We start from the raw sequence: 144,179 nt of genomic DNA, 5'->3' as shown, positions 1-144,179 counted from the left end.
AAAGAGTCCCCAGAGTAAAAATCCAGTACATTTCCCTGCGATTCAATTTGATTTCTCGATTGCCCCCTCTGGATGATTTAGGGACATGTTCAACGCCACTGAAAGTGAAATTATTAATGCCCCCCTGTGGACATGTAGAGAAATGTCGAGATACAGGGTATCTGTCATCTACTTTTTTTTATATAGATCTATGGTGTTCAGTGATTCTGATTTTTTAAGGGTCTGATGGTTCTCCCTATATATTTTCAACCACAACAACATTTAAGCATAAACCACTAAGGCAATGAAGGGGTTAGCCCCTCCTGCTACCCACCAAGGGCACCCCCACTACCCACAATAAACACTGATACCTACCTCCTCTACCCCCACATGATTGATACCAGAGGCTGCGGGTGTCCTCAGGTGGTCTCTGTGGGTGTCTGGGGGCCCTCGTTGGTCCCCACAGGTGTCCGTGGGTCCTCAGGTGGTCCCCACAGGTGTCCAGGGGTCCAGCTGGTCCCCATACTTGTTTGGGGGCTCTCGGGTGGTTCCCTCGGGTGTCTGGGGGCCCACAGGTGGTCCCCGCGGTTGTTGGGGGGTCCTCAGGTGGTCCCCGCGGGTGTCTGGGGGTCCTCATGTGGTCCCTGCTGGGTCCGAGGGCCCTCAGGTGGTCCCCACGGGTGTCTGGGAGACCTTCATTCAGAAATAATCCTGATAAGGCTGTTTAATACATAAATTGGCATAGTTCATAAGGCTCCTTGTGTGTCCTAGACTAACTGAACAGGAGGGGGGGCGGGTGTATATAGCGGGAGGAGAATCTGGAGATGCCAGTGAACCCATCGTGAGGCATATACCCTGGCAAACACCTGAATCACTGCACCGCAAACCCTGGGGTCCCACACAATGTCCTGGTGCCTGTCGGCAGGAACGTACTCACAGTAGAGATGCTCGATGCCTGTACTGTATGTCAGCCGTAGATCGGATCAAAAACAGCGTGCTCCAGCTGGGATATCCGGAAGTAAGGTAATAGCAAGAAAGGGGTGCACTGCTGATCGGTAGATAATAACTTACCCAAGCGCAATTATTCAAAAATAGACAATTTAATGTGCAGTAGAATTACACATAACAACAAACTCTGACGCGTTCGTTCTAGTGTGGAACTTTGTCAAAGAGTGTATCTCGGGAAGCAGGGGGTTCCCGGACCTGAAATCAACGCGGTTCTGCTCCGGAGACCCCCTGCTCATCTACACTAGTATTACATTTTATATTAAAAAAATGTGATCGCTGGCGAGATATGCGCAGGGAGAGGCGGCTGTCTCTGTGCAGCTCTCTCTGCAGCTGAAAGAAATCGCTGGGTAAGCCCTTTTCAGAGAGGAGATCTTCACGTCGCCGGCTACTCGCCCGTTTTGGGAATTTTGTAATCACAGGTAATCAAGGCTTTCTGAATACTGTGATAGCAACGCTCAAAAAACAGGTGAATTAAATGGCACGAAAATTTTTTCTAAGAACGCTTATAGCATGGGCCCCAAAGTGTGCAATCGGAGAGGGCCGAGAAGGCATATTCTTTAATTGAATAATGCCCCCGATTGGGGTCTATCTTGTTCATGTTGATTGTATAGGTAGTTGTCATGCCTACAAGGAGTTTCACTTCTGGAGAAAGAAACAGTGTGATTGTTGCGATTATTGCTATCTGATGCGTCTGAGAAGCTAGATATTTTGGGATATTTATTTAGTATAGCGCTATGTGTTGTAGACCAGGTGTGGGCTGGGAGGCGCTGGATTTTTTTGGGGGGGTGCAAGCCGGTTGCTGAGGCCCCGCACTCTTCCCGAAGGCATTTAAATTAAATGCTGGGGCACTGTGCAAGGCCTCTGCAACTTCATTTACTGTGATTCAGTCGGCTTTGTTGACGCATCGCCATGGCAATGCAGCTTCTAATGACGCCAACGCGTGACGTAACGTCACATGACCCGGCAGCGTCATTTGACGCTTCATACCAGGTAAGGGGGGCACGAGCAGGGGGGGAGAGCCGACAGGAGGGCGCAAGGCAAGAAGTTTGCGCACCCCTGGGGTACACCTTTTGTATCAATGTATCAATCAACACAGATCTAGCCACTAATCTGGATGTAGATACCCCAGAATGTCCCCTGCTTTCCCTTATACTTTTATTAGGACATCCTGTTTATCACCTGTCTCCCTTGTGTGTCCCTGCCACTTGCTAAATATATATAGCTATCTGTCACTTCCTTTCCCAGCTGCTCTGTGAATGCCTCCTCCCCTCCTTATTGATTGAGACTCTATGAAAGTAGGGGGAGCGGCAGACAGCTAATAATGAACCTGCAGCAGAAAAGAGCTCAGTGGCTGCGCTGCATGTGGGAGGAAGGTTGTTGAGCAGGGAAACTGCAATGGCAATCCAGCTGACGACGACAAGGACTGCTAAGTCTCCCAGGAGGTTGCGAGATGTCGCAACTTTTCAGACGTATCTGGGAGATTTGGACAGCTCCTCCGAACACAAGACTGCCCTTTTCAGAGTGTCTTTTTTAAATTTATGTAATGAGGGAATATAGGCATACAAGTAAAAAAACTGCTCAGCCGAACTTGTATAAAGCTGATTACTCCCGGTACATGCTGTTTTATTCTCCTTGAACCCCCGACAGATTCTCTCCCCGGGGACCTCGAAGCCACTCAGACTGCAGCGTCCTGGCCATGTGCAGGCCAGACTGCAGCGTCCTGGCCATGTGCAGGTCAGACTGCAGCGTCCTGGCCATGTGCAGGTCAGACTGCAGCGTCCTGGCCATGTGCAGGTCAGACTTCAGTCGGAGTGGCAGCAAGATTTTGTGGAGGTTTCAGTGTTCCTGACTAAATGGAAAACACCAAGCTTAGCGGGACCATCAGCATCTATACACAAGTTCTGGTACTGTGTTTTATACTTATATGCCTATATTCGTTCATTAGATGGATCTGCCCCTTTGAGTTCCCCTGCTGTTTTACAGTAAAAAGTAGATTTAATCGGATCATGGTCAAAAAATAAACGGATATATATCATTCGGTGACAGTCGGGTCAGTGCAATAAGTCAAATGAAAATGTAAGTAATTAAAGGTAAAAAATTGTTATTAGCACATGTATACACACATACACAGACCCACTCACCATACGCATGAGCCAGACACATCCACCATGCACACACAACATACATGCACCATACACACAAAACATACATGTACCATATATATCCACACATTTCACATTTATCATCAACACAACATATTTGCATTATACAGTATGTATAAATTATATAATCATACACACACATACATGCAGCATATAGATATACAACCCATGCGTGCACCATATAAATACACACTATACATATACCATATACAGTACAGAAACAACAAATATGCATCATACACACAACATATATTCATTATATAAATACTGTACACATATTTGAACCATGTACAAATACATCATACATGAAACACGCACGCACACACACATGTAGCAGGGGTTATTGCACCCACTGGCGCGTGACAGCAGATCCAATAGCGCGGTAGCCACGCCTCTTTTTGACACATTGCTAATGCCATTGCAGTGCCGTGCGCTGTTGTGTTGTGTGCCACGCGTCAGCGGGAGCGATAACGGCTGCTATATCTTATTGTACACGCACCCTAAATGCACACCATATACTGTATGCATACAGTACATAAACAGAAATATACACTTGTCAGCACTGTAGAAATGAGCCGGAAAACAGGGGAGAAGCAGATATGTAGGGTACTGCAGCACCACCTGCTGGTCAAAAGCTGCAATGTTGAAGCATCCCTGCTTCCTTATCACCACTACTGTACTGCCATTATTTCTTTTAAATCTGTTCTGCCTGCGGGGCAATTCATCCCCTGGTCCCAGGACAGCCCAACACTAAATTCTGCTAGTGCACAACCCCCAAAATAAGGAGTAAGTGATCGATACATGCACTCCCCCAAGAAAAGATTGATGTTCAAATTTGTTGTAAACGTTATTATAAATAGTTTTTGAGATATTGACAGAGATAATTTATCTAATGATATCTAATCAATTCTAATCTTTCCGCATAAAACCCAGTGGGATTGCCACGGATTGAGTTGGTATACTGTATCAGCAGTGCACATATTACATGTGAATAGAGTTATTTATATTTAGAAATAGGGAAAATTGAGCTATAGCATGTAAAATACAAACTGAACTAACTATTGATACTTTGTGGCCTTTATTTAAGCCTTAGATTTTAAAGCAGCAAAATGCAAATCTTATGTGTGTTTTTTCATTCAACTCTTAAAGCTGCTGTTAAAAAAAAAAAAATCCCCATTCAGTATGTGAATCAATACAATCTGCACAAGTGATTAGCTAAACTGCAGATCGATCTGTTCTCCTGTAATCAATCGCTTGCTCTGGGTTATTTAATTCAGTTCTTGCACAGCATTTTGGGCAATGTAGTTCCTAGAATATGATTGACTGGGCAGTTACTAGATACAATTAGTGCACTGCTATAGAGAGGGCAGGGCCCAAGAGCCGGAACTTATCAGAAGGGGAAGGGGGCTGTCACTTTGGAAATGCTTCCTACATTAGAAACATTAAAAATATATTTAAAACATTTTTTTTTAAATGCTACAATTATTTTCTCATAGTACAGAACTGATATATTTAAAAATAAAATAAAAAAAACACATGTAGGATATTGCTTGAACTGCAGCTTTAATGTCATTTTTAATCAGTTTTAATATACTGAGCATCCTTTTGATTCCTATAGCAGGTTTTAACCCACCTCCCCAGCAGTGTAAGATCCTTGCCACACTTTCCTATTTGTGATAATTTGTTGCCAATGTTCCCAGCCGTTTAAGCTGCAAACTGTAACAATAGTCAATGTTACCCTTCGTAATATCATGATACATTATAGCGGCGGTAATACGTCACTTCCGGTCCGGCTTCCATGGCTTGCCAGAGAAGCCGGACCGGAAGTGACTTATTACCGCCAAAGGCGCAACGGAGCAGAGTCTGCATACAACGGCAGACACGCTACCGATCGATCGCAGAGGTTTTCCCCATGAGTGACGGGTGTCCAACAGAGGCAGTGTGGTGAGTGGCAGTATCGAGCGGCTTCTCTTAATACACATGATAGTGTTACGTGCCTGTTTTTATTCGCATTATTGTAAGTGCGTGTTTTACATTTTCTACATAAAACCTTTTTGAAGTATATCCTTACCTGGTTCAAGAGAACAGTTTTGCCACCGTTTTTGGAGTTGCTTTAATACATCTTACACATTGTGAGTAGGCTGCACATAAGAGCCAAGAAAATAGCTGACTGACTCATCGTTACATTATCACCTGCACAGATTGTTTGTGCTGTTGTTTCCTTCCTTTCATGCTCCCCCTGGATTGTGAGAATATATTCCTATGTTTTGGGACCAGTGAAGACAGGCCCTGCCAGAGGGTTTGAGCAGGGAGTTACAACTTTATTTTGTATTATTATTTGCACAATTATTGGCACTTTGTATTTTATATGTCACATATATTTTTTACTTTTAAAATAGTGATCACACTTTGTGTTTAGTGCCTTATTTAATCACCTTTACCTTGTCAGAATACAAATAAGCACATCATAAATAAGGCCGAGGGCATGGTCAGCGCTGATCCGCGCTGAGCCGCGCTCACGCTTACCAGTGAGCCCCTGCAGCCGCAATGAGAGAGTCTTTAGCAGGGGCTGGCGCATGCTTCGGCAGCCATGCGGAGGCGTAGTTCTTAAAAAAAAAATTAGTTTGCGCACTGAGGGGAGCGATGGGCTGGTCACGTGAGCGGTTCGCCCAATGAGAGTGAACCAACTCAATGACGTCACTGGCCCACCCCCAGACACGCCTCCGGATGGCGCGCAGACTAAGGCCAGGGAAAGCGCGCCTCCGCACGGCTGAAGTCCCTATGGACTAGATGTAAATCAGGACAGAGAAAAAGATACACATGGGACTGAGAGAAGACAGCGGTGAGGAGACTGGAGGAGGCAAGCAGGTTCATTGGGAGAAAAGAGGAGCAATTCATGTGCTTTTTAAAAATTATTATTTTAACATAAGTTTGAAGTAGGGGGTGTTTGGAGCTGAACCTCATTCATACCAGCTCCAGGGACCCCCTGCATCCTGTGATACAGACCTCCAAAGGGGGCGCCGCTATGTTGGCAAAGTTAAAAGCTCCCTCGTCACGCGGGCCAATAGAAAGCCTAACCTGATGATGTCACGGCTTCCTGTTGGCCCACAGGGCGTGGGAGCTTTGAAACTCTGTGCTGTGTAATAGTGAAGGAAGGGCGCTAGCTCTACTAGTGTTCACTAATAATATACAGTGAAAAAATTCAAATCAAGTGATATATAAACATAATTCAGTGAAAACGTGATAAATAACGTGGATAAATGAATTAAAACCCCCTGCTCAAACCCAGCTGGTAGGGACTGGTTCCACTGGTCCCCCAATTCGTAGAAATCCGTTTGCAATCCAGGGGGAGCATATAAGGGAGATAAAACAAAATGCAATCTAAGTGTAGACAGTTTAATAATCTATGGGTAAATTCAGTGATGTGTCTTGGCTCGTATGTGTAGCCTACTCACAAGATGCAGATCAAATACGGGCAATAAAGCACAGTGGTCTTTGCGGGAAGGGCATCTATTCCAATGTGTAGGGGAGACCTCCAATCTCAGCAAGACAGCGGTGTATATAGGGGTGAAAAGATATCCATAGTGCAGACCAATCATAAAAAACTTAACTTTTATGGGGTTTTTAAAAATGGACACTTACAATAAAAACATTGAAACAATGCATATATCACAATGCTGTGATAGAAGAGAGTGCTGTTGACTTCTGGCTCACCCACCACCTCCGGTCTGTGAACACCGCGTGGTACGCTGCTGCGCTGGACTCTCCACCTCCTGTGTTCCCTCTGGCTCCGGTCCTTACGTGACGTATCGGAGTCAACCGGAGGGGACGGGACAGCACGCCTCAGAGGGAGCTCCAGAGACACAACAGAGCGGCGTCCAACTCAAGCACCGGAGGCAGAGGGAACACAGGAGGTGGAGAATCCAGCGTAGCAGCGTCCCACGCGGTGTTCACAGACCGGAGGTGGTGGGTGAGCCAGAAGTCAACAGCACTCTCTTCTATCACAGCATTGTGATATATGCATTGAGAGTTGCATCTCGTTTTCAAGTATGTCTTGGGCACAGAGTTATGATGACAATACATGGTTGAACAGATGTTATACATTCAATTTACAGACATTTGATGGGTTGTTAGAGATATGATTATGGGCATATGTAACATTTACAGACAAGGTTAAAATTGTGTTAGGAGAGGTAGTATAGGCTTGCAATGTGTTAGAAGAGGCCCTGCCTCGAGGAGCTTACAATCTATAAGGCAGGGTAAGTTGAAACATTGGGTACAGGGGATGAGATGGCTGGTGAGTTTCAGATTGCAATGGAGCCGCTGTAATATTACCGAACAGCAGCAAACATTTGATACCCTTTGGCTGCCGCCAAAGGCTGTTTGCCTTTGGGGCGATGCAGATGTAGGCTGAAGAGGCTCAGAATGAATGCAGCTATTGTTTCAGAGTCCTTTGTCCTCCTACCTCATTAACATTACAGCGGGTGTAGTTGACGAAACACATAGCAGAAAGCAAAGGCAGATGTTAACCCTTAGCACACTTGTTCTGTGCAGAGGGGAGCAGCTCTTGGGGAACCCTTTCAGGTGTCCGCCTTTGCGGTGACGCAGATGTAGACTGAAGAGGCTCAGAATGATCACTACCTTAGAGGTCACACCATTACGACTTGGCAGAAGTGCCGTGGCACTCGGTTTACCAGCTACTTGTGGCACTAAAAGGGTTAAAGTGCAGTAGGAGAGGGCATCACACCTTGCAATGGTCTTCAGATGAGATTTTTTAAATTCTATGAAAGGAGCAATTCAAGACAGCGATTTCCATGGCAATTTTTTTAAATGCTAACATAGCATGGAAGCACCAGAGCCGAACCCCATTCATTTCAGCACCGGGGACCCCCCGCTTCCAGATATACTTACCGCCGTAGGGTGAGCCGGTATCATCTGCAAGTTTAAAGGTCACGTCAGCCAATAGATCATTTAGATCAGTAGATCTAATAGATCAACAGATCATGGGGTTGCACCAGATAACGTCACTGCTTCCTTTGGCCCGCAGGACGCGGCAGCTTGGAAATGAGGCCATTACGTGATCCCTGCTAGACGAGCGTTGCAGCTACCGGAGCTGAAATGAATGGGGTTCATCTCCAGAGGCCCCTTCCTTCAATCCTTTGTTTAAAAAATAAATCACATGCTTGGATTGCCTCTTTAAAAGGTGCAAAACCTTCTTAAACGATTTTTAGAAACCCACAGAAATTCAAAGTCCTCTCGGGTAATATGTAGCAGTCTGTTTTCATTTCTGCAGACCACTTACCGGAACACCTTCCTACTGTCTCCGTGCGTTCTCCTTACTTACCACTTAGATTGTAAGCTCTTCGGGGCAGGGACTCCTTTTTCCTAAGGTTACTTTTATGTTATTGCACTTATTCCTATTATGTTGCGTGTATTACTGCTGCAAAGCGCTATGTACAGAGACAGCGCTATATAAATAAAGAATTTCTCGTTCAAACTCATATAATGTGAAATGAATGAAAACCTTTATTTCCTATGAAATCTGTAGCGATGCATCATAAAAAGAGAGATTGGAGTCGGTTTCAAATCTTGCCATGTAAGAGGATGAAGTACTTAATAACAATGCCTCCCCTATTCATTGGTCTCCAGCATGGCGGCTGAGACGGTCATTTGTACTTCCGTAAATAATGGGACATTGGAGTTTAATATATTCTGAATTGTGGGGGGCTTTCAAGTTGTAGCATGGCTCTGGTAGGGTAAGTGTCACATTTTCAAGATTCAACTTTAAATGCCTGCATGTGTTAACAGGGATTCATTAAGCAGTATGATAATACAGTTGAGCAGGTCATTATAATTGAGGATGGTAACACACACACACAGATTAGACTTTACCCATGTAATAAGGTAATCGGATGTATGGAGGCTCAACAATGGCCTGTTACTGAGGAAGGCAATGATTATGGAGATATAATGCACACATTTTTTTTTAACAACATTAATGATCTACTTTTAATCTATGAAAGATAGCACTGCTCTTGGTTCTGATTAGTCCCATGTGAGACTGCATAGAAAAATATTAAATCAGACCAGGACTCAAAAATATCAATATAAATTTGCTAACTCAATGGGTGATTCCAAATAATGAATTTAATCAGAAAAGTTACTTTCCAAAAAACTATTTGAGCCATAACTTTCCCAATTAGTTAAATAGCAAGTTTAAAAAAGTTCATTAGAGGTACATAGTCACCACACGGCAGGTATGTGTATTGTACCTTGCAGTGAAGGTACCGGACCAGCACCAGATACAATATTAACACAGGGTGAGTACAAGTTGTGTTTTGCACCATAAAACCTGTTGACCGTTATATGCAACTGACAAAATATGCAATGAAGCCATGTTCTTATTCCAAGGGAAACGTTAAGCCCTATAATGTAATGGAAACATAAAGCTTCCCTAGGCATAGAAATGGGCGTTTTTTTTTTCTACTTATGTGAATCCACAGCGGATTGACCAGTTAATTTCAGCCGAGGATTTCCACGGATCCGTCTCCAAAAGGCAAATCCACCATTTTTCTTCTATTACTGAAAATCCGAGTCCAACTCTGACAATCGGAATCCAATCCGCTGTTGGATTTATGTTTAATCCGATGTCAAATCTTTTAAAATCCAAAAAATCCGAGCTCCATGGGGCGGATTTTAAAAAGTCAGCGCCGGCACAAGGTGTGGATCCGATTTTGTCTGAAAAGCCCAGGAAGATCCGGGAAGGGGATTTGGACCAGCCGTCCCTCTCTACCTAGGAAGGAGATGACGGCTTTACTGTTTATTGAATAGGGGACTAAGTACTCCAGTACTGTAGCCAGTAGTGGGAGCGGATTGAAATCAATGCAGAGAACACAGTGCATTTCCCTTCAAAACAAAAGGGTTAAAGCTGAAGTGTATTATTTTGTTAGGAGTAGACAGCAATGGGAGTTTGAGATGGAATTTGCATCTCCATCAGTTCAGTGATTCTTCAAGCATATCAGCCCCCTCAGCGTGCGTTATAAATAATTCATAACCCCGTGTTTTAAAACTTTATTATAAAATTGGAAGCAGGAACAGGCTCACAGCTGCATATTTATTAACATTCTCAGACGTTAAGACAAGTTTATTTTGTGTCCAGGACAATGGAGACAAAAATGTTAGGGTGGAAATTTGATGTGGCGCTGTAAGTGATCGAAGTGTCATTAAAGAGTAGCGGCAATATGTTTGGAAGCAGAAGTGTTTCTTTTTAAATCTTTTTTTTTTTTGACTGATACTGTATTAATCTGTGGGGTACAGATAAATACAGTGACAGCCAATGCATGTTTTGGCAAATGCTTATTTTCTATTGATTGTTAGTTTTTTGATTTATGTTTATTGTTTGGATAAAATTGTTTTGAATTTGGATGGCTTGTTTTTAGTACATTTTAGAATTGGTTAGAGTTTAAAAAAAAAATGTTGTTGGCTACTGGTTTAAATTAATTCTTTGCTTTGTTGGCTACTGATTTAAATTAATTAATTTGTTGGCTACTGGATTTAATTATTTTATTGATTTGTTGGCTAGTGGTTTTATTTCTTTAATTGGTTGAATAGCTGTTTTATTTAATTTAAATCTTTTGTTTTGAAATAACATAATTCTGATTGTTTTACTGTTTTGGTTATAGATAATTTTTATTCATGTGTACTATTAAGCTTTTTAATTATTTTATTGTTGGTGTGTTTAGGTGCTTGTGTATTTCTTTGATTAGTGTGTATTTTTGGCCTTATTTCTTTTTATTAGCTTAACCATTGAGTTCTATAGTGGCGTATCATGCCCATATGATATGGGTATGATATACCACTATACCAATCAATGGGTAGAGGGTGGGTATAGTGGGTTGAGGTGGGTGGTTAGGCTCCCGTGTGGTTAGCGGGAGAGGGTCGGTTAACCCCTTAATTACTATAGCGGTTATTAACCGTTAAGGTGATTAAGGGGTTAGGGGCCATTAGATTGTATTTTTTCTTTTATTCTTGATGGCATCGGAGGACATGGAAAGAAAACTTATAACAGCGCTCTAAAGGAGAATATAAGTGATGATTGATAATTCAGTGATCAACATAAATTATGTAACTTATTAATATAACCGTGGAAGTGAATAATATAATAAAGTGCAACACAAGTGCAAAAAAATGATAAATGCTGCTCAAAAACCCTTCTCTTGCTGGAACGTGTGTAAGTTGAAGAGGAGCGCAACTGAATCAATGGTGAATATGGAAACACAATATAGTGCAACAACGTATCTTTCAAGTGTTATCCATCTGAAGGCTTCTTTCGAATCAGGACTCACATTTTCTCTGATAAAATCAAGTATGTCCCCCACACTTAGGTGGATAGCTGTAGTGGGGTGTGATGTAGGTCCGACCTCCCTCTATTGTGTGTTGTCTTGGGGTCAGGTCGCTCGCTAACTCAGGTTAGTGGATGCACAACCATATATGTATGGGAAAACGAGAAGCCAAACATAGTGTGTACTGATAATAATCAAAATTAATTTAATCTATAAAAACATAAGGATGTATGCTTACATCAATAAAAATACATCATGGGCACATAAGATAAGCGAACTCTGCTTCCAGACTCTCACCCCGTCCTCAGCACAGATCTCTCGTCGCGTCACTTCCGGTGTTGCGGCGCGCTCCAACTCTCCAAATCACGGAGGATCTCAGGTGCAGGTGAGTGACGTCAGCAGGGCGCTCGTGACTCTACGCGTTTCGCTGTCGTCGCTCCGTGATTTGGAGAGTTGGAGCGCGTAGCGAAACCGGAAGTGACTTTCTACATCAAATGAGCACTTTTCAGTCTGCTTTCAAAATAAGTTTCAGGGCAAACTCCTCAGCAATACGGAGCATGAAAAAATGTTACAAATAGTGAAAATATATATATATATTCACAATTTTTACTATTTTTTCATGTTTTCTTTCTCCTTATTACTGAGGAGTTCGCGCTGGAAATTATTCAAACAAAAATCTTCATGTGAACCTTGGAGATATTCTGTATTCCCAGCAGCAACCCACCTACTGTATATAGGGAAAGCATAGGGTTATCTTAGTTATGTACAGGGTGTCCATAAATGATTCACCCCATTATAAGCCTTAATACATTAATTATTGTAGGAGCTATCTTAAAACGGTTTGCGGTAATTAAAAACACAACTCAAGACATTTCTTGAGTTGTGTTATTAATTGCCGAAAACCGTTTTAAGATAGCTCCTAAAATAACGAATTTATTAAGGCTTATAACGGTGAATAATTTATGGACAGTAGGTTTCCCTGGATAGGGGAGGACTGGAGCTCAAACAAATATATGGGATTCACTATGAAGAAAACAACCCACTGATATAAATCTGGAATCTTTTCTACAATCCAATATGGTAATTAGCAGGAAAAAGGAAAAAACCCTTATGCAAGCCATGACAATACAAGTCCTTATGATGTACTTATAGAGGATTTAGCATTGAACTGTGGTCATCTAACCATATATATATTCAAACGCATAAACATCACACCTCTAGTAAAGTAAATGAGTCCAGCACTTTGATAAAGCCATTTGTTGGCGAAACATGTCAGTGTAACTCTCTTCTATATTTGGCACATTAAATCGTTTTTTTATCATCTCCCTTGTCACTTTGTGAATTTGTGGTGCAGCGTTTTTTCTGGGCTTTTTGCCTTGTCTACTTTACTGAATAATTTATGGACACCTTGTATATTGAGTTCCACAATTAATTAGTTGATTTTATATAGTGAGAGTCATATCTCTAGTGTTATTTTCTTATTCTATTTTTCTGTCACATTATACGCTTGGTTAACAATTGCTACTTAGTCACTTATAGGTTACGTGCTTGCTCTTTATTGCGTTTTTTCTTGCTTTCAAAATAAAGCTAATGTAATATTCAGCGAAAGTATCAAAAGTCAAAATACAGTATACTGTAGATGTTTTTTATGCGCCCTCAAAATCAAGATAAGATAAAGGGCAACTGTATATCTGAAAGAGAGAATAAGAATGGAAAATGAATGTTTTCATTTCATTGTGTTTTCTTGAGTTTGGATTAGCAAATCAAAGTCCTTTTGACAGTTTGCATTGAACAGAGATTCACACAAAAAAAATGCTCTCTATTGTTTCAGCCATCCGTGAAGTCCTCTGGCGCAGAGCGTTTAATTCGCACATCTCTGGACCTGGAATTAGATCTGCAGGCTTCGAGGACGTGGCATAATCAGCTAACCCAAGAGATTGCTGTACTAAAAGAGCTGAAAGAACAGCTAGAGCAAGCGAAACGTCAAGGTGAAAATGAGCTGCCTCAGCGGGTGAAGGATGATGACAGGTTTAAGCTTTTGCTCAGACAAGTGGAGAAACAGGTAAGTAATAGAAGCTCTTTTGATATCCTTTCCTTTGAGATTTTGACAATAACATGCTTACAGCTGCAATTTGTACTGCTCAAAGTGTGTTCCTTTTTATTCACTTATCTATACCGGGGCTCCTGCAAAGTATGTCTCCATCGATCTTACCGCTGGGAGACCCATGTTTCAGCATATATTTGAATCCATTACTTCTGAGAAAGACAGAACATTTTGATATATAACAGCTCCTTTATTTATTGATTCACTGTGCCAGTGCTTTCCAGTTTATGTTCCATGGAGCCATAGGGGGGTGTACACACAGCTCAGATCAGGGATATCAGAGCTCGATCAGCATTAACTGCCATTCATGTCAGTAAATGTTAACTGAGCCCTGATATTCCTTTAAGGCGCTTTGTGAAGCCTCCTCCATCCTTTTCCCACCGACCCCCATGTTTTACTAGAGTACCAGGGGATGACGGAGACATTTGGTCAGAGTTTACATAATTACATAGTAGATGAGGTTGAATAAGGGTCCCCAGGTTTTAAAAAGGCTTAAAACCACTGCACTATACATATAGGAATAACATTGTGCCTGTGAATTATTTATCACACATTTAAATTCAACTACTGTCTGGGGTATTCCTTTTTTCATAAGATTATTTACAAAATGATGAGGGTCCCCTTTGTTTCGTACATTTCTGCGCTTGTTGACAGAAGACCATTTTTTTTTTAAACACAAAAACCCCAGAGGAACAGGTGGCTGTCTTACTAATAACTTATTAATCACAACAAAAGGTGATGGTGGGAACTGAAATTCCAGGCAAATAAAACCCATTTATAGATTTTCTGGTATCCGATGCAACTCTTTGCCAATAATTTGTGGGTATACAATTTAAGATTGTAAATCTATGAACCAAAAAGTTTATATCTTCATAGATATGGCGGCTCACAGCCCTCACAAGAGTCCTTTTCCGATGTACTGCCTTCAAAACAGTATAAGCATAACCAAATTGACAATCATGCATTCTGCAACCCAACAGGTACAGAAAATTGAGCAGAAATATGAGATGCAAGCGGATAAGATGATGAGAGCAGCAGCGAAGGATGTACACAGGTTACGGGGACAAAGCTGCAAGGAACCTTTGGAGGTGCAGTCATTCAGGTGAGACTATTTTGGCCCATTTAGAACATTTGTGGATAAGGTCACATGAGCATCATGTTGGTTGTAAGTTCTATTGTGATCAGCACCCCGATTAACCATTTGATCTCTATTTCATTATGAACTGGAGTGTTCATTCCATATCCCCTCTTCCTCCAGCAAGTCCATACAAGAATTCTAAACAAACAGTGGAGCACTCAAAGTTTTAGAAGTAACAGGTTAGTACAACTGGATTAAGATACACAGCAGGTGCTTACAAAGTAGGTACATTAACCCCGTTCTGTGCACCTGTCTTCTAACTTTTCAAGGTGAAATCTACATATGAATAAAACCTTGTAATTTAAGTTCCTGTATCAGATATCTAAGTGTATTTTTACTTAGTATATGCCTGGAGTTAATAGGTGTTTTTTTGGTATGCCTGCAATTCTCGGCTATTCGTATGTTGTGATGTACAGTATGTCTGGTCATAAGATTGATTCACGCAAGAATGGACTCAAGGTAAGTGCAGCCACTACTTCTGAGGCTGTATTCTAAAAATAATAAAGTAAAATCACTACAAAGCAGCGAGTTTAAAAGAACCCAATGCTCAACTCTATAATAACCCCTATTTTTTTTCTTTTTCTTAAATAATGAGAAAGAGGGCAGGTTCTGCTACCTCAACGTAAGCAATAATCATGAGCATTGGCACTCAAAGGTTCATCCCCCATATGCTCATTTTCAAGGGGTCATTTGCGATCTAGTGCTGATCGTGAAAAAAACTGTAGGGGGTGGGGAGACTAGCATAAACAATAAGTGATCGCATGAGTGCTTGAGTGGTCACAAGATCTCTAGTGCCAGAGGGACAGTGGTCACGGACCCTTTGGCACTGACGGGGTTAATAGATCAGAAGAACATGAGATTCATTTGTCAGGTTACTGGCCGCACCTGAGCCCTGTACATCCTTTATCTGGCCTATTGCAACTGGTATTGAGACATGAAAAGAACATGAATAAATCTAACTACTTTACCTTTAGGGTGGGACAAATAAGATTGACAATCGCTTCTCATCCAGAGTCCGCTTTATAAATACAGAAAAATGTTAGGACTTCAAGAACTCATTTAAAAATACATATTTTCCCATAGCTGTCAGCAAGTACGCATCTGGAGGAAGAAAGACTTCCGGGTTAGACCGCTAGAGCGCGCTGCTCCACGGCCGTTCTGCTATGCCTCTGTAACAACTGTTAATTCCTCTGCCGGATTATCCTCTGTTTAACGCCGTGGGCCTGCCACCACCGCCATCTCCCCCCGCCTGTCTCTATTACTACCCCACCGGTAGGCATGGAGGAGGGAGAGAGATGATGATGGGGAGAGCTGTGGTGTGGAGTAGAGGGCGAGATGATGAGGATGAGGTGGAGAGATAATGAGGAGGGGGAGAGCTGAGGAGGAGGGGGAGAAATGATGAGGAGGAGGTTGAGAGATGATGATGAGAGAGAGGATGGTGGGAGGGAGAGAAAAAAATTGCAGTCAGTATTAATATTATTTGGGCCCTGAAAGCTTTTTTTGACCAGGGGCCACACGTATGTCTAGCTACGCCACTGGCTGTCAGTCACAAATATTTAACTTCTTGTCTTTAGTTTGAATTTGGTCATTTGCTATATCTGTGACTCCCTTGGTTCCCGCAGTACCGGCACCGGGCAAAGATATTTACCTGCCGGACACAAAATGGCCACAGGGTCAGGGCTTGCTTCAGTAGACATTGTAGATTTCTGCTGGTGACACAGAGAGCTGCAATGTTTGTAGTTACAGGTGCGCCGACGAGTATTCTAAAACTTGCCTTAAACTTGCCTTGGAAAATCTGGTCTATCACCAACAATGTGACACTCGTAGTGCCGACGAGTATTCTAAAACAAATCTGGGGCAATCACCAACCATACCCAGGTACATGCTGGGTACATGCTGCAACATTCAGTGACATTTATGCAGAGACTAATGGCCCATCAGATTAACACAGTATGGGTCACTGGCAGTCCCATTCAGTTTGAATGGGACTGCCAGGGACCCCCGCTGTTAGTACGATGGGCCATTAGTCTGTCTGCAGAAATGTCACTGAAATGTTGCAGCATGTACCCAGAATGTACCTGGGTATGGTTGGTGATTGCCCCAGATTTGTTTCAGAATACTCGTCGGCACTACAGTATTTGAAAGAATATTCCTTTTTACTGGTTGCATGGGTGTCCATGAGGTCGGGGGACCACCGATGAACTCCAGGTTCAGGTAGGGTTAAAAAAAAAAATTTGGGGAAGTATTGCTGCTTGAAGCTTTCAGTGTCACAAATAAAATAAATCAAAAATGGCTGCCTTGGTACTCTTTTGAAGCACATACAGTAACATTCTCTCTTTAAGGGGCTTTCCCTCCTAGGACCAATCAATCTAGGTGATTTTTTACCAAAATATGATTCTTATTGGTACTGTATTTTGAATTCATTTTTTTTAAGTTAATTTGTAAACATAGTGAGCTGAGACTTGGGAGGGGTTTCATTTTGTGGCTTTTGAAGTGATGAACGCTGGTTGGTGACCTGGTGGCAGCTCAGTTCTGACTGATTTGGGGAAAGTCACTGTATTTTCCTGTGCCTCAGACTTCCCATTGTAACTAGTACGCTTCTTGGACTTCAAGCATCAGTATTGTTCTTTTATATAAACTAGTGGTGCTATGTAAATGTATTATTCAAATACAAAGTAGTGAATGCGTCATGTGCCTTGACCTTGTAAAAAAATGCATATTCACAAGATCTCCTGTAATGCAACTTTTTGATGAACTCGTTTTTATTCATGTCTCTGACATGTTAACAACAAAGGATAGGCTTTATTGAAGTACCACTGACTATTCTATTTAATTAATTCCCCGATCAACTGTTCTGTATTTGAACATTTTCCGATTCCTGCCTTGAACTTCACTGAAGCTTAAAACATCAGAGTATCTTTTAAAAGGAAGGAGTATTTTATAGGTCAGTACCTTCAAAGCTTTATGAGTTCTTTTTTTACTGTTGGAGTCAGTGAGGCATAGCACGTACACAGTATAAAGCTGCATTTCATTTTTATTGGGATATTTCCCCCCCATCATAATGATGTTTATCTCTATAAACATTTACCCTTCAAAAGCAACCTTCTCCTTTTCACTCAGAGAAAATATATCATAATGTAGCACCTACATGTAGATAATCATCCTTGGTGCAAAGTTAATTTTATGAAGCCTTTATTGGCCATTAACCCACAGTAATATCCAGTTTGTGGGTTCTTCTTCCTAGAGACAAGTCTCATTTGGCACAATGCAATTGTATGATTTATTCTTTGCTACAGGTTACATCAAGTTGAAGAACTTGTTATCAGTGGTTCTTACGTTTCAAAGAGCCAGGAAGGCTTATGCCACTTCAGGTCCTTTGGAGCTAAGTAATGGGGGGAAAATGACAAAAAAGTTGCAGAATTTGATCTGACATTATAGGATGTGTACTGGCATAACTCCTGACATAACCTGATGTGTGGGTGGGATACAGTAAAATAGATGAAACCAATCTCCGATAAGAGGTTTCGGAGCTCGATCATGTATTACTGTATTACTGTTATTGACTTGAATGGCAGTTACTGTGGGATCGAGCTCCAATACCCTTTATCAGAGCTTAGTGACTCTCTCCCAAAGTACCTTAATGCACGGATATTAAAAGGCACAGGATGAGGTAGGTGCCCTAGTTTAGAGCAGGTAATGGTGTATTATTAGAGGTGACCATTGGTGTTCAACTGCTGGAAATGTTGACATGATGCAATATTGTTCATTGTAAATCATCACTCTCTAAAGACAAAAAAAAATACATATCTACAGTATACATATACAAATTATTGCTTTGACTTATAAAAGCCATGAATCCTTCCACTAAATTCTAGGAATCGTAGCTAATAAACTGGGGAATAGGTGACTCGATTATTGGAAGATCTGTTTTTCATAAATCATGCATTTAATATTGTCAAAATATTGGAAATGTAGAATTAACCAGGTGTGTAAATGTGGAGCTATATGGCCACCTGACTACAGGGAACGTGTGGTTCGTACACGTGCATGAGAGACGGTTACAGGGGAAATGACTTGAGGTGCAGTGTAAGTAGTCATGCCTTTACCCAATGGGCAAAATCCAGGATCTTCTAGACTACACTTCTCAGTGGAGGGAGAGACGGTACAAGAAAAATTGCCAGGTTCTTTCAGCACAGATTTTGGAAACAGATTTCTCAAAGATGCTCATCTACAGTCATGTGGTATCTTGAAGGTAACATTTCCATAAGGAATTAAGCAATTCAAAAGCAATTCTCATAAGGGCTCCTAAAATGCTGCAGGTTTGTCATTATACATTCTAAGGGTGCAGAGGCTTAATTCATAAATGTTTTAAACTATAAGAAAGGGCAGAGATGCAGATGGCAGATAACATTAAACTCGAGTATCAGTACGAAATACATTTTTAGTATATACAGTACTAGAGCAAAACGTGTGATGGATGTACTGTTTGCCTATGGTGCTAGAACATTGGCATCGTAAGGAATTAAAATGCAATTGTGTTTTTTCGGAATTAACCATCAATTCTCACTCATTTCTGTCCTTGTTAATTGATTGTTTAAAGCTACCTCCTTGCAACCCAAAACTATCAGCCCTGAACAAGGCACAAACTTAATAAAGCAACACTGCATTTCCATGTTCACTTTATGAGGGTTATTCATAATAGTGCACTATTGCCGATCTGGCACTATTGCACGCATACTCCAATTGAATTGTCTGGGTGTTTCCATGCTTTCAGTAGTGTCTGATCAGCACTATCACGCTTTCATGAATAACCCCCTATGTGTATAACTTGGTTAAATAATTAGGTTTATGGATGTCATGGGCGAGGTTAAAATGAGTAACGGTTCCCCCAAAATATTCCTTCTTGGAATGTGTAAAATACTAGCACTACTAGTGTCTTATGTGCTTCTTAACTAAAGGAATAGTGGATCCGAAAAGTCACCTCTATCAATGGTGGCAGGGGAAGAGATAAGGGTGTGGACTACAAAAGACAGCTAGGGTCAAGACCTACAGTACCTTGGAGAGTTCCAGAGAAAAGGCATGCCTTATCTCAAACAGGATTAGACACATTGGAACAGGATTCAGTCGGGACAGAGAGAGTGAGACTGAAGTGGTTGTGGTGCCTGTGGAGGTCAAATATACTAAGGGGTATTCTGCAATTCTAGAGCAAAACAAATTGCCCCAGATGTATTAAAGGAAACATCCTACTGATTTAAGTGGGATTTTTCTATTGATAGCTGTGGTGAAGTTTCTTTGACCCACAATTGCATCACTTTTGCCTCCTTCAATCACGGCCTGCCTTGGATATATCCAGGATCATGAACCCAAGCCAGATTCAAACATCTACACAGCAAAACTTCATTTGACTCAGCAATGCTGTTTTCCCAACAGAAATATTGAAGCCAAGTAGATTCATTGAGTATTTTTCCTATCATAAAAGTTGTGGTTCATTTGCACGCGTTAGTATTTTACTTCTCTTTTTATTTCCCTACTTTTTCAACACCGACGACAATTACAGAACATTAAGCCATACAAGACAGTCGGGCAGCATTTCTGATCTTCCATGTGCATAAATGAAAATTGCACCGACTGCTGAGGTGTTAAAATATATATTTTTTCTTTTTTTGCAGGGAGAAGATGGCATTTTTCACCCGACCAAGAATAAACATCCCTACTCTCACTGCAGATGATGTTTAATAATCACCATAAAGTATTTTATGTTTTTCTGTTCTGAGCACCACTGCAAAAGAAAATGCAGTCTGGTGTAGTTGAAGTTCAATTTTGTGGTGTTATGAAGGTACAGAGTTTATTGTCAGTTGCTGTTATCTGTTTAACTACTTCAGTGTTGCAAAGATCTGCAGAGCAATGCGGTTCAAGTCCTTCCAACACTGGTAGAGTTAATGTAGGAACTGTGTATTTTTTTTTCGTTTCATCCTATCATTACTACAAAACCAGCATTAACTTTTCGAGTTTGTATAGCTTGTATATTTAGGATCGTATTATGGGGGAATAACATTTTAAGAAGATCAGACACTGTTCTGTGGGGAAATTCTGACTTTTGTACAGATGTACACTAGGGAGGTTTTACGGCAATAAAAATTAAATTAAAGAAACCTCAGTTCTAAAGATTATAAGACTAAATGAATAGATCATGTGTTATACAGGAATCACTATTTGCTTTCCCATAGAGGGGTCTTTGTATCAATGTAGAGAAAGATGTATTTTGACACACTGCTCCGTTTTTTGGAGTCGCGTTATATGTAAGGCCAGTTTCTTACATCCGGTGCAGAATGTTAAACTTACGCCATTTCAGATATGGTGGATTTATTTGGCAAGGAAAAAGAATTGTCGCAGAATGTGATAGATCTTATGTGCACCATGTAACTCCTCCCCAACTTCTACTGACACTCCAAGTCACAAACTAGGGCAGGCGGGGCAGAATTACAGCAAAATACTTTGATACACAGGTGCAGGGTCAAAATTTCCCAGTTTTTGTGGCAAAATTGCTTTGATACATAGACCCCCTAAGTATTTTGTACCAAATGTTCAGAAATATGCATTCTAGATCATAAAGTGCTGTATACAAGAGTTTTTATGAGATGCATAGCTTTCAGATGTATTTTTAGATGCCCTTAGTACAGTGTGGTACTGATGGAAAGATAAACGTTGAAAAATCAAATGTCACTTTGTACCTTAAATTGGACTAAACAGATACACTAACATAATACACTTTAAAAGGTGCACAGTCAAGGTCAAAATCAACTTTTATAATAAAATCCTTCTTTACGTCCTGTCTGTCTTGTCATTTCCAAATAATTAAATTGTAGAAATTAAACTGAAAAAGATAAATTATTGGAAAAATGACATGTGTGGGGGCCTATTCATTGAAGTGTTAATGTGCAAAAACAGACAATATGTATGAAAACCCATCTTGCCTGGCAGACACACAAATAGGGAGATTCTGACAAGGGTAGCTACACACAGGACGATACTGGCAAAGGCAGACACATACACACACACACACACACACAGGAAGGCAATGGCAAGGGCAGACAAACACAGGAAGGGAATGGCACGGGCAGACACACACACACACACACACACACACACTAAAGAACTGTCAGAGGCACACACAGGGTAGGGGAACTTGTGGGGGTAAACATAAACAGGAGGGCAACTGGCAGAAACATACACAGTAATGGAACTGGCAGAGGCAGACGCACCTGAGAAGGCACTGACGGGGACAGACACACACAGTAGGGTAACTGGTAGGGACACACACACTGGAGAGCACTGGCAGGGGCAGATACACTTAGGTGGGCAGGGTCTGACACACACAAGGGCTTTGACACACATAGGAGGATGGGCAGGCTGGCCTGCGAGACAAATATTAACATTTCGGCAGTTAGCAGAGAGCAGAGGACTACGGTCACTGTTCAGCTCATTGCAGATTCCGGCCATCGTGTGGCGCTGAAGAGATCACATAACCCTTCCAGAGTCACCAGGTCCAGATCCTCTTTGCAGTGTACAGGTAAGTGTCATCATGTAGATGTGTGTATATATATATATATATATATATATGTATATATATATATATATATATATATATATATATATATATATATATATATATATATATATATATATATATATATTGTGACAGAGTCACTGACTCTGTAGGCTGGAACAGTGAATGGAGAGATGATGCAGCCAGTTCAGAGTGTTAATCTCCTCAGACAGAGAAAGCACAGCTGAAGACTGATTAAACAGGGGCTGAACTATCAGTGAAACAAGTGCTTTAAAAAGCAGGAAGTTGCTCACACAAGGTGAGCTTGTTTTTCCCCGTGAGGGTGGAGAGACTTCTCCCGGCTAGGAAGCCATAGCTGCTGCTGCTCTGGTCCCCCAGTCCTGCGAGGAGCTTTGCTGCTGGGACCAGCTGGGACCCCAACCCAGGGTAAAGATAAAGATACAGATTGCTGCGAGGCTGGACACAGCTTGCTCACCGAAACCGTGTTCCTGTTTGCTGTTGGAGCTGTATTACAGATAAGACTTTATTATTATGCTTATTGGTTATCCTTTGTGTAGCATATGTGTTGGGCATGACCAGATTAGCTGGCTGCCCTGTTAGTAAGGGCTCAAGAAGTGAGTTAGTTTCCCTAACGGGAACAGGCTTTATTTTCTAGAAAGTAGTTTTTTAAAGGGACAGTGCACCCGTACTTTATTTTGATTGTGGCTAATAAACCACTATAGTTGAATGTTTCCCATCGTGTCTAGCGTCTTACTGACCCCGCCGCGAGGCCGTCTTGCCACAGGTGGTGTCAGAAGTGGGATGCTACGCCTCTGGGGGTCAGTAGATGAAGATGTGTTGAGACACTGAACTCAAGCAAAAAAAAAAATGGGGTTTTAAAATGGCCGCCGTCAAGTGTAAGTTTTGCAATGTACATAACCATACAAAACAGTGTCCCTTCAGGCCATATGATGAATCTGATAACAACGCATATGTGGCCCGAGAAGAGAGACGTACCCGCAGATGAAAGCTGCAAAATTGTCCAGTGTGTGTGTGCCCTGTACCACTGATGTCTCTGGAACTAATAAAACAAAGAGAAAGAAGAAAAAGAAAAATATTTTTCAAGTCACAGAGGAAGTGACCGAACCACTTGAGCCTGCGATATCAGGACAACAGGCGTCAGCAAGCCACCGAGATGTGCTGCAGACCGAGGTGATGGGCAGAATATTCACAGGAACGGTGGCAAAGGAAAAGGAGGAGCAAAGGGAAGCTGAATCCTTGATCAAGGGAAAAGAGGCCTTAATTTCTGCACTCCAAACTGCCCAGCGTGATTATGATGTCTTACAGGAGCAATTGAATAGGGAGCGAGAAGCGAATGCCGAGGTACAGAGGTGTATACTCCCAGCTATACAAGAGTATGCGGCTTTAAAGAAAACAGAGCGTCTCTTACGGAGTGAGTTGGAGGAGCTGACGACAAGTTTGGATAAGGCCAACACCGCAATTGCTAACATGGAATCAGAGAGAACAAGTCCTGACTGGAGACTATGCTATAAGATGTCCCAGAGAGATGTGCAAAACTTCATCAAAGACTTAGAAGTTTCTCACCAAGAGGTTTTCGCGCTCAAAACAGAGCTGGAGTTCTCACGCCAGGAGGGCCACTGTCTAACTACAGAGCTGAGTACTTTGAAGAAAGCCAATGAGACGGTCCTAAGGGATATAGAGACTGTGAAAATGGAGAATATACACCTGAACGAAGAGGTTTTAAACCTGACTGGTCAGGTCAGTGATGGGACTGAGAAGCTTCACCAAGCACAGAAAGTGAAGACGCAATTGGCGCAAGAAAAATTAGAAGTACAGGCTGCACTGCAGAATGCAGAAAAAATACTGGAAAAAGAATGCCTCGCCCTGGAGCAGCTGAAGGTCACGTTGAGCACCACAAGAGCATCGCTGGAGGCGGAGCTTAGAAGCCAGGTGACTCTGTGTGAGAGGGAACATGAGAAGGTCCAAAGACTGAAGCAAGAGCTGGAGAAGCAGAGAGGCAACGCCATCCCAATGAGTCAGTATACAAAGGAGAAAGAGGCCTGGAAAACAGAAGCAGCAGCGATCCTAGCAACAATAACTGCAGAGCTCCAAAAGATGAAGGAGGCACTGATGCAAACCCAGAGTAAGCACCGGGAAGAGGTGAAGGCCCTGAGAGGGGACAGGCAGCATCAGATTGAAGAGTTGCAGATGCAGATGGCTGAGCGCGAGATGCAGCGCGCCAAGAGGGAGGAGGTGTCCGTCCGTCAGGTGGCCTGCCTGTCATTGCACCATGAAACCGAGATGGCTGATATCCACAGACGGCTGGACTACACGACCAATGAGGGGGCCCAGCTACAGCTGGAGCTGGACAAGGTCCGTGAGGAGCACCAGCAGCTGCAGGTCCAGAATAAAGAAACAGAGACAGATTTAAGCCTTGCTTTGAGTCTGCTAGGAGATGTAGAATCGCGACTCAAATCTAAAGAAGATGAACTAGCAGCCGCACTGAGTGAAAGAAGAAAGGCAGAAGGACTGCTTCAAGACCTGAGGAAGGACCTGGAGTCTGAGTGTGCTGGCCGCAAGATGGCAGAAAAACAAAAGTGTGACCTAGTCAAGGAGCTTGAGGCTCTGAAGACTGAGCGGGACGCTACGTTGGACTCTACTGCTGCCCAGCAGGAGATTTCTCAGATTAAGCTGGAGGAAAAGCTTACAACCCCAAGACAGACGTTTGGGTCACTGAAGCAGTCCAAGGAAAAGGTGGCGGTAGAGATAAAGCAAGGGAGACGCACCAGGAAGCATGACCGTGATACCGTTGCAGTATTACAGTCTACTTTCCACAAGGCACAGAAGGTGAAGACCAAGTGGCGATGCAGTAGCACAGTAAGAATCCAATCATACTACAGTGCCCAGGGGCCCCAAAGTGGATTCCTTGCCATGAGGGCAGCCACTGTGAAGAGACAGTCGCGAATGAGATGGAAGTGTGCCCGTGATCCTAAGAGGCGAAAGACCGCACAGATTGTTCAGCGACTCTCTCAACAGAGTAAGTTAAAGAGTCAAGACAGAAAGGCCCAAGCCTATGAGTCTGCTGACGGTAAAAGAGAGGTGCCATGGGGTGCACTTCGGGTTAATAAGAATCCCGACCCAGTTGAAGTACTAAAGATAAATATTTTGGAACCCAACACTGAAGGTACGCTGATGGAGGAAGGTCCAAAAACCATCACCACTAAAACAGAGTTACAGTCTTCACAAGAGAAGGCCAAACAGTAACTGGCGAGTGTACGCAATGAGCTGACCGAGGTCAAGGCTCTTCTACAGGGTAAAGGAGACTCTGGACACAAGGAGATAGTGAGGTACCAGTACTCAGGCCCAGATGGCCTGGTAATTAACCCAAAAAGAAAATGCCTAAATTGGAAGGCAAGAAAAAAAAAGGGGGGGAGGGAAGGGCCGACGTCAGACATTTTCGACACAGATGCTGGTGCACGGGAATAGTGCATGGGCCGCTCCACAGGACAATGTTTCGCTGGGGAGAGGGATATGTGACAAAGTCACTGACTCAGTAGGCTGGAACAGTGAATGGAGAGATGATGCAGCCAGTTCAGAGTGTTAATCTCCTCAGACAGAGAAAGCACAGCTGAAGACTGATTAAACAGGGGCTGAACTATCAGTGAAACAAGTGCTTTAAAAAGCAGGAAGTTGCTCACACAAGGTGAGCTTGTTTTTCCACGTGAGGGTGGAGAGACTTCTCCTGGCTAGGAAGCCGTAGCTGCTGCTGCTCTGGTTCCCCAGTCCTGCGAGGAGCTTTGCTGCTGGGACCCCAACCCAGGGTAAAGATAAAGATACAGATTGCTGCGAGGCTGGACACAGCTTGCTCCCCGAAACCGTGTTCCTGTTTGCTGTTGGAGCTGCATTACAGATAAGACTTTATGATTATGCTTATTGGTTATCCTTTGTGTAGCATATGTTTTGGGCATGACCAGATTAGCTGGCTGCCCTGTTAGTAAGGGCTCAAGAAGTGAGTAGTTTCCCTAACAGGAACAGGCTTTATTTTCTAGAAAGTAGTTTTTTAAAGGGACAGTGCACCCGTACTTTATTTTGGTTGTGGCTAATAAACCACTGTAGTTGAACGTTTCCCATCGTGTCTAGCGTCTTACTGACCCCGCCGCGAGGCCGTCTTGCCACTATATATATATATATATATATATATATATATATATATATGATGCATGAATGATGTTTGTACATATGTATGGTGTGTATTTATGTAGCATGTTTAGCAGGGGTGGGCAAAATACAGCCCATGGGCCACATCCGGATCAGCAAACAATTCTAGCCATCCTTCCATTCCCTCTCTCCCCCCCAGGACCCCCTCTCCTCCTGGGGTGCTACATGTGGTGCAGGTCCATACACAGGGGGAGGGAGTAGGAGAGAGAGAGAAGGGGGGCAGAATAAGAGTGAAAGGGGAAGAGAGAGAAAGTGGGGAGTGAGATAAAGGAGGGGGGAGATAAAGGAGAGTGGGGAAAAGTGAGTGAGAGAAAGGGAGGCGGTGAATGAGCCATGGAGAGAGTGAAGGGAGTAAAAGAGAGAAAGGGAGCATGTAGGCGAGATGCAGGCGATGAAGATGAAATCAAGGGCATTTTTTTTTTAATTGTCATGTTTAAGATGTGGAAAAAAGAGAGAGTTCCTGCACTTTTTTAATTAATGTCAAATAGATCTACTTGTCACGGGAGACTCCTGTGGTGGGTAGGATCTCGGTGGTCAGAACAGGAAGAGCGTAGTAGGGGTCACAATCAGAGGTCCGAGGCAGGTGGCAGATAGCATAGTCGGGTAACAAGCAGGGGTCCGAGGCAGGCGGCAGATAGCGTAGTCAGGTAACAAGCAGAGGTCGGCAACGAGGAGACTGGAACAGGACAGGGGAGCAGGAACAGGTCTGGGAGCAGGGACTGAGAATGGGGAGCAGGGACTGAGAACGGGGAGCAGGTACTGAGACCAGGGAACAAACAGGGACAAGCCAGATTACCAGCAAGGGCCTTTACTATGAACAGAATCAAATACAGGACTGGTACAGGAACAGATCAGGATCAGAGACAGAAGCATGTGCATAGGAGTCTGACTCAAAACAAAGGCAAGTGAACAAACAGGAAGCAGAACTATAAGACAGAGAGAGGAGCAACAAGAAGACAGACAGAGGAACCCAGAGCAAACAGAAAGCAGCAGCACACCCAGTGGACAAGGAAAGAACTATGGCTAGGCAGGAGGTCAAGGAGACCCTCACACTACTTTATTTCCTGCATGTACAGGTACAAAACTTGATCTACATTAAGTGCGTGGCCGCCTAGTTGAACAAAGCTCTTGAAGTGGACCACCAGCCAAAATAATTGCCCACCCCAGATGTATGGTGTGTACAGATGTAGCAGGATTTATTAGTCTCACTGGTGTGTTGCAGCAGGACTACCGCATTATCATACTCGCTGCAACGTGCCAGTGGGTTCTCAAAAGTGTTACATTTGTATGTATATGGTGCATATTTGTTGTGTGTATAAATACTGTACAGTGACGAGAAAAAGTTTGTGAACCACAATGATAATAACGGAAATTCCATAGTTTTTCCATGATAACCTTCTTGAATCAAAACCAGTCTTTACTTAAATATCCAATAGGGTTAATATTAAACAATTCCATGTCTTTTGAAACAAAATGATGTATGAATTAGACAAACAATGAGTAATTAAAAGTCGGGGTATGTGCAAAAGTAAGTGAAACTTTGATTGTATCAGCTAAATTAAATGGGATAATTAAAATCAAGTGTTTTAATAATGAGGTAGATCTTCAGGTGTGAGTTTGGGAGGCCCCATCCTATATAAAGATCAGAAAATGTGTGAGTTTGGTCTTAACCATACAGGTTTGTAGAAACACATCATGCCACGATCAAAAGAAATCTCTAAGGACCTCAGACAAACAATTATTGATGCTCATCAGTCTTGAAAGGGTTATAAAAACATTTTTAATAATGTGTTGCTCCACCAATCCACTGTCAGACAGTCTACAAATGGAGAAAGTTCAAGACCACAGTCAGTCTACCCAGGAGTGGTCATCCTACCAAAATCTCTACAAGAACAAACCGGAAAATCATCTAGGAAGTCACAAAGAACCCCCAGAGTAACATCCAAGGATCTGCTGGCCACTCTCACCTTGGCTAATGTGAGTGTTCATGACTCAAGTATCAGAAAAAGACTGAACAAGAATGGGTTTCAAAGAAGGATAGCCAGGAGGAAACCACTGCTCTCTAAAAAGAACATTGCTGCCCGTCTGAATTTTACCAAAGAGCACATAAATGATCCACCAGATTTCAGGAACAATGTTCTCTGGACAGATAAGTGAAAGGTAGAACTTTTTCGCCTCAATAAGAAACGTTATGTTTGGTGAAAAACAAACACTGCATCAGAACAGAAGAACCTCATCCCAACCGTCAAGCATAGTAGTGGGTGTTGGATGACCTCTGGCCCTGGATGGCATGCCATTATTGATACAACCATGAATTCTGCATTGTATCACTCGCTCAGTGAGTCTGCTCTAGGGAACATCTGGTTCAGGTCAAAATGTTAAAAAATGGGGAGAGAAGTTAAGACAAACTGTAACTAACAGTTTTTAGTAATTTCATGCAGCCCAGTGTTGTCACTTTCATTTGTAGCTATTGTGTGCCAAAATGGACAAAAAATGCAAAAATCTAAGGCACCCCCCCTGGTCCCTGGAGGTCGGCGGAGCACCGATCAGCTCTGTAGGACCCCCAGGTTCAGGAAAATAATTTGGGGAATGGATTGCTACTTTAATTAGATATGTGAAATAGAATAAGGGAATGAACCCAATGGACCTGATGCTGCTAAAGTCTGGTATAACTAGAGATGGGAGTAAACCAACAGTCCACTAGAGAGTATGTGTGGCAGATCACCGTAAGCATCAATTATAAAATAAGAAGCAGTATAAGAACTCACCCTGGGCGGGGGGCCCGTTGTGCAGACTCTGGCCAGGTGCGAAGGATGAAGCATCCAGGGACACTCCACTCGCAGACCTCTTTGCGCCACAGCTGCTGCCCTTACCCGCCTGGTGTCACTGGTATCTCCGTGTGGTTAACCGTGAGTATGCCACGTTGCGCTCTAGGTGACCCGCTGGGGTGCCGTCGGTGACGTCGTATCTGTCCCTGCGCGTGCAGTCCGGGTATCCTCCCTCCGTTGTAGCGGCTTCACAGGATATTTGTGGGATCCCGCTGAGTAGTCGCGCTCACGCTGTATCCTGCTGATGGAGGAGTGCTGGTGCTGGTGCGTCTCTGCGAACACTGCAAACACTGCGCTCCGGCGTGTCCACGTGGGTGGGAAGGGAGTGATGACGTCAGACCTCCAGACGGGCGAATCTCGCGGTGATATGCCTGCGTGCACCAGCCTTGTAGTAGACGAAGTGAAAGTGGTGAAGAGGCGGTCACAGCAAAAAGTCAGGTTCAGGAACAGTTGAGGTTAAAAGCAGCTTTATTAGTACATGCTGTACATCTCAGAAGGGGGCACTCTGACGCGTTTCGTCCCTCTCCGGGACTTTTTCAAAGAGTATACTACCCTTAACACACAGACCCCTTAAATAGGAGGAGACCCACTCTGATTGGTTGATCAAAAGGTGACAGAAAATTTCTATGAGCTCAATCAGGTTAATATTGAACCAGTGTTTGGGTTTAACCCATTAACTGGGTCTGTGTGGAATACATGGTTAAAACATACATATTTACAACAGACAAACAAAAATATATATATATAAAATCAATGGTGTACAATGGGATGTAGAGCAATGACTGATATGTATTAAAATGATTATTTTCACAACTATGGTGGTGTGGAGTATTGTTTATTTACGTTCTAGTTTAACTTAGATAAATTAATAATGTTGGTCAATATTTCTAAAAAGAATTGCCATACGTGAATAGAAACAATTTGTTACCTGAATATATTTGGATATGGATTAGTACAAAATGTATTACAAACAATATATACTTTTTTATGCACATCAATATATTTTGGAGATACACTAGGTACCAAAATTTGGTTGTCAGGGTATAATGATAGTTTAACTCACAACACGCTGGGTTGCAGTTATGTGGACACACACTCCCGATCACCCTCCACCTCACACGGCTATAGGAAGTGTTTTAACTCCCAGTCAATGTTAATGCCGTGTGGGTGAAGGGTGTCGAGGGTGTATATCCAGAACATCTCTCGCTGGTTTAGTGTGTTCTCTCTGTTGCCACCTCTGGGGTGGCAGTGTATATGCTCGATAGCAGAAAAGGTGAAGTTCTTAATGCCTCCCTTGAGGCATTGCGTAAAGTGTCTGGATACGGGATGAAGAAGATCACCTTTCCTGATCAAGCGGGCATGTTCTGCCATTCTAGTTTTTAATGGCCTGATTGTGCGACCTATGATTAAGCTATGTAGGTCGCACAATCAGGCCATTAAAAACTAGAATGGCAGAAGGAAAGGTGATCTTCTTCATCCCGTATCCAGACACTTTACGCAATGCCTCAAGGGAGGCATTAAGAACTTCACCTTTTCTGCTATCGAGCATATACACTGCCACCCCAGAGGTGGCAACAGAGAGAACACACTAAACCAGCGAGAGATGTTCTGGATATACACCCTCGACACCCTTCACCCACACGGCATTAACATTGACTGGGAGTTAAAACACTTCCTATAGCCGTGTGAGGTGGAGGGTGATCGGGAGTGTGTGTCCACATAACTGCAACCCAGCGTGTTGTGAGTTAAACTATCATTATACCCTGACAACCAAATTTTGGTACCTAGTGTATCTCCAAAATATATTGATGTGCATAAAAAAGTATATATTGTTTGTAATACATTTTGTACTAATCCATATCCAAATATATTCAGGTAACAAATTGTTTCTATTCACGTATGGCAATTCTATTTAGAAATATTGACCAACATTATTAATTTATCTAAGTTAAACTAGAACGTAAATAAACAATACTCCACACCACCATAGTTGTGAAAATAATCATTTTAATACATATCAGTCATTGCTCTACATCCCATTGTACACCATTGATTTTATATATATATATTTTTGTTTGTCTGTTGTAAATATGTATGTTTTAACCATGTATTCCACACAGACCCAGTTAATGGGTTAAACCCAAACACTGGTTCAATATTAACCTGATTGAGCTCATAGAAATTTTCTGTCACCTTTTGATCAACCAATCAGAGTGGGTCTCCTCCTATTTAAGGGGTCTGTGTGTTAAGGGTAGTATACTCTTTGAAAAAGTCCCGGAGAGGGACGAAACGCGTCAGAGTGCCCCCTTCTGAGATGTACAGCATGTACTAATAAAGCTGCTTTTAACCTCAACTGTTCCTGAACCTGACTTTTTGCTGTGACCGCCTCTTCACCACTTTTACTTTAATTAGATACACTACATTCTGGACAAATTACTTTTTAAGCATCTAAAAACATAAATGCCCTCTGCTGGCATTAAAGGGTAAAAACAAGCCAAGTTAGTTTTGTTTTGTCCTAGTTCAAGCTTCCCCATTAAATGTGTTCAAAAATAAAAATATTGTCAGTGTTCCAGTCCCTATGTTCTCAAAGATCACAGAAATTCAAAGCACGCTGTATTTTTAAATCTTTTATTTTTTTTACGGTATTCTGAAAAAAAACTTTCAAGTAGCATTTGAAGCAGAAATCTTCCAGTCTCGTGACTGCACTGCAACTTGGTCCCATATCGTGATTGGATATTATCGATGTTGTAGAGGTAAAACCCATTAAGTGCATTTTTGGCAAAAACACACTAAATGCACTTCCTGACTTGGAATTTCTTGATATTTCTATTGAAAAAGTCCTTAAAGACACCTAATCTTCAGAACTTGTCATATCAAAATACCTTCCTATTTAAATACAGAACCTACAACCTCTGCTATTCAGGACAGCAGCTCTAGCATTGAACTATCTCAGAAGCTGGATAGCGTCATTGTCACAGCATACAGTACCTTAGAGCAGGGGTGCACAAACTGGGGAGCACGCCCCACAGGGGGGGCGGGAGATTGTAAATGTCCCGCGCTCTTCTCCCAGGCATTTAAATTATATGCCGGGGGATCACGTGAGGCCTCTGCAACAATAAAAATTTCCGGGATTCAGACACTGTGACGCGTCTCCATGGCAACGTGGCGTCAAATGATGCCGTCGGTTCATGTGACGTGACATCGCAGGCATCAAATGATGCTGCGGGCCACGTGACCTGACATCACGTGATCCCAGAATGTCATTTGATGCAGCTGCCAGGTACGTGGGTGGTGCGAGCTACGGAGCAAGCAGACACTCCCCTGCCTTAGAGCTCTACTGCTCACACCTGTAAGAAGTCTGCTTTTAAAGGAAGCAAGGAAAGTGTCCACTCTAACCTAACATTAATTAATAACAGAGCTTAGTGCATCTGGCCCTTAGTGTTATCCACCTGATCATCTCAGAATAAGAGTGGGGGGCTGTTCTACCTTAGAATTAGGTATTATATCAAAGAAACATATTTTTTTGTAATAATAACTATTTTATATAGCGCTTTTCTCCCAATGGGACTCAAAGTGCCTCACAATGACCGTATAGTGCCCGGTACACAGCACAGAGGATAGTTACAGGCAGTCCCTACCCAGATGTTTTTGGTGCCTGAGGCACAGGGAGATAAAATGACTTGCCCAAGGTCACATGGAGCTGACACCCAGAATTGAAACGGGTTCAGATGATTCAAACTCAGTGTCATTGTTTACAGAGCTAGTGTCTTTACTCACTGAGCCACTCCTTCTACACTGTTACACAGGCTGCAAATGAACTACAAATTAACTCTTACTTTCCCGTCCTAATAACACATTTTCCTTAAAATTGTCCACGTTTATTATTTGATAGGGTATCAATGATGTAAAGTGGCCCTACTAAATCTGCTTTTTTTTTTTTGTTTCAATTTTTTTTATTATGCATTGATACAATACACATTGTTACAAAAAATATCTTGGCCTAATACAGGTTTTTTCTTTTTGGTGTTGTTAACAGGAACAGTCTCAACGCTCTCCCGACCCTTCTCATTGGGTCGACAGGGTTAGCGTGAGGGTGGAAACAGAAAGAGAGAGGGGGGAAATGAGGGGGGGGAGGGGGGTTTCGTCCTCCTCAGTTTCCAATGATGGGTTTCTCTCGTGCCTCATCTATTACTCCCTAGGGGTAGGTAGGTTTTAATCTGCTGTTTGGGTCAGCCATGGTTCCCATATTTTGTAGAAGGATACCGTTGTCCTTTTCATAAAGGATGATAGCTTCTCCATTTCCATTACCTCTTGTATTATTTTCTTTACTGTTTGCTTAGGGGGGGGGGGGAGACACCTTCTTCCATGAGGTGGCCACCGCACATCTGGCCGCCGTGAGAATGAAGGAGATTAATTTTCCTATTGGTCGGTCAAGTTTCTCTATTGGCCTGGCCAATAAGTAGGTCAGCGGGTCAATGGGTATTGTGAGGCCTGTGACCTCTTTTATTATATTTTGTATGGTTTCCCAATATTTCTGAATTTCCGGACATGACCACCAGATATGGGCCATGTCTCCCTTTTGACCGCTAAATCTGCTTTATAACTGAGTTGCAATCAATACATGTACAGTATATTCCATACATTTGCAAAAGCTGATAAGCATACCTAAAATTGGGAAGAAATAATTCAAACAGTGAAGGGGTTGTTTTATTAGTTCTCATGGTATTGAAACTCCAATAAATGTTGCTAAGTGGGATTTCCTTTGTAACCTTTATAATGACGTGGTCGCGATCACGATAAAAAAAAAATGACCTCCCTAAAGAATATAAGATCATTGACCATGTACATTATGTCCACCTTAAAGTTATTGGGACTGAGCAAATCAAATCCCTAATATAAGATGTAAAGCCACTTATAAATCTGAAGAGTGCAATAGCATATATTGTTTATCTGCAGCATTTAAGGACATATAAGTACTTTGCAATATTTAGCCTTCCTTTTATGTAAAATGTTGTTATAGCTTTTGTTGTGTATAAGTAATTACACTGGCCACATAAAACTATTTTCTTGCAGAATGTGCTACCTTTCATTGAACCATAACAAAAAAAATATACTTTCAGGTCCACATGGATTTCTTCTTCAAATGACTTTGTCAAGGTCTTTTATCCTTTGGGCTTGATCTCCGTCACGATAGAATCAAATTCTAATCCGGTGTGTGTTGACAAATACAATTGTGTAAATAATTGCTTTGTTAGACTCTACAATTGGATTTAGTACCTGTGCTGGTGTTGGGTAAAATTGAATTCTTTGTTTCTTGTGATACTTTTTATTGAAGTAACATTACAAGTACACTTTGATGCTGCAGCAGCAGTATATAACCTGTCTTGACCAGTCTTGTCTGACAGCGATACATGGACTATTAGGTAACACAGGAGGTAAACAAATAGACTGACATAAATTGCTCTTAATGCTTTTTCTGCAGAAGCAGCGAACAACCAATTTCAAAACCAAGGTGTCACTGGCCTCTCTGGCAGCAAAGTAATTCATGTTTGTTACATTAAAAGAACAAATCTTTGTTGGCTGAGAAACTCATACACTTTTAACAGGCATAATAATCATTTATTATTATTATTATCTGACTGCTATTCCCTGACATAGAGAAGTGGTTTTCAAAGCTTATTGAACAGAGGCCAATGTTTTTATTCAATGGCACCTACAATTGGTCATGAACTGGGTTCTCTCATTTCCAATACCTGTATGTCATTTTATGCTAAATCGTCTATGCAAAACTGTTAAATGGAGATAGAAAAGGGTATTTACTAACCGCCAGCAGAAATGGGAAATTTCTAGCCCTGAGACGCCCGGAGGAAATGGCAGCATTCGCAAGAGCACTGGGACTCACACCCCCGCTCTCCTGGGCGGATGGAGAACGCCCGGGGCGAGACGCGGGAGAAGGCGATGGGGCCATTTGATCCTCCCGCAGAATCACCGCCCTGTCACAGCCTAGAGGAAAGTAATCTCCCCAAGGCTCAGAACTGCCCTAGCGAACTCACCAATCCCGGTTGGCCGTTGCCACTTACCCGTTCCAGCGCAGGGAGGCTAACGCGCTCCGGCCATGTCGTCAGAAGAGGAGTCCTCACCGATCCTGCCGCCAGCCGTCCACTCCGTTGAGTGCACCCAAATGGCACAACTTGAAACCCTGTCTCTCCCGAGACTCACCCGCAGCCTGAAATGAGGCCCTCCGCGGAGGACCAGAAGTGAAGCCGAAGAGGAGTCGCCGCTTTGGGCCATTGCTTGGGGGGTATGTCTGTGGGGGGGGTTTGCGAGGCGAGCCGCGGCTTGTCATGGCCCTACCCTTGCTGAGGAGCCCTTGGAACGAGAGGAAGAGACATCCACTGCAAGAAGACGCATCCGATCCTGCTAACGGTCTGTAGAAGGGGGGCTGGGAGGTTTGCATGGGAAACCCTGACTGCACCTAATACCCCCCAGCACAGAGCAGAGAACGAATGCCTGCGATCCCCCGGTAAGATCCTATACATGAGGACTTCCACCACTACGTAGGCCCTAACGGGACAGTCAGGCATATCCGGGTCCCCCCTCCCCTTAAATCCCGCCCTCCCCGCAGGCCCCCCCTCTAGGAGTCCGTCCCTCCCCCACACCACGACCTGTCCCCCTCTCCCCCCCCCCCTCAGCACCTGTAAACCGCTACCTCCATACCCATCCCTTCCTCCCCCCCCTTGAAGTGGGCTCGCCTCACCCTAGCCCCGCCAAGACCCGAGCTAAGAGAGGTCCAGAACATTACACAGCCAATAGACCACAAGAGCCCAGACCCAGTATAAACTCCCCAGACCATGCGACCGCACACCAGCGTTACAATACCACAGCGGCTGTGCTCGGCCCGGTTTCTTCACGGTTGGAAGCTTACCAAACAATAATAAACACAAAGAAACAACAGAGACCCCCCTTTAGGGTTGCTGGTATCTAACCTGAACAGCAATATGCAGATACACAGATATCCTCATTCAAGAACCGCGAAGCTAGGATCGCTCCTTCCTCCGCCCCCTATGCACCTCCTGTCTAGACTATAAATAATGTTCTTGCCAGCATTACTGTTACTGAATAGTCTCAGCACAGGCTTGCTCATGGCGGCCAACCTATTCCGCAACAAGGGCATTGTTAGAGTTGATAAGGTTTAGCTACGCACAGAACCATCTCTGTCCAAGTTACAAATAATGTTATTACTGTTGCTATGGTTTCTGAGAGTCGCATCACAGGCTCTAACAGCTGCCCCATTTTGCAATAAGGTCACGGGTAGAGCTAATTGTGTTCATTTACGCACTGAACTGTTATTACCCAAGCTGTAAATAATGTTGTCATGGTCATCATGGTTTTTGAAAGTCACACCGCAGGCTCCTTTACAGCAACCGACCCACTTCACAACAAGGTCACGAATAGAGCTAAATGTGTTAATTTACATACAGAATCGTGATTGTTCAAGCTGTATTTAATGTTATTATCGTTGTTCTGGTTTTTGAAAGTTAGTTCACGGGCTTCCCTAACGCAGCCGACCCACTCTGCGATGAGACCATTGTCAGAGCTAAATGTGTTCATTTATGCACAGAATTGGTGATATAAATTAATACCCGCACGTCGAAACTTCTATACCATAGAGGCCCTTCTTTCTCCCCCCCCTCCCCCCCCAGCCGCTCCACCCCTCCCGCCCCAGCCCCTTCCCCCCCTTCCCCCTCCCTACCATTCTCTCCTTACCCCCTCCCCCCCCCCCCCCTCCATTCCCATTCCCTCCCAACCACAAATATTTGGGAAATGTTAATATTATATGTACACTAGGGTCCACACCTGCTTGGACTTGCCGGGCCTCACTCCCAGATTCACCCCCCAAGGGCCTTTAGCCCGAATGCCGGTGTGTAATCCCGGCTATATTCTTTTGGGGTCGCCCACGGACCCCTTCTCTCTTTTTCTCTGCCTGCTGGTGCTGTCCCAGCAGATCTTTCCCCCTACCTTCCGCCCTACCCCCCCCAACTCGCTGGCTCAGACCCAGACAATAGGTCTACCTCTCCCACCCTAGAAGAAAACTTTGACCTTACTCATACGGCAACTAGTCAAGACTCCCCGGTTGGGAAAGGGGGATATAACCAGATATAATAAGAATGGCTAAACAAGCCCCAATCAAACTTATCCCCCTTAACGTCAAGGGACTACAAAATCATAGGAAGAGGAAACTGGCTCTTCAGGAGATGAAAAGATCTCAGGGAGATATCATTTTTCTTCAGGAGACGCATTTCACAGACCACGAGCTACCCAAAATATTTAATAATACATTCCCAATGGGTTACTACTTATCCTTCAGTAGCAAAAAGCGAGGAGTTGCCATCTTAATTCGCCAAGGAACTCCATTCAATTTTGTCAAAAAAGTTTCAGATCCATGGGGTAGATTTCTAGTGGTATATGGCTCATTAGCGGGCACGGCAATCGCCCTGATCAACCTGTACGCACCAAACGAGAATCAACCAGAGTTTCTGAAAAAGGTCCTAGACATGGTCGACCCTGCCTACCTATCATCACTGATAGTGGGGGGGGAGACCTAAACATGGGCCTGAACCCTACAGGTCACTCCTCACAAACCGACCACATACGGTACTCCCTCTGAAGATGGGAATGGCATTTAGATCCATTATCAAGGAGTTCTCCTAGGTGGACGTTTGGAAATCCCAACATCAGGGCCAAAGGGCTATACCTTCTATTCCGCACCTCACCAGACCTATTCTCGCATTGACTACTTTTTTACAACCAAAAATGTACTAGAGGCATCTTTAAAATCGGAAGTAGGCCCGATTACATGGTCGGACCACGCCCCTATTTCATTAACTCTCTCTGTTCCATTCGTGAAGTCAAGCACATTTAATTGGAAACTAAACGACTCATTATTGAATCACCCGGAAATAGAGAAAGAAATCAAATCAGCCCTGTCAGAGTACTTTAAGATCAACTCAGGTTCAGTCACATCTCCAGCGGTACTGTGGGAGGCCCATAAGGCAATAATTAGAAGTACTCTTATCTCTATAGCATCCCATAGAAAAAAAGTAAAAGTGAAATTACTTAAAGACTTGACAGAGAAAATAGTCAAATTAGAACAACAACACAAATCTAACCCTTCGGGGAAAATCTACAAAACTTTGACTGCCGCTAGAAACGAGATGAAAAAGATCCAGCTAGAGGATGTCGAAAAAGCCCTCAGATGGACTAACCAGAGATACTATGACAAGGGCAATAAAGCTGACAGACTTTTAGCCAGCAAATTAAGAGGGGTACAAAAAAGATCCCAAATAATTGCGATTAAGAATAGGTCTGGCGAAATAATATATAATGATAAACAAATTCCGGAGGAATTCACCAAATTTTATACCAACTATACAACCTCAGAACCCAAGAGGAAAATAGAAGAGCATCAAGGTCCACAGCAATCTCGGACTATCTAGATAACTGTAATCTTCCATCCTTAACAGAGGAGAATGAGACACTTAACGGAAAAATAACAAAAGAGGAATTGACGGACGCTGTAAAAGCACTAAAACTATCCAAAGCCCCCGGCCCTGATGGGTTCACAAATGCCTACTATAAGAGATTCCTCCCGTCCCTTTCTGCCCACTTACTAAACTTGTTTAATGCCTTTATGGAGGGTGACCCCATACCAGCTTCCATGTCCTTAGCCAATCTGGCAATCATCCATAAAGATGGCAGAGACCCAATGCAATGCGGGAGTTACCGACCTATATCGCTGCTAAATAATGACCTCAAACTCTATAGCAAAATATTGGCTAATAGACTAAATCCCGTCTTGCCCAGACTCATCCACAACGACCAGGTGGGGTTTGTCTCGGGCCGGCAGGCCTTGGATAATACCTGCAAAATCATAAACATAGTAGATCATATTAATCTCACAAACACCAAGGCGGTCCTTCTGAGTTTGGATGCAGAGAAGGCGTTTGACAGAATCAATTGGCTGTTCCTTGACAAAACCATGCAGAAATTCGGCTTCAAGGACTCATTCCTGGTGGGGGTCCGAGCACTCTAACAAAACCCTTCACCAGCAATCAAACTCCCAGGAGGTATAGAACAGAGGTTTTCAATTAAAAATGGTACAAGGCAGGGATGCCCCCTGTCCCCGCTCCTCTTCGCTCTGACGATCGAGCCGCTGGCGGCACAATACGCGAGAGCGTAAACATTCAGGGCGTACCAATTGGTGAAACAAATTACATAATTTCTCTATTTGCCGATGATATAATCCTATCCTTAACCCACCCCCGGACATCCCTTCCCAACCTACATAAAGAATTGGTGGAGTTCGGCAAAATTTCGGACTACAAAATTAATAATGACAATTCTTTAGCCCTACACCTAAATGTATCAGAGCCAGAAGTTAACCTACTGAAATTAAACTTTAACTGTAGATGGAGTTCCTCATACATTAAATACCTGGGAGTGAATGTATCAGGAAACTATCACTCATTATGTAAGTATAACTACCCAGCTTTGTTCAGGAAAATTAACAAAGATCTGGATAAATGGGAAGGGTACCAGATCTCATGGATCGGGAGGATGATCTCTGTAAAAATGAACATACTCCCTAGACTGTTATACTTCTTCCAGACACTCCCGATCCATGTTCCTGGCTCTGAACTTAAAAACATTCAAAACAAAATGTTTAATTTTATTTGGAAGGGCAAAAGACCCAGGGTCGCCAGGTCAGTCCTTTTGTCGTCAAGAGGAAGAGGGGGCCTGGGTGTCCCAGATATTTCAAAATACTATTTAGCAGCCCAACTGAGGCAAGCCGTAGTGTGGAACGCAGACCCGGGCCTCTACTGCTGGCTAGATATCGAATCCCACTACGTAAAAACACCTTCTCTGCAGGCCTGTCTTTGGAGTATGGACAGAGGAGATAGATCTCTCCACAGATTTGAACTTGGTGCGGTGAGACACACCTGGGAAGTTTGGTTGAAATGCAAAACTAAGTTTAAACTATCATCCCCAGGTTCACTGCTTACCCCGATCCACAATAACCCCAGATTTCCCTCAGGGTGCGAACCCAAACAATTTGATCATTTCAGGCTGAAGGGGATCAGTGTGATCGCCGACCTGTTGAGCGGTGGAAGGCTGCTGAACTTTCAAGAACTACGCACAAAGCACGAGGCCCCAGAACTGGACCCATTTAAATATCTCCAAATTCTGCACTTTTTCCAAAAAAAATCCCCAAATTTTGAGTTTCCTCCTCTCACAAACTTCGAGATGCTGTGCCAGATGGGTACCCATTAAAAAGCCTTGATCTCTAAAATATACGCTGGCATGGAGATAGCAGCCGGCCCCTCCACGCACGACTATATGTCCAAGTGGGCGGCGGAATTGAATATAAATATAGACAGAGAGGACTGGAGGATATATGGGACTCCGCTTCAGGAACTTCCATTTGTACCACAACAAAAGAAAATATTTACAAAATCATGTTCCACTGGTATCTTACCCCAGTTAGATTGAAGCAAATCTACCCCCTGGCCTCAGATCTATGCTGGAGAGGCTGTGGGCAGAGAGGTGAATGGCCCACATTTGGTGGTAATGCCCAAAAATTCAGATCTTTTGGCTTACAATCCAAACTCTAATCCAAGAGGTAACCGGCCTCACAATACCACCTCACCCACTGACCTACCTACTTGCAGGCCAATAGAGGAAATTGACCGCCCAGTAGGGAAATTAATCTCTTTTATCCTTACTGCGGCTAGGTGTGCTGTGGCGTTCTCCTGGAAAAAAAATTCACCCCCCTCCAAACAGGCGGTTAAGAGAAGAGTAGACGAAGTGATGCTAATGGAGAGGTTGACAGCTTTCCTTAAACGTAAGACTGAGAACCACTATAAGGTCTGGGAACCCTGGACAATCCATCGACTCCCAAAAGGTCCATATACAGTATCTGCGAATAATAAGACCAATGTACAGATAAATCACGGGTCAGCCGCAGTTGGGGAGGGAAATCCCCTCCCCCCCCCCCCCCCCCCTAGTCCCTTTTCTTTTTCAGACCTCTCTCTCCCTAGGTCACTATGTGACCCAGAGGTCACGCCTTTCTTGGCGGTACTCCCCCCTATCCTTAAAGATGGGGGGAAAAAGGAAAACCACTGTGTATTAGGATGATGTGATGTATTATATGCCTGTAATCTTGCTTATTTCCTAATAAAAATGTTTTTAAAAAAAAGAAAAGGGTATTTACAATTAACATAGAATTCAATGAAAATTCAAGAGGTTGTTTCTCTCATCTGATGATAACAGCAATTCAGTGGTATCAAAATAGATATACCTCACGAGGTATGATCCTAAGCAGGACACATTAACTCAATCTGGATATAAATGAAAGGTGGGTGGGGGAGGGAGGGAAGTGTCATTGAATACAATTGTGATGCTTCATGTAATATTACTTTGATTATTTATGAGCTGTATATAACGTAGAGGGGATATGTATAAAAAAGGTGCAATTTGCCCCAAAGCACAAACCACATCCAGATGTAGTAAAACATACTATCTTCCGTGCCACGATCACTGTGGTCGCAGCACCGAAGGATTTATTCTGCATGTGGGTTCCATTCAGAAGCATGGTCCCCCCTGCAGCGTGATCACGGCATACACTGTCTCCCAATGCCGCTCACTTTTCTTTGTTTGTCCGCGGCACTGGGGACAGTAAGTCTTACTAGTTCATCTTTCATGTCTTGCCTTCACATACTTTCTGGGCAAGCAACCTGTCTCTCTGAACAAGCTCCTCACCCCTACCACATGCAGCACTTACTGTCCCGGCACAGCTTATTCTAACTAAAGACGCGAGCTGGCCAGGACCGCAGCGGGCTAGCAGCGGGTCTATTCTCCGGTTTGAAACCGGAGTTTCCCGCGCTTCAATAGATAAGCGCTATGGCGCTTACTATTGAAAGCGCCCGAGGCGCAGGAAAAACCGGCTGAAACCCGGCCAGGTTTCGGCCGGAGACAGCCGCGCGGCGCACGCGTTTTTTTTTAAAACGCGGTGCTGGCCGTGTAAGAATAAACTTTGTCGCCACTGTATCATCTGAGATCTGACTCCAAAAGACTGATCATGGTCCCAAGGTTCAGCAAAGTATCTGGCTGCTCCTCTTTCTCTTACCGTGCACCCCAAAACTGGAACAACCTACCAGAGACTCTCACAGCCGCCAACCAGTCTAAGTTCTTTCAAAACTAAAGCTGTCCCTCATTTTAATCTGGTCTGTAATTGTTACATACGCCTAACATATATATTATCCTTAACTGTGCATGCAATGTCTTGTATATAATGTATAACATTGCTCACTTAATGTAACCATGTATTTGTCATCATAACTTAATGCCCAGGACATATGTGAAAACAAGAGGTAACTCTCAATGTATTACTTGCTGATAAAAAACATTATAAATACTACTTCTGTATTTGCATCTTTGTACATTTACACCAGTGGAATACGTAAGAATTTTGCTAATCTTGTTTCTTACATCTGGCACAGATCTTTTAGGAGCAGAGATTAACAACACCTAAACCTGGCAGATTTATTTGACACAAACAGAAGAAAACTGCACCAGTTGTAGGCACAACTTTTGATACTGTACATATGCTTATAAAAATTACTCTGACTCTCCTCCCCTAACTCCTCATATAACCACTTCCAAAACCTCTCATAGAGCCATTTTGAGCAAACACTACATTTGGCGTGTCACGCAGTGTTAAAATTAACCAATTGGTACCAGTTTTAGAACAATGGTCCAGTCTGTGACACAATGCATATCCTGCATAGTATCTATATATGTGGTTGAACTCCAGAAGCCTCTTCAGTAGGATAAAAAATATATACAGCACTTAAAAATATTGTGCTCAATCTTTTCTACCACCAGTTTATCTTCTATCATTAAATAAATTCTTGTAGCCGTGTCTGTCCAGTTGAAAGTGTGCAAAAATGAGTACTTTAGTCATTATTACCTTTTTTATTTGTACTAACAGAGTATATTGTAAAGACAAACTTTGAAGAGCAATGCTCTCTTCCTCAGGTCAGGCAGCACTCATGTGAAAATTATTTGTATGATGTAAAAAAACAAAAAGGTGAGAATTTCTTATCAAGTTGGGCATTTAGCTATGGTGGTGAGTCACCAAATTATTATTCTATTAGTCAATTGTCGTTTGATAGCTTAGTATGTATAGAAATCTTTGTAAGTGTTGATATATATATATATATACCACGACTATTAAGGTTATGGTGGGTAAAAAAAGTGACTAAAACCCTCCACAGTAAAGCATAAAGCAACTGTAAATATTCCTGTATATTCATTTGCATGTCTTTGACAGGTCTGCAACCCTGTCTTTCACCATTATCACCCAGCAAATAGCACTTCCACTGCAGCAAGGGATTCTGGGAAATGACATGCAAATGAGCACACAGTGCCACCTTTTATCTCATGCTCACATTACATGAGCAACCCTTAGTCAATGCATGCTGCTTTAAACACAGCTTTTAAGCAAGGACTTGGGAGATGCAAAGTCAGTTAACCCACTCACAGACATGTTTCAACCTTGATGGGTATCATCAGTGTGAGGTTGCATGTCATTTCCCAGAATCCCTTGCTGCAGTGGAAGTGCTGTTTGCTGGGTGATAATGGTGAAAGACAGGGTTGCAGACCTGTCTAAGACATGCAAATGAATATACAGGAATATTTACAGTTGCTTTATGCTTTACTGTGGAGGGTTTTAGTCACTTTTTTTACCCACCATAACCTTAATAGTCGTGGTGATTACCTACTCTTATCTCATTTGAGCAAATGTCAGCGAGCCAACCTCACACTGATGATACCCATCAAGGTTGAAATATGTCTGTGAGTGGGTTAACTGACTTTGCATCTCCCAAGTCCTTGCTTAAAAGCTGTGTTTAAAGCAGCATGCATTGACTAAGGGTTGCTCATGTAATGTGAGCATGAGATAAAAGGTGGCACTGTGTGCTCATTTGCATGTCATTTCCCAGAATTCCTTGCTGCAGTGGAAGTGCTGTTTGCTGGGTGATAATGGTGAAAGACAGGGTTGCAGACCTGTCTAAGACATGCAAATGAATATACAGGAATATTTACAGTTGCTATATATATATATATATATAATAATAAAACAGGGGCAGCTGGCACTCCCATCAAAGTGAAATTGTATGGTGCCTGTCCTATATAAATAAACAGAGAAAGCAGTCATCCCTAGCAAGGGAAGACAAAGGACAGCACTCAAGGATAAATGGCAACAAAAAAACCTGTATTCAGATGGTACAGCACAAACAAGACCAACGTTTCGGTCCTTGTAGGACCTTCCTCAGGGTCGTGCTAGAGAACACTGGCCAGTGGATACCTTATATACCTAAACCCACACTAAGTGAGAGCAATCTGGATAGCTAATTAGTCCCATGGTCAATCTCATAGTGTCAGGAGTCGCATTACAGCTGTCATAAGATCAGCTGTGTGGAAGGAAGCATCAAACAGTGTACATGCTCTTGCTGCTGGTGGCCACTTGGAGTGCCGTTGGGTCGCGTCCTGTGTTGCCTTGGCAACGCGCTGCGTGAATCACGGCACCAAAGTGCTTTGGAGGATACTTCACAGCGTCAATTGGAGCGTATGCACAGCTCGGCCAGTCAGAGCAAAGAGCAGGAAGGCGTCCCACGTTGCCAGGCGACGCAATATTCTCCTTGCAAAACACAGCTGTCAGCAAAACTAGGCAACGATCCAACAGCAGAAAGGGAACGTCTTTAGCAATATTGCAGTGCTCATATAGACAGCAATGGGATGAATATCAATGGGTAATCTTAAAAATAGAGAAGTGGGGAACAAACGTGATTGAGGGGAAAAGGAAATAAAAGCAACAATTTAATGTAATCACAGGCTAATGAGTTAAAAATAGCATGTAAACGAAAGGGTCAACAAGCAGATGAACTGACTAAAGGTACCATATGTAACCATCAGAATGATGGTACATGTTAATAGTGTTAAATACTAATGATGTAAACACACCGCTGGACAGTAGGGGGGGGGGAGTGGGAGGGAAGACAAACAAAACCATAACAGAGAAGAGGCAGGGGATACATAAAGGAAAAGACTGCTGGGGTCAGACATCAGGGAGAGGTAAACACAATGAATACATATTGCGATGTATGAAATAAAGATCATAGAAAACAACCAAGTTTGAAGTCTTCATTAAGCCCTCTCGAGGCCATTGTGTTCAACTCAAAGATGAGTCTTGTTTCCAGCTGGAGCAAAAGCTTGCCCCTGTCGCCCCCGCGTGGTGGCGCATGGGCTTGGAGAATGGGCATGCATCGCATTGTGGCAAGACTATGTTTACATTTTTTGAAATGTCTTGCCACAGGCTGTAGTTTATGATCATCATTCTCATTTAGCTCAACCGGTGCTTTCCGGATTGATGATCTGTGTAGGCATATTCTCTCCTTTAACATCTGTGTGGTTTTGCCCACGTAGTACAACCCACATGGGCAACGGATGAAATAAACCACAAAGCGGCCCTCGCAGTTGAGGAAGTCCTTGATTTTGATGGCTTTGCCACTGTGGGGATGCGCATATTTTTTGCCCAAAATCATATGTTGGCAATTCGTGCACCCATGGCATTTGTAGACTCCCGGAGTCCTTGTAAGCCAGTTGGTCGTATTTGTATATATGGTCACCGGGTCAGATTGTAAAAGAGAATCACCAATATTCCGCCACGTCTGTAGCAAAACAGTGGTGGATGGTTAAAGTATGGCCCAATTGTTTTTTTTTTTTTTTAATTTGGCCATACTTTAACAAACCACCACTGTGGTATACTGTGTATATAAGGTATCCACTAGCACTAAGTGTTCTCTAGCACTACCCTGAGGAAGGTCCTACAAGGACCGAAACGTTGGTCTTGTTTGTGCTGTACCATCTGAATACAGGTTTTTTTGTTGACATTTATCCTTGAGTGCTGTCCTTTGTCTTCCTTTGCTAGGGATGATATCTCTCTCTCTCATATATATATATACACACACATCACTGTCCTCTAGGGGCTGGAACAGTGCAGTAAGTGTGCTTTCCAGTCCACTGAGAGTTAATTCCTCAAAGAGAAGCCAGCAGAGGCTGCTAACTAATGGAGTTAATCAGACTCCTTGAGTGAACAAGGAAGTGATATAAAATACAGACTGAAAGCTGCTATGCTGAGAGACTGTTTCCCCCAGAGAAGAGGGAAGATATAAGTGCTCCCCAGCTGCAGAAGCTGGTACAAGAGGACCTACAGAGGAGTTTCTATGGGCTCAACGTGGGGCTCAGTTCCCCTAGGAAGAAAGGAGGAGAGACCATGCTGAAGCAGGGACGTCTGCTCCAAAAGGACAAAGATAAGCAAAATCCTTATTATTGTATGCAGACACTGTAACACTGTGGCATATGCCAGGGCATGTTTATGGCTTGGGAACCAGCTTAGCTGGCCATGCAGTTAATGAGGGTGAAAGCTATGGTGTAGTCAGCTTTCCCTAAAGGAAATAGGTATTATTTTTATGTGTTTTGATTTAAAGGGACTGTGGGCCTGTTAGCATTTGATTTAATCCCTGTAAATAAACCCCATGTAAGACAAGTACGACGTTTCCTGCCTTTATCTGTGACTAAAATATGCTACAATGTGGTGTGGGCATCACAAAAAAAATATATATATATATTTAGTGATACAGCATAACGTCTGTTACACTGTATCACTATGGGCCCCTTCATGGGCCCTGGCCGACTCAATATATTTAGGGGATCTACACCCCATTACTGTCTCTGAACTGTCACTTCTAGACAGACTCGGATTTGAGGCATGTGTGGATCTGCCTGTAGAGCTGAGCCGATGGCACCCAGGGACCTCCTCATAGGGGCATCTGTGGCGCGCCTGCTTCCTTTTCTGTGAACCATTGGATTCAACTTGGCCATATCTCAGGACCCTATCTTGAAGGGGCACTGTCCCTATATAGAACATAATAAATGGGGACTAGTCTATCCTAAACACTCAGGAACATACTTCTTAACTATATACATGGAGGCGCCTCTCCTGTTATCCTCCAGAAACCTAACATCTGTAATCTTTTCTTCCTATATACTCCCTGTGATGTCAACACAAACAACACAGGGCGGGGCTTAGCATCTGCTGACTCACCCCCAATCCTGTGTAATTGGAAAGTATCACTCTGTATGTGGGTCTGTAACATTAACCCCTACAAGGCCATAGTAATCCCATAGGGCAGTTATACTTACTTCTGTAATGCTGTAACTTGGCTTGAAGCCTCCTCGCCACCATGCCCACCACCAGGGAAAGGAAGGAGTCTTTCTCATGTGGCACCAGGTGCGTAGCTATAGCCCGGGCAAAGCCCGGGGTCCCGCTCTCTCTCGCGCCCCCCCCCCCCCCCCATGTAGAGAAAGGTGGGGGGAGATGGTATGCAGCAGTAGCGTGCCCCCAGCATTAAAGAATTAGCCTGTAGAAGAATAACTTGAGGCAGAGGAGAGCAGGGGAGGGGCGCCATCTAGCAGTCTGACCCGGAACTTCCAGTGTCTGTGCTAGAGCGCACTCCTCATTTTGTGCTCTCCTGCTCTGCTTTGCCTCAAGTGATTCTTCTACTGGCTAATTCTTTAATCCTGGGGCCCGCCACTACCGCATACCATCTCCCCACGCCTATCTCCACCCAGGTAGGCATGGAGGAAGGGGGGGGGGGGGAAATCGAAGGATGATGATCTGGGAGATCTGAGGATGATGATGATCTTAGGGGGGAGATCCGAGGATGATGATCTGGGGGGGAGATCCGAGGATGATCTGGGGGTGGGGGGATCTGAGGATGATGATCTGGGGGGGGGGGAGATCTAAGGATGATGATGATCTGGGGGGGGAGATCTGAGGATGATGATCGGGGAGAGATCTGAGGATGATGATGAATGGGGGGTATGGGAGACAAGGTAAGGGACTTACAGAGGTCTCACGCACTCCCCCCGCATTTAATTTAAATCTCATGGGGAAGAGCGTGGAGGCTTCCCCCCCCCCCCAGAAAATGTCACGCCCCCCAGTTTGCGCACACGATATAGCGTGTAATATAAAGTTGCAAAAAGTGACTTCATATATTCGGTCATAAAAGATTAGAAATGTATATTGATATTAGTGTTTAGATATAAATATAATCTGTATCTTGTTGTATAAAAATGCACATGATGTTTCCATTTTTATACAAAAAAAATGCAGGCTTAGTGATGCAAGACTGACGTTCAATTCTTATTAGTAAGGCTGCACTTATAGTGCTGGCGACGGCGCCCAAAACCAAAACAATTTACTCCGTCGCAAGCGCTTATAGTAAGCGCGACGGGCGACTGGGCGACCAAAAATTTGTAAGCCGGGTAAATTTGATTTTTCAGAGACTGTCACCAGATGTGACTGTCTCTGAACCAATCAATGACCCTGTCGCTAGCAACATCGCTGAAAGTGAAATTATAACTTTCGCGGGTGGCGACATGGTGACGTCATCAGTCGCCGTCGCCAGCACTATAAGTGCGGCCTTATGCAGTGTGTGATCTGAAGAAATCTACTTTAAAAAAAGAGATGTGCACATTGACATTTATTTCCTTTATAAAATACTTTGTATTATACAGTAAGTAAATGATCTGTACCAAAGCTTAAAGCAGCATTGCAGGGTTAAAAAGGAATTGTTTTATCTCTGCTGAATAAAAGAATGGTTTCTTATTTGAAGATATTTACACTTCCAAACTCCCACGCCTCTTCTAAAAGAAAACCAAATGGAAGTAGCACGTTTTTGCAGATAATCGACATCTTTCAAATGTTACTGTAAAGTATTGCTCTTCCCAAATGCCCTATAACCAATGATTATAACCAACAGCAATGTCCTTCTTGTCTGTAAGGGCTTTTAAAAAGGTGATTGGAGGCTGTTAAAGACACTAGCAGTAGGGTCATGTTATTATTAAGGCTTCTCAGTGGCGGATTTCCCATCATTTTCAGTTTTTTTCCTTATACAGAGGCCCCACTCTCTTCCCCGCCGACTGATTGCCGGGGGAGAGCGTGGGGCTTTTGTAAAGGTCTCTTACTTTCTCCTTCAAACCGCCATCCTCATTCTGCAGCATCGCGGCATCATTACAGTGCATTGCCATGACAACGTGACGTCACGAGGTTGTTGTCATGGTAACGTGCTGTCATGTGACGTTGCTGCATCATTTGATGCCGTGACGCTGCACGGGTGCGGCGGAAGTGACCCGGAAGGAAAAAAGGTAAGTGCTTATGGGCGTCAACATTTTCAATCCGCTACTGAGACTACCCAATAAGGTTTTCAGTGTCCTTGTTCACTATGCAAAAGCTGCTTTAGAATGTGTTTTGTCCTATTCAGTTGAGCCTTATAGTGTAGTATTGCATTCTCTCTGGATGACAGCAAATTAAAATACCACTTGTGAGCACATTGGTATGTCTCAGACAGGTCTGCAACTCTTCCTTTCCCCATTACCTATTAGCATGCAGCTTCCACTGCAGCCAGGGATTATGGGTAATGACATGCAAATGAGCACTCAGTGTCACTCTTTACTTCTTATCCATTTTAACATGGACCCCTATATATATACCCACAAACTTTGGTTTGTGTCTGGTTATACCCACTGCCAGCTTCACACTGATGAGATCCAAAAGTTCTAAACAGCTGTCTGAATAGGTTCACTGGCTGCGCACTACTTTAACCCGGGCTGTGCTGAAAAAGCTGTGTAATACGGTAGGCATAAGCTTATAGGGAAAGAAAAAAGAGAATGTGCGCAAAACGTCCATAGAGAAGTACAGCTTTAATACAAATATATGAAAAACACATATGGTTTTGCACTCACATGGCGTCCATAAATAAAAGCCTTCATACTTTTAAGGGGAAGTGTGACGCCCACTCAGAGGTCAGAGGGTCCTGTCGGGTCCTGTAGCATCTGAATCCTTAGGGTTGGCACCCGCTGCGCCCGGCGGCGCGGGCAGCCGCGTGAGCGTTCCCCACCAGCAGGGGAATCCTTCTGAGCCGGTCCCAGTCCCCCCTCGCTGCACGGCTCACTACGCACTGTGACGCGTCAGCCACCAGGGGATGCAAGAAAATTGTGATCGTGAGTGGTGACGCGTCACGTGGTGCGCTGATGAGCCTATCAGCGGCGGGAGCTGTCAGACAGCTTCCTACACAAGGTAGGGGGTGGTGTGTGTGTGTCTGTCTTACCTTCCAGCAGCAGCTCCCTCCTGCAGCCCGAGACCGTGGAGGGAGGGGGGGAGTAGCGGGTCCCTCCGCTCAAACCATGCCCCCCCCCCTGCCTACAGACCGCATATCGTGGTCTGTGTCTGTCAGCGCGCCGCCTGTCTGCAGTGCAGGCGCGCTGACTGAGGGAGCGGGGCCTTAGCCTTATGTCTGTCTGCTGCTGTGTACTCAGTCAGTGCAGTTGGTGCAGGTGCTACTGTAACGTCACAAGCTGTGTTATCTACCTCCACAGCGTTTTTCACACAACCGAAGGGACTAGGACTTCTCCTCAGGAGTTGGGCTACCAGCCAAACCTCAAAATAAACCGCCAACCCTACGTGTTTCGTGATATCAATCACTTCATCAGGGATGGCTGAATTAATGGTGTTTTCTTCATTTTATAGTGGAGATGATTAATAGTTGGTTTTGCACGCCACTCCCCCCAAACCTTCCCTGCATTTCCCCCATCAAAGCAAATAGGAAAACCAGAGCCTGTGAAGAGGGACAATATAAAGCATACACCACTAACTGGATTACTGAGCTATATGGTGCTTGTATGTGGATGAGCAGGTGATTAGTTGCTAGGCAAGTACCAGCACCATATAGCAGATGACAATGACATGGACCAGTCCCTAAGGAGGTACAGATATAATCAGAACCAGTGCTAACCTTGCCGTGTCACAATGTATAGTAGTAAAATTACAAACAACAATGTTGAGGTATACAAAGAGTCTATATATAAAGTCCACTGTCCACAGGGCAATAGGTAGAATGTCTATTGGTTGATATAGATGTGAAAAAATGTGAAAAATTCAAGTCTACAATGCTGACTGTAAGCTGCCCCAAAACCACGGATCACCAATCCTGGATGTAGAACAGAACAAACAAAAAGAGAAACAGGAGCGCTAATAGTAAACAGCAGATGTAATGGTGGACAAGAATAAACAAACAGCAATAAGTTTGTTATACACTAAAGAGACAACACAGTATGTAACAATAAGGTAATACTAAATAAAGATGCATAAAAGAACCAAAAAACTTTTGCCTGTGTGGGTGTTGAGAGAAGATGGCCCGATGTGGCTGTAAACCTGGGCTGTCCACTGTAGCACAAGGTAGGTCCCCCCCCCCCGAATCAATGGTGCTGCACGTATCTTCTCAACACCCACACAGTCAAAAGTTTTTTGATTATTTTATTCATCTTTAGTTATTTAGTATAACCTCATAACCTGTTACATACTGTGTTGTCTCTTTAGTGTATAACAAACTTATCGCTGTTTGTTTATTCATTTCCCCCATAACCTACTGCTAATCTCCCCATCATCCCCCACATACAGAGTTCATATATACAGTACTGTAGATACAGAAAAGATGGAAGCAGGCACTCCAGGACTTAGAAAAATGAAGTTTATTGCAAAACTATCAATGTTTCTGGCTCTCTACAGGAGCCTTTCTCAAGATGTCTTGCGTAAAGGCTCTTGTAGAGTCGAAACGTTGATCGTTTTGCCTGCTTCCATCTTCTCTGTATTCCAGTCCCCAGCGGTTAGCACACAGGCAGGATACTACTTTCAGTGGAGTGCCACTATATTTCTATATAGATTGCACAAGACCCTGGAGTCTTCTTCTATGTGAAATTTTATTGATGTAGTTCAAATCAATATTTCGGTCCTCACTCTAGACCTTTTTTCAATATAATAGATGACAACACAACATAAGCACTATTTAACTGCTCAGTGAATAAAACGTGAAAGAAGGAAGGCGTCCCCAACTGTATACCGTGTGAGACCTAAATGAAAAGAAGTATGAAGACAAAATAAAGTGTATAATGAGAACATTCTATACTGACATCAATGTAACAGGTCAGGCATGCAGCAAGAGTAAATGTTAATAAACGTGGCAACAATTATCCCGTATACTTATTGCAACCAGTACTAGTGGAATAGCTGACATGTAGCAAAGTAGCATCAGCATGTAAACAGTCACATTTCTGCTTAAGACGTTCAGGATCAGAATTAATTTGTGTATGACAATCGTAAGTAAATTCCCAGTCAAAGACTGAGTCCATACAGACTTCAGCCGTGCGGAGGCGCGCGGAGGCTGAGGGAAAGCGGGTGCGAGGGAAAGAGGGAAAGGGAAACGTCACGGAGCTGGTTCGCCCTCATTGGGCGAACCGCTCACGTGACCGACCCTGCGCTCCCGTGAGCGCTCAAACTAAAAAAAAATTGCCGGCTACGCTTCCACACGCCTGCGGAAGGGTGCGCGAGCCCCTGCTAAAGTCGCTCTCATTGCGGCTTTTTTCCCATCACTGACAATCTACATGGTGGATTAATAAATTGTGGTCGGATCTCTGCAGACTAATTCGTGTGTGGATTTTTAACAATCCGGCAATGGATTCTGGAGTCTGCGGATTGGATTTACAAATCCAGCCGGATTGTATCCAATGGCAGTTGTGGATGAATCCGTACACATTGAAACTGGAACAATTAGTCAACGGATTTTACAGCGCGAAACGGATTTTGAATAAGGCTGGGAAATGGATTTTGAATAGAAAAAAACAGAAACGTATTTTAACAGTTCCGCACATCCCTAATTATGGAGTCATAGTCCTGTTATGCTTCGCTGTGGGTGTACAGGTCAGACTATGTGCAAGTATCTCTAATCTGCCGCAAACTTGGCATGATACTCATTCCATTTTCATAGCAACTACCCAGGTATATATAGAGGAGCAATCAATTCAGGCACTTGATGTGTAGGTCCAGCAGAAGCCCCTTCAGGGATTGCCCAGGCTCTCAGACCCTCTAAGATTTTGTGGCTATAAAATAGGTACCAGTTTCCCCACTCATGCTGGACAGAGGTACTTCCAAGCAATCCCTATGGACATCCCATAACCTATACATTGTACCAAACACACAAAAAAAAAAACTGTGTATTTACAGCTGGTTTTACAGGAGCCAAAACATGTAGTGTACCTGTTCAACATAGTTAGAGGGTATGAGTTCCTATTCCTGAGATTCCACTAAAAGTGTGTCGTTACAGTGGAATTTATACGCTTGTATCAACTACTTGATCTCATGACGTTATATTCATATGGGTCTGACCTGTACCCACCCGTAAGTGGAGCATAACAGGACTTTGATTCTGCAACCTTATGGGGATGGATCTTTAGGCTGGAAGCTTGTGACAAGGAGTGTTGGGAGTATTTTTTTGGTGGGGGTGCAGTATGTAGGAAACCAGTAACATACGTACATTAAAAATGTATAAACCCTTGCAGCCCCTCCTCCCCCAGACCACATGTATGTGACTGACTGTCATATACAGAGATTAATTCTGATACCTTAGCAGATATGTGACTGTTTACTTGCTGATGCTGATTTACAACAGGTTAGCCATACCCTGAAGGGAGAGAGATTGAGCAAACACATCAGACATACAGTAGGGTGAGAGGGGTACAGGGTGGAAGAGGAGATACATGGAGAGTGAATCGTTGTCTATCCCATCTTCCCCCTATTTATCAATCTTCACCCTGCACAACCTCTCCCCTCTCTCATGCTATCCTATGTCTCCCCTCTCTTATGCAATCCTATCTCTCTCCCCTCTCATGCTATCCTCTCTCCCTCTCTCATGGGCTATCCTCACTCTCATGCTATCCACGCTCTCATATGCTATCCTATCTCTCTCATGCAATCCACTCTCACTCATGCTATCCTCTCTCACTCATGCTATCCTCTCTCACTCATGCTATCCTCTCTCACTCATGCTATCCTCTCTCACTCATGATATCCTCTCTCACTCATGATATCCTCTCTCACTCATGATATCCTCCCTCTCTCATGCTACCCCCTCTCATGCTATCCTCTCACTCATGCTATCCTCTCTCACTCATGCTATCCTCTCTCACTCATGATATCCTCCCTTTCTCATGCTACCCTCTCTCTCATGCTATCCCCTCTCATGCTATCCTCCCTCCGCTCCTTCCTCTCACATGCTATCCTCTCTCGTGCTATTCTATCTCCGCTCCTTCCTCTCTCTCATGCTATCCTATCTTTCTCATGCTATCCCATCCCATCTCTCTCTCATGCTATCCCATCTCTCTCTCATGCTATCCCATCTCTCTCTCATGCTATCTATCTCTCTCTTTCTCATCTGTATCATGCTATCCTCTCTCGCATGCTATGCTATTCTCTCTCATGCTATGCCCCCTCTCTCTCTCTCTCATGCTATCCCATCTCTATCATGCTATCCTCTCTCGCATGCTATCCTCTCTCGCATGCTATCCTCTCTCTCATGCTAGCCTCTCTCGTGCTATCCTATCTCCGCTCCTTCCTCTCTCTCTCTCGCTATCCTCTCTCCCTCTCCTCCTATACTATCTCCGCTGCTTCCTCTCACATGTTTGTATCTCGTGCCCTCGCTCGGTATCCGGTTCCTATACATGACGTGGTTTCCTGTTCCGGGTCCCCGGTGTGTGTGAGCGGAGGATAGAGGAGGTGTAGGTGTATCGGTATCAGTATGAGGAGAGGCTGAGGCAGCGCGGGGAGACCTCCCATACTCTGTACAGAAGGGACCTATATATAAATATATATATACACAGCACACACCAGCTCCTGTGCTGACAGCCACATGGGCTGTGTCCCTCACCCCAACTACAAGAATAAACTGAGAGCAATCACACAACACATATGCATACAAAATAAAAAAATATTTGTTAGCAATAAATACAAATATAACATACATATCTACATGTAAATATACATTGTAGTAAAATATAATCTTATGGTGCCTGATTATGTATTGTATATGGTAATTTATAGAATATCTGGTAAGAAATATATCTAATTATACAACGAGAATATACACACACACACACACACACACACACACACACGTACGTATTTAGCATACATTATTTAGGTGTGTCTCACCCCAACCTACAGGTATAAACGAAAAGCGTGTTGTCCTCTAACCCCACAACCCGCAGCCACACACCTTCAAATGCTTTAAGTGGTTTCTCCCCCTGTTACTCTGGTCTGACAGATGATATTACCCCACTGGTTCTGCTCGACACCGCTCGTCTCTGAGCTTCACAGTTTACTGCGTTCCATTGGGCTTGCCGCTCTCACTGGTAGCGCCTCCGCCAGCTGTCCCAGTCTGCTCTTACTGGTGGCGCCTTCATCAGTTGTCCTGGACCAAACAGGACCTTATAAAGAAGTAGGTCCCGTTTGGTGGACCGAAACGTTGTTCCCCATGTAACCCCTTATTCACTGAATACACCTGTGTTACCAAACTTCTCTTGAGTGCTCTCTTATTGCCTGACTTCGGAACGGTATCGTATACATATATCATCATCAACAAGTAGAAATATAAAATGCATATCAACTCATAAATATACATTGTAGTAAAATTGTATCTTATATTGCCTGATTAAGTTTTGTGGCAATTCAGTAAATATCTACATAGATATATAAATATGTATTTAAAATCATACAACTGTTATGAATTTGGAGATGTATGTATATTAATTTAATACCTGTATTTAGACGTTTCTATATATACATAGATTAAATATGTATGTATTAAATATGCATTTAATAATTACTCTGAATACTGCATTCAATTATTTACAAATTTGGAGGATCGTGTGTGTGTGTATGTATGTATAATATTATTATTTATTATTATTATATATATTATATTATTTATTATTATATATTGCATATATTTTATATATATATATATTATATATACAATATATAATAATAATAATAAATATATATATATATATAATAATAAATATATATATATGATAAGAAAAATCAGTGCTCATCTAAATTAAATTAGCGTATGTCAAAAAAGTGTTGGACTAATATAAACAGTGTTAAAGCAGCAGTCCAAGTTGTTGCCGATCGATCCGTTCTCCTGTGATCGATCAGTGAAGATTTGGCTGAGGGGTTCATTAAATCCCTGTCAGTGCAGCAGATGAGGACCAAAGATTCACATTTCTGTGGGGAAGATCATGTGACCAGGCAGTCACTAGATACAATTGGGGCACTGCTAGAGAGAGGGCAGGGCTCAGAAATGGTGTGCCAGAGCCTGTTTCAGAAGAGGAAGGGGATATGACTTTGTAAATCGTTGCTATAGAAACAAAAATGCTTGTTACATTCTAATACATTAAAATGTCACTTAGAGTTGCTTAAAAAAATGCTAGAAGTATTTTCTCATAGTACAGAACTGATTTTATTAAAAAAAAAAAAAAAAAAACACATGTAGGATATTGCTTGGCCTGCAGCTTTAATATAACGTGTGACTATGTGTAAATAAATTAATTCACACAAGGGTGTGGTGTATGTATACCAATTTGGGTGTGAAAACTATAATACTAAATATAACACACATGCAAATAACAATAATCAGGTTGAGTCAAAGCTATTAACAAGTCCAAATAGTCCATACTGTAGGTGTAAATTAAACCGACTTGTAGGGTATATGAACCAATGGAGATGTAGCAGCTTGAGGTGGATACAATAGGTTTCATAGGAATCTAGAATGCAAAAAGGAAGAGAAGAAGTGCTTCTACTCTTAGACCTCAGACATGGTGCCGCAGACTGTGCGGACACGTTCACACACTGAGCAAACAGACTTACTTAAGGCAGTGTTTGCGTCCATGCGGCATGCGCGCGGAAGCGGGAGGGGGCGCGCGTTGCGCAAGAAATCAGTTGGAAGTGATTTCTTTGCGCGACAGGCCTGTCAAGTGATCGGTTTGCCCAATGAGGGCGAAGCAGCTCTGTGATGTCACTGGCACACCCCGAGACCCGCCCAGGGACAGCGCGCGTACCATGGCCAGGGAAAGGACCCGCTTTCCCTCAGCCTCCATATGGGAGAAGGCACCATGTCCGCAGCCTTACTCTTTCTCTTTGCACACACGCACACAAATCCATGCACAAGCACTTTTCTCTACTTTTTAAGACCTGTGAGTGCCCTGTTTATAATATATATATATATATATATATATATATATATATATATATATATATAAATAAAAGACTGCGCCTATGGGTGTATGGCAATATATCTAAATGTCCCCTATGTTATGGGGGTTCTGGATAGTATTTGCAAAAGATAACAAATTGCTCAATGAATGATAATCAGTAACAGAGATTTACAAGCAAATTAATACTCCTACTGAACTGATAAAGTATGTCAATAAATCATTAGCAATAACAAAGTCTAGAACATAGTCTTATAGTAAGAATATAGATTATACTGCTGCTAAACTAATAAAGTATGTAAACAATACATAAAAGATATAATTAAAAAAAACAAATCCAAAAACCGGAAAAAATTGTCTGGTAGCACTGTGACCACAATTGGTTAATCTTACCAAATCTTTATGACACTGGCAGCCTTCTTCATGGATACAACAACCTCCCTTCACGAGACCTGAATAGAAAAAAAAGAGAAGAAAAAGCGCCCGATCCTAGTGTAATATACCAGTGAGTAAAATGTAATGGTCTTGAACAATAACAATTTAAAACTCATAAACATCCGAGATTTTAAAGCGTTGTATGAGACAACTCATGCCCCAACATGTGACCCAAGAAACTGCTCCATCCGTCGGGGGATGGCCTCCTTGAGAATCATCTCAGTGGGTGTTACTCTTTAGGGTGTCCTCCGGCAACAAGCAGTTGTTCAACAGCGTTCCAAGTGGAAAAGTTCCTGATACTATAGGGCAGAGTATAACCTGCTTCTCTGGTGTTGTGATTAAAAATCTTTACACACCGCTTCTCACAGCAGCACGTGACCCTACGCGTTTCCTCAAACCAGGCTGATTTCATCAGTTATCTCATACAACCCTTTAAAATCTCGGATGTATGTGAGTTTTAAATTATTATTGTTCAAGACAATAAAATTTTACTCGCTGGTATTGCACTAGGATCGGGTCTCTCTCTTTCTTTCTCTCTTTCTCTCTCTCTCTTTCTTTCTCTTTCCAACCTTTTTTGGTTAAAGAACCCTATAATTATATTGTGACATTTTGCAGTACCCCGACCCTCTCTAATAGCAAGTCTGAGATCAGATGCATTGTAAAGAACCCCAACCCACTCTAATAGCATGTCTGAGGTCAGATACATTGTAAATTCTTCTGTATTTGGTACAATTTTCATATGACCTTAACATTGCCGGGAACTTTAGGGATGATTTATGGATGCAAAAATCTTTCCGGCAAATGGTAAAGGTGGATCGAAATCCTTTCCTCGGATGGATGACGTCACCTTATCCACAGTATGGGATCGGTCCTCTGCATAAACTTAGAAAAAAATAAAAAATAAAAATATAATTTACTGAAGTAAAAAAGGGGTTAAAACTCATACATTCAACTCACAAACAGAAGTGAGTACCTTGCCTTCGGGCGTATAAATGTCGACTAGAGCCTCCGTTGGGTGCAGTTGAGGTGTCGGCGTTCTCCTGGCGCTTCACTCGCAACCTCTCACAGCTCTCCAGTCGTCACTCCCAACAGTCTCCCTCTGATGTTACAAGGGCTCCTCGGCACTTCCTGAATACTGGTCCCTCCGATCGCCCTGGGCGATGGGGCATCTTTATACGTCTCTCTCTTTTTTCTAAGTATATGCAGAGGACACATCCCATACTGTGGATAAGGTGACGTCATCCATCCCAGGAAAGGATTTCGATCCACCTTTACTATTTCCCGGAGAGATTTGCGCGCCAAAAAGCTTCCATTTTGAATAGTCTCTTACAGACTTTTTGGAAAGTGTGAACCTTTGGAGCTGCATATAATCGAAGGTCTGGAAAGTATTATTTACTCATGACTTTTGTGAGACTTGTGAAGGTGTAAAGCTATTTGCACTTAACATCATCTACTGTCAACAGTTCAGGGATGCCTGTGGAACCCTTATTGAAAAACACTGGTGTAAATGATTATTCTTCACAACTACCCTCTAATTTAACTCATACATTGCGCCATGAAACTATTTTGGGGGAGGGGTATTTTTTTCTTTTTCTGTAATTTCAGTTGTATTTATCAGCTCTTAACATACAGTGTTCCATTTAATTGTCTTTCTTTTGTATAATTTCTGATGGCGTGCCTTATTTTTAAAGTCCCCAGTTGCATTGGTTACCATTAAATCAAGAATGGAGGTCAGAGGAGGTGGAGAAAAATGTAATTCGATTCAAATGGATCAGGCTAAAATTGTATCCCCTCCTGGGTATAGAGTTTCACAGCATGTTGAGTGAGGTCCCTCGTTATTGGGGCAAGTAAAGAATTAAGGGGCTTTTTATAGGATTTAAAAACAATAACTCTATTTTGCCTGTAAATTGATTAGCAGAGACATTTTGTATATGGGTCATTTAGTATAGATGTTAAACCATATATTACTGTCACTTTGCACTATTTGCTCTCTTCCCTTAAATATAAGGCCTTAAAGGCATTTTCATGGTATTTCTATGTATATACAGTCATTTAAAAATGTTACTCATCTTTATAATCATGTTCCTATTTTATTTTAATGTTATCTTTATTTTATATTTATTTTTTATTAATTTTAGATTTATTGTTTTTAGTTCTATTATTAATGTGTTCGTTTTTTATTTTGTATGTGCTTTTATTTATTTTAGTTTTAATTCTTTTTATTTTATTTTGATCTATTTTATTGTTTTTATTATTTTTAATTGTGTTTTTTATTTTATTTTTATTTAATTTGTTTTATTTATTTTAGTTGTATTTCTTTGTGATGTTAATATAACTTATTGACTTCCTTGCAGCGTCTCCAAGAAGAAAGAAATAAGTCCACAAAAAGCATGATCAACATCAATGTCCAACTTCAAGAGGTCTTTGGGAAGGCCATCAGATCAGCATATCCTGACCTGGAAAATGTCCCCCTGACAATCACACTAAACCAGAAGCCGACATTTGGGGACTACCACTGCAGCAGTGCCATGGCCATGACACAGGTTAACTGATTGATTGCTATGTCTACAATGCAAACATCTACACTGTGAGCATGTTACATTTTAAGATATGAGTAGGTTATGAGAGAACAGCGATAACACGCAGAAGAATACAATATCCATATATACAGTAGGACAAATGTCTTCTTTTTAAGCAGACAAAACAAAGAAAGAAAATACTAAGGTATTAACTATAAAGAAATGCGCTAAGTAGTACATCACCAAATAATATTAATTAATAATAAATAACTTTATTAGTAAATAGGTTACATAAAACATATATCGCTGTACAAGAAAAACCGTGAATAAAATACACAGCCTAGAGCGTAAACTTAAACTGATGAATCTTACAGTAACTGGTTGAAAAAATACCAGTGTAAGACCAAATGATTGTGCACTAAGGTGGATAAGTGTTCACAATCACATAATAAATGTGGCCTAATTATTATAATAGCAATATTGTTGTTGGTAAATGGTCACAAGACTCCCCTAAAATCTATCCTAAATGCTGCTGCCAGAATCACTCTACGCTTTCCTAGATCTGTCTCAGCATCTCCCCTCATGAAATCCCTCTCCTGGCTTCCGATCAAATCCCGCATCTCACACTCCATTCTTATCCTCACTTTTAAAGCTTTACACTCTTCTGCCCCTCCTTACATCTCAGCCCTAATTTCTCGTTATGCACCCTCCCGACTCTTGCGTTCTTCTCAAGGATGTCTTCTTTCTACCCCCTTTGTAGCTAAAGCCCTCTCCCGCCTTAAACCTTTTTCACTGACTGCCCCACACCTCTGGAATGCCCTTCCCCTCAGTACCCGACTAGCACCCTCTCTATCCACCTTTAAGACCCACCTTAAGACACACTTGCTTAAAGAAGCATATGAATAGCACTGTGGATATTCTGAACACATGATACATAAAGCTTGGCCCCCTGCAGACGCACTTACCAGAACTCCCTCCTACTGTCTCTGTACGTTCTCCCTACCTACCAATTAGACTGTAAGCTCCTCGGGGCAGGGACTCCTCTTCCTTAATGTTACTTTTATGTCTAAAGCACTTATTCCCATGATCTGTCATTTATATTATCTGTTATTTATTTGATTACCAAATGTATTACTACTGTGAAGCGCTATGTACATTAATGGCGCTATATAAATAAAGACATACAATACAATACAAATGCAACTAAGTAAAGTTGGAAATGGGGAGATAGAGCATAAGGATTAGTGTTAATTTGCAAACAGGCAAGAGCAAAGACAGCCTAGGTATAACCCACACAACACTTAACTATTAATCAGCTGGATGTTGTAGACCAATAAACCTAAATATAGATCACACATAATATATTGCCAATGAGACTATATAGCGTTTTGCCTATGATTAGCAAATTGCCAATACACAGATGGTAGTGTAACGCTCGCGCTACCCCCAAACAAGACAAGACCCCGGCACAGTGGTGGGACGTTATAACACCACACACCCGCAGCAGCGGAGACGTACCTGGAAGGTGGATAGTTTAGCGTAGCCGGGTCTGGGTTGGAGAGTATAGGAGATGCGGTATTCTTGCCTAGTTCCGGGATTGGAGAAGACAGGATAGTAGGGGTCCGTAAAACGTGGTCTGGGATTGGAGAGAGCAGCGTAGTCCGAGTCCGTATGCCGTGTTCAAGGGTAGGAGAGATCGCCGTAGTCGAGGGTATGCCAAAATCCAGAAGGGTCCACAAACAAGCCGAGTCAGTACACAAGAGGTTAACTGCAAAGGAGACAGGACTGCACAAACGTGAGCTTCACGAGGCTGCACAGGATTATGCTGAGCAAAGCATAGGAGGAAGCAGGAAGTATTTAAAGGCAGGACAGGCCAATGGGGACAGGGGGCGGAGCCGAGGCACAGCCCCAGCGGAGCTGTGATAGGCTGCAGGCAACAAGGCAGGGAAGAGAGACTTGCCACGCAGCTAGGGATCGTTGCATGTAATCGCGTGTGCGTGCCGCGCGGGAGAGACACGCGACGCGTGTGGGAGGCAGGACCAGGTTCCAGGCGGTAGCTAGAAGAGCTGCAGGTGCGCACATGGGCAGGAACAGTGGCCGCGGCGGCAGCAGCAGCAGGTAAGGAGGGAACACACTGCAAAGGACATGTTCCCCGATTCCTTACAGGTAGTTACTGGTCAGTCACTAGTAAGTGTAAAATCACAGAATACATGCCCAAACGAATAGAATAGACCGCAAGGTTGGTAATGTGTCTAGTCGATCAGGCTGTAAAATCAATGACAGTGTAGGTGAAAGTTGAATTTTAACAATATAAATCCCTAAATTAGCGGTTGGTAGAGAACGCTTAGTAGTATAAAAACAGACCCATAATGGCGTCTTGATGTCATCATTGACGTGCCCTATGCACGTTTCGCTCAAGCTTTGGAGCTTCGTCGGGAAATTAGCGAAATGCTCAAAATACTGATCTTTTATAGGGCGCCATTACTAATGTGATCAATACACCTCTCTGATTGGTTCATCCAATGCGTACTGATTAATCTCCTTGTACCTGCCAGTCTCCAATTCCTGCGCATGTGTAGAGTCTTAGAAATCCTCTGTCTTAAGCCGATTATCCATGCATGCACAACAGACTCAGTTGATTTATCTAAAATGTTCAGTGCACATGCGTCATAGGTGGAAACAGGTTGATACGGTAGAAGTAAGCTGCGCATGTGTGAAGTGTTCCACACAGTACTAATTCACTGTGAATGCGTAGAGGTACCTGCTCTTAGTTCAATAATCCAATAGTCTGCGCATGCGCAACGGACTCAGTTAATATACTCAGAATGTTGAGTGCGCGCGCGTCAGGAAATAGAGCAAAAATGGCAATGAAATGGTACAGCGGCGATCAACTGCACATGGGTAAAGTGTTATATTTCCTTATAGTGCGGAATCACTACACATGCATGAAGTTGCTCATGATCTGACAGCGTTAGAGTTACGGAGTGAGTGTTTAAACCTGCACTGTACACTAAGCATGCGTGGGCAAATAGTAGATTTTAGAGTAGAGTCTCTCCACTGCGCATGTCATAACTGAACAAAACACTGTCAGTGATCAAATACTACGCATATTGGGGGTTTGAAATACAGTACAGCATTGGTGTCACATACTAAGTGAGGTCACACAGTGGCAAGAAATGGTTCACTATATGTATATTAAAAGATGAATCACATAATTCAAATGCCAAAAATAAAAAGTCTCAGAGTGTAATAAACCTCATACCAAATGTAGAATGACCTCAATGAGACTCTGTGTTTACCCGAAGGGACAGCCAACCCCAAAAATTTAAGGCAAAGCGGGGAAGGAACAGAATTGATGTAAAGTGTTGTTGTTGGTAAATCTACTTACTTTTGCCAGTGGTTATGTACAATGTATTTTTTCTATGCGAAGCGTGCTCTTCAGGAATAATGCACCCTTCCTTCCCCCCCCCCCTTTTTTTTTTATTTCTGTACCCCCCACCCTTATAATTGTTGGATAAACATAATGTAAACTTAAGTGGAAAAAAAAAACTTAACATGGGGGGGAAAAAAAGTAGAATTACTATATTTATGCATCAGATTATCAAATGGGTCAATGTTATACTGAATATTTTAGTATCACTGTTAAGCCATTTTCAAATAATAATGATTAATCATTTAAGGTATTGGACATAGTCACTAGTTTGGAGAAAATAATAATAATTAAATATTAAAATATATTTAAACGGTCATACCATGCAAGTAACCAAGGTAAAAATATATATTAATTAGATGCCATCAAAGCTTATTAGTGAGATGACTGATAACAACCAAAATTGGACAAAAACCGAAACAAAAATTCTTCAATTGATAAACGGAGTGAAGGTAAAGCCCACATTGAGGCCATTGGGACTACGGGTCCTTAATTTGTAAATCCACTCGGCCTCAATGCGTAGTAACATTTTATCAGTGTTACCGCCTCTACTAGGACTTTTTGGATGATAAATGCCCGCAAGGGACAGACAATTCAAATCACCATTGTGGTGCTGTAGAACATGTCTAGCCACCAGTGTGTCACCTGAATGTTTGATGGAGTTTACATGTTCAAGGATTCATCTACGTAACTGTCGAGTAGTTTTACCCACATAACGTTTACCACACATACATGTAATGAGATAAATGAAGTTTTTGGTACGACTGTTGATGAGTGTATCCACTGTAAACTCTTGTACTGTATACCATCACGGTTTTTGAATATTTTAGTCAGGAAGACAAATATACATGCCTTGCAGCCCTGGCATCTGTACATCCCTTTAACGGGTGAACTAAGCCAGTTTGTTTTTTGTGGCCGCTGATGGTGACTGTGAACAAGACGATCACAGAGATTTCTCGAACGTCTACTTGTGAACAAGGGTGTCGGTCCCAGAACCTCCTTGAGGTCAGGGTCTGCAAGCAATAAGTGCCAATGCCGAGAGAAGATACGTTTGATGGACCACCATCATTTATTGTACATACCTGTACACCTAATTTTCTTTTCACTTTGCTTCCTGGTGTTAGGGCAAAGTAGATCTTCTCTATTACTATACAAGGCGCAATGATAAGATCACTTAAGGTTATTGATATTATACCCACGAGCCAAAACCCGATCTCGTAATTCCTTGGATTGTTTCCAGAATTCTTGTACTGTAGAACAATTTCTACGCAAGCAGAGATATTGTCTTGTCGGTATACCTGCTACCAATGAATGAGGATGTTGGTCCTGAGCCAACAGTAAACTATTGGTTGCGGTGCTCTTGCGATAAACTTTAGTTTGTATGTCTTTATTATCATCATCAACGTATATATACAAGTCTAGGAAGGTGATAGATTCCTTACTCGTTACTGTTTTAAGCTGTAAATTGAGAGAGTTGTCATTAAGACAGTCAACAAAGCTAGAGTGACGCGTACTAGAACCATTCCATAGTATAAGGAATGTCTTTGGTGCTGTCTTGCACTCATGCAGTTCGCTGATACACAGTATAGGTAGTCAAGTTGTATGTTGTCTGTGTTTAGAGAGAAGATAGGGGAAACTGCCTCTAATACACTGATCGGGGCTTGGAGGTATTTTCTGTAATCCTTACCTCTATAGCCTGGTTTTCGATTTGGGCAAAAGTGTCTCGGTGCCGGTATCTTTATCCCGATCTACGCAATGGTTGATGGGTAATTCAGCAGATGCGGGAATTCCCCCGTTAATCCTCTCTCCTGGCGGGTGTCCTGGATGCGGCCATATGACAGTAAAAAAAGAGAAAATATCCGGAGCCACTGCGGTGTGACGATAATCAGCCCACACGAATCCAAGTTAAAGAAAAAAGGCTTTATTATTATATAGTATCAAGTACCACAAACATATAATATAGTGTGATCCTTTGATGGTAGATATATATAAAGACATAAATTGTCCAATGTGAAGTATATATCCGATGTGTAACATATGAATAAAAGCATGGTAAAGTTAGTGAAACAATGTTATATACGTTGTATCAGAAAGCTGACATGATCTGTGAGCTATTCGTCTGTTGAACACTGAATCTTCATGGCCTAAGACCACTTTTTGCATATAACTAACATTATCTCATAATGAAAAACTCTACCCAACAATAATAATGGTTGCAAGATAATAATGTTAAAAACAGCAATACAGTTCACCACATTCAAGTTGCGAATTTGTATTATCCTTAACCCTTAAATCTATAATATATAATGTAAACATTCTTGTTAGTGATAGTAATATCATCATCCCTATATGTTTATAGACAAAGGATTTGTTCTCCATATATATTCCTATCTATAATCCCCTATCTATGGGATAGATTAATGTTAGATGTTGAATGAAAACAAGGTTAGGGTTAAATTGAGAGAGAACATGAGGCTTGGAGCTTATACAAAGGTCATAAATCAGGAACCTCAAAGAAAGCACTTAAGATCCCACACTATATTCAACCCGTTAGGGTAAAGTGTATTCAAAGCGAATATCCAATGTGCCTCCCTTTGGTATAAAATTCTGACCCTGTCACCACCCCGTATCTGTGGTGGAATATATTCAAGGGCTATGCACCGCATAGCTTTTGCAGAGCCCTTATTGCATATGGTGAAGTGTTTTGATACAGGGTGCATTGTATCCTGTTTATTAATCAACCTAAGGTGTTCGAGAATACAAACTTTAAGTGCCCTTGTAGTTAAGTAGTATAAGGATGTCATCTATGTATCTAATCCACAAATCAATGTGTTAAGTATACATAGATAATTCTTCAGAAAATACATAAATGTATTCCCACCAGCCAAGGTACAGATTGGCATAAGTTGGTGCACAGGCAGTTCCCATGGCTGTACCTTGGATATGGTGGTAATAACTGCCATTAAACAAATAATTAAGCGTTAAAACATAATTGAGGAGACTCAGAGTGAACTGATTATGTTTGCTAAATCTAGAATCTTTAGTAGATAGGAAATGAGAGACTGCAGTCAAGCCATTTTGGTGAATTATACAGTGACTCAACGTCCAAGCTCACCAGGATGGTGGAGTGACTCAATCTATTTAGGGTATCCTTAGTGTCTTGGACATAAGATGATAGCCTGGTAACGAAATTACGTAATACTTTGTCAACATAAACATTACTGCCCTCAGTAAGGTAATTGTTCCCAGACACGATTGTTCGACCAGGCGGGTGCTGCTGATTCTTATGCACCTTTGGCAGACTATAAAATGTTGCTACTGTGGGTGATTTTGGGAGCATGAATTTATACTCCTGTCTGCTAATCAGTTCATCATCTAATCCCCTAAGTAATATGGCAGCTAATTCTTGCTTATACTTGATTGTAGTGCTGTTCTCAAGTATGGTGTAACAATCTTTGTCACTAAGTAATCGCTTATTCTCTGAAACATAGGCGTCAGTATCTATAATAACGATATTACCACCTTTATCAGACAATTTAATTGTGAAGCTGGTATTCTTCATTAACTCTTTTAGGCCCTGATTCTCATTGGCAGTAAAATTATTACTGGACTTATACTGAGACGGTAGAGACTCCAGTTCTCTAGTTACACAAGAGATAAAGAGATCAACAGCAGGACAAATACTCAGTGGTGGAGTAAAATGACTCTTATTCTTAAAGTCAGTAAAAGGACCGGTAAAGGGTGTATCAGTTTTCTCATTTTGTTCATATAGAGTGGTAAGAACCTCCTAAGTTTGTCCATCTAGAGTACTGACAGAGTCTTCATTATTAGCACATTATTAGTCGTTTGGGTATGTATTCTGTGATGTAACACTTACGAGTGATTGACCTGTAACTACCATCTGTGTATTGGCAACTTGCTAATAATAGGCAAAACGCTATGTATTCTCATTGGCAATTTGTTATGTGTGATCTATATTTAGGTTTATTGGTCTACAACATCCAGCTGATTAATAGTTAATGTAGTGTGGGTTATACCTAGGCTCTCTTTGCTCTTGCCTATGTGCAATTTAACTGTAATCCCTATGCTCTATCTCCCCTTTCCAACTTTACTGAGTTGCATTTAGGGAGTTTTGTGACCCGTTGACCAACAGCAATATTGCTATTATAATTATTGGACCACATTTATTATGTGATTGTGAACACTTATCCACCTTAGTGCACAATCATTTGGTCTTACACTGGTATTTTTTCTACCAGTTACTGTAAGATTCATCGGTTGAAGTTACGCTCTACCCTGTGTATTTTATTCACTGTTTTTCTTGTATTGTGATATATGTTTTATGTAACCTATTTACAAATAAAGATATTTATTATTAATTAATATTATTTTGGTATCCCCCAATACCCCCCCATAGCACAATACCTCACCGCACAATCTCTCCCTACAGCACAATACCCCACAACCCCCCTGTAATGCAAAGATTCTGGATTCTGCCAATAACTTGCACATTCTGAGTCAGTAAACAGTCTTAGAGATCAATCAAAAAGGGATTTTACTTAGCTTCGGTTATGTTCTCAGTTAAAGCTTAACAGCATACAACAGGAAAAATGCTCCAAAAACCTGGGGAAGCCCCAATCAGTCTAGAGCAAAGGGAATTCTTGGCCAGGACACCTGCACGGTCCGTGGAGAAGCTTCTGGCCCTATCCCCAACTCAAAGCACATATTATGGCATACTTCAGCTAATAAGTGGTACTTCCTAATACACCCCCCTACAGTACAATGCACACACACACTTAACTTTGTGGTGGATGCCTCCTGTGCCACGTCGATCCCACGTGCAGATGCAGAAGTTCATCGGGCCCAACTTCCAGCACTGACCGTTGGAGGAGGGAGGCGCAGAACAGAGGACTGGCAGGGGAGGCAATGTAGCCACTGGCCTGGGATAATTGTCTCAGCTCTCCACCCCTGTCAGTGGCCCTGGTCGCGGGCACCTGCAAAAGGTGTGGGGGCACCAGAGGGTCCACAGGCACCGCATTGGAGCCCCCTGGATTAGAGGAACAGTTTCTTAAGCGATATTAGGGTGTATGAAGTTGCAGTGTGATGCAAAGCTGAGCCCTTCTGTCTTAAGTGAAATCAAAAAGTTGGGCAACCTTGTACTGTATCACTTAAAGGGACAGTTCAACCTACATGTGATTTTTTTTTTTATAAAATAAGGTTTATAAACATTGAAAAAACTTCATTTAATAGCCGTAGATGTTTTTTTTTTACTACTATTTATTTATTATATCTTTTCATGGCAATAGTAATTAAGGAAATAGGATAGGGTGCAAAACAGAAAACGGGGAAGGGAAAAGGTAGATTGGTACAGTTATTGCAGCATATCAATAGTTTCTAGTTACAAATCCAACACAGGTCCAACAAGTTAATCTTGCATTACTTATGTATACAAATAATGTCAAAGGAAAAAGGGCTAGACTTGCCTATAATTAATCCGGGGACTCCAGACATCGCAAAACTTTCCATAGGTTCCGTTAAGAATGCAAGAGAGTTTTTCTATAAGCATAACATTGTTCACTCTTCCAATAATGCTTTCCCTTGGAGGAGGTTCTACCTGTTTCCAGTGTTGAACTATTGCAAATTTTGTTGCTGTAAGAATGTGAGAGAATAAGATATGATATTTTAAGGGAATCTGTGGGATGTCCATGTTTAAGAGAGTAATACAGGGGCTGCCAGGAATTTTTATTTTCAGGATATCGTAAATGAGCTTAAAAATTTGTGACCAGCATTTTCAAGTAACTAGACAGTCCTACTCGATATGTAGCATGGGACCTCGCAATTCCTCCAGCAGGTGCATTGCATCTCGGGGAACATTTTATGCAGTCTAACTGGAACCAAATACTACCTAAACAGTATCTAATATCCATTCTCTTTAATATGTGTACAAATATACATTTTGGATGTATTAACAGAGATAGAGTTCCACTTTTCAATGGTTTGTGCAATACCGAACTCCCTTTTCCAGCTCAACATACAATAGATGAGATTTTGACATTGGAGAATATATCTTCTTGGAGAAGAAACTGTTTATCTGTGTTGTTTTGGCTGCACAAGTAGGATTCTCCTTGCCCGAGCCTGTATCCCCGCACTCTGAAATTGTAGAATATATCTTGTAACATTTTGTATGTAGTAGAAATCAAACCTTTCTTGTAGGAGTGTTCTTTACACAATAACTCGAATTGTGACCCTGCATTTGGTTTACTTCCGGGAAGACCCAAATAAGGAAATAGTGTTGCAGTTGGAGATACTTCTAAAATTCGGAGTTAGTGAGATTAAACTCGGCTTGGGGATCTGAGGAGGGTTTTTATATTCCCTTTTCAAACAAATGTAACTGGTGGCACTCACATTACGCCACGCTCAGATTACATTTGCATGTATCGGGTGGGAAAATCAGGAATCGCCAACAGAGGCATTACTACTGCGGGTATTTTGACAGGTTTTTTTTTTTTTAGTGGTCCCCTATGGACAAAGAGTTGCTAATAGTGGGTGTATTGTATATTTTCTTGGGCCTTGTGAATTTCCGGATCCAAAGCAGGCTTTGAATAGAGAGGGGTAACATTAGCGAGTTTTCAATATCAACAGACGTTTGTTGTTGTCAGTGTTTCACGTTCCGCCTGGGACATCGAAAAACTAGTTCCAGAGATGCCTAACTCCGCCCACCAAGTGATGTCATACAGTCACAGCCACTCAGACTCTAGTGTGGATACACGAACACATAACTTCCATGCCGAGGTCTTACTGGCTGTGACATTACAGGTGGCCAGAGATAGGCATCTCCGCAGCTACTGTAGATGTTTCCAACGGAATGGGAAAAAATGAAATATTGCTAACACAAACAATCGTCTCCTGCTGTTAAAATAATTTATTGTTGTGTTTATATTCATCAGCTTTCATATTCTATTAAAATGTATACAGTATATATATTTTTAAATCTATATTTACACATGTACTGTATGTTGAACTGCCACTTTAACTTTTACGGTGCTGTGGTCCGGCAGCACCGGAATACTACTGGACTTCTGGCACTTTTGCATCATGTTATCGGTCAAGAAAAGGCCACATGATGCGAGCAGACCCCTAGAGGCCAAAAATGGATGTGCTTATGACGTACCTGGTACATCATAATGGCCCCTGGCTTGCCAGTGCCCATGCTGTACAATGTATGATATTAAGGCACTCTAATGGTTAAGGGGAAGATTTAATTCTTTAAAAACCACAATGTTTATTTATTTAATTTTTTTAAGCTGAAAGGGTGAATATTTTTGAGATTAAGGGGTATCGGTTTAGTGAAAAGTGTGTTTTTTTTTAGCAGAGTTTTGCATCATATGTAGGAACATTCTCTTACATCTGATGCAGAATGTTAGACTTAAGCCACTTCAGATACTGTATGGAGGATTCTTTTTGCCAAATAAAAGGGGAAAAGAGTGACGCACAGAATGTAATATGTGCATCATGTTACCGCTCCCAAAATGCTCCTGCTGACACTCCCCAGTGTGCAAGTTGGGGCAGATGGGGCAACATTGGAGCCAAGTACTTTGATACATATTGTAGGTGCAGGATGAAAATGCTGCAAACTTTTGCAGCATTTTGCATTACAAGGCATTTTGCTGCAAAATTGCCTTGATACATAACCTAAGATGTCAGCTGAACTCCTCAGTGACGTGTGTATAAATGGAATACAATACAAAATACCTGATAGGATCAGCACTCAATAAATCAATAAATCGTGTATCTTTTTGGTCTCAAAAAGTTTCTTCTTTAAATGGACAAAAAACTATCAGCGAAAGTTAAAAAATACTCAAGAGGTTAGTCAGCACTACAGATGTACTAAGACGCACTGTCCCCAGCGCCGTGGACGAAATAAGCAAAGTTCACTGCGCTGGGGACAGTGTCTGCCGTGATTGTTAATCTGCGTCTGCAGGGCGTTAATCCTTTCTGGGACACGACCATTGTGTGACTGTGAGCAGCCCTGGGAATGCAGACGGTAAGCCGTACTACATCTGTAGGAGCCGTTTTGATTATTGAATGGGGTACAGATTAATTAGATCTTGTGAACGTTTTAGGTATCACTTGGAGCAAGTTTGAACTGTTCTGCATAGTGTAGAGTATTGCCAGTGGGAAATCTCACTGTAATTTTATTTAAAGTGGATCCACACCTTTCCTACTTCTTTTTCTGTTGGTGCGAGTGAGTGACCTCCGACGTTCTATTTCAGATGCTAAAAGCCAAGGACCAAAATGTGAGGCCAAGAGAAATTGCTGATAAAATAGTTAAATACATTCCCAACAATGTCTTGATTGAGAAAGTGGAAATTGTTTCTCCAGGTACTGTATGTAACTCAACATTTCAAGTAATAGGGAATGGTGGGAGATGAAGAATAATTTAAGTAAAGGCGGAAAGAAGACGGAAATCGTAAAAAAGAATAAGACATTTTTTGTAAACTAGGATAATAAGCTTAGCATACCATTGCTCAAATTTCTAGATAGGCTCATCATATTCTGTCTTTATACTCATAATGCATGAGCATTAGGCACCTGCGTCTAAATTACTGTATTTGGCCAATTATAGGGCAACCTTGAATGTAAGGCAACCAACTAATTCAAGTAGTAACTGGAAAGAAAAAAGTTTACACACTGTGTCTGTCTCTCTGGGTTTGGGCTTCCTGCCAAAAGCAACATGGCTGCTTCAGGCCCGCAAGGTGGAGCTTCCTCCATTTTACCCGCCGATTATAAGGCTAGTATATACTTTTCAAAATTAACTTTATTGAAAAAAACGTTGCCTTATAATCGGCAAAATAGATATGTTGGTTGTTGGAACTTAGAGATTACGTCATCCAAAAATAATGTATGTTAAATAATAACTTTATTTATATAGTGCTTTTCTCCTACTGGGACGCAAAGCACTTCACAGTTACAAAAGGAAACAGCAGAAAACATTGAAGGTTATAAAAGAGACCAAACACAAGGAAAGATACAATCAGTATGGGACGATACTGTAGCTATCGAATGCTGGACAGGTTATGGTTCATTAATTAAATGCCTGCTTAAACAGGCCTTGAGCCTGTTTTTATAGATTGCCAGACAGGGGCCTCTTGAACTGTATGAGGCATACTGTTCCAGAGAGTGGGTGGCTTAAAGCTCAGGGCCCGAAAGGAAGTAAATGAGATTCTGGGAACTGTAAGAGTCCTTCATCTGCAGATCGAAGTGAGCGAATTGGAGTGTAGGGAGTTAGAAGCTCTTTCAGATAGCTAGGGTTCTGGTCATGTAGTAATTTGAATGTCTACAAACCAATCTTGAAATAAATATGCCATTTTACAGGCAACCAGTGCAGAGAACGTAGAGCAGGTGTCATGTAGCAAGAACAGGTCTGGTTAGTTAACCTGGCCGCAGAATTCTGCACCAGCTGCAGGCAGCCCAACTCTTTTTACGGAAGATGCAGGTAGAGTGCATTCCAGTAGTTCAGGTGTGAGGACACAAAGGCATGGACAAGCGTAGTAAAATCCTCTGGGGGGGATCAAGTGCTTAATGCTGCTATGATAGATCACAGCAAGTAACTAGCACCTGGAGGTTGCTTGTTAGTATTCAATTTAAGTAATTATTAAAGTGAAAGATAGCAAGGTAAATGTGAATATTAAAATGCATTCATATCTTGAAAATGGTAAAACCCAGAGTTTAATTACGCATTTGTTTCTTTTTAATCTATATCATATATATCTATAGATATCATATTATCAAAACCTCTGAGCAATGGTGGTTGAAATAGATTGGAACTAAAATTGCATAATCCACGTGGATTTTAAGATCTTTACTTTATGGGAATAAGACACAAGAAAGGACCCGATTTAGCACACTATTGCCCAGATTTACAAAATGTCCATAAACCTCAGCCAACTTTTGCCTACTTTAAGACTTACATCATACTTAAGACAGAGTACATCTGGTCCATTGTGTAATTAAGGAATATACTTGTTTTCTTTGTTATTGATATACTTAATCTTCCTTATTTTGTGTTTATAATATAAACAATAAGTATTTTCATTCTGATTTTAATTGCAATGAACTATAAAAAGTTGTGTTCACTGTTTCTATTTAAGGCTTCATTAACGTACATGTACGAAAGGATTTTGTATCAAAACAACTGTCTAAGCTGCTGGTGAATGGGGTTCAGCCTCCCGATATCGGAGAAAGAAAAAAGGTAACGTTTAAGAAAAATGTGGGAGGGTCACTAGCATTTTATGAACTTTGAAGTCAAAACAACACTGTGGGCTCTTTAAAAAATAGGATTATTTGTGATTCTCTTTTTAAAAAAAAAAATGTTTTGTAACCGCCAACTTGGATTCAGATAGGTCTTAGTCCCTTGCTAGACCCTAACAAAAGTAGTATGTGTTGCAGATTCTGCAATGCATTATTGTGATGTTAAGAGTTAGGCCGTGATTATACCAAAATCGGCTGGTGATTAAAGCTATCATTCCTCGCACACCGCCTGGAACTGCAGGGCGGCAGACTTAAAAATGTGTTATCTTCAAGCAACGGCCGTGTCACGTGAGCAGTTCAGCCAATGAGGGCGAACCGCTCACGGCCACGCCTCCCTGTCTCCTCTGCTTGTCTCCTGCCTGTAGTTCACATGCCGCTCGGCGGCATCGCGAGGATGACGTCACCAGATCGTGTTGCCGCCTAGCTGGAGCTGTATAATCGTAGCCTTAGGCTTTCAGACCTACGTCGGGAAATCTATTAATTACGCAAAAAATGCTTCTAACAGCATTTATTTAATTAACAGCAACTGTATCCTCTTATTTGCAACGCTGATATGTTTATGTGGCGTTTTAGCTCTAATGTTGAGCATTGCACTACGTTTGGCATTCTGCGGTTCCATCTTTTGAACAAGCCTATTTGCTTTCTTTCAGGTTGTGGTAGACTTTTCCTCACCCAACATTGCTAAAGAAATGCACGTGGGTCACCTGCGCTCAACAGTAATTGGTGACAGTATATGTCGCCTGTTTGAGTTTGTGGGGCATGATGTACTGAGGTGAGTTTTGGCTCTTTAAATGCAGCATTTTCTTGACAATCAAATCTGTGTACATCTATAAATGTAGCACCTGGAAATATTTTTCTCCTTAAGGGAGCAATCCAACTACATTCAAAAAAATAGTTTATTACAGTTTAGCGTAGGATTGAAGCAGGGGGTCTATATTTCAGCTCCGGGGACCCCCACTTATGGAGATAACTCTGTATGGGGTGCCAGTAGCCGCTGCGGCTGAGCTAGCTGGGCTGTAAAGTTTACAGCTCCTGTGTCACGTGGACCAATAGGATGCTGAACCGAAGACTTCATAGCTTCCTATTGGCCCGCAGGGCTTGGCAGCTTTAAACAGCGGCCACCACGTGATCCCTGGTAGCCGAGCAGAGCAGCTACCGGCACCATATCTAGGTAAGTATATCCGGAAGCAAGGTGTCATCAGAGCTTAAATGTATGGGGTTCAGCTCCGGAGACCCCCTGCTTCCATACTGGGTAAGAAAAGAGCATAGATTGCTGTTTTACAAGTTTTTGTAACCACTTTAGCTCTGGAAAACTGTTGATTGTACTACTTTCGACTTGCTAAGCATCACTGTATTTACTTGCTATATACAGAAAACCTGAAGGCCAACGCAATTACGGTTTCCAGTTAACACAAAAACTTGTAATTTTCACTGAATCTGTCTAATAACACTGCATAAATTGACAGGTGAAACAGGAGTATCCTGAAAGGGCAGTGCTGCAGAGCCAAAGTAGAGGCAAAATCCGTGCTATTGATAATTCAGCATTTCTTGATAGATGAATCAGGAGAATATTATCACATACACCAACAGCGGCTATAATAGATAAAGTAAGTACCCCTGATGGGTTAAAGTCCTATGAGAGAATGAGCAAACCTGACAGTTGTAGGCTGGCTGTAAAATCCCTTCTCAATAAAGACTGGTGACCCCCTGCTGCCAGTGGGGTCAGTATTGCAGATAAGATTGATTAAGTAATTGGGGTACTCACAGCTTGGTGGTGTAATACTCCTGCTTTAAAGAGATCAGCAAAGGCAAAGAAAACATCCAATGATGAAAAATAGCAGAGCAATGCAGGAATGGGCCGAGGCACAAAAAGGTTAAAACAACTATTTATTAATTAAGTGGCATACGGACAGAACAAACGGGCAAAAGAATCTCTAATGCGCTTTGTGCTGGTGCACTTTGTCAAAGAGTAAATCATCCTGTTCCTCTCAGCTGTTAAATAGCTCACCGCGAGGGGATGATTCGCTGTACACACCTGCCAGCATCAACAATGGCAGAAGCAAAACCTGGTTCTGCAGGTGAACCGCTCCTCGGAAGTGTCAACGACCCCTCCAGGTGGGCGGACAACATAAATAGAATATGACAAAAGTAAATAATATAATTTAAAAAAGAAAATAAATTATCCACATACATGGGAAAATAAAACTAAAGAAAGAAAAAGTGTATGAACCAATTGGAATAAAGAAAAAATGAGACTATTTGTCAACATAAATACATAAAACACAGGATAAAAGATAAAAACAGTGGCCCGTAGGAATATTTGTCTAATAATAAACCTGAATATAACACAAATCAAAAGGGGTTCAAGCATATAGAGCAGGGGAGCACAAACTTTTGCAGCTACGCCCCCTGCCTTTCCTCCTCTGCTGCTCGCACACCCCCACCCCCACCCCTTACTTTGAAGCGGCGTCAAAAGACGCCGCGGGGTCATGTGACATCACGACCCGCAGCGTCATTTGATGGGTGTGATGTCACGTCACATGACCCCGCTGCGTAATTTGATGCCGCATTGCCATGGAGACAAGTGACCCCAGCAGAGTCGAGGTAAGTTTTTAGAGTTGCAGAGGCCTCACGCGATCCCCCTGCCTTTTGTCCTCTGCTGCTCGTGCCTCCCCCCCCCCTTACCTTGATGCAGCGTCAAATGACGAAGCGGGGTGATGTCATGTCACGTGACCCGCAGCGTTGTTTGACGCGTGTCATGTCACATGACCCCATTGCGTCATTTGACGCCGCGTTGCCATGGAGACGAGTGACGCCGGCAGAGTCAAGATAAGTTTTTAGAGTTGCAGAGGCCTCACGCAATCCCCCGGCATTTAATTTAAATGCCTCATGGAAGAGTGCTGGGCCTCTGCATCCACCCGCGCCCCCCCCAGACAAATTCAGCTCCCCCCACTTTGTGCACGCTGATATAGAGGATACATTCTCAATAGACAATTTCAAAAGAGAAGTTACAATATATCATATATGTCATGTAAAGGTAATGAAATTGATATATTGTGTGTATAACTATGATGGAAAGGGATCTCATAAATGACACTCACTATTTAAATTGTATCAACCCACAATAGCTATATTGGATATTGTATGGACACACGCACAACTGTGTATCAAGTCATCATTCAGTGTCTAATAACAAATAATGTCATGCAGAGATGATCTATACCAAGGGTGCGCAAACTGGGGGGGCGCTAGATTTTCTGGGGTGGGCACGGCAGATATACTGGTCCTGCGCTCTCCCCCAAGGCATTTACATTAAATGCCGGGGGACCGCGCGAGGCCTCTATACCACACTTACCTTCCTTTCCAGCAATGCGTCGTCATGATAACCCGGCGCCAGGGTGACGTCTCGTTACCATGGCAACATGACGTCACATAACCCCGCGTGTCATTTGACGCCGAGGCCAAGAAGGGGGGGCACGAGGCGCCGAGGAGGACAGGCAGGGGTGCGCACGGGGTAAAGTTTGCGCACCCCTGATCTATACTATAAACACTATAAAAGTGTAACAATCATAATGTAGAGAATTCAAATTAATTTCGAGAATAACAAAACAAGGCAAACATAAAGGCAGAAACAGCCAATACATAAAGAGTATTTCCAAGAATTCAATGCTATATAATGTGTCACATTAAATGTCGAGCATATATGAGCATTATCCATAGGGTGACCATTCGTCCCGTTTTTTGCCGGGACAGTCCCGGTTTTTGCTGGGCTGTCCCGGTTGCCCGTCCGTCCCGGGAATGTCTCGGTTTTTCTCCCTGGTGCGTCGGCGACGATGCACGGGGGGGTGCGCGGAGGGTGCGAACGGTGGCGCCGAGGAGGATGCGGCAGCCGGGTAGTATTTTTTTCATGTTAGAATGCCGGGGGGGCTGTGCTTAGAGAGTAGAAGTAGGGGATTGGTTTGAGGTCAGGGGATCTGGGGGCGGGGCTTAGTACCGGGCCGGATGGAGTGAGCTGCTTCTCAGTGAGAGAGAAAGGGGTGTGTGTGTGTGTGTCCTGTCCGTATCCTGTCTGTGTGTGTGCTGTCTGTCTGTGTTGTCTGTCTGTCTGTGTGTGCTGTCTGTCTGTCTATGTGTGTGTGTCTTGTCTGTGTGTGTGTCTCCTGTCTGTCTGTGTGTCTCCTGTCTGTCTGTGTGTGTCCTGTCTGTCTGTTGTGTCCTGTCTGTTTGTGTGTCATAGGAGGAGCTGACGGGATGGTATGTGGAGGGGGAGATATGAGGAGCTGAGGGGAAGGTCTGAGGAGGGGGAGATATGAGGAGCTGAGGGGAAGGTATGAGGAGGGGAGATATGAGGAGCTGAGGGGAAGGTATGAGGAGGGAGAGATATGAGGAGCTGAGGGGAAGGTATGGGGAGGTATGGGGAAGGTATGAGGAGGGGAAGGTATGAGGAGGGGAGGGGAAGGTATGAGGAGGGGAGGGGAAGGCATGAGGAAGGATGGGGAAGGTATGAGGAGGGGAGGGGAAGGTATGAGGAGGGGAGGGGAAGGTATGAGGAGGGATGGGGAAGGTATGAGGAGGGATGGGGAAGGTATGAGGAGGGGAGGGGAAGGTATGAGGAGGGATGGGGAAGGTATGAGGAGGGATGGGGAAGGTATGAGGAGGGAAGATATAAGGAGGGGGGAGAGGGTAGGTATGAGGAAAGGATGGGGAGGGAGAGGTATGAGGAGGGGAGAAGAGGGGGAGGTATAAGGAGAGGGAAGTATGAGGGGGCAGGTATGAGGAGAGGAGGGGGAAGTATGAGGAGGGGGGGCTGTGTGTGTTTGTCACTGTGTGTGTGTGTGTTACTGTGTGTGTGTGTCACTGTGTGTGCACGTATATTGGGGAGGGGTGAGAGTGAGGAGGTGGGGTTCTCGCAAGTCCGCCGAAACGTGGGTAGATGGCCCCAGTGAAAACGTTCTTCCTGGGCCCCAGGAAAGCTGTCTGCGGCCCTGCATGGCAGTGATGTCACTGACTGCCACGAGGAGAGCAAGAGACCCTATTTTGCAAAGTGTAAGGTCAGGAAGGTCACATTTTTAAAAGTCTTAATTTTAATTAATGCCTAAAAAAAATTTATTTAATTTTAATTTGTCAATTAATTATTTATTAAATTTTAATTTGTTAATTATTTTAATTTTAATGTCTTCATTATTTATATACACACACACACACACACACACACTGCAGGGCCCACCTCTTATACACACAGACACACACTGCAGCCCCCACCAACAGGACGCATTATGGTGCCGAGGCATCACATGATGCCACATTGTCATGGCAACATGTCACCACCGCCTGACGTCAGTGTCTCATTGCCATGGCAACGGGGTGCGTCACGTGATGTAATTTGTTTTATAAATAATTTTTTATTGTGTCCCGGTTTTTCATTTTGAAAATCTGGTCATCCTAATTATCCAGGGATTCATTATTATAGCACACAGTACGTCATACAGACGCCCTGGACAAATAAACAGTATGGAAATATTTCTGGCAACACATAGCATACAAAACACAGCATAAAGAACACACTGTTGATAATAGTGGTGTTGGCCGTAAGAATTGTCCGGTTGCAAAAGGAACTAAATCAAAAAGTGTTTCAACTCCTAGTCAGTGTTCATACCTCCTGGGTGGAGAGATCCTAGCATGTACATTCAAAACATTTCTCTGCAATTTAATGTTGCTTCACGATTGCCTCCTCTGATTGGAGCTGGAATAAACGCTAGTGCAACAAATGAAATCAATGTTGATAGCTCTATAAAATTTGCACTCAGGTGTACAACGTGATAGTAAGGCGTTGTGGTTATTAGAAGTTACCAACTTTAGTTTCCAGATAGGTACTCCAGATCCATGGAAAAGGAAGGGAAATCCATATACAAAAAAGGAAAAAGCAAAATAGTATAATACGGCTTTTAATGTTTAAAACACAAAATATTCCACTTACATAAGTGCCTTTGTGGTGAGCATTCAGACCACCCTGGGTCATATGGACAGACAATTATCTTCACAGCAACAGCATCTGCTCCGCGGCCGTCACAGTATACACTGGGCTGATTAAAGTAGTCCTCCACTCTGGATGTCACCACCAAAGTGCCACTCTGTAGTCAATGATTCACCCTTTGTCTCTTTCTGTCTGTATTCAGGGAGATCACTTCTTAGTATTCTGGTGGCTTTGTGGATTTGCTGGTTTACAATTCTGTGGTTATATCCCCGGTTTATGAAATCCGATTTCAAGGCTGTAATCCGCTGGCCTCTGTCTACTGTGTCGTAGCATATCCGGTTGTATCATATGGCTTGACTGTAGATGGTTGCATGCTTAGTGTGTGTCGGCTGGAAGTTGTTGTCCCTCAAATAGCTGGCTCTGTCTGTAGTTTTGCGGTATACAGAAGTCTGTCATTGGGTATTCTTTATAGTAATGGTCGTGTCTAGGAAATATACTTCGTCTGGGGAATGGGTGAGTTGGAAGTTGATGGTCTGGTGGAATGTATTGAAGTTCTCATGGAACTCTTTGATAAAGTCTCCTTTGCGGGGACGAAACGCGTCAGAGAACCTTTTTCGTTTTTTGTTCTGTGATGTCCATTTGATTTAATAAATAATTCTTTATTTTTATTGCGCTTGGTTGGATAGCAGTGACCACCATTTTTCTCAATTCTACCTCATGGAACTGTAGGTGGTCCTGTTCACCAGGGGTCCAAATCAGGAAGATGTCATCGATGTACTGAAGGTTTCAGAAACAGATAACATTCCAAGATGCACTGTTTTTAAGTTAAACCTTGCTTGCTTTATTCATTGTAATAACGCTGGAAGAAGAGATCAGTGTATCTCGAAAGCTCGCACAAATAAAAGCATTTCGTTAGCCACAGAACGTTATCGTTTATTCATGTTTGATTATTAAGCTCGGCTAACACGGTACAGATACATAAATACATATATACAGTTAGGTCCGGAAATAATTGGACACTGACACAATTTTTATAATCTTGGCTCTGTACGCCACCACAATGAATTTGAAATGAAACAACCGAGATGCAATAGAAGTGCAGACTTTCAGCTTTAATTCAAAGGGGTTGAACAAAAATATCGTATAAAACGTTTAGGAATTGCAACCATTTTCATACACAGTCCCCTAATTTCAGGGGCTCAAATGTAATTGGACAGATAAACACAATCATAAATAAAATGTTCATTTTTAATACTTTGTCGAGAATCCTTTGCAGGCAATGACTGCTTGAAGTCTGGAACGCATGGACATCACCAAACGTTGGGTTTCCTCCTTTGTGATGTTTTGCCAGGCCTTTACTACAGCTGTCTTCAGTTGCTGTTTGTTCGTGGGTCTTTCTGCCTTAAGTTTTGTCTTCAGCAAGTGAAATGCATGCTCGATCGGGTTCAGATCAGGTGATTGACTCGGCCATTGCAGAATATTCCACTTCTTTGCCTTAAAAAACTCCTCCTTGCTTTCGCAGTATGTTTTGGGTCATTGTCCATCTGTAAAGTGAAGCGCCGTCCAATCAACTTTGCTGAATTTGGCTGAATCTGAGCAGACAATATATCCCTATGCACTTCAGAATTCATCTGCTTCTGTCTTCTGTCACAAACTCAATAAACACTAGTGACCCAGTGCCATTGTAAGCCATGCATGCCCATGCCATCACACTGCCTCCATCGTTTTTTTACAGATGATGGGGTATGCTTCGGATCATGACCCGTTCCAAGCCGTCTCCATACTTTTCCCCACCCATCATTCTGGTACAGGTTGATCTTAGTTTCATCTTTCCAAAGAATGCTGTTCCAGAACTGGGCTGGCTTTTTAGATATTGTTTGGCAAAGTCTAATATGGCCTTTCTATTCTTGAGGCTTATGAATCGGTTGCACCTTGTGGTGAACCCTCTGTATTTGCTCTCGTGAAGTCTTCTCTTTGCGGTAGACTTGGATAATGATATGCTTACCTCCTGGAGAGTGTTCTTCACTTGGCTGGATGTTGTGAAGGGGTTTTTCTTTACCATGGAAAGGATCCTACGATCATCTACCGCTGTTGTCTTCCGTGGATGTCCAGAACTTTTTGTGTTGCAGAGCTCACCAGTGCGTTCTTTTTTTCTCAGAATGTACCAAACTGTTGATTTGGCCACTCCTAATGTTCCTGATATCTCTCTGACGGATTTTCTTTCTTTTTTTGCAGCCTAAGGATGCCCTGTTTCACTTGCATTGAGAGCTCCTTTGACCGCATGTTGTGGGTTCACAGCAACAGCTTCCAAATGCAAATGCCACACCTGGAATCAACTCCAGACCTTTTACCTGCTTAATTGATGATGAAATAACGAAGGAATAGCCCACACCTGTCCATGAAACAGCTTTTGAGTCAATTGTCCAATTACTTTTGGTCCCTTGAAAAAGAGGGGGCTACATATTAAAGAGATGTAATTCCTAAACCCTTCCTCCAATTTGGATGTGAATACCCTCAAATTAAAGTTGATAGACTGCACTTTAAACCCATATTCATTATTTAGCTGTAACTTGAATTTATTTTGGTACACAGCCGAAATAACAAAACTTTTATCAGTGCCCAATTATTTCCGGACCTAACTGTATATATTAGTTTTTTTGGTGTTTTTTAAAGGTCAATAAATCTGCCACCTTGGACTGCCTCTTTAATGCACTTATTTGCTTGTCCATGCACAGATTCTCTACTTTTGCCAAACTGTGTGTGACCTTTATAGCAGCAAACACACCCAATCTCAATATTGGCAATCTGAGCCTTTTCTTGGAGGACCACATTGGTTGCACAGAGAGAGATCCCATAAAATGTGTTACCAGGATCCAATATTGCCATTGGGTATGTAATATGCATATGTACCAGTTTTAGTATAATATTATTTAGTATAATAATATGCATATGTACCAGTTTTAGCTACAGATAAAACCACCAGATGCCTGTATCTCCCTAACTGGGAAATCTACTGAGAAAAGATTGATTCATTCCTCCAACTGAAGATAATAATAAAAATAAATACAAAATAAAACAGGTCTGATGGATGTTTAAGGGACAAGAATAGGCATGGGAAGCCTTTATCAGATGCATGAACATTTTATTTGAACTAAAGTAAATTCTGCAACCTTCTTTCCTTTCTAGGTTGAACCATTTGGGAGATTGGGGTACTCAGTTTGGAATGCTCATTGCCCACCTCCAAGATAAATTCCCAGATTATGTGACTGCCTCGCCTCCTATTGGCGATCTCCAATCATTCTACAAGGAATGGTCTATTGTGTAGGTGGGATTGTGAATATGGTGCTCTGTGTGTCTACCACTGCAATCAAGAAGGGTGCAAGGCAGTGATCACAAATGTGTCCTTATTGTGAACCACATCAATATTAATAGTTTGAAGGACCACCTCACTATGTTAGTCCTCCAAATGATCTGCTGTTTGTCAGTAGATTATGACATATGTGTAAATTATACATCCCAAACTACAGAAAGCAGCCTTCGGCTGTGGAAGAAAAGACACTGAAAGCAGTTTCTATGGATGTGTGCTTAAATTTGTTCAAGGTGTCATGTTGGTGTTGATGAAATGAGGATTCGCTGTAGGTTGTGATATCTTTTAGAGAGCCAACATTAGAGTTATTCATACTGTACATGAAATTATAGTGAATAGAGCTGTCAAAACTTCACAGCTTTCTTAAAGTGTCACAGTATACTTGGAACTACATTTTTAAATTAGCAAACTTTCCAAAATGTTTTTGTGATTAACAGTGGATCCATTCAGACCCAAGTTATGAGCCAGTGGATTATAGAAACTAGCACTGAAGACTTATAACAATGTGTAGTTTATCCACACAACTCATGGTATGGCTGATGTCATTAAAGATACAAGTATATTTCTAAGTGGCATACAATATGGAGTTATACATCAATCACTAGAGGACTCCTCCGTTGTTATGTGGCGCTAATATGCCTCAGCTTTATTTTTTCAGGTATGCACTCTTAATTTCTGCTGCTGCTGCTGCTGCTGCTGCTGCTGCTGCTGCTGCTGCTGCTGCAATTAACATCTCCAGTGCTTGAAAATATTAGCAATACTAACTGATATCATAAATATGACAAATGTCTATTACAAATGTAGCCATGCATAATAATGACTGCATACATCTTCCCTGTTGGCAGTAAGTCCTGGTAAGTACAGGCCTGCCAACTGTAGTTATGGAGGTTTTCCCTCACACCCTGGTGTGGTGCCCTGTGTAAGGAAGGGAGTGGCTGTATGCTCTGAGTCCCTGGATAGTGACATCAGAGATGCGCCTGCCCCCTGAGGTATAAAGGGCACAACACTGTCAGTTGCAAGGGGTTAGCCAGCAGTTGTGTGAAGCAGCTGGTACAATGTATGCTACGGCATAAGGGATTGGAGGAATACTTTTGTGACCCTAGTGCAGTAACTAGCGGTAGCAGAGTGACCAATCAAGTCTGTCTAAGCCACACTGTGTCCAGGGACCTGGCGCAGTGGTGATCTCCATAGGAGAAAGGGAATCCCACTTCAATACGGGAGGGCGTACCTGGCAAAGGGACAGCACGAAGAGATGTGCGGCTAGAGCCGGCAGCTGCATGGGGCAGTCTGCTACATCCCAATCTACAATAAAGATGCCATGTTCAAAGAAACCCCCACTGTGTGAGTGTGAGATTACTCTGCAGTGGCAGTCACCACCGAGAAGGAGTTCCTCACCAGGACCATCTCCCTGCGGAAGCATAGATCCTGATGAGGTGGAGGCGCTGCACGTGAAGTAAGTTGGACTCGTAACCACTACCTCAGACACCTGTCCTGATGACATCCCCTAATACCATCAAGCGGGAGACTCAGGAGTCCTGTTACTTGCAGGTGCACCACCACACACGACCTTGTAATGGGGACCGGTTAGACCACATGGGCCAATGTGAGATTGGGTGGGTCAGACAAGGGGGGTCCAGCCGTTACAATTGGAGGCGCTGCTGAGAGACCTGTTAACAGGACAGGCTTTTGCTAGGCACACGCTAGGAAACAGGGAGAGTGTCTGCTGCCACTTTGTGCTGCGTGGGACGGAGCCAGGGGTAGTCGGGGAGATGCTGGAGCTGCATGCCGCAAAGACGCCTTGGGATCCATAAGGGGTTTGTGAGTCTGGAGCCGGGGGCTATTGCTGTTCTAGTCGCCTTGAGGTAGCGCTAGCGGGGGACGCCTGAAGGGGTAAACTGGTAACTTAGGGCAGGAATTCTGGAAGGGTCCGCACTAGGCTAGCCAACAGTAGGTCGACGCCCAAAGTACTGCATGGAAGAGCCAGAGTACTCTAGTCTCCATTGCAGACCACTTACCAAGGAGCACAGACTGGAGGAAAGCGATACAGTAGACACTGAGAGAGTGAGCCTAGCCTGAGGTAGTGCAAACACGAGTCAGATCTACGTTAGGTACACAAGGTGGTGCACAAGGCATGTTTATTGTACGGATGTGGTAGCTGCCCCGCAGAGCGGAGCTCCATGTACAGGAACCCCGTGTTCAACGATAAAGAGAGACCTGTCGGAATGGAGGATCTGCACAGAGCAGAAGGTCCAGGATGGCAGGGAGAGAGAACCGTCAGAATGGAGGATCTGCACAGAGTAGAAGATCCAGGATGGCGGGGAGAGAGAACCACAAGAATGGAGGATCTGCATAGAGCAGAAGGTCCAGGATTGCGGTCAGAGGAAGAACACGCATATGAACTGTGCGTGGGTGAAGAACAAGCTACAGGAGAGACTCTTGTGTGTTTGCTCTGGAATGGCGTGAAAGCCGTGGCTGCGCCGTGTTTATCATGTTTTTGTTCTCGGGATGATACTCCTGAGAATAATGAGCATGACAGTGTGATCCGATGGGAGGAACGAAATGGACTTTGTTATACCCCAATTAACAAACAGCCAGACGCTACCTCAAATGGGAAAAAGGACAATACTTACCAAGATGGCGGTTCCCGCGTTCCCGGGACACCGCGTGGGCATGCTGCAGAAAGTCTTGCAACTTTGCAGTTTGCTAATTGTTGGCCAGGATTGGCACCAACGAGAAAACTCCACCCCGATGGGGAGTTTGGCGCGAAAGCTGGAGCCGCGCCCTCATGGACTATGACTCACTCCGCACCTGTGCTGGGTCAGCCTACAAGTCTACGAGACATCCCCCTAGTTTCAACCAGGGGGAGTGGTTTGCAGTTCCACCGGATGTCGACAGAGAAAGTAGGAGGAGGGGTTGCTAAATCAGCCCATGCCCTTCAGTTGCGAAGAGCCATTGACCAGTACAGACCTCTGAGACGAGTGCCTCCGCTGGTGAATATGGCTGAAGTTGCTGATAAAGTGGACCAGAGTCCGGTGATTTCCACTCACCCCTATTCGGCTCCAGGAGGCTTCCTGGTAATCCGTGTGGAGGGTGTGGAGACTGTGGCGTGTCTTTGCCTGCAGTGCAGACTGCCGGGCGGAGCCGTGGGCAGCGAGGCCCGATGCCCCCACTGTGGACTGCAGTACATGTGGCCCATGACCACTTTTGTACCGGTACAAGCGGTGGGAGTAGCAGGAAATGTCCCGATGCCGATCGACGAGCAGCCGGGAGCACTATGGACTGAGAGTGCAGGTCCCGCGGAGTCGGAGTCAGGTTCGGTGCTCCCGACGGAGAAACCCAGCCATCGGAGAGGTGATCACCGAGGAGCCCATTGCTGGTCTCCTACTGGGATGCCTCGGCCGAATTGCCGAGTGGAATCCTCGGACGAGGAGTGTGCTAGGCTGTCGAGTAAGATAGTCATAAAAAGAGACTGTCATACTATTGGTACGCCATGGAGAGATGCCATTCCCCGTGGTGTGGAGACACGGAGTCGAGTGTCTCCAGTACCGCGACCACCCGATCGCCGGAGTCCCACTGCCGTGGTGACTAGTGGATCAGACGGAGGTCGATCCAGCCCGACCCTGCGAGGTACTAAGATGACACCGTGCCTGTCGCAGACCCAAGGGGTGGAGGAGAAGGAAGAGCGAGTCCAGAGCCAGACTGGATCGCGCAGCAGACGGGCGTTGCCGGATGTCCTCGTGGAGGAAGAGATCCCGATTGGGGATCCAACCCAAGATGGCGTCGCAGCACATGTGTGTGCGGAGGAGAGTCCGGATGAGCAGAGCGGCATCGAGTGGGAGGTGCTAGCGCCTCTGCGGTCGAGCAGCGGAAGACGATCTCCTACTACCAGGGGGAGCGGGCGTTCCAGTTGCAGAACAAGAAGCCCAGCTGCTGGAGGCAAGAAAGGACTTTGTGGCGAAGTTAAGGCAGGTATTGCTGGAGAGCAGGTCGTAACCCTGTCAATGCCTATGGTTCGGTCCCGTCCCCAAACCCCGTCCACACCCAAGGTTAGCCCTAAGGCCCTAGCTAAAGCCCCTGTCCCCGTCACTATTTCATTCGGGTCCAGTTCTAGCTTAGGGTTGTCCGGGGAGTCACGTGGTCCTTCCGAGGATCGGACTGGAAGCCTGGACTGGGGAACGTCGGATGATGGGTCGGAGGGAGGATGTCCCGACAAGTGTCGGTATCCAGTGATTGCCCTAGTGTGCTAAGCATTACCGTTAGAAACACCGCACAGTACAAAGGAGTTGTTGAGCGATCTGAGTGTACGTCCGGGGTATCTTCTGGAGGGCCTGATGAGGAGTCGATAGAGGAGTCTATAGAACCTAGCTCCGAAGAATGGAAGGAGACTAGGTGGTGGGCCCCGTTGTACGAGGGGTATGTAGCCTGGTTCGACCGCACCCGATTTATCCTAGAGAGGGAGGGGGTGGTTGATCACTGGTGGGCTGCCGGGGACTTTGATGACGAGGCATACCTTAGGGCCCTAAGGGTAAGGTGGGATCGTATCCAGGCAGGCCTTATTATCCCTAAGGTGTCCGCAGGGTTGGATGACCCGGTAGAGACCGATGAGCCTTTGTCATGGGTGCTGCCCGGGGCGGCTGACGAAAGCAAGTTAACCAGGGCTTGCCGAGCTGAACGGGCTGTTGCGGCAAAATACAGGAAGTCACATGGGCTTGATTATCCGTATGTCCCAGAACCTCTAATGAGAGAGATAGAGGAGAATAGGGAGAGATGGCTTAAAAACGATATCCAGCACTATATCGTAGAAAAAGGGGGAGCCATTAAAGGAATGCAGGCCGAGCAGAGGGTGTCCCAACTTATGCGGGTCTGGAAGATAGGACGCAGTGTGTACATGCACAAAGTGGTGTATTGCAATGAGCGAGGGATACCACGGGAATACAGCGTGACTGTGCATGATGCCGCGGGGCGGGAGGTGAAGAAGCCAGATCCTCGACATTATTATTGATTAACAAAATAGAGTGGTCTGCTGTTTTCTGTAGCGCTCCCTGCTGGTCAGTGAGTGAGATGGGCTTGCATTATTATGTCAATATGATGATGTTTGCCATGTTATTTGTGTGTTCTTTTGCAGTGTTTCCTGGCGCAAGGTACACCAAATTTAGGTCCCAGCCGGGACGGTGGGTATTAACCAGGGGGAGTATGTAGCCATGCATAATAATGACTGCATACATCTTCCCTGTTGGCAGTAAGTCCTGGTAAGTACAGGCCTGCCAACAGTAGTTATGGAGGTTTTCCCTCACACCCTGGTGTGGTGCCCTGTGTAAGGAAGGGAGTGGCTGTATGCTCTGAGTCCCTGGATAGTGACATCAGAGATGCGCCTGCCCCCTGAGGTATAAAGGGCACAACACTGTCAGTTGCAAGGGGTTAGCCAGCAGTTGTGTGAAGCAGCTGGTACAATGTATGCTACGGCATAAGGGATTGGAGGAATACTTTTGTGACCCTAGTGCAGTAACTAGCGGTAGCAGAGTGACCAAGTCTGTCTAAGCCACACTGTGTCCAGGGACCTGGCGCAGTGGTGATCTCCCTAGGAGAAAGGGAATCCCACTTCAATACGGGAGGGCGTACCTGGCAAAGGGACAGCACGAAGAGATGTGCGGCTAGAGCCGGCAGCTGCATGGGGCAGTCTGCTACATCCCAATCTACAATAAAGATGCCATGTTCAAAGAAACCCCCACTGTGTGAGTGTGAGATTACTCTGCAGTGGCAGTCACCACCAAGAAGGAGTTCCTCACCAGGACCATCTCCCTGCGGAAGCATAGATCCTGATGAGGTGGAAGCGCTGCACGTGAAGTAAGTTGGACTCGTAACCACTACCTCAGACACCTGTCCTGATGACATCCCCTAATACCATCAAGCGGGAGACTCAGGAGTCCTGTTACTTGCAGGTGCACCACCACACACGACCTTGTAATGGGGACCGGTTAGACCACACGGGCCAATGTGAGATTGGGTGGGTCAGACAAGGGGGGTCCAGCCGTTACACAAATAATATAAACATTTGTCTTCTGAGCCTCTCATGTTAATTAACTTGTGTCTGGGCAGAGTGTAATTGAGATCATGTTACTATTCAGCGCTGTTTATTTTGAGACGGACTAGAGATGCAGCATTGCAGGGTGTTAACAGCATTGCTTTAAAGTGTCCCATCTTTTAAAGTGGCAATATTTTTAAGTGGCATACAATGTGGAGTTATGCAGAAGTGGAACGCCAAGAGGATGCCAGCACAAGCATTGCCTTTAAATGCAGAAAAATTTAAGTACGCTACATTTTCTGTTCAACCCCTCGAAACCACCTATTCAACACTTTCTCAGGCCTACTGATGTAAGGAGCATACAATAGCTCTTATCTGTTATCCGTCTTACTGAAAATGTTTGTTACTGACCTCACTTAAATCTTATTCTATTTCCCAGTCAAAAGCCTCTGCCGCCGGGAGTTCAGGCTATGTAATTATACACCCTGGCTTACTCAAAAGCTTTGCATTACATACTGAATGCTGGTGCCCCTCCTTCTGACCGTTGGAATGGTTGATCCCTTTGTGGGGCTTGGCTGTCCCGTGTGGATGGGTTGTAATTTACATGGCTGGCCTCCCTCTTTGGGCATCAGTCGGAGCTTGTGGAGTCTGTGCCATTTGACCAGGACACTCTCCTGGTCCATGCCCCAAGGACATTTTCCACGAGCTGAACAGTGGGGAGGGGTTATCACCTATAGAAATTGCTCTAGAACGACTTGTTCGATTATCCCCTCTTTGGTGTGCTGCTCAGGCTGTATTCACCAAGTACACAAGTAAGCGCTGAGCAATGACCCAGGGTCTCACCATAGAGGTACATTTCAAGTTCTGGAACTACTGCCGGTAGGATTCTGGGGTTAGGTCTAAGCGATCAGAGGATGGCGGATTTTACCTGCTTATAGTCCATAGCCTGATTTGCATGTAGGCCCTGATATGCGGCCTGGGTGTCTCTTCTGAGGAGCGGGGCTAAAGCCTAGCAATCTACAGATCAGCCCTGGGCCTCAGCGACCCTTTTCAAAGGTTAACAGGAAAGCCTCTGGGAAAACCGGTGGCCTGTCTGGAAGTTCTGGTCTGGCAGACCATCGGGACCGGGACAGCGCATTGGTCAGCCTTACATCCTTTGCTGTCTGCTGCTGGATTTGGAGCTTGGCTTGCTGCTGCATTATATCTTCAAATTATTATATGTACAAAATTCAAATCCCTAAATTTAGCCCAACTAATTTGACAACTTACTCTATCAAATATAAAGTCTTGTAACCCCTCACTGTTATATTGGACCCTGTCCTCCTGTTCCAAAAGAATCTAATCCTCTAGTATTTTACCTGACACGTTTAGTGTGTGCATAAAATCAGACTACTACAATCTAGCCCTAAAGTATTTATAACAAGAGCATTTAGAAAACTTTAACCTTCAACAATTTCTTGTTGACCATACCAACTGCCCCTGGTACAGAATCAATTTGATACTGGACCCCAAATTTGCACATGACTATTTCCAATTAGAGTTCCTAAAGTCCAGCCTAAATTACTACCAATATTTGGGTATGAGGCTAGACTCCCATCCAACATTTGGTTTGCATGTAGACAAACTGACATCCTAAATCTCTTCCAAACTTGGTGTACTTTAAAGAAATAAATCCTGCCTAAGGCCCTTGGTTAGAAAGCACATTGCACTATGGGGATATATAGTGTATGGTATAGCACTCCAAATTATACATTTTAATCATTATACATTTCAGAGATTTACAGACAAAAAAGAGGGCTGACATTTTTTGACCGCTTTGTGGTGTTTGACAAACAGTCAGTGGGATTTGTGCATGTAATATCAAACTTTATTGTTAAAAGTTGCTGAGTAAATTGGCACTGCTATTCCAGCTGGCTGTGAAGTACTCAGACCTGTCCTGGAAACATAGCACACAGATATTTGTCTCATTTTCTTTCTGAAACGCAGGCATCCAAAAAAAGATTTGATGAGGAAGAGGCGTTTAAAAAGCGTGCATACCAATGTGTGGTGCAGCTGCCGAGCAAAAGTTCTCACATCATCAAAGCCTGGAACCTGATCTGTGATGTATCCCGAAAAGGTATATATATACTGTATATAACCTGGTTTTCAGTCTGTTATAGAGCACTGATTGCTTTACTTTTGACAGAATTTGCAAGCAGGGGCGTAATTTGCACCAGGTGGGCCCTGGTGAAAGTTTTTTTGAAATATCCCTTTTTCCCCTGAGGCCCTACCTGTGGAGCGGGTGCGGTGGCGGCAACGGAGGGAGCGCACCCCGGCGGTGATTGTGGAAATTGGGCCTAATTTTCTCGCGAGGACCACCTGGGTGGGCTCCTCCGTCCGCTGCTGTCTGGTAATGCCCCGCAGGTAGGGCCAGGGCAGGAGTTTTGCAGAATGGGGGGCCTTTAGAAATGCTGGAATGTTGTTCTGGCTGCTAAAGTAAGTGTAGCAGCTTCTCCATTTTGGCTTTATTTTTGTTAAATAAATCATGACACGGTGTAATATGTCATGTGTTGTTGTTCATCAGAGGTTGTATTTACCTCATTTTAAGACCTGCTAAGGAACAGATGATTGTTATTATGTCCTGATATGTAAAATCATAGAATTCAAAGAGGGTGTACTTTCTTTTTCACACAACTGTTTGTCTTTATTTATATAGCGCCATAAATGTACATAGCCCTTCACAGCAGTAATACACGTGACATCATATAAATAATAAATAATATCTATGTATGTATGTCTTTATATAGTGTAAGGAATCGGGGAACACGTCCTTTGCGACGTGTTCCCTCCTTACCTAGTGCTGCTGCTGACTCTGTTCCACTCTCCGCTCATGCGCGCAACCCCACTCCGACCCCGCCCCTGCCACAGAGCTTGGCTCCACCCCCCGGACACGCTGCACACACGTGACGACGTGCAACGATCCCCAGCTGCGTGTCAAGCATCATTTGTGCCTCTTGTCTCCTGCAGCCTATGCCAGCTTCCGCTTGGTCCGCGCCTCCGCTCCACCCCCTGTCCCATTGGTTCTGTCTGCCTACTTATACCCGGTTCCTGCTCTCAGTCAGTGCTCAGCATAATCCGGTGTAGCCACGCTGCTTACTACAGTTGTGCCTAGCATTGTTCCAGTCTTGTCTTTCAGATTAACCTCTTGTGTACCGACCCGGCTTGTAAGTGAACCCCACTGGATATTGACCTCGACTACGGCGACTTCTCCAACCCCTGATCATGGCTAACGGACCAGGACTATCCTACCATCTATAATCCCAGAACACGGCTAACGGACTTCTACAATTCTACTCTCTCCAATCCCAGGACCTGCAAGTATACCGATTAACCCTCTCTCTCCAACCCAGACCCGGCAACGCTAGACAATCCGCCTTCCAGACACGCCTCCGCTGCTGTGGGTGCGTGGCTTTGTACCTTCCCACCTCAGTGCCGGGGTCTTGCCTTGTTTGTGGGTACCGCAAGAGTTACATATAGCGCCATTAATGTACATAGCGCTTCACAGCAGTAATACACGTGACAATCATATAAATAACAAATAATATAAATAACACATAAAGGGGAGATGCTGAGACAGATTTCGGAAAGAGTAGAGTGATTCTGGCAGCAGCGTTAAGGATAGATTGTAGGGGAGACAGTTGAGAAGCAGGAATGCCAGACAGCAGGAGGTTACATGCTGGCAAAGACAGAGGTCATGAACATGAGTCATGTTCAACTCCACACTGAATGCTACTTTAAAAAGTGGCTACTATCCTCCAATGAGAATCCCTGTGCTATCCAGGTTACTTGATGGGTAAGCCACCACCCCCTCCCCCCCAATAGTAGTAATAAAGAGTATTTTTTCCAGTGGACATGTATAATGTATTTCTATATATGCAAAGTTTGATTGTCAGGAATGTTGCACCATTCCTTCCTCCCCCCCCCTCTCACCCATTACTCCTCCTCTTTATTTATGTACCCCTCTCCGCTCCCCCCCCCCCCCCACAACTGTTGGAAAAAAACTAATAAAAACTAAAGTTAAAAAGTGGCTACTTTAAATATGGCCTGCGTTAAAGGTTGGCTGCTACACCTGCTAATGAGGAAAGGCAGGGTTGCAGTCCTGTCTGAGACATGCAAATGTGCTCACAAATGATATTTGATATATTATAAGTTTATAAGCCATAAAGCCCACCCCCCAAAAATGAATCTGTTGTTGTGATTGCCATGTAACCTACAGGGTGCTTGCATATGCAGACAAAGTAATACAATTCTGCACTGTTGCTATAAATGCAATCCTGCCGTATCAGTTTAAAGTGTGTGGTAGCCTTTTTTTAATCAAACACCAAAATGTTTCTTCACATTAGCTAATCCTAATACAAAGTAATTTCTCTGCTTAGTCATGAGCTAAATGTGCTGCATTATTTTTCTTTCTTTTACAACTATAGAATTCCAGAAAATATATGACTGCCTGGATATCCGCATAATAGACAGAGGAGAATCCTACTACCAAGACAAGATGGTCCAGATTGTGAAGGAGTTTGAAGAGAGAGGTTCTTTACTTTTTGTTGTTTTCCCGTAAACAGAGTTGAAAAGGTTGTAGTCCCGCTCAGTCCTAGTAAGAGGGATATTTGCAAATATGTTTCGTCAGATAAAAAAAAGTTTATTTTTAAAATGATCAAACACTTTATTGTGAAATTCTCTATTGTGATATGATGTCTAATATTTTGGGGAGCCCTCTTTAAAATGATATGAGCACTTAAAGCCCCATTCCTACATAAACTGGCCCTATTTGTTATACAAATTAATTTTGTTTGGATCCTTCTATGAAACACTTCAGACATTTTTTTTGTTTTGGTGTAATGTTCATGTAAAAATATTATTTGTGAGTGCACTTCCATCTTTTTATGATCTGAACAGGGAGGTCTGTCGGAGCAGACGCTCTACATTCTCAGCTCTGGCGATCCTATTGTTCCAGAGAAATGTACCTGTGTATGGCTGCCGAGTCAGCCTCACTGCTGTGGGTCAATGGCATGGCAGATTGCTATTTGATGACTCTGGCAGCTTTTTTTTTTTTTTTTAAACTTGCAAATCTAGTGAAGCTAAATTTATCGAGAACCTGAGAGTTCTCTGGGCTGAGGATAGCGCAATTCTGCTCTTAGAGAGTGCTGCTTTAATAGTACTTAACAGAAGTAAGTTTGTTCCAAGATACTTGTAGTGGTACTTTTTGTAGTTCAATTTTTAAACGTATCTTTGAATAATTAGAATTTGAAGAAAAAAAATGTTGTATTAATATACAGACTTTCACATGACAGAGTGTTTTCGTTTATTACAACCCCAATATATGTTGCAAGGCTGCAACAGTATGTTAGAGAAATACTAAAGGTGCATACAGTAGAATCTGTAAGAAGGGGGAAGCTTAATTAAATTGAGAGACAACTAGGAGAGGCATTTTTAACTCTTGCTGTCGAGGGACCTGCAGCAAAAGGCTTGTTGAAAAAGATTCATTCAAACCTCTTTAATCGGCCTCAGACGTATGGATGTAAGAATACTTTAGTTTGTATTCATTTGTAACAATAACAAGGCAGTAAGTCAGATTGGACCATTCTGAGCACTAGAATAGCCCTTCCTGATATCACGTAACACAAAGAAACCAATGCCCTAAAGCAATGCCCCTACAGTATTTATACTATATCGCAAACATGCGTATGTCATTCATACGCCAATTCGCCTATTTTCTCTATAGCTACTTTTGACTGAGAACGGTAGGGGAAGTTTCCTTTTTAGTGTGAGTGATTATCACTCCTTGAAACTTTTGCAAAGATCATATTGCTTGTGTGACAACTGCAGACATGTCTGTTATCGTCTTCAGTAATGGCAACCTTTTCAGTACCAGACTTGCATACCTGAAATGTACCTAGTTATGTCCCATGTCCAATGTCTATGCCCACAGACATAAATATTTATACCACAGGTTAAAGTACAAAAATATTGGTGTATTTCTTTTAACTTATTGAAACCATTTTTCCCTGTAGGTCTTGTCGAGGTTGATGAAGGACGCAAAGTTGTGTTCCCCCCGGGATACTCAATTCCTTTAACAATTGAGAAATCCGATGGAGGTTTCACCTACGACACTTCAGACTTAGCAGCTTTGAAACAGAGACTGTTTGAGGAGAAAGCGGATATTGTTATCTATGTGGTAGATAGCGGGCAGGTAAATGCGATAAGGACACAGCATGGAACTATTTAAAGTATGTATGTATATATATATATATATATATATATATGAACAACAAGAAAAGAAAGCGCCCGATCCTAGTGCAGCATGAAAAAATACAATTTAATAAAAATGAATATGAATAAAACCAACAAATGCGAACTCACAAACACAGGATAAATAAATGCATATAATGAGTATACTCATTCGCCAACCGCCCACGTTGTGCCTTGGATGGCGCGCCCTCTCTCTGTCTGGGTTTTCTCAGCTCTGCTGAACCGACATCCAGCAGGGGATACAGGAAAAAGCTCACCACAATGTGACCCGGAAGTCCTCCACAATGTTAGTGTATCCGGATATGAGGTCTGTAGTCCGTGACCCCGCGATGCAGGGGCTGATCAGAGAAGTCTCTCTGCACTCCCAAAGGCAGTCCGTAATGAGGTGGGCAGTGAGGATAGAGTCAAAATATATATCACAGTGTGACAGCAGCTAAAAAACGCTCTTCTCTACGCGTTTCTTCACATAAAGTGAAGAAACGCGTAGAGAAGAGCGTTTTTTAGCTGCTGTCACACTGTGATATATATTTTGACTCTATCCTCACTGCCCACCTCATTACGGACTGCCTTTGGGAGTGCAGAGAGACTTCTCTGATCAGCCCCTGCATCGCGGGGTCACGGACTACAGACCTCATATCCGGATACACTAACATTGTGGAGGACTTCCGGGTCACATTGTGGTGAGCTTTTTCCTGTATCCCCTGCTGGATGTCGGTTCAGCAGAGCTGAGAAAACCCAGACAGAGAGAGGGCGCGCCATCCAAGGCACAACGTGGGCGGTTGGCGAATGAGTATACTCATTATATGCATTTATTTATCCTGTGTTTGTGAGTTCGCATTTGTTGGTTTTATTCATATTCATTTTTATTAAATTGTATTTTTTCATGCTGCACTAGGATCGGGCGCTTTCTTTTCTTGTTGTTCACAGATTTCTGGGAGTTCGTTGGTCCTTGATGAGAGCAGCCAGATCCTAGCATGGACCCTTGGTTTGGTTGATATATTTTTACATTTTTCACATTTTTTATTTTTATTTTTATTTTTATCTTTGACACACTTAGTGTCATTTTTTCTGTATTTTTCCATTCATCATTCATTTAGTATCATTCAGGAGGGATTCATTAGTGCAGTAGTCATAACTACCAACACATGCCATTTTATTATATTTGTATTGTTCACTGGCATATATTTGTGTTTACAGCAGCTTTTTAAACATTGGCACTCAGCATTTTATTATAACATATTGCATGTATTTTTATTAGTGTGAGTCAATCATCCATAATACTGTTGCATTCACTTTTGCCATTCACCTTTGCTATATCCATTTAATACAATAATTTGGTAATTAGTCTGATTTTACACCTGAGGAGCGCAGTCTATTCTTTGTTTTTTATATATATATATATATATATATTCACTAAGTGAACAGGAAATAACCACTGTAGAAAAGGCAACATAACACACAATGTGTATTTTAACATATACATGAATACATTAAAGCTTTGCGTGCTGAGGGCGTTTGTATCCCTGAGTGCTAAAGAAATGGTGCAATTTTTGGTGCTAACCAAGTCCATACCACAATAAAGAGATTATTCTTAATATAAACCAAGACAAATCATATATGCTTTGTTTTCCAGCAGAACCAGTAGATTATAAATCTATCAGTGGTTTAATGTATTTTCTTACATATAACAGACATTTCAGTTGAATCCTAAAAAAAGGGGTTATTGAATAAAGCCAAGTGAATATGAACTTTCATAAATCCTTAATTTGATATCACACGTACCAGAACATATAAGTGTAACGGGTATTCCCCCCCCCCCCAATCGCAGATTACACTGTGGAAGCGGAGAAACATACGGTGTTACCATAGGTGTGGTGCATTACCTGTTGGCTCGCAGGAGGGCTGAGCTTCCGCCACGGGGAACCTGGTGCAATTACACTAGGGGTACTCACTTACAACGATGCAGCGCCTCCACCTGCGATGGCTCCCACCAGAGGGGGAGTGGTTCCTCGCAGGACAATCAATAATACCATACACAGTGATTTATATATTAACTAATACCATTTACTGGGAACAGCATATAACACATCATCACATCAATACCATAACATATCAGAACAGGTGTCCCTCTCTCGAGGAGACACTTACTGCGACGTCCAGCAGGACGCTTCCCCAACATCAGGTGATCCCACCCAGTGTCCAAAGAACCCCACCCAATGTCCCGCACTCTTGCAGAGAGAGGCAATGGGTGACTGCGCAGTCACTATTTATACTAAGGGCCCGTTGGTGCACTTGTGTGTTAGATAGTACCTGCCGAGCACTCCCGTGCTCGGATCTCCAACTGGCTTCACAAAGGATCCGTCGTGTGATGGTTCCGTCTGATCCTACACCGGACTCCTTTGTACGCGGACCGCCAGGGGCGATCTTAACCTGGAAACAGTCTCTGCGGACCCCAACTTGGATCCGAACCTCGTAGCAGGAACCGCAGCGTCCGCTGTGTCCCTGGCTAATCTACCCTACCGTGGCAGGATCCCTAACATAGGACCTGTCCCTACCGCACTAAGTGTCACGCGCTATACTATAGGCCGTCCCTACAGCAACCTGAAATGGCTTTAGGGGAAGCTCCTAGGGGCCTACAGGGGTTAATAGCCTGCCCCACTCCCCTAACTCTTCCCAGCCCTGACTGTTACTAAACTAATCCCAGCGCCTGCAGCAACAAGCTGTGACCCACTGGATGTGTGCAGCCAACGTGCTACACAACAAGGTGCCTGCCTGTCAGACCTCACGGCACTGACAGCCGTGACTCTGACAAGGCAGCACTACACTAAGGGCAGCGTCCCTATCTTGGACCTCCCTCAGCACTTACCCACTAATCTAGTGGGGAGTTGGGGCCTACCTGGGGTGTGGGTACCTATATGGGTGCAGGAGCTGCCCTCGCTCCCCGCACCCTTCCTTCCCTCACAGCTCCCTGACTCCAACTCACTTAACTGATAACTATCAGCGCATGCAGCAACACCCTGCAACTTAACACTATGTCCACTGCTGCCTTTCTTCCCTTCTGTTCCCCAGCTCCCACTAATGCAAGTGACAGGGTCCCTAACCTGAGGGCTGTCCCTGGCAACACTCACTTTACTGGGGAGCTGAGCTATCTCGGGCCCTGGGGATACTGGCCTAGTACAGGGAGTCCCTGACTCCTGTACCCTACCTCCTTCCCTGGGCTGCTCCGGTCTCTGACTGACTAGCCTGCTCCAACTGACAAAAACCCTGTCTGCACACAACATTGTTGCAACTCTGCAGCATGAGAAGCTGCCAGCTCTATTGGCTTCAATGCTGCCTGTGACAAGGGTGAAAGTGCAGTCCCCAGAGGCTGCTGGGAATTGTAGTCCTTGGCAAAGCTCTTTTCTATGGGGACCGCGTGCGCGATCTTTCTTGCGCATGGGCGAAGCTCGCGCCATAAACAAGAGGGCGGGGCCCGCCGGGAGAAGTCGCCATCCCCTTCCTCCACTGCCACAGGGGTAAGGCAGGGGGCAAAGGAAAATCAGGGGAACCGGGGGTGACCCCCTTACATAAGCATATTACTTGTAAAGAAATGTCTAAACAAGAGAATAAAAGCACTGGAAACTGCGACAAACACATCCAGCTGTTAAAATAAAAATCCTGAATTCAAGATGGCTTAAACATTTTTATGAAAGAAGATATTTTATAAATGCATATATTTAGTAAAACTAGTAATAACTAGACTCTTACTTAAGTTGTGTTCACATATTTTTCAAGTTATAAAGCTTTGTAGGACCTTTCCATAGGTTCCTCCCCCCAGCAGCAGTCATATTAGATGTCCATAGGGCAATTATTCACCACAAAAAAAAGGGTAATCTCCATTCCAGGTTAGGTTAAGATAACTCACTCCACACTACCCAGGATCTGAGAAACCACTGCAATTTTCGTGCCACCTCCCACAATTGCTGCCATACAGAAAGAGAAAAACAGACAGACACTGGGATTTCACAGAGGAAATCCCTGACCCAATATCCAAATATACCAATATCTATTGGTTTCAAAAGGAGGTATCCCCCTCTGACCTTTCAATATCATGGGAGATGATGCTAAGGAATGCCTCCTATAATGTCACTATTATGTTATGCAGCACCACAATGTGATTTGTATGCCAATGTTACGTCATGCAGCATTCAAGGGGTTAAAATATTGATTTCAATGTATATTGTGACTGAAGCTCCCATATAAAATTACTGTGCTGTAATATGAATCAATACTGAACATAACTGCACTCCTCCAATCTAGTTTGCAAGCAGTTGGAATATACTAAAGTTCTATTTTAAAATGGGCGCAACCTTTCATTTAAGTCTTATTTTCACCATAAGTTATTATGAAGAACCAAGAAATGTCACAAATGTTTCTATAGTTAGGAGCTTATTCTGTAAATGCAGAAGCAACCGTTGGAGTCTATGGGGATTTTTTTTTGGGGGGGGGGGGGGGGAACGGACAGAATGGCGGATTTGGTGTATTTATAATTACCCCCTAAATGTCAAAATATAGGTCATTTAAAATACAGGATGGTAATAATAAAATATATAGAGGAAGCAGCATGTTCCTACCCTGAACATTTTACACTCTAAGTTTAGTTAACATTTTTCTTAATAGGAAAGCCATATACTTTTTCACAATGGAAAAATTACAGTCACTTTACATATTAGATTGGTTGTCCTGTGCTATCTGATTCTACAATAAAAACTAAAGGCTTATGAAGGGTTATGAAAAGATACATATCTTCATAAATTTTTTGCTGTTCTGTAGGCCCCACATTTTCAGAACGTCTTTTCAGCGGCTCAAATGATTGGCTGGTATGATCCCAAAGTGACCAGAGTGGAACATGCTGGGTTTGGTGTGGTCCTGGGAGAAGACCAGTAAGTAATGTATAATAACATAGCCAAAGTCTTGCATAACCTAGAAGAGCTGAGGACTTGGGTCATCTAGAACAAATCCTACATCCATGCTGTTCATACATAATGACTGGCTGCTTATATATACATATGTATTGGTGTGTATGTATGTGTACATCTACATGTATACAGACATGTGAATGTGCTCACAAGTGATATACTTTATTGGCTATATGCTAACGGTGGAGGTTTTTTGTTGCCTTTTTCACCCAACATAACTTAAAATGTAATGGTGTGTATATATATATATATATATATATATATATATATATATATATACACACCATTACATTTTAAGTTATGTTGGGTATATATATATATATATATATCCCCCCCCCCCCCCCCCCCTAGGTAAAGAAACATTTTCCAATTAAGTAGAAATAGCCGTGTTAGTCCAGTTGCGATAGTGCAGAGTAAACGACTGCTTCAGTATTAGGTGATATCTTTTTTTATTTGCACTAACAATTGATATTATAAGACACATTTTCAAGAGTTTTCTCTCTTCCACAGGTCAGCAATACTGATTTACAAAGATTCCTTGAGCTTAACACAGATGTAAAAAAACAAGATAACAATCTAAGACAGAAGATGTGGACAATTCATAGCACAGGTTGATAAATGATCAGACGGCAATACATGAATGAAAGGGATAGGGAGAAATGTGGAGAGCATGTAGGACCATACAGTATATCCATCGGCAGTGTTTAGGGGGTTGGGTGTGCAGCAGGGAAAGAGGGTTTGAAATTAAAATTAACAAAGAGGTAGGGAGAAACGTTACAAAAAATTATGATAGTGTTTAAGAAACCCCATATCAGCATTAAGTCTGCTTGTTTTAGTGTTAGAGCATTATCATTGTTTTCCGTTCTTGATTGCTTTTAAACATTCCTTTGAGGATTTAGATTTTAAGTCGTGTATGGAATGATCTAGCTGTGAGAAGTGGTGTCCCACTGGAGTGCAGTATCTTCCTTCCTCATGGGGTATTGGTGTGGGTCTGTGTAGGTTCATTCTGGTTTGAAGTTTTTGGCTGGTTTCATGAAACATTAAGACACAGTCCCCAAACCTCCCATCCTTGCATTCCAGCAACAGCCAAACCTAACACAGAAGTTAGTCAACAGAAAACTTCATAACGAACTCAAGGATACTGAGAATGGCACAAGTCCATGCAACCATACACTCTGCAAACTGTGCAAACATATATGACAAGATCCCACAGCCTGTCACAAACATCGAACACTAGGGGCCTCATGCAGTAAGCGGCGCAAAGTCACTTTTCGCCAAAAATGCATACCACGATTCAGTAAGCCCCGAAAACTTGGCGAAAAGCAAAAAAAATCACTACTAAATTATTAAGGTTATGGTGGGTAAAAAAAAGTGACAAAAAACCTCCAGTAGATGATTACCTACTCTTAATCTCAAACCAGCAAATGCCAGCAACCATCAAGGTTGGAACATGTCTGTGAGTGGGTTTACTGGCTTTGCATCTCCGAAGCCCTTGCTTAAAAGCTGTGTCTAAAGCAGCATGCATTGGCTAAGGGTTGTTCATGTAATGTGAGCTTGAGATAAAAGGTGGCACTGTGTGCTCATTTGCATGTCATTTCCCAGAATCCCTTGCTGCAATGGAAGTGCTGTGTGCTGGGCGATAATGGTGAAAGACAGGGTTGCAGACCTGTCTAAGACATGCAAATGAATATACAGTAATATTTACAGTTGCTATATATATATATTTATTAGGCCTTTGTCCCGCTGCAGCCGGCGGCGCGCGGCCGGGGGCCACCATCTACTTGCCCCGTTCTGGAGGTCCCCACTGGCTCCTTCCGGCGTGGCTGACTGCGTGCTGTGACGCGTCAGCCAGGCGGAGCTACAAGGAGCGTCACGTGACACGCAAGGGAGCCCATCGGTGTTCCCCCTCTGCTCCAATACCCCGCCCCCCCCCCCCCTTTCCGATTTCCTCCCTCTGCTCCGATCCCTGTTCCGATTCACCCCCCCCCCCCCCGTGTGTATTTGCCTGTGTGTGTGTGTGTGAGTGGAGGGGACCAGGGAGGGAAGCTGTGTGTGTGTCTTGGGTTTTTTGTGGTTACATTTTGGCCGACTCGGGAGGAGGGTGGTGCGCCCAGCTAGAGGCAGAAAATTTGTATCTCCCGCTCCCTGAATCTGAGCTTCGCTGCAGCCATCCGCGGGGGGGGGGGGGGGGGGTGGGGCTACGGGAGCAGCAGAGGGCATGTGGAAGGAGGGGGAGAGTAGCGGGTCCCTCCGCTCAAACAACGCCCCCCGGCCGCCGCTCCCTACAGACCGCAGGTAGCGGTCAATTGCCTGTCAGCGCGCCGCCTGTCTGCAGTGCGGGCGCGCTGACTGAGGGAGCGGGGCCTTAGCCTTACACCAGCAACCCCTATACACCCCTAACATACAGTACATAAATGCACAGCAATGATACTATAGGCCGGCCGGAGCCCTCGGGTGTTACCCGCGGGCCTGCAGTACCAATTCTGTGCCCCCCCAAATTAATTTAAAAACGCATACATACTTATAAAGAAATAACCCCCCCCCCCCTAACACATACAGTATAGTAATGGGCATAATTACTATTATCCACAAATGGATAATAGTGCATTTGCCCATTTAAAATACATAAAGAACAATAAATACATGAAATACATATTGCACTCACTCTTGTCCGGCTGCCACGATGAAGGACATCCTTATCTTCATCACTGTCCATGCCCCCTTCGATGCTGCAAAACATAAACAAGAATAAAAACAGCCAATGTAATGTCCCCTAACCCCTTAATCACCATAGCGGTTATTAACCGCTACAGTCATTAAGGGATTTTGCTGGCGAGGGGGCTTCTTATTGATGAGGTCAGTAGAACTTTATTTATTTTATTATGCTAGTTAATGTGTTTAATAATGGGCAAATAATCTATTATCCCTATCTGGATAATGGTTATTTTGCACATTATTGTAGTGTATGTGTTGGGGGGGGGGGGGGGGGGGGATTGATGTATTTAATGTATAGGACATGTTTATTTTTTTTACATACAGGGTTGTTTCCTCAGGTCCGCGGGGGACCTATGGAGACCACCTGCGGTCTCCTCAGACTTCTCACGGGTAAACGGCTGCCGGGTCCACGGGGGGACACCTGCGGGGAAGAACCGGTGGCCCCACATCTGTGGGGGCACCTCGGAACCGTAGGGACCTCCGGAGGGCTCCCAGACCCCCGGGGGAACCACCCGAGGCCCCTCAGACAACTGTGGGTCTGACCCGGGGCCCCCCAGACAGCCGTGGGCCTACCCGTGGGGACCCCATTGTGGCCCATGGTGACCCGCGGAGACCACCTTGTGGACCACGGCGCCTGGCGGGGACCACCCGTAGGCCTCCAGACCCTGTTTGAAACATGGTGCTGGGATACTGTAGGTCTGTGAGGTGACCCGTCAGGCCCACCGGGGACTCCCGTGGGTCTGGGGTATTAACCCTGTATGTAAAATAATAAATCATGTATTTATGGGGGGGCACAGGGGGTGGGTTATGTATTTAATAAGTATAATGATGTTTATTGTGGGGCTGTGTATTTTTTTTATTGTGGGTACTGGGGGTGGGGGAAGGGGTATTGGGCCCAAGGGTATGTGGGTAGGCCTCCTGGCTGGGTATTGGGTGAGTGAGGGTGGTTAGGCCTCACGGGGTGGGGGGGTAGTGGGGGAGGGTATTTAGGCCTCCCGAGTGGTGGGTGAGGGTGGGTTAACCCCTTAATGACTGTAGCGGTTAATAACCGCTATGGTGATTAAGGGGTTAGGGGACATTACATTGGCTATTTTTATTCTTGTTTATGTTTTGCAGCATCGGAGGGGGCATGGACGGTGATGAAGATGAGGATGGCCTTCATCGTGCCAGCCGGACATGGGTGAGTGCAATATGTATTTATTGTTCTTTATGTATTTTAAATGGGCAAATTCACTATTATCCATATGTGGATAATATTAATTTTGCATATTACTATACTGTATGTGTTAAGGGTGATGTATTTATGTGTTGTAATTTTTTTTGGGGTGCACTGAATAGGTACTGCAGGCCTGCGGGGAACACCCGAGGGCCACCGTCGGCCTATAGTATCATTGCTGTGCATCCCAAAAATGTTCTATATGTAATGGGGGTATAGGGGTTGTTGGGGGCACAGGGGGTGTATGTTGTTTATTGCAATGTTTATTGGGGGCAATTGTCTCCAATAATCATGCTATTATGCCTTAACCCCTTCATTGCCTTAGCGGCTATCCGCTATGGTAATGAAGCAGCATTAATGTATTTTCATAATATTGTGCGGGAGCAGGGGGTCCCCTGAGCTGAACCGCATTGATTTGTGGCTCCCGGACCCCCTGCTTCCCGAGTTACAGGCCCCGGTTTGGGGCATCGGTGCCAGTGTCGCCGCCATCTTTATAGCGGGCACGTCGTGTATGGGACGCTATAAAGATGGCGGCGACATTGGCACCCGATGACACATACCAGGGCCTGTAACTCGGGAAGCAGGGGGTCCCTGATCCACAAATCAATGCGGTTCAGCTCAGGGGACCCCCTGCTCACAGTACACTATTATTAAAAATACATTCATGCTGCTTCGTTACCATAGCACATAGCCGCATAGGTAAGGAATGATTGTTTTTTGATATGTGTGTTTTATTCATAGTGTAGATGTGCAGAGGGTTTCCGGAGCTGAACCGCTTTGGTTTTAGGTCCGGGGACCCCCTGCTTCCCGAGATACAGGCCCCTTTATGGGGTGCCGGTATCCGTCTGCTTTGTTTACATTCCGCGGTCACGCGATTGGGACATTTAAATGCAGAGGGATACCGGCACCTCATAAAGAGGACTGTATCTCGGGAAGCAGGGGGTCCCCGGACCTGAAACCAATGCGGTTCAGCTCCGGAGACCCCCTGCACATGTACACTATGAATAAAATTGTATTTAAAAGATTTTTTAATCTGCCGATGTTTGCGCCGAGAGAGCGGTGGATCTCTCTCTGCTGCAAACACATCTCGGCAGGGGCGGCTTCTCGGCAGCTTCTCGCCAGGCAGACTGTCTCGCCACCAGTTACTCGCCATGTTTGGCAATGTTGCTCTCGCTGTGATTCGCCAGGGATTCGGCCCTTCCTGCATACAGCGAGGGCAACACACCAAAAACATGGCAAATTCAGACCCCTGGCGAATGCAATTTTCCGCCGCTTACTGCATGACCCCCTAAATGTTAAAGGATCATACTACTGCACATCCAGAAATTAGGTATATATGTTTCAATGCAGCAAATGTGACCAAGATGCTACATTTGTGAAGCCAGCCACAAACTTCAAAGCAGAATGAACTTACACAGGCGTGTTTAAAAGAACTCAAGAACGGAAAACATTTGAACTCAAAATGATAATGCTCTTTGACACTAAAACAAGAGGACTTAATGCTGATTGGGGTTTCTTACACACTATGATAATTTTTTGTAATGTTTCTCCCTACGTCTTTGTTCATTTTAAAGCAGCAGTTCAAGCAATATAATGTTTTTTTTTTTTAATAAATCAGTTCTGTACTATGAGAAAATACTTGTAGCATTAAAAAAAAAAAAAAAAGAATGTTTTAAAGACATTTTTAATGTTTCTAATGTAGGAAGCATTTTGCAAAGTGACAGCCCCCGTCCCCTTCTGATAGGCTCTGGCTCTTGAGACCCGCCCTCTCTCTAGCAGTGCACCAATTGTATCTAGCAACTGCCCAGTCAATCATATTCTAGGAACTACTGTACATTGCCCAAAATGATGTGCAAGAACTGAATTAAATAACCCTGAGCAAGCGATTGATTACTGGAGAACAGATCGATCTGCAGCTTAGCTAATTCACTTGTCAGTGTGCAGATTGTATTGATGCACATATTGAGTGTGAAATATATATATATTTTTAAAAACAGCAGCTTGAACTGCAGCTTTAACTTCAAACCCTTCTCCCCGCGCCCTCCACCCCACCATCCCCAACACCACACCCGCTAAACAGTGCTGATGGATTTATGGTCCTCACATTTCTCAATATCCCTTTCATCCATTTATTTCTCTGTCTATTCATTTACCATCCCGTGACATTAATTCTCCAGATCTTCTGTCTTTGATTATCTTGTTTTTATACATCTGTATTAAACATGTAACCTTTGTAAATCAGTATTGCTTGACTTGAGGAAGAGAACGAACTCTCGCAAGCTTGTCTTATAATATCAATTGTTAGTCCAAATAAAAAAGGTATCACCTAATACTGAAGTGAATCAGGAGACTTAGATTTTTTAACTTATTGTGGGTTTGAAGTCGTTGGCAGCACTTAATAGGGAAAGTTTACCATTGTGATTAATATTGTGATTATTATTAGCAAGAAAGAACTTTGTGGAATCTTCTCACTTGGTGGTGGTTTATTTTGCACTTCCTTATTTTCTTTCTATATATATGTGATCGTCAGCAGCATCATTTTAACCCTTGTCGATCCACTCCTGGATGAAGGCCTCCCCGGTGATCTTTCAGGTACTGTGGTTGCATGCCTCTCTTCTCCATTTTGCTCCAATTAATATTCTGATTTCATCCTCCCATCTTACTTTTGGTCATCTTCCTGGTCTTTTGATATCCCTCGGAATTCAGTTGAGTATCATCTTTGTCCAACGATGGTCATTACTACTTGCATTATGCCCGGCCCACATATGTAAAAAAACACATGTATTTCATGGGTCAACCATGATGTTTCAAAATAAAGAAATTCCCGAACAAGAGCGTGTGGAAAACAAGTTTTGCAAAAAACATCTAGAATATTTTTGTGAATAGAATTGTAGCGCACTTTCCCCCACCCTATGGGAGATATGGTGCGTTACCTGTGGCTCACAGGAGGCTTGAACCTCCACCGCTGGGAGCCTGGGGTGTACCTGATCCGACTGGTGACAGCGCCTCCACCTGCAAGGGATCCCAACTTCGTGGGATGAGCCCCTTACAGCAACAATAGTAATAATACGCACTCGACCATATACTAAAAATCTTTACTGGACACAAGATAACAGTACCCTGTACCACACAGTGTAATAGACCCCAACCTTATACCACCAATGAGTGCCCCCAAAGTACATTGGGTGCCAGGCACCAATACCCTGATGTACGTTTCCCAATGTCAAGGCCCACCCAAACGTAGGAGATAGCGCTATCCCGTGAAGTGTTGGTGCACTTAGTTGAGTACCTGCCCGGGAGCTCCAGCACCCGCGTGATGCAGATTAATGAAGAGGATCCATCTGATCCAACGTGGTCATCCGCGATGGCGTCCACCTCCGCATGGGGTGAATTCCGGCGTTGATAATATCTCCAGAGTCTCTTGCAATGGAGGTGGTCTGGTCCCAGACCACAGGCTGCACTCACCGTGCAGCGTCTTCACTGTGTCCCTCACACTAGGCAGTAAAGTGGGGAGGGTCCCTGTCTAAGGGGCCTTCCCTGAAGTAACCACAAACTACTGTGCGTCGGGGCCTAGCTGGGGCCTAAGGGGGAAATGTACTAGGCCTAGTCTTAGAGCCACTGGCTCTGAGACACTACCTACTTGGTCCAGCTCCCTCTTCCGACTGGCGTGGTCTCCAGCGTGTGAATTGTATCAATTCCCTGCTGCAGGGAATACTAAAGCCCTATTGGCTTCCGTGGGTCAGATGATCTAGCAGCCCCTGGGGCTGCTGGGAGGTGTAGTCCCTGGTTGTGCCTGCAACTAACGGCAGCCGCCACTTGCTTCTTCTGCGCATGCGCCGGATGTCGAGCATGCGCAATAACATTAAAGATGGCGGCACCCTATTCCTTTGTCAGTCGCGGGACACCGGCGACCCGGTCGCCCCCTCTATTGGTGCAGTCCCTCACCACAGTCGTCCTACACTGTCACACACCTCCCTCTCCACGGGTCCTCCCGCTGCACCGGCGGCACCCGCGTGGCCACAGTGCAGCTGTCTCCCTTCTGCAGCAAGGTAAGGGGCCCAGGGGGACCAGGCTACAGAATATAAAAATAGGACCAGTGCAGGGATACGACCTTCTAGCTCTACGAACACGGAGGCTGTAACTTACTGTGCATTGTGGAGCCTTTTTAAAGTGTTAATCACGTATCCTGATGGCCAGTTAGATTTACTAAATAGAGGCATTGATAATACTCAATTAAAAAAAAAAATAAATGGGAAGAAAAGGGATATGAACCATTTTTCCTTCCAAAATTACCACTTTAACTTTCAACCATAGATATACATCTGCCCATTGCCTGTAATGCGTTACACTATTGAACAGTGTGATACATGTTCTGCCAAATGCTACTCGCTTGTTCATGCATCATGATGTGTTTGTATCTCCAGGAAAAAATTTAAGACTCGATCAGTAATAGACTTACTGGAGGAAGGACTGAAACGCTCAATGGACAAGTTAAAGAAAAAAGAAAGGGACAAGGTAAATGACTAAATTAATAATAGCACTTTAAGTATGATGGTACGTGTTAGTGATATTACTACTTTTTTTTAAATAATTTAAAGATAGGGATTTTATTTTAAAGAGGCTATCCACCTGTGGCAGGACGGCCTCGCGGCAGGGATCAGTAAGAGGCCAAACAATGGGTTAGGCTTTAACTCCAGTGGTTTATTCTCTACAATAATTACAGAAGAATAGGCACATTGTCCCTTTAAGGAAAAACACAAACAATAAAATAAAACCCTACTTCCATTGGGAGACTTACTAGACCGCACAGGCCCTATCTACCTGGTTGGCCAGCTAAGCCAGTTACCAGCCCCAAAACATACAATACAGTCTCAGGGAATAATATTCTGACAGTTGGGGAACTCTGTCCCAAGCGAGTCCAGGCAATCCCTCTGGATACATCAGAGCTCTGCTTCCTCCTCAGATCTGGAACACCAGTTCCTTGGAGCAGGGCTGCAACCTGCAACTTGTTCACGCCCGTGGCAATTCAGTTCCCTGGGTGTGATTCCCAGATGGTGCCAAGACCCTGCTCCATGCAGGCCTAGAGACCAGACAAACCAATGTCGTCCTGGTTGGGGAAAAGTCTCTCTCTCCCCTGGCTGGGAAAAATCAATCACTCCTTAGGCAGCTTCCGTCCTGCCTTTTAAACCTACTGTTTATTCATGAGTTCTGTCTTAATTGGCTGCACCTGTAGCTAGCCTCTCAAGGAGGAATTGAACTGCCTCCATGCTGAAAAGCACACATACTGCACTACTCCAGCAGAGACGTCACACTGTCTATGAACATATTATATGTAAACCTATACTTCACCCAGATCCAAAGAACAAGAAAAGAAGACACAGCATATCAGGTAAGTCAACAAAAGGTATATTACTGCATAGAAAAAAAAAGAAAATTCAACATTTCATCACGGATATATATATATGTGTGTGTGTGTGTGTGTTTGTATGTTTGCATGCAGAGACCCTCCTCTTTTGTTCGCATTAATGGGGATGGCATGTTATAACCACCTGGTTGCTACCCAAATGATCACACAGTCGCAATCACAGGATTTTTTTGGCCCAATGCTGCTGCCAGACTTCCAGCAGCAATGGGGTGTAGGAGTAGTAATTGAAACAACTAAAGTAGCACAGTCCTATGCCATATGATTCACCAGGTCTCCACTGCAATTGAGATGCCCCAGGTGGGAATATCCTGTATAACTCCAGATGCATAAAATCATAGAAATTGCAGGCAATAACTTTCTATTAAAGGTCATTATATCTCAACGTTTCGGCCTCACACGGGAGACCTTCATCAGGGACAAGAGGATGAGCATAAAAGTAGTCCCTCACACCACTGACTACATTGCAGAATAGCTGCTTAGCAACGCAGCCCTGATCCTCACAGTTTGGGAATGTTTGCTGCATTCTTTCCGCAGTTAGGTATGAGTTCCAAATGAGTGCTCCACACATCAATCTGCTAACTAAATATCCAATTGTACCAACTTTCTATATAATTAGGTTTAGCTGGGACAGTCCTGGGTTTTTTAAGGTCTATCCCGGTGCCCTGACATTTTTTAAATGTCCCGGTTTTTGCTGATTGTCCCATTTTGAACATCAGAGCAGGAGCGGATGGACGTGGACAGCAGAGGCGGGTGATGCTGGCAGGGAGGAGAGCGGAGGCCGTGTCTGACTGCAGAGGCGGGTGGGGGGGAGGGACTGGCTGCAGAGAAGGGTGGGGGTGGGGCCGACTGCAGAGGGGACCCCAGCAGTAAGACCCGGAATTGAGTCAGTGAGCACTTCCGATGTCTGCTGCCAGGGCCCAAGATGGCTTCCCCACCACCCATGCTCAATAGTGACGGGTAGGGTCCAGAATGGGTAGAGAGATACAGAATGGGGAGAGAGAGACAGACACAGAATGGTGAAAGAGGAGAGAGCATGGGGAGAGAGAGACAGTCACACAGAATGGGAAGGGGGAGAGAGAATGAAGGGATGGGAGGGTTTGAGCAGGGGAGCGCAAACTTTTGGAGATGCGCCCCCCTGCCTGTGTCCCCCACCCCTCTCCCCCCCACCCGTGCTCGCGCCCCATTACCTTCTATTCCGGCATCAAATGCCACGGGGGTCATGTGACGTCACGGCCGCGTTGTCATGGCGACGCGTCCAGAAGCCGACTGAATCCCGGTAAGTTGAGGTTGAAGAGGCCTCACGCAGCCCCTCGGCATTTAATTTAAATACCTTGGATAAGAGCACAGGCCTCTGCAACCGCCGCCCCCCCCCAAAATCCCATGCCCCCCTAGTTTGCGCACCCCTGAGATAGAGAATGGAGCGATGGCGGGGAGAGGAAGCGGAGTGGAGAGAGAATGGTGTGTGTATGTCAGAAGGGGGAACAGAGAGGGGTGGAGAGTCATAAAGTGGAGGGACGCAGTTGGTGATAGCATTTGTTTTATAAATATTTCTTTAATGTTTCCCGAATTTCACTTTTGTAAATCTGGTGACCCTATATACAGTTGTGTGAAAAAGAAAGTACACCCTCGTTGAATTCTATGTTTTTACATATCAGGACATAATAACAATCATCTGTTCCTTAGCAGCTCTTAAAATTAGGTAAATACAACCTCAGATGAACAACAACACATGACATATTACACCGTGTCATGATTTATTTAACAAAAATAAAGCCAAAATGGAGAAGCTATGTGTGAAAAACTAAGTACACCCTTACTGCTTCCATAGGAATTAAGATGCTAAGTAGCAGACAGGTGCTGCTAATCAGATGCCCTTGATTAATTGATCATCAGCAAGTGTGACCACCTCTATAAAAGCCGAAGTTTTAGCAGTTTGCTGGTCTGGAGCATTCCGGTGTGTGTTAACAATGCCTAGGAGGAAAGACATCAGCAATGATCTTGGAGAAGCAATTGTTGCTGCCTATCAATCTGGGAAGGGTTAAAAGGCCATTTCCAAACATTTTATAGTCCATCATTGTACAGTGAGAAAGATTATTCAAAAGTGGAAAACATTCAAGACAGTTGCCAATCTTCCCAGGAGTGGACGTCCCAGCAAATTCACCCCAAGGTCAGACCGTGCAATGCTCAGAGAAATTGTAAAAAAACCAAGAGTTACATCTCAGACTCTACAGGCCTCAGTTAGCATGTTAAATGTTAAAGTTCATGACAGGACAATTAGAAAAAGACTGAACAAGTATGGTTTGTTTGGAAGGGTTGCCAGGAAAAAAACTCTTCTCTCTAAAAAGAACATGGCAGCACGGCTTAGGTTTGCAAAGTTGCATCTGAACAAACCACAAGACTTCTGGAACAATGTCCTTTGGACAGACGAGACCAAAGTGGAGATGATTGGCCATAATGCACAGCGCCACGTTTGGCGAAAACCAAATACAGCGTATCAGCACAAACACCTCATACCAACTGTCAAGCACGGTGGTGGAGGGGTGATGATTTGGGCTTCTTTTTGCAGCCACAGGACCTGGGAACCTTGCAGTCATTGAGTCGACCATGAACTCCTCTGTATACCAAAGTATTCTAGAGTCAAATGTGAGGCCATCTGTCCGACAGCAAAAGCTGGGCCGAAATTGGGTCATGCAACTGGACAATGATCCCAAGCACACCAGTAAATCTACAACAGAATGGCTGAAAAAGAAAATAATCAAGGTGCTAAAGGTGGCTCTACAAGCTATTGAATCATAAGGTGTACTTAGTTTTTCACACATGGCTTCTCCATTTTGGCTTTATTTTTGTTAAATAAATCATGACACGGTGTAATATGTCATGTGTTGTTGTTGTTCATCTGAGGTTGTATCAACCTAATTTTAAGACCTGCTAAGGATTGTTCTTATGTCCTGATATGTAAAACCATAGAATTCAACGGGGGTGTTCTTTCTTTTTCACACAACTGTATAGTTCCAACTATGCATACATTTTTTTTTATAACCCACCAGGCCTGCCCGATAACTGCCATTGAATGGACTACTAAGAATATTTCAAAACATGTGAAACCACGTTGTCCATCTGTAATCATATCTGAAGGATTATTTACATAACAGGTTTAGTTATAGAAGATAGATTTCACATGATGTAGAGGTTATATACAATGATACCACACAGTGAAGGTTTAGAAGTTGCTGAATATTATTTACAAAAAAGATCAGAAATATTCCACCTCATCATGTTCTTTTAGAATTGGTAGGTTATATTTAAAAAAAAAAAAAAAAAAAAAAAAAATATATATATATATATATATATATATATATATATATATATATATATATATATATATAAATTTAACAATGAATATTATCACAAAATGGAATGCACATTAAGGGAGGGGGGGGGGGTAATTGAACAATTATGGTTAAAAATAAAAGTCAAAAATGAACATAAAATAAGTAGAAAGTAAAAACATATTAAGAGCTAAAGGCTTCTATGCAATACATATTATTACAAATATAGCCACGGGTCAGGTCATCAGATTATGCACTGATGAAGTTAATTATGAGGAAGAAATAACCAAAAAAAAACAGAACAAAGGAGAGAAAAGACCTCGATTTATAATGTCGCACGTTTAGAGAAAAGCCCCATTTAAATGATATGTGATTGACGTCGGTGTTGAAACGTAACCTTTATTTCTATATTCAGTGTGTCATTCTCTTAACACGTGTATATCTCTCTTTGTATAGTATATAAAGGTAACAGATTAGGCGCTCAATAACTTATTTCTCTCTGATGGTGAGATGGCCAGAGAGGGTTCCTGGAGCTGAAATTAATGGGGTCAGCTCCGGAGACCCCCAGTTTCAATCCTATAGGAGAAAATAAAAATAGACCGCTTGGATTGCGCCTTAAACTTTTGTGTCCCAGAGAGTCCTGCAAAGGGGATAAAATCTTTTATTTTTTTTATTTTTTATTCTTCTCTTGTCCTCCAGATGGCGCCAGAAAACCATTTACCTTGCTTATTAGAAAATACAAATATCACTTGTGAGCACATTCACAAGTCTCAGACAGGTCTGCAACCCTGCCTTTCCCCATTATCTCCACTGCAGCCAGGGATTCTGGGTAATGACATGCAAATGAGCAGACTGTGTCACCTCTAACGTCATGTCCATTTTAACATGGACCCCTATAAGCTCATGCCTGCTGTATTAGACCGCATAGCCTGGGTTACAGAAGTGCATAGCTAGTAAATAGTCATCATTTTTCTCATGTACATTATGCTGTGCTCTACACAGATTTTTTTTTTACAGGGCAAGTCTCTGTCCTTTAGAACAGGGGTGCACAAACTGGGGGGAGCGGCGGTTACAAAGGTCCCACACTCTCCTCCAAGGAATTTAAATTAAATGCCGGGGGACTGCGTGAGGCCTCTGTAACCAACAATTAACCTGGCTCCAGCGACGCGTCATCATGATAACCCGGCGTCAAATGATGCCACAGGATCACGTGAAGATGCGTTGCCCTGGCAACATGACATCACATGATGCCAGAGCCCAGCAAGGGGGGGGGGGAAGCACGGAGAGGAGAGCAGGCAGGGGGGTGCAGGGAGAAAACTTTGCGCTCCCCAGGCTTAGAGTTTATAATCTACTGTAGATATGTTGCTTTCAGTTTATTACATGTGCAGTATACATCTCTATAAATATGCCTTGCTCTTTGTCTTCAAGGTCTTGACTCCCGAGGAATTAAAAGCTGCCCATACATCGGTTGCTTTCGGATGCGTTAAGTATGCTGACCTCTCCCATAACAGAATGAACGACTACATCTTCTCATTTGATAAGATGTTGGACGATCGAGGGAACCCAGTGGCTCTGCTCTATGCATTTACCAGAATAAGGTACGATAACATCGGGCTGGTAAAGGTACTTTGGTTACTGGATGACGTCACGGTTTCCTATTGCCCCACAGTGAGCGGGAGCTTTGAAATGCCGCCATGATGTGAACCCTGCTAGTCGAACAGTGCGGCTACCAGCAACCCCTACAGAGGTAAGTATCACTGAAAGGAAGGGGTCCCCGAAGCTGAAATTAATGGGGTTCAGTGCCACTTTAAAGAGGCACTACACGCACAGCATTATGTTTTTCCCCAGAGCTGAACCCGATTAATTTCAGCTCCTGGGTCCCCTTGCTTTAGGAGATTCTTACTTCCATAGGGGGTGAATGGTAGCAGCTCCGGCTGGGTTTGCTGGGGTTCTCGTAATGGCGACTTCAAAGCTCCCATGGGAAGCCGTGACGTTGTCCAATGACCTTGTTAAATAAACAAAAAGAACGATTCCTGCGCTCCTACCAATTAAGCTAAGATAAAATAATATTCTCATGAAAAAGGGTATTTTGTTAAACCGTTGGCCAAAGCTATATATATATATATATATATATATATATATATATATATATATATATATATGTAATAGTTGTCACATTCACCTAGCACTCAATGGAGGGTGATGTCCAGACTGACACTGGGGTGTATTATACCTGCACTAATTGGAAAATTGGTAGGGGCTCAGTAACTGCTATGTAAAGCATATGAGACAATAAACCTACCCCTATGACGTTTCAGAGATACTAAATTTAAAATGCCCTATGGGAGTATGCAGCAAGGAAAAGGATTGCCTAATATTAGTGAGAAACTGTACATAATACCGCGCTCCTCCCTATAGAAGTTTGCTGCAGGTAAAAAGATAGGCCTTACATATAGAAAAACAAAAAGAACGATTCCTGCGCTCCCACCAATTAGGCTAAGATAAAATAATATTCTCATGAAAAAGGGTATTTTGTTAAACCCTTTGGCCAAAGCAATATATATATTCCACAGAAGCAGCTGGCACTCCACTTGCAAGTAGACAAAATTGGGTGCTTGTCCCATAAAGCAATAATAAACCATACGATACCGTTTGAAGCACGAGAACAGGAGTCAGCACTCATATATATGTAATAGTTGTCCCATGGACTGGTGAAAAAAGTGTAAAAGCCCTGAAGGGGCAGGGCCGCCAACAGCGGGGGACAAAAGGCACGGGCGTCCCGGGCCCCGTGAGTCAGGGCCTGGCCGTTATAATAAAAAATAAAGTTTAAAAAAAAAATGGCGGCGCATGCGCAGAGCCGAGGTCCCGCAGTGTGTCCTGCCTGCTGCCTGTGGGCCCTGCCCGCGGCCCGCTCCTCCCCCTCGCTTCCTCGATCCCCCTCTCCCAACGTGGGACGGAAGCGCCAACCCTGCATCCCCCGCGTGCGCCTCCTGCCCCATTCAGCAGCAGCCGCGGGGGATGCTGCAGCCGCCTGCCAGCCTCGCTCTCCGCCCCCAGAGCTCACTTCCCACACGCCAACCCAGCAGCAGCCGCGGAGGATGCTGCAGCCGCCCGGCATCTCGCGCCCCCCCCCATGCTGCCCACCTCCCGTGCGCCCCCCAAGCCCAACTTCCGTGCACCCCCCTCCTGTGCTTTCCCCGAGCCCACCTCCCGTGCCCTCCCCCCCATAATGGGGCAGCTGCCAAGGGGTCATCGGGGGCAGGGGGGGAAGCGGCAAGGAAGCAGGAAGGAAGCAGGAAGCGGCACCGGCACCCACCCGGTCAAGGTAAGTCACCCACTCAACCCCCCCCACCCAGTCACTTAACCCAGTCACTGTCACCCACCAGCCAGTCACTGTCACCCACCACCCACTATCACCCACCACCCTGTCACTGTCACTCACCACCCCCTGCCCCCCCACCCAGTCACTGTCACTCACCACCCAGTCAGTCACCCACCACCCTGTCACCCACTCACCACCTAGTCACTGTCACCCACCACCCTTTCACTCTGTCACCCACTACCCAGTCACTGTCACTCACCACCCCCTGTCACCAACCACCCAGTCACTGTCACCAACCACCCAGTCACTGTCACCCACCACCCAGTCACTGTCACCCACCACCCAGACACTGTCACTCACCACCCCCTGTCACCCACCACCCAGTCACTGTCACCCACCACCCAGTCACCCACCACCCACTGTCACCCAGTCACTCACCCACCCAGTCACTCACCCACCCAGTCACTCATCTACCCAGTCTCATCCACTCACCCAGTCACTCACTCACCCAGTCACCCACCCACTCACCCACTCAGTCACTCACTCACCCACCCAGTCACTCACCCACCCAGTCACTCACCCACCCAGTCACTCACCCACCCAGTCACTCACTCACCCAGCCACTCACTCACCCAGTCATTCACTCAAAAATAAACAGGTTGCATTGTAATGTTTTTTTCTGTATCACAACAAGAAAACAGTTAAGTAAAAATTGCGTGCTAAAAAATATTTTTTCGCGGCAGGTGCGCTATGGGTTCGGGGGGGGGGGGGTGCGGTGGGGTGTGGAGGGTTAAGGGGGGGGAGTGGCGGAGGGCCTGCTCCTTTCATTTGTCCTGGGCCCCATGATTTCTGTTGGCGGCAGGGTTAAATAAAGCATGAGCAGTGCAATTGAGTAGTGCAATTAAAATCTGGCTAACGCCAGTATTATACTTACCTTTGCTATAAAGACCTTGTTAAATTACCTTTTGAAGAGAAGAGAGATGCTGGCACTCCTGCCTGCTGTAAGTATCTCAGGAAGCAGGGGGTCTCCAAAGCTGAAATTAATGGGGTTCAGCTCCGGGGATATCCTGCTTCAATCCTGTGTATAAAACAAAAAAAATTAAATTTAACAAAATTAAAAAATAAAGTGCTTGGATTGCTCCTTTGAATTGGATGTAAAGGGCAGTATGACAATGGCTCACCGCAAAATGTGTGTCCAATTATTGGCATGCCTGAAAAAAAGGTTGGGCACCCCTACTCAATCTGCACTTGTTTGTGGCCTACTGTAGGAATGCATTGTCTTCAATACTTTCATTAATTCCTACCAAGATTCCATGTACTGATCCTCTATGTTCTAATAAATGTTTTGGAATTCAGAAGATCACCCTGTCTTTGTGCATGAAGTTGGAGAAGAGTTTATCTATAGTCGTATAGTGTTACCTGCGATGAGGACAGAATATTTCCCCATGCTAGAGAAGATTTTAGTTTCCATTTATTAGAATGGAGCTGAACATTTCTTAAGCACTGGAAGTTGACTTGACAATATATTGAATAGGTTTTTTTTTTTTTTAGAGTTGGGTATTCTTATTTTTTCACTAGCTCTGTATGTCCAAACTTCAACGAAATATCCACAAATATTTAGCATAGCTGTGTAAATTACTTATTACAGTTATTAGTTTATCTTTGTAAGGTTGCCTCATTTTACAGCAATCCTATTTTATTTTTAGTTTTTTTCATGTTATATGTTGTAATTATTAATAAAATATAGAAGAAAAACATCAGGTATCGCAGCGGTGCTTCAAGTGGGAGGTGCGGGTGGTTGCAGAGGCCCCACGTTCTTTCCCGAGGCATTTAAATTAAATGCCGGGGGATCGCGTGAGGCCTCAGCAACTCTAAAACTTACCTTGACTATGCCGGCGTCACTCGTGTCCATTGATGCCGCGGGGTCATGTGACTTGACACGCGTCAAATGACGCTGCGGGTCACGTGACGTCCGCACGAGGTAAGGAGGGGGGCGCAGTACGCAGGAGAGCAGGTGGGGGGCGCAGCAAAAAAAGTTTGCGTGCCCCTGATGGAACGGAACAGAATGTTGTAAAACGCAATAATAAAATATAGTAAAAGCTATAAAATACTGTAAAGAACTAAAGTTAGCATTATTATTTTTTTTCAATGTAACCAGTTATTTCCTAACTTTAGATCCATAGCACGATTGGCCAACATCAGCGATGAGGCTTTGCACGAGGCTGCCAGGGAAACTAATATCATTTTGGAGCATGAGAAGGAGTGGAAGCTGGGCAAATGTATCCTACGATTCCCTGAGATCTTGCAGAAGATCTTGGAGGACCTCCTACTGCACACCCTATGTGAATACCTGTATGAACTAGTCACCACCTTCACAGAGTTCTACGACAACTGCTACTGGGTGGAAAAGGACAGACAAACAGGTAGGTGCTTGCCAGAGCTATGGACATTTTATTAAAGGTGCAGTGCCACCTAGGACCATTTCGAACAAATGGAAGAGGTATACGGAATGAGGATAATCTTGATGATTGATGCAGATTAAAAAAAATAAAAGTGTAGTATAAATATTTTAAATAATTTTTGTAACTTTCAGCTTACAGCGGACAGTGGAGTTAATTGTTAATCAGATAAAAGAAGCCAACAATGGGAAAGGGAGTAGGCCTAAATTGAGAAACCTTCAGTCTACAACTGCGTCGCCCCAAACCCAGATGTCTGAAAGGGTTCCCCAAGAGCTGCTCCCCTCTGCAGAGAACCATTGTGCTAAGGGTTAATATCTGGGATTTCTTGCAATGTGTTTCGTCAGTCCCACCCCTGCAAGGTTTATGACTTTAGACAAAGGAATTTCAAAGCCCAGCTGAATTCATTCAGAACCCCTTCAGCATAAATCTGCGTTGCCACAAAGGCGGACAGCCGAAGGGCAGCCATGTAAAGGGTGCTCGGTTACCAAGTTGGTTAAAGTCTTCTAACACAACATATTGCAGGTCTATCCTTCTAACACAATTGTAACCCTGTCTATAACTGTTACATATGCCCATAATCATAATCTATAATTGTCTGTGAAATGTCTGTAAATTGAATATATTACACTGTTCATTTAATGCAACCATATATAGCTCAACCCCGTTAGAGCACGATCCGCCACAACGCAGATCCACTATAACGTGGTCTGAGCGTGGCTCCCAATTTAAAAACATCTCCAAGTTTATTTTTTTTATTTTTTTAATGAAATGGCTGCTACGCGAGGACTTACCCGACATCTGCAGCCCTCTCCTCTCTGCAGCTCTCTCCTCTCTCCCTGCTTCATCAGGCTGCGTCCACGTACGCGGCGCGCATCTCCAAGTTTTTTTTATTTTTTATATTCAGTGCTTTATTGCTAACGGACACACACACCTCCCCCCTACACTAATAAATTTAGCATACCATGGCTGCAGATGCCGGGTATCTTGCGTGGCCATTTCGTGATCCCGGTTATAACGCGGTCTCATTATGTGGACCCAGAGCACCGCGTTATAATGGGGTTCAACTGTATTACCATAACTCTGTGGCCAGGACATACTTCAAAACGAGAGGTAACTCTCAATGTATTACTTCCTGGTAAAACATTTTTAAAATACATTTAACAAATATTCGTCAAGCACCGTCACACATTCAAAGCCCATCTTAAAATTCACCTCTTGAAAGACGCATTTCATTACATTTTCTACAGCTCTACTACTATCTCTAGAAGCCCTTGTCCTCCGTGATTGCACATTTACGAATGCATTTTTACTCCTACTTTGTAAGTCTCTCAACATACTGTACCACTTAGCAAAAGTTCCATAGAGGAGGCACCGGAGCACAGCAATGAAAAGGAGGGGGCTACACACCGAAGAAAGTTAAAAATCCTTTATTCCATGATTGACATCATGGTAGTGGATGAGTAAAAGGACTCCTTTTACTCATCCACTACCATGATGTCAATTATGGAATAAAGGATTTTTAACGTTCTTCGGTGTGTAGCCCCCTCCTTTTCATTGCTGTGCTCCGGTGCCTCCTCTATGGAACGTTTGCTGCTGTTATCTACATACGTGATGCACGCTGTATTGGACTACACCAGCTCCCAACTGTGAGTTATCCACTCCACTCATTGTGTTTTGGAATTATAACTCTATATTTTCTGTCTTTCTCCAGGGGGACGGCAATTTACTGTGCATAGGGGGCCAGACATTATTTACCGAGCCTCACCTTTATTACACAGGTCCCCCACATGTAGGAGTATATTTGGAGACAGATTCTTCGAGAGGGGTGTTATTGAATCCAGTACAACAAATCTGTTATATCATTCATGAGTATATTATACATTTTGGACACTGACTCTCTACAGCTGAGCTATGGATTTTGGAATTTCGTTTTCCTGTTTGCCTTCTGTACCACTTAGACTGTTGACATTTACCTGTTGCACTTATTTCTATTGTTTGTACTTTATTTTGTATTGAAATTTTGTAAAGCACTGCATACACTGTTGGTGCTATATAAATACAATCATATATATATATATATATATATATATATATATATATATATATATATATAGTGCAGAATAAATTAGTTTATTCTGCACTATCGCAACTGGACTAACATGGCTATTTTCTGCTTTATATATATATATATATATATATATATATATATATATATATATATAATAAAAAAATAAATAGATGATACCGTTCTGTGGCTAACGAAATGCTTATATTTGTGCGAGCTTTCGAGATACACTGATCTCAAAAAGCTCGCACAAATAAAAGAATTTCGTTAGCCACAGAACGGTATCATCTATTTATTTTTTGATTATTGAAGCTCGGCTAACACGGTACTGATACCTCTACATGTGTGTGTGTGTGTATATATATATATATATATATATATACAAATATAACTGTATGCTCATCTGCAGTCTTAGGCAGGTCTGCAACCCCGCCTTTCCCCATTATCACCCAGCATACAGCACTTCCACTGCAGCAAGGGATTCTGGGAAATGACATGCAAATGAGCACACAGTGTCACTTTTTGCCTCAATAACCATTTTTAACATGGTTCCCTATAGGCTTAAGCTTGCTGCATGGTCACAGCTTTGAGCACAGTAACTCAGTATTATGGTTTATATATATATATATATATATATATATATATATATATATATATATATATATATATATATATATATATACATACACATGCACACATACGCTTAGACAAACAATGGATAGAAGCTAGCAAGTTTATACCGCCAAGACAGCTTTCAATTGAATTTTAAATACTTCATAAATGGTGTTGATCATACTAGCAACTTATTAAACATGCCACTGCCCTTAGTTCACTTTGGTCTTATAAGGGACTGCACATTGACATTGGGTTGCATGGACTGCACATTTGAAGTCCCAATCTCACTTGTATTCAATTTTGCATTACGGCGCAAACACAGGCATGAAAAACCTTGTACCGTACATAATTTTTTACGTTTCTTTAATAGCTTTCAAACTGTAAACTGTCAAAATCCAAGCACTGTACCATACATGCTGTTAGGTACATGATGGAAGATTGCACCAGTGATTTCAGTTTCATTAATATGAGCTGAGTTATATAGTATATCTTAAACTAGTGTTTTTCAACATGGGTTCCTAGGAAGCCTTGGATTCCCCGTGCATCCCTAAAGGGTTCCTTGCAATTTTCAGGTCATTTGAAAATTTTACCAAATACATAAAAATGTACAATGCATCTGATCTCAGACACACTGAGAGAGGATTGGGGTTACTTACAATGCATCTGATCTCAGACGCGCTATTAGAGAGGGTTGGTGCTCGGCAAAATTTCACAACACGATTTTTGGGTTCCTTAACCCCCCAAAAAGTTGAAAAACACGGTCTTAAATCAGTGATTAGAATAAATGACGAGGACAATATATTTATCTAAATTGGTCTGGTCTTTACATCATTTGTTTCTATGTATTGCAGGTCAGTTTGTCAAGGTGAACATGTGCAGAATGTTGCTGTGCAACGCTACAGCTGCTATTATGGCCAGAGGTTTTGATATCCTGGGTATCAAACCTGTACAGAGGATGTAATTCTATACCAATTCCAGCCTTAAAAATTTAAATTATATATAAAAATTATTTTCCCAATAAATGCAGAAACTTGACTTCTACTTTTCTAAAACTCAATATAAAGAATAATAAAATAATTTTATGAAAAGTTTGCTTCTGAGTTTTCTGTTGAATGTATTGGGAACTGGTTAAGGGGAAAAAATCAGGACATAGTTTTTCAAACAGTGAAATAGTGACTGTGAGCTGAAGGATGGGCGTTTGGTGAGATTGGGCAGAAAATTATGCAGGTTTCCCTTAGATCAATGTGGCTTTTTACACAAGGGAAAGATGAATCAGAGAGAAAGAATGGACAAATAGAGTAATTCAGATTATTGCTATTGTTTATTTTTAAAGCGCATTCCGCAGTGTGGTACAGTGGGGGGTACAGAGTGACATCCTTACATAAACTGAATGATATAAGTAAGGGCAGACAAGCGCAAACTGGTACAGAAGATTTGGAAAGGATGTTTATTTTATACAATTATGTCTTGGAAACAATATTTGACACTGACCAACTTGTTTAAATTGTATTTTATTTACCTATTTTAAATGTGGGATTAAATCATAAAGATGATAAAATATGGATCTATGAGGTATTGCTCTCCCAAGGTGGGACACGTGTTTTTAGAGCTCTGTGGTGGCCTTCAGATTAATACAGTATGACCTATCTGACACCAGAACCGTGGATTTGGTGTCAAGATTGAAGTGAAGTAACCATACTACCTTGAACTGGATTCTTGGATGGAACTGTTTGACGTCACAAAACTCTGCTGTGCTTCAATGTAGTGTGTCGATACAATTTTGCGGATGTTCTCAGCAGGTTTGGCCCTTGATGCAGATAGCTGCATCAACTACATACAATGATGTAGCAAAAGTGGCATAAGAAACAATGGAGAACATTGTGCCATGCACAAGCTGTAGCTAAAAGAAACCGTAAAAGACATTAGAGAACCCATTTCACAGCTGAACAAAAGAATTTCATGCAACAAACAAACTTTAGGGGAAGCAACAAATTACATACATAGGAGCTCACAAATTACATACATAGGAGATCACAAAAAAAAGCAATTGCAGGTCTAACAAAAAAAGCAATTGCAGGCCTAACAAAAAATTGAGGACTTAGAAAATCACTCCAGAAGGAGTAATTTCAGCAATCACTGATTTAGAGGGCCTACAGAGAATCTCAACCACTTGTGGAAAGACAGAGGTATTCTCTTCGTCAGGACTTGTCCTTGATGTGATGCAAGGATATAGATTCACACACGTACCCTGTGTAGCCCTCTTTCCTGCTGCTCTAGAGTGACTACTGGTACTGTACACACCTGCTGGCTCAGCGAGATCTGGGCCTCCACTAACTGGGAGCCTGGGGTAATAATAATACTTTTGGCAGCGCCTCCACTTACCCAGGATCCCCAATGACTGAGAGTCCCTTAGGCAAGAACAATAGTAACACGCTTCAGTTTGGTAACCGTTTACTGATACGCATAAGTAGAACCTTATCTTAGAACTATAATTTTGAATAAGTGAAATAGACCGCTGTCACCTTAAATGATATGAACAATGTAATTATAAATGACAGGTGCTATAAGGGTATTAAATACAATAGTATCAGTGGTGATCAAAGAGTTTGATCAAAAAAGAAACCCTTCTAAGTAGCAGACTCTTGTCATGTGTGTAGTGTCATATTTACTGGACTTAATTGGTCCAACAGTTAGATACTGTATGTCTGAGTAGTGCCCAGATTCACAGGGGAAATCAAAAAATAATAAAATTTTATTAAATCTACATAGATATTAAAAACACATATACATTATTAAAAATCCCTATTATGTTGAGTGGTGATAGTGTTTTGTCATAAATCAATCGGTGTATTACCATATGTAAAACAAAATCTTGACTTTCTGAATCACAGCTATATATACGGTCTCTTGACCAAAACCAATGAATATTGCAGGTGTGTACACATATGTTAATCACAGCATGATCACTCGGAGGTGAGGCATAGACAAAATGTGTACAATAGGCTTAAACGCAGGGAGCATATATTGGAGTAATGTGGGACAGATTGTGCATCAAGCAGAGAAAACAACCGTGTAGATATATATCAAAGCTGATGTCATCATACACAAATGGTGCATGTATATCACAAGGCGAAGGTTATACATATATCTCTGCAACACTCCGTTTGTATATTGAGCCCTCAGGTTCTCTCAACAGAATCAGTGCTGTGTATAATTGTTCAGTATATTGAACCAGTGTAATGCATTTGAATACACGTAAATAGAGGATACTCCGTGGTTGTAAGGTAATATAATATGCTATAATTATACCCGTAAGTACCCGTAAGTACCCGTAACCCACAAGTACAGCTCCTATATCAGAGAGTGATTTACCTACTGCAGTTAGTATGGTTTGACCCGTATCAGCCAAGTCATGTAAGAGGGCTGGCTGCCATGTATGCTGCGTGAATGGATACAAGTATGGAAGGGTTCTCTTGTTGCAATGCTTGCCAAACTAGTCCAACTACTGGATCCTGAATTTGATATTGCACCAATTCCTTCCATGCAATGATCTTATCCTCAGTAATATTCATCCCTTCTGGATGTCGGTACGCCCTAGGAACTGCTCTGGACTGACACCCTAGTGAATCTGCTATTCTTAACTCAGGGAAAGCTACTCGATTGTCAACCACTGCCGCTAGAGAACACAGCGCACGTATGCCAGGCCCCGGAATTTCCTCCCACACTTCCTCGTCGGTAGTAGGGTGGAGCCCAGGTCTTCGAGACAGGGGCAGACGCTCTATGTTGGTAGGCCCTGGTTTGTACTTGAGATTGAATCGATAGTTTGACAGCCCCGCTAGCCAACGGTGGCCTGTCGCATCCAGTTTAGCAGAAGTATTGATGTATGTCATCGGGTTATTATCAGTCCTAACCTCAAATTGGATGCCATACAAGTAGTCACGTAACTTGTCCACGATAGCTCACTTGAGGGCCAAGAACTCCAGCTTGTGGACTGGGTAGTTTTGTTCGCTTGGTGTCAAACTTCGACTGGCATACGCCACCGGTCGAAGCCCAGTGTCATATTTCTGATGCAGCACTGCTCCCAAGCCATTGAAACTAGCATCCACATGCAGAACGTACTCTCGGTCAGGGTCTGCATAGGTCAGCACCGAGCCTGGGTTAGATTTGTCTTCAACCCTAAAAACGCCTGTTCACATGCAGGGGTCCACTTGTCCCCAAGGGGTGCTTGATCTGAAGTGGCTTTCCTTTCCGTGTCTTCGGGGTAGATCTTCAATAGATTGTTGAGGACCTTGGCTTTACCCGAGTAGCCGGCCACGAATCTTCTGTAGTACCCGCAGAATCCCAGAAAGGACCATAACTCCTGAACGTTATTGGGTCTGGGCCAATTCACCACAGCTTCTATCTTCCCAGGATCTGTAGTTATCCCTTCAGCCGAGACAATATGACCCACGTAAGTCACTGACGTGCGGCAGAACCGACACTTGTCCATGAACAGCTTAAACCCTTCGTTGCTGAGGCGATCTAGCACTTTCAACAGCCGTTCCTCATGCTCCTCCAGTGTCTTCCCGAATATCGTCCAGGTACACCAGGCATTCCCGAGGATTCATACCCCCCACCAGTCCAACTTTAGCCTCTGACTTCTTGGCTTCTTTGGAGGGCACCCCGTCTTTTTCCCGGGTTCAAGTCCCGACCCAACAGCACGATCTCATGTGCCTGTACTCGGTCCATCAGTTCATCAAACGACAAAGCTTGTCCCGGCACCAGGCATCTGCTGACTCTTACTGACACCGGATGTAACGGAAGAAGATCCCCTCAGCAGTTGCGTGGTTCGCAGTCCGTCTGCATCCGCCTTCTGTACTACCTTCCTCCTCACCAGGGTCCAGAGATCCAAGTGTAGCCGCCTAAGAAAATCAGACACCATCTCTCCTTCTCTCTGGGTTAGGACGTAGAACTTGGCCCTCAGGGCAAACGCATCCACCGGAATCCCATAGGCTTTGGTGAGAGCGTGAATTATGCCGTGCGTGTCGGCATCAAGGTGGTCGTCTCGGTACCAATGCACCATATGGGAAGCGGGCGGTCATAGGCATTCAATAATGCGCTGCCTCCGCAAGGCATCAGTGCAGGACCATTCAGGAAGTACCTGCTCAGCATGATCCAACCATTCTTCAAATCCGACTTCTCCCAGAGGTGTTGGTTTGTCTCCGGAGAACGCCTTCAGCTTCCGGTACTGGTGCGACTGGGTGGATTAATGGATGGCCTCTGCGAGCACCGGGATGGTCATATCATTTGGCGGGATATTTCATGTAGAAGGTACATTGACATCCAGTCTGGACATATTGCTTCTACTTAGAGAGGGCCGGATGGTGGAGGGTGTGAAGGACACACCCAGACCCATGGCGGCGGGCCAACGTGGGTTCAAGATGCTCTCAGGGGTATGGAACGAAGTGGCCATTACAGCACTTGACAGGCCAGGGTACTCTCTCTGGGGCGTGGACGTGGCCAGGGGCTCGGCCGCGCCCACCTGTACTAGCGAGCAATGGATGCCCGGGGCTTCAGGCAGGATTAGTATAGAGGGGATTGCTTCTGGGCATATGTCCCGTTCTGTAGCTAGTACCTTACACCAAGTGTGCTCCATGTCATACTTATGGTCTACCACTCAGGCCGTGGCCAGGAACGGAAGTTTCCTCACTTGATCCCCCACAGTGCCCAGGGCCTGCTGGCTCAGCGAAATCTGGGACTCCGCTAACTGGGAGCCTGGGGTAATAATAATACTTTTGGCAGCGCCTCTACTTACCCAGGATCCCCAATGAGTGAGATTCCCCTAGGCAAGAACAATAGTAACACACTTCAGTTTGGTAACCGTTTACTGATACGTATAAGTAGAACCTTATCTTAGAACTATAAGTAATAGCACACATATGATATAGCATTGAACTAACTGACATGCAATAACATCTACACGTGGCTCGGCCACTCTCCTATAGAGAAATGTCTCTTCCCCGTCACCGCGTGCACCCCACACCGTGTCCACTGTTATGTATATATATATGCGCAGTTCTCTGGTCACTCAACCCAGTGTCCCCAAAGAGTCCTCCCCCCAAGGCGGGATCAGCTCCTGTTGGTACCGGTGTTGGTGCACTTATAAAATACCTTCCGGTCACTGCGGTGACCGGCAACAAACTTCGAAAAGGATCTGCCGATCCAGCGCAGTCTCACACGAGTGGATGATGTCCAGCAGGTTGGGCCCATACGACTGTCACCACCGCAGCTCCGCGACACTGTGTCCCTATCTGTCTATGCAGTACCTATATAGGGCGTCCCTGCAGCACTACAAGCTTATGGTGATTCAGGGTATACTCTGGGGCCTGAGGGAGAATCTGGCCTACGCAGATGGGTCACTGACCCCCTGCACACACACTACCTCTCCTTGCTCCTCCGGTGCCCTCTGGCTAGCGTGGTCTCTCCCCCATGCTTCCCTTTCCTGCCTGTCAGCAATTTCTGCAATCCTATTTGCTCCCTGGCGTCAGGTGACTTCGCTGAGGCTCCTGGGGGTTGTAGTTTACTGCAAAGCCTCTCTGTGATTTGCCAGCTGTTCGCGCGCTTTGCACTGCGCATGCGCGAACTCTCGCCACTCTGACAGTCACACCTACTATTGCGCAACAACATGGCGGCGCCCTGTGCGGCCGGGCCGCTGCGGAGCCTCCTGAACACTCCATCAAGAGACACACTGCAGCGAAGGTAGAGGCAAACCGAGACATTCCTACACCTGCAAGACTGAGGATCTTTACCAGCAAACGTTTAGTAGATGTAAACATGCCTGAAGAAGCAGAAAGATGTATTAATAACATGCCAAGGAAAAGAACCAGCGAGGAGAAAACACCACCCCCCCCTCCACCCCCAGAGGATCCCCTTCCCCGCACTCTTCATATAGATAGAGGAGCATTTTATTTTACAGACGGTTCTCTCCCACTGCTTTACATTTGAAAGACAAGGAAGATTCACAAAGACTTTTCTCCCATTGTCCAAGTACACTACCGACACACTTTATTGAAGTGTGGTCGGTACCGCAAGCCGGGAAATCTCCCGGCTTGCTAGTGGCCGCCCCTCGGCGTGCCGCGCGTCATAGACGCGCGGTCACGCGTCATCGGGAGCGTGCGCCCCCTGCACGCGTGTCCAGGGGCTCCCCGAGGGAGCCCTGGTGTCCCGCGATCGCGGGACAGCGGCAGGGGGTTCCGGGGGACCCGGCGGACCCGGCAGCGGTAGGGAGAGCGCCCCGATCGGAGGGCGCTCTTCCGCTGCTTCGGCGTGCGCCCGTCACACTCGGGCGCGCGCCAGGCTACTGCTGCGGCACAGAACGGGCAAATGCTCGAATAAACTGTGCCGCAGCAGTATATCCTTCATCTAGTTTTGTTACTCATGTTACCTGGTCATTCTCAGAATATTCTCTTTAATGGCTATAATATTATCTACGTGTTTTCATTCTCCCAGCCCTAAGCCTTAAAAGTTTTTCTCCCATTTATTTATATACCCCCTCATCCCCATGTTGTAGATTTTTGGTTTAGTACTGTGTTTTTGTGGGGGGTATTTATTATATTTGGAACTGAGCCCTGCTATATTTATTATTACATTAGTACCATATTACAATATTACAGGAATGTCTCATTATTTCCAAAAATATTTACATATTACTCATGCACGCAGCTGAAACATATCGAAATATCCAATAGTAGTATTACATAAAGCGATTATATACACAATGTGAATAAAGTACTGAAATTATATGAAACTAATAGTTTCTTTCCTAAACTATTTTTGACCTTTAAAATGATTACATTTCAGGTTATTCTCTTATCACATTACTTGTTGGTAATAATGTGATTTACATGTCTTCATATACTCAGTCAGACTTAAAACCTTTCACCCATTATTTTTCTATACTCCATCTCCAGGGTTAAGTAATATTCATAAAGGCGGTTATGTTTACATTTAATTTTACTTTATTTGAATTGAAAGTACCTGGAAACATTTACTTTAATTTGCTCTCTGGAAAATATGTACTGTATGAGAACTGCTGGCTCATTTTAATCATACGGATTAGTGGTATGCAGTCACAACTCCTAGGTCTGCTGGACAGGTAATCCACCTGATCTTTATTTTTAAATATATAAAATACATACATTAACATTTACCTTGGGGAATATTGGGGATATCAATACTCCAATAAAATAAAAAGCAAATTATTAGTCATTAAAAATAAAATGCAGAATTGTTATATCCTTTCAGGAAACACACCTCACCGAAAACTAGCTGGGTTCAGCTCTGCTGCTACACGTCTCAAATCAGCAAATCTAGATGAGTGTCCATTCTACTAAAAAAAGGTTGACAATTAAAAGAACATTGCTTTTTTGCTGACACCAGGGAGATGTGCTGTTTTAGATATTGAAATCAATAATGAAAGGTTTTTTCTTTGCAACATTTATGCTCCTAAATAATCACAACAAAAATGTCTTCGTAAATTGAATAGATAAAATGACTTAATACACACTCAAAATCTCAAAGAAAGGTAAGGTACAAGAAAACTCTGGGATTAAATATCACCTGGGATTGATTGATGTGTGGAAGGCCAAAATGGATTATATTTGCTTTTTGCTAGTTTTGGATGCAGACATCTTTTCAGGCTGTCTTTTATTGGACTCCTCCCCCTCTGAAGACAAGACTTTCGAAACGATCGTCAGGTTTTATCTGACGTCATGACGATGGCGTCAGGCGTTGGAGACAGATGCATCTGAAATCACACTCCTCAAAACTGGTCGTATAGCGGTGGTTTTATATTTTAATAGCGATTGGACATACTGCACCGACACACTTTATTCGAGCAAATACCCGGTATGTACCTGGCAGATACCTGGAATGCGCCGCTCCTCACCTCTGACAAGCCCCGTTGCATTTGCCTTCCCAGCCTGGGTTCATGCCTGGCTGATGGGCGGCTGATCTGTTAAATGATAATGATTAGGATTTAATAGGCTGCAATGCTTCGCGTGTCTACCAGATGGCATAAATTCATGAATTGTAATGCAGTATATATATATGTACTGTGCAGTATTGCAGCCAGCGGCAATAAAATGCTTCAATCCCTGCCGGAAAATAACTCAATGCACTCGGGCAGAAAACAGTCACAAACCTCAATACACCCGGGTATACCCGAATTCGTGGGACTAGCCGAGCTCGAATAAAGTGTGTCGCCAGTGTACTGATTGTTCTGTCATTACTTAGTTACTGGGAGGGGGACTGAGTTTAGACTGACTCTGGATACCAATACGGTCTCCCGCAATGCAGCCACACATATAGATTACCCTACAGCTGACAGTAACGGTTCGCTGAATATTTTGTGAGCATTTTGTGTATATTCATACAAGAGGGAATAACTGGAATACATCTAGCAATACTATAGTATGACTTAGATTTTTCCCTGTAACCATTGGGGGCTCTCATGGGTTACACGATATGGTCTGATTACCCAGTCACTATATTATGAGCATATACAAATGTGGCATTCACCCATATTATTTGGGTCTGTTCTGCTTTGCTTAAAGATGTGTGCTGTTTTTAAAAAAAAACTAAGTGAATCACTATGTTTCATCATGATTGAACCCCGTGTTTAAACAACTAGGGATATTGAGTTTCAACCCTATATGGTTACTTTCCCAGTACACATCAATTATTCAATATGATGTAAATTAGCTTGGTGGATAGGTTACATCTGCATATATATTTTGATATCTTTACTAAGTTTAACTTGGATATAAAGTATTATATGGACCTCAGGTTCTCTCCCTATATATTATTCTTTTTGAATTAAGAAGATGATACAATAATAATAATTCCTTCAGCGTTTTGATATTAAATGCTAACTGGGCAGGGAAGGGGTTAATGCAAATTGAGCACTATACTCCTGAAACACACCCATATTATTTGGGTCTGTTATGATTTGCTTAAGATGTACGCTGTTTTATATAACTAAGTGAATCACTATGTTTCATCATAATTGAACCCCTTGTTTAAACAACTGGGGATATTGAGTTCCATCACTATATGGTTACTTTCCCAGTAGCTATTAGTTATTCAATACAGATAGTCCTCGCTATCCAACGTTTCACTTTACAACAAATGGCATATCCAACACAACCCTATGGGCCGTTTTTCGATGCCGGAATGCGTTATCCAACGCTCACCGCCACTGATTAACATGGGACTCACTTTACAACGGTTTCACTATCCAACGCTACTTCCAGAACGGATTCCGTTGGATATCCAAGGACTGCCTGTATGATGTAAATCACCTTCCTGGATAGGTTAACTCTCCATATATATTTTGATATCCTTACAATGATTAACTTGGATTTAAAGTATAATTTACCTATCCACTCAGTTATAGATCAAGAGGACTGTGATATTCATTTTCAGATGTTATTGCAACATTACAGATAACTGCTTATATATATCTGAATATCAATAGGCATTTGTATCCCACCATTGGGGATTGTAACAAGTGTGTGTGTGTGTGTGTGTGTGTGTGTGTGTTTCACTTAGTGAGTCTTTTTGCTTAATAAAATTGGATTATTTTGATGCTTTTAGACATTTTGCTCTGACCATATTCTGGTTCTCAGTCACATCAGATATTTATCTGATGTATAGCCCAGGTGTATTGACACCAATGAATACAACACCATTTGATGACTATTAGTCTGACACATTAGACTTTAATATTTTTGGCTGAGTGCAACTGTGGGGAATCTTTTTGACCCTTCTTGGGTCACTCTGTATATATCTTTTATTGTACAATAAAATTGAACTTACTGATGTAATAAACCTTAGTGTCATTAGTGCCGCTGTTATGTCATCCGGGCAGCGAAGTATTAAGTCCCATTCAGAAGCATGGACCTCCCAACAGCTCCATCGTGGAAGACACTGTCCCCAGCACCACAGACGTTTGCAAGTTTGTCCCCGGCACTGGGGGCAGGAAGTCATACTCCATCTGTATATCGTTCTCAGACCATGCCCCTGTTTGGTCAAAGCGATCCACAAAATCTAAGGGCTGTTATATAGTGGCCGCATGCGCTACGCCGTGCACGCGCGCGGCACTTATAATTGGCTGAGGTTAGTCAGCCCTTCTATTCAAGGGCCGCGCGCGCGCACACACAACAGTGAGTGTGCATCCGGCCGACAGCCGGGAAGACGGGGAATAGAATGATTTTGCACCGTTACCGGCGCTGAAATGGATGTATATGTGTGTGTGTATATGTGTGTGTGTATGTGTGTTATTTTTACCAATGTGTTTTTTTTTAAATAAATAATTAATTACACACACACACACACACACACACACACACACACACACACACACACACACACACACACACACACACACACACACAGTACCTTACTTGCGCACAGTATACACACAAAATGTGTGCGGCACGTGCACGCGCCTTTGCACAGGCACGCGTATATAACAGCCCTAACCTAGGAGGTTGCAGATGCTTGAGATTCCCTTAACAACTTGTAAATTCTCACAATTGTCGTGAAAATGGCATAGGATGATGCCCAACATAAAGATTATGCAAGTCTAGTTTGGAATTAAGAGGAGATATTATCTCATATGTGTCTAAAAGAAAAAAAATGATAGAATTAATCTTATTTTCCTGCTCACAACGAGTTGACAAAAGCTGTGACAAAAACGCCACAATAAACTATCAGGAGATGGGTAAACTCTAGAAAATAAGAATCTTTAATGCCATTTCAAATATTTATCTTCCACAAACATGGTAAACAAAGTGGAAGACTTATATCTAGTATGCCATCTCTAAGAGGCTCAGATGGTGCTCTGAAACTTAAAGAAAAATATATTTCAGAAACCTATGTAGAGAATATTATGAAAAGGTCTATTGAGCTGATAAAGTAAATGATCTAGAGCAAGGGTGGAAGGGTGGCCAACTCCAGTCCTTAATGGCCACCAACAGGTCAGGTTTCAAGAACATCCCTACTTCAGCACAGGTGGCTCAACCAACGTCTGAGCCACTGATTGAGCAATCTGTGGTAAAGTAGGGATATCCTTAAAACCTGACGTGGTGGTGGCCCTTGAGGACTGGACTTGGCCACCCCTGCTCTAGAGTGAGACACTTCTTAAAGTAATATGGTGTTCCTACTGGTAGATGAAGATCAACTTGATAGGAACATTTCTAATGAGGAAGTGCTTAAAACTATTCAATACATTAAAAAAAAGTGAAACCTCCACGCCCTGATGGTTTCTCAGGAGAATTTTATCAAGAAATGACACAGTTTCTAATAGATATCTTTAAAGGAGCAACCACCCTAACTAACCTCCATTTATTTTACAGGATTTGAACCAGGGACTCCTACAGATGGGCGAATTGGAGTCGCAGAGGATCAGCCGGTTCCTTTGGCTTGCGGATTTCAACGGATCAGTCTGAAAAAGAGCGAGTCGCGTTTTGAGGATTTTGTATTATTATTACCAATATATTCTGCAGATTCTGCAACCCGTTGACGAATTTGTAGAATGCAATCCACAGTTTCAGTAATCCGGTGACAGATTGTTAAAAATCCGCCAACGGATTGCAGAATCCGCGGATTGGATTTTACAAATCCATCCATGGGTTGCATCCAATGGAGGTTTTTGATGAATCCGTGTGAATTGATACTGCCCAAATTCGTTTGCGGATTTTACATCGAGAAACAAATTTTGGGGGCTACATCAGCGAAAATCCGGGAAAGCATGAGGTCTACTGGCACCCCATACCGGGGCCTGTATTTAGGGAAGCAGGGGGTCTCCAGGGCTAAAATTAATGCAATTAATGCGGTTCAACACTATGTCATTAAAATAAAATAAAAGCAGCTTCATTACCTTAGCAGCTAGGCTCTATGTCAAAAACACCTTCTTTCTGTGAGGATTCACCATCCTGATGGCCGGAACGTACCTATTCAGCCTTCTACGTCTGACACTCAAGTATTGCGTTCTCACGGCGGTTCCACTGCACGCGCGCGCGGGCAACATGCGATCAGTCTGCCCTCCCAGATCCATTCCCAGTCTCCGCCCCCACTCCAAAGATGGACATGTGCAGTGCGCGAGTGGCAGGCGATCGAGTCGCCATCCCTTGACGTCAGTGATGCGCGAAAGACAGGCTTCCCCTGGACTCGCCTCCAGGCTTCGTTCCCGTTCAGATGATGGGCATGCGCGGTGTGTGAGTGACGCGTGATCAGGTCGCCACCTCCTGACGTCGGTGACGCACGCGGGACATAGCTTCGCCCCTAGACATAATCAGGCTGCACAATAGGGCGCACCTGCGCGACCCAGCAGCCTATCAGCATGTCCCCTCTTGTTCCGCCCCACTTCCCATTGTAGGAGGTTCCTTAAATATCTGCTCAGCCCAGACTATCATTGCTGAGCATAACCTTTTGTGACGCCGTGCCTTGCTGCATTCAGTTCCTTGTTCCTGCCTTGTGCCTTGTTCCTGATCTCCCTGCGGCCTGACCCTGCTTTGTTACTGGACTCCTCATCTCTCCAACTCTGACCTGGCTATGTACGACCATCCTGATATCTACAGCCCTGACCTTGGCAAAGTACCCCGACAATCCGCTACTCTCCCATCCTGACCTTGGCTAAGTACTCTAACGACCCGCTACTCTCCAATCCTGAGCATGGCAAAGTACTCCAACTATCCGCTACTCTCCAATCCAGACCTGGCAAGTATAACGTTTAGTCTACCTTCCGTACTCCTGACCCAACTTGCAAGACTAATCTACATCCTAGGCGCACCCGCGTGGCTGTGGGTTGGCGTTTCTCAATTCCCTACCTCAGCACCGCGGTCGCGCTTCGTTTGTGGTGAGCTATGCGCTACACTTTCTACCTTTCGGGCAGTGAAATATTTCACCTACATTATAGGACTCAATCCAAGTATCCTACATTCCACAATTTACAAGATTCCTACTCACAGATACAGTAAAAGATGGCAATGTCTCTAATGTCAGTCTAATGATTGAGTAATAATTTTGCTACTGTAGTATTAATTTTAATTCGTATAGGCCAGAGATACAATATTTGATAAATACATCTATATTTCTGTTTCTGGATAAGTCTAAACATTATTGGCAGCAGAAAAAGCAGAAAAAGGCAGCGCACTGCCAAAAAACGCGTTCCGGGCCGTGTGCCCTTTATCATATACACCTTGATAAAGGGCACACGGCCCGAAACGCATTAGTGTGTGATCCCTTTATGGAATAAACATTTTATTGTGCAAGTGAGCCTCCTCCTGCATTTTTTGGCAGTTCGCTGCCTTTTTCTCTTTTCTATTGTGTTGTTGGTGGATCTGCACGCCGCGTAGGAGGAACCACAATAGGACCGCACTGGAGGACAAAGCTGAACAGTGAGTTACCCTTTTGGGTTCATGCTACCATGTAAATCAGTTTATGGGACAATTTATGTACTATATGTATGTGTCAGTGTACACTAGGTACTAGTCCTGCCCCTATAAGGGACACTGGATTAATTACTAACCTCAGTAAAGAGGTCCAGGCGGATATATACATACATATATGGGACTGATCTGTTTTTGACGCGCCTTAAACATTATTGGTAACAACAACAAATGTATATTTTAGCTTTTAAGACCACATGGATTTCGGCAGATGACTTTGTCAAGGTCGTTTATCGTTTGGGCTCCATCTCTGACACAACACAATCCAATTCTAATCCTGTGTTTGTTGACAAATACAATTGTGTAAATAATTGCTTTGTTAGACTCTACAATTAGATTTAGTACCTGTGCTGGTGTTGGGTAAAACTGAATTATTTGTTTCTTGTGATTTTCATTGAAGTAACATTACAAGGACACTTTGATGCTACCAGAAATAACTTTTCAAGGTCACATTACTAGTCTGGTCTGACAGCGATAAATGGATTATTAGGTAACACAGGAGGTAAACATATATACTGGAATACATTGCTCTTAAGTCTTCTGCTCTGAGAAGAGCCAACAACCAATTGCAAAACCAATTTGTTACTGGCCTTTATGGCATTGAAGGAATTAATGTGTTATATTGAAAGAACAAATCTTTGTTGTCTGCAAAATTCATACACTTTAACAGGCATAATATATTCTTATATTATCTAACAATTATTGGGCGCTCTGACCCGAAGAAATGGCTTCAAAGCTTATTGAACAGGAGCCAATGTTATTCCAAGGTGCCTGCATTTGATCATTGTAATTATTTTTTCTTGTGTAGCTCTGATAGTGTCGCAGCAGTGGACATCGAATTTTTGCAGGCACAGGTCCCTGCCCCATGGAGTTTATAATCAATTTTTTGGTGCCTGAGGCATAGTGAGACAAAGTGACTTGCCCAAGGATTTAACACTAGGACTCCCCAACTTTAAACTCGGTGTCATTGCTTTCAGAGTAAGTGCGTTTACTCTCTGAGCCACTTCTTCAACTCAATCATAACTGCCTCTCTCACTTCTAGGTCTATTCTAGGTCATCTATGCAAACCTATTATGTTCAGCTGGAAAAGGGAACGTGCAATAAATGAACATAGAATTTAATTGAAATTAGAAGTTGTTTTTGTCGTCTAAAGCAGGCGAGCGCAATCTTTTCCCCCTGCCGGCTGTCCCCCTCTCCTCGCGCTCCCCCCCCCCCCTTACCTTGACTCTGACGTTCTGGCATGTTGCCATGGCAATGCAACTGCACATAGCAACGCGTTGCTAGGAGCCGTCAGAATCAAGGTAAGGAGAAGTTCACAGAGGCCTTGCAGCTCCCCCGGCATTAATTTAAATGCCTTCGGGAAGCGCGTGGGGCCTGTGTAAACCCCGCGCCCCCTGCAGGCAATCTCATGCCCCCCACCCCACTTTGCGCACCGCTCTTCTAAAGATAACAGTAATTAAGTGCTGTCAAAATATGTATGCCTCACAAGGTGTGATCCTATACACGTTACCTAAATCACGATATAAATTCAAAAACAATTATGATGCTTAATCTAATATACAGTGGCAGCCGCCTTTATCCTAGTGCGGCCGTAGCGGCGCAACTCTGATAACCGCGGGCAGATGCAGTATGGTTTTTTTCCCCGGAGTATATTGCGGTATTTTAGCGCTTGTAATATTAGCATTTTATTAGCACTGTCTGCAATACTGCAATACCGTCTAAAAACTCAGGGGGGCATTCGCGAGCTGTTGTCTTCAAAGTCTAAGGCCTCGGCCAGGCTCCCTGCTGGCGTGTTGAGGCGCGCTGAGGCACAGGGAAAGCGGGTGCTTTCCCTGGCCTTGCGGTTGCTTACCGCACGCGCTGTCAGCGGGCCGTCAGGGGGCGGGCACGTCACTGGCCGGGGGCAGGCCAGTGACGTCACGGAGCTGGATCGCCCTCATTGGGCGAACTGCTCACGTGACCGGCCTGTCGCGCCGGCAAGCGGGGGAATTTTAAATTCCCAGCAAGCAGGGAACATGGCCGAGGCCTAATACTTTAGCAGTTCAACCTACATCAGTACACAGTCTGCGTGTGCGCGCGCAGTCATTGTAAATTTGCATATTGCAGTGCTGTATGTCTCATTTGAAAATTGTTGAAACGCATAGGCGTGTACTGTAACAGTATCACATTTCGGCATATACAGCGCTCTCCAATCACTTGCCCCCGCACACACACAGGCTAATTTACTGCACTGCAGTATTTCAACTTCTTATCTTATCTACAGTACAGTACACCTCTCCCACACCATTCCTTTGAATGTGTGTCTTTCTGGTTTCAATCACATTCCTGCTTGATAGCTGATGATTACTGCGCATGCATCTGTAACTTCACCACTGCTTGCTTGCAAAGTTTTTTTTTCTCTTCATTTTTTATTTTTATTTTCTCCACAAGCCTGCCTAAACTATCTTGATATTACGATATTCAATCTGTGCTGCAGCTTTTGACTGCGACACTGTGCGTTTGACTGCACATGGTTGATTTGTGTGCTTTTTATGTATTTGGGGGTGTAGGAATCAAATTATTATGATAACCTGCCTTTTGAAAAGAAGTCATTTCTTTGAACTACAGTACAGCTAATCTTTCATGCAGCTGTACCCTGTACCCCCCTCCCCCCCACACACACACAAGGCTCGCTCAAGGATTTGAACCTCTTATCGACAGACACCTCTCCAAAACCATTCCGTTTCCAAAGCTTGTCATTGTGTTTTTAATCGTCCGTCCCTAGCCGAGCATCACCTCTCTGCGCCTGCGTGTAATACTCTTTGGGATGGGAGCTACATACTGGGAGTACATAGCTGATGATTACTGCGCATGCGTCTGTAACTTCACCACTGCTTGCTTGTAAAGTTCAAGAGTGAGTGACCAAAAAAATAAATATTTTTTTCTCTCCTCATTTTTTATTTTTATTTTCTCCACAGCCTGCCTAAACCATCTTGATATTACGATATGGAATATGGAATACATGTAGAATAAATGAATACTTTTTATTTTTCGGGTTTATTATGTAGTATATATAAAAAAAAGTATTGTATACGGTCTGAAAACAACAGCATACTGTTTCAGTTTTTCTATGAAGCTCTCAGTTACAGTATTCTATCCTAATCAATAACAACGGCCACTAAACTGTAGACTCCGGTACGTGGTTTTTTAAATCCGATTCAGTAATGTGCAGGCATTGTAACACAAAGCGATATTATCTATCGAAATCCCTCCATTTGCTGTTTTCCACATGAGTCGACAAAGTTTTCTTTTCTGAGGAAAAACAAAAGTCAAAGTTTTACTGTAATGGTCAGTCAGTCCCCTAAAGAAGTTCTCACAGTCAGTCCCACCAATAATTTTCTCGGGGGGCGTCTCCTGTTCACATGCGCATGCGCCTACTGGCGATCTGATGACACGCATATGCGTTTCAAGAAGGTTCCAATGCGCATGCGCCTAGATTTCCACCAATTGTGCAGTATCTATTGTAGAAGCTGCTCAGCCAATGATATTGCTTACAGGAGACTCGCTTGACTGTGCATTGATATTGAAATTTCAAAAACAGAATAAAATACGGCAACATTACTCACCATAGAGTTTGCCAATCAGCTGGCGCCGAGCCACTGCCAGTCCCGTATTCTTGATCATACACGTAGTTGACAGGTGACAGCGGGACTACTACACCTGTAGTCAGCTGATGAGGCTGGAAATCGCTTAGGTACATGCAAGCTTGCTGGAATCTGTATGCGAAATCCGGCTCAGGCTGCAGGTATCCGGGCGGGGACAGACAGCAAGGGTTGTCGGTCACCAGGTTTTCACTGACGGTCGGACCGTTATTGGAAGCCGGTGCTGGCGCATTGCTTGCCTGCGACTGACGTTTCTTAGTTGGTTTTAACATGACCTTTCGCCTTTTGAAGTCTCCATGATCATAGATACGGGAAAAACCCGGTGATGCACACCAATACCCTCCAATAACATCGGGATCAATACGAAAAAAACATGGATCGATACATAACTTTTCCTTATTGCACGCTTCCACACATGAGCATCTGGCGAAAATTTGTAAAAGTCATAGTTTTCGATAAAATACTGATAAATTTGACCAACTGTGGCCGTCTTATCATCTGTCGCATTAATCGCGGCCCATATTAAATAAGCGTATGTTCTGTCGGGTTTTTGGAATACGGACTGCAGTTGTGCACTCATGTCGAGACTCTCAGGACAATAAAACAAGACCAAACACTGTGCTTGTATTTTTTAATATGAAAATGCCTAAATTGATACACTGGCGACACACTTTATTCGAGCTCGGCTAGTCCCACGAATTCGGGTATACCCGGGTGTATTGAGGTTTGTGACTGTTTTCTGCCCGAGTGCATTGAGGTATTTTCCAAGCAGGGATTGAAGCATTTTATTCCCGCTGGCTGCAATACTGCACAGTATATATATATATAATGCATTACAATTCATGAATTTATGCCATCTGGTAGACACGCGAAGCATTGCAGCCTATTAAATCCTAATCATTATCATTTAACAGATCAGCCGCCCGTCAGCCAGGCATGAACCCAGGCTGGGAAGGCAAACACAACGGGGCTTGTCAGAGGTGAGGAGCGGCGCATTCCAGGTATCTGCCAGGTACATACTGGGTATTTGCTCGAATAAAGTGTGTCGGTGCAGTACATTATTGTAACTTCTTCAGTCCCAAGGCCAATTTACAATGGGCCACTGTGGTATATCTTTTAAACACCTGCAAGTCGACACATTACTGAAGCGCATGCGCATTACAATTCATGAATATCTGCCATCTGGCGGATACGCGAAGAATTGCAACCAATTAAATCCGAACCATTATCAAAAAACACATCAACCGCGGGTGTGAATACAACATGAATGCGGTATGAATGCAGTCAGAATGCGGCATGAACGTGGTGAAGTGCGGTGAAGTGCGTGGCATTCAGAAAAAATCCCCGAAAAAATTCAGAGATGTTGGAGAATAAAAGGGGCCGTGGCTGTAAGTTTGATTATTTGTTTTTTTTGTTTTTATTATCATCACCAGAGCTGTATATAACCATACAAAATGGCACAATTTGCTCCAAAACACAAACTGGATATTTGGATCTGCGTTAACTTGCACCAGTGGCGTATGTGTGAATCTTGCTAATCTTGTTTCTTGCAGTAATTTGAAACAAGAGCAAAAGCAAGACCGCCAGGGGATATGTGATATAAACACAACATTTTGTGCTGAAAAATCACAGAAGAATATATAATAAACAGAAAACATAGTGCAAAAAAAAAATCAGATTGTGACAAAGTGGGAACTGTGATGTGAAAAAAAGGGAGTTATCCCACCCACATGTTAAAAGGTCATGGTGGTGAATCACTGGAGATATACTGAAACTCCACATGAATAATCCTTGATCCACGGTGGGGTGCAAGCAGATACAAATGTATATGGAATAAAAAAAGAAGCAAAAATAGTGCAATCCGATTTATAAACAGACAGAGACAAAAGTAATGCACTTACAAAAAGACAGTCGTGCAAATAGACTATATAGAATCGCAGGGGAACGCTGGATCCTCGTGATGGTCCTCTCCATCTGCCCAGCTGATTGTTGCTGGCCCGCACAGTCCAGTGACGTCATGGTTTTGGGCAGAGTTAAGCGAGGAGAGAGTCCATTCGCCGGAGTAACAAGGAAACACAGCAGCTGCTCACTCAGATCAAGTCTTTGCAATAGTTCCAACACCCTACGCATTTCACTCAACAAAGAGCTTCATCAGGATTATATTCTCAAGGGAATGGAGTCCCTCTTATAGTCAATGTGTTGGTATCATGACGCAGATATGTCCAATCAGAGAATTACAAACAAAACTAGACACTAATGAATTACACTAATGGCAAACTAAAACAGCTGAGTGATGCTGCAGAACAGAATTAAAACATAATAGACTAAGCTATAACAATTACAAAATATAAGGAGATGGGGTAGTAATCACAATATATAACAGAATAAAAAGAGTGTATAACACGCATCTTTAATGTAGGGCTAATAAATAGAAACAAACAGTATGCATACAATAATAATGTCCCAGACAAAAAAGTAAAGTTAAAACAGTATAAAAAGGGAAAGAAAAATGGAGATAACCAAAGTCAATATTAAGAAAACATGTATGTGGGGATAAAAATATCCTGAAAAAACTGACAATCAGTCAAACATTTAATGAAATGCTTTAAAACATGGATTTTCAGCTGGGCTATGAATATGAAAATTGAAGGTGCTTGATGAATGTTGAGCGTTTCATACTGTAGGTAGGGAGACAATAGTGAAAAAGGTTTGACAGGAGAGGGCTGTACACACAGGGTCGCCGACATTTCCAGGGGCCAGGACTAGTTTCGACAGGGTCTTCCCCCGTGTCTGCGGGCTTGCAAGTCCCCTCCTCTATTTCCCCCCTCTTCCCATGTATTTCTCTCCTTCCGTCGCACTCTTACCCCCTCTTCCTCACTCACACTCTCCCTTCAACCCTCTCTCTTTCTCACTCCCTTTCTTACACCCCCTCTCTCCTCACTCTCCCCCACTCCATCAATTATCCCCTTCCTCACACTTCCTCCACCCCCCCGGCCACACACACAAGCCCCCCAAAATAGTTACCCCCCCAAAATAAATACAAAAAAACTCACCCCCACCCCCAAATACATACAAAGCCCCCACCTCCCAAATACATATAACCCCCTGCCAAATACATACAAACCCCTGTCAATGTTCCAAACTGACAAACGGGTTCATTTGATAATAAGTAGTTTATTGCAAAGTATGATCATACTCATTCAAAAGTCTATAAGATGCTCTGCCAGGGAGTGTCCAATCAGGCATTTAATACATTTCATTTCCTTTGTCTAAAATGTGTTACTAGGCAGATTATACTAACCACTCCTTAATACTTAAACCAATCATCTTACAGATCATTAAACCTGGTTAAAACTGGCCTAAAACATCTCTGAATAGGTACCTGGTACAATCTCTCACTAGGAATGTGGGCGTTACTTCAGGCACAGTCCTAAATCTACTTAGAAGCGAAACCCCCATCTACACCAGAAACATTCCTACACACAAAATGCATACTAAAGACATAACAGACCAAATGGAAACAGAACATTGCTTTCAATCCTTCTCCAGAGACCACCCCCATTCCATTTCAGTAATATCAACAGTATCTTCATTTCAGCAATATTACTTCATCACCCCACCCCTCAAATACATACAAAACACACACTTACTTACCTTGGGGATGGTTTCAGGCCTCTGGTCCCTGGCACTGCCCCAGCTGCTGCAGGCCTCCCATTCTCGCACGCCTTTCTCCCTCGCTCTCCTGTGCCAGGCCTCTCTCTCATGCTGGTGTGCACACCAATGTCAGAGAGAGGCCCTGCACGGGACAGTGAGAGAGGCCCTCAGCTGCGGCCTGGTGGCCGGACAAGGCAGTTGGGGCCGACGTCCCAACTTCATTGTCTGACAGCCGGGCCCAGGCTCTCTCCAGCTGATGCCTCCATCACTGTGCTGCTCTGAGCATCTCTCTCATGCAGGCGTACGTCG

At 43.5% G+C, this 144,179-nt stretch overlaps 2 protein-coding genes across 2 annotated transcripts in view; both read left to right on the top strand.

Moving 5' to 3' along the window:
- Positions 1-21,563, top strand: part of WWC1 (WW and C2 domain containing 1) — a 242,725-nt gene extending 221,162 nt beyond the window's left edge. Inside the window, exons 21-23 of the mRNA XM_075601891.1 lie at positions 13,323-13,553; positions 14,576-14,697; positions 20,403-21,563. Of these exons, the coding sequence (XP_075458006.1) occupies positions 13,323-13,553; positions 14,576-14,697; positions 20,403-20,469 (420 nt within the window). The 3' untranslated portion in view covers positions 20,470-21,563. The remainder of the gene's footprint in view (positions 1-13,322; positions 13,554-14,575; positions 14,698-20,402) is intronic.
- A 33,575-nt stretch (positions 21,564-55,138) lies between these two features.
- Positions 55,139-123,084, top strand: LOC142495854 (arginine--tRNA ligase, cytoplasmic-like). Its single transcript, XM_075601890.1, has 14 exons — positions 55,139-55,856; positions 60,423-60,611; positions 72,291-72,399; positions 74,169-74,269; positions 74,979-75,100; positions 83,489-83,621; positions 91,678-91,807; positions 94,155-94,259; positions 95,742-95,920; positions 100,792-100,901; positions 109,293-109,383; positions 115,051-115,220; positions 119,120-119,367; positions 122,935-123,084. The coding sequence occupies exons 1-14, from the start codon at positions 55,683-55,685 to the stop codon at positions 123,042-123,044; spliced, it is 1,971 nt and encodes a 656-aa protein (XP_075458005.1). The 5' UTR covers positions 55,139-55,682; the 3' UTR covers positions 123,045-123,084.
- Positions 123,085-144,179: the final 21,095 nt, after the last annotated feature.

Source organism: Ascaphus truei, chromosome 5 (genome assembly GCF_040206685.1).
Source record: "Ascaphus truei isolate aAscTru1 chromosome 5, aAscTru1.hap1, whole genome shotgun sequence".
Classification (NCBI taxonomy): Eukaryota; Metazoa; Chordata; class Amphibia; order Anura; family Ascaphidae; genus Ascaphus; species Ascaphus truei.
The sequence above is the reverse complement of the archived record's forward strand: the minus strand, read 5'-3'. Positions and strand labels throughout refer to the sequence as shown.

What these genes read in the sequence shown, in the direction of transcription:
- LOC142495854 (XM_075601890.1), top strand. Translation starts at nt 55,683, where the DNA reads ATGATATTACCCCACTGGTTCTGCTCGACACCGCTCGTCTCTGAGCTT. An exon ending in TCTACAAGGAATGGTCTATT is followed by an intron (nt 83,622 to 91,677) that starts GTGTAGGTGGGA and finishes TCTGAAACGCAG; the next exon opens with GCATCCAAAAAAAGATTTGA. An exon ending in AGAAAAAAGAAAGGGACAAG is followed by an intron (nt 109,384 to 115,050) that starts GTAAATGACTAA and finishes TTTGTCTTCAAG; the next exon opens with GTCTTGACTCCCGAGGAATT.